The 144179-nt window shown below is 41.6% G+C and overlaps 2 protein-coding genes across 2 annotated transcripts in view; both read left to right on the top strand.

Moving 5' to 3' along the window:
• ROR1 (receptor tyrosine kinase like orphan receptor 1) overlaps positions 1–5981 on the top strand; it is a 142704-nt gene extending 136723 nt beyond the window's left edge. Inside the window, exon 9 of the mRNA XM_036754265.1 lies at positions 1546–5981. Coding sequence (XP_036610160.1) covers positions 1546–2970 — 1425 coding nt within the window. The 3' untranslated portion in view covers positions 2971–5981. The remainder of the gene's footprint in view (positions 1–1545) is intronic.
• A 26509-nt stretch (positions 5982–32490) lies between these two features.
• On the top strand, positions 32491–92664 carry UBE2U (ubiquitin conjugating enzyme E2 U). The gene is made up of 10 exons (XM_036753175.1): positions 32491–33421; positions 36984–37065; positions 39042–39134; positions 39882–39979; positions 43627–43753; positions 48319–48394; positions 55408–55496; positions 69268–69343; positions 83386–83489; positions 92262–92664. The coding sequence occupies exons 1-10, from the start codon at positions 33356–33358 to the stop codon at positions 92453–92455; spliced, it is 1005 nt and encodes a 334-aa protein (XP_036609070.1). The 5' UTR covers positions 32491–33355; the 3' UTR covers positions 92456–92664.
• The last annotated feature ends 51515 nt before the right edge of the window (positions 92665–144179 follow it).

Raw genomic sequence — 144179 nt, 5'->3', positions numbered from 1 at the left:
GAGATGGAATTTTGGGTGGCCTTGTAAAGAGCAGTTTCTGTCTGGCAGTGAGGACAAGAAGCCAGATTACAAAGGGTGGAGAAGTAAATGAGAAGTGAGAAAGGTGGCCACTAGTATTTATGGCTTTTTCTAGGAGATTGTGAAAAGGAAGAGAGATATAGGCGGGACAGCTTGGGGTGCTAAAGGCAAGCAAAGGTTGTCTTAAGAATGGAGAACTGGGTATGTTTTAAGACAGCAAAGTAAGTGTCATTAGATAGAGGGAATATTAGAAAGTGTGAGGAGATAATCAATGGGTTAGCCATTGGTTAGCCTCTGGGACAAACTCTCAGAGGTAAGGGAATAGGGATAAATATACAAATAGAGAGGTTAGCATCAGCAAAGAGAAAGGTCTCTAAGAGTGGAAAATGGTGCTGAGGGCATCTGGACTCTGTGATTGGGAAGAAGACCAACCTTGTGACAGAGAGCCTCAATTTTCTTGTGGAGGTAGCATGGTCTAGGAGCTAGAACTCTGGGCTTGCAGTCAAGAACTAGTATGTGTCAAAGGAGACGAACCCACGTCTGCCTGGCTCTGAATCTGGTGTATGCTTTCTCTCTCTAACTAGTTTTCTATAGTATTTCTTATATTATTCACAGCATTACACAACAAATATATCAATAAGTTATAAAACAAAGTGCTAAATGACCTAAGGATCATAGGTGTGTGGAATCCAACCCCTTTAACTTCTGCTCAAGAAACTGAGACTTAGTGAGATTAAGTGACATCTCCACAAGGGGACATTTCCAGCTATAGTGTCTGAGGTTAGATTCAAACTCGGTTCTACCTGATTCTCAAGTCATTAGAAAGTGTTTCCTGACATCAAGCCTAAAATTTCCTCTTTTAAACTTCCACTCATTGTTTCTAGTGCTACCTCCAGGCCCAAGCAGAACCATCCTGATCTCTTTTCTACCTGCCAGGTCGTCAAGTGTTATATTCCTCCCCCCAAATCTTCTCATAAGATCATGGATTTGGAATGAAAGGGGACCTTGGAGGTCATTGAGTACAGTTCCCTTACTTGAGTACAACTGCCTCATTTTACAGATGAGGAAACAGGGAAACAGAGAATCCCACAGTTAGTAAGTGTCTGAGGCTGGATTTTAACCCATATCCTTGTAATGTGTAAATCTAATGTTCTTTTCACTGAGCCATATTGCCTTTCTGGGCTAGTCTCGTTCCTCCCAGTTCTTCATCCTTGGTCCATAAGACATGCCGTCATTGTCATCATGCCCTGAAGTACTTTCTTCTCCCGGCTCAAAATCCCTGTTTCCTTTAAGTGATGTTACTATGGCTTAATTCTGGTGTCTTTCACGAACCTGGCCACTTCCCTAAGGATGCTCTCTAGATTATCAATGGTCCTCCTGAAGCATGGCTCCCAGAACTGAAGACAGAACTCCAGGTGTGGTCTGACTAGGATGAAGGACAGCAGGATGAGGACTTCAGAGTCCAGAGAAATTTGCATTAAGAATTTTTTTAAACCCACATTAACATACTTTTTTTTTTTCTCACAGAGCAAAGCCAAAGAGTTGCCTCTGTCGGCTGTCCGGTTCATGGAAGAATTGGGTGAATGTGCCTTTGGGAAAATATACAAAGGGCATCTCTATCTCCCAGGAATGGACCATGCTCAGCTGGTTGCAATCAAGACCCTGAAAGACTTTAACAATCCGCAGCAATGGGCAGAGTTTCAGCAGGAAGCCTCCCTCATGGCAGAGCTCCACCACCCCAATATCGTCTGCCTTCTCGGGGTGGTCACCCAGGAACAGCCGGTGTGCATGCTGTTTGAGTACATGAACCAGGGGGACCTGCACGAGTTCCTTATTATGAGGTCCCCGCATTCTGATGTGGGTTGCAGCAGCGACGAAGACGGAACCGTCAAATCAAGCCTGGATCACGGCGACTTCCTGCACATCGCGATTCAGATCGCTGCAGGGATGGAGTACCTATCCAGTCACTTCTTCGTACACAAGGACCTCGCTGCTCGAAACATCTTGATCGGTGAGCAGCTCCACGTGAAGATTTCCGACTTGGGGCTTTCCAGGGAGATCTACTCAGCCGACTACTACCGAGTGCAAAGCAAGTCTCTGCTGCCCATCCGCTGGATGCCCCCCGAAGCCATCATGTATGGCAAGTTCTCTTCGGATTCCGACATCTGGTCCTTTGGCGTCGTCTTGTGGGAGATTTTCAGCTTCGGACTCCAGCCCTATTATGGCTTCAGTAACCAGGAAGTGGTGGAGATGGTCAGGAAGCGGCAACTCTTGCCATGCTCGGAAGACTGCCCTCCCAGGATGTACAGCCTGATGACGGAATGCTGGAATGAGATTCCTTCGAGGAGACCGCGCTTCAAGGACATCCATGTCAGACTCCGTTCCTGGGAAGGGATTTCGAGCCATACCAGCTCCACATCTCCCTCCGGGGGCAATGCCACCACCCAGACCACCTCGCTCAGCGCGAGCCCCATCAGCAATCTCAGCAACCCAAGATATCCCAACTACATGTTTCCAGCCCAGGGTATACCTCAGGGGCAGATCGCTGGCTTCATTGGTCCCCCCATACCTCAAAACCAGCGATTCATCCCCATCAATGGGTACCCGATACCTCCTGGATATGCTGCTTTTCCAGCAACTCACTACCAGCCCCAGGGCCCACCCAGAGTCATTCAACACTGTCCGCCTCCTAAGAGCCGCTCACCCAGCAGCGCCAGTGGCTCCACCAGCACTGGTCATGTAACTAGCTTGCCCTCTTCGGGATCCAACCAGGAGGCGAACATCCCCTTGCTATCCCATGTGTCCCTTCCAAATCATCCAAGCGGAATTGGCATAACCGTTTTTGGAAACAAAACTCAGAAACCTTATAAAATAGACTCCAAACAACCATCTTTACTAGGGGACTCAAATATCCATGGACACACTGAATCAATGATTTCTGCAGAACTGTAAAACACAATTTTTTTATAAATATGATATACAGTACAAACTAGAAAGCCGTAGAAAAGATTTATATTCAAATATTTTATTAAAGTAAGATTTTTTTGATTGTTTAGCAGGCATTGCAACAAGTATCTTCTGTGAAGTGTAACTGTGTGCTTAGCAAGATGGGCCATAACAGACGGCCAAAAAAAATCTTTTATTTAGTCAACAAAAATTATTAAGTACCTATTATGTGCTAAATGCTGGGAATACAGAGACAAAAGTGACACAGTCCCTGCCCCAAGGAACTTATATTCTATTCCTATTGTGCCTTGAACATTGTGTCATGTTGGGTAACCTGACATCAGGATTGGTGCACATCACATCAGGTACTCAAAGCTATCATCCAAGGAAGAGTCATTTTCAAAGAAATGTGAGGATGGGATTTCCAACCAAGTCAAAGAGTGCATTGGATATCCAGTGGCTTTAGTACTCCCCAAAATCTATCCAGTAGCTTTTGTGTGACCACCATGTTTATTTTCATGTTTAGAAAGGGTAAGACTTTGGTTCAATTTGAGCATAGTGCATGTTGGCATGGAAGACTGATGTTTACTTTTTTTTTTCTTTTGGTCCAGACCTGTGATTTCATCATTTGGGGAACTCCCATTGTGGAAATTCCCTACACTCTTGCAGTTTGGGCCACTTGGCTGTTCCTCACAGTCTTAGAAAGTTGCCCAGGGAATTGGGAGGCTAAGTAATTCACCCAAGATCACCCAGCTAAAGGCAGGAAAGACTTGAACCCAAGTCTTCTTGACCCCAATACCAGACCACTAGCCACTCCATTCCTCGGCATTTCAAAAAAAGTAAGGGAATTTGAGACCAACAACATTAAAATATAGGATTCAATATGAGCCATGAGAGGTTTTCATTATTTCTCCATGGGTTTTCTCTGTGGTGAGGTGCCCATACTTTTTCTTGGATGTAAATTTCCTTTGCCCAAAGGGCAGGCCTTCTGATGGTTCTCATGACCCCTTATTCAGTCGTGCTGGAGCTAGACACTTTTCTCCATACCTATGCCACTGAAGCCCCTATAATAACTTGAGGCGCAGGTATGTCAGGCATGGGAGCAGAAATAAATGCTGACAGAGGCCTGGTTATTTCATAACACGTGTCCTAATCTAGTAGATGGTTTAAGCTGAAGGGATGATGAAAATGAAAATGACTTCAAGGCATGATCCAAAGGATAATCCCAAGGCTAGAGAGTCTCTAGAGATGCTCCTCTGGATCGACAAGGCCAATGAGTGTTGTATGGTGGCATGGTACCAGCTGAATGCTCCTTCCCCATTTTGTATTTATTACATTTCCAAGAGTTCAGAGAAGCATAACATCAGCAAGATGGTTTACCATCAATGAATCAAAATTCCCAGTTTTTTTGCCCCAGTCTGATCTTGATGATAATGAAATTTCCTGCTAAGTTAATTAAAGTGATGCCTTTTAAATGAGCCGGATATGTCCAATGGGCTTTCCTCAAATCCCAACATTTAAATGACCATGGTTGTTGGAAATTGATTGGAATCCAAAAAATATGATTCCCATATGATAGTTGCATTATCATAGTCTACTCTTCCACTTCCCATGGGCTTATATGGATAGCCAGGATTTTATAGATAACCAATAACTGGGGTATTTAATCTGTTAAATAGAAGCAACATATTATCTAGTATACGCAGATGGAGGTACAGGCTATGGAGTAAATGACCTTTACCAGCCAGACACATTATACTGAGTTTGGAATTTGCATAGGTTTCATGTTTCTATACAGAAGGGATTTTTATATTTGATTTTTGTTTCTCTTGGGAACAGTGCCTCATATTAAAAAAAACATTAAAGAGACTCATAGCATGTGAAGTAGATCTTGCAAACAATATTTAACATGAGAGAATTAGAAACATCTCGATGTTTCCATTTTAAAAATAGTGTTAGGAAGAAGAACAAAGCAAGTATGAATTCAGAAGAATGTCTTGGGGTTTTCCCAAATGCCATCTCTTGAAATGCCCAGAAAATAACGTATGTGAACTGATAAATGGAGTTTATTTGCATTTATTGTGAGGCTACAAGAATTAACATTTGTTGATTTCATGGCATAATTAAGCTCACTCAGAAGTTATGTGTCTTCATTTTTAGGTAGGTTAATTAGAGCAAGATATTTTCTTCCTTTTGTTGCTATGCAACTGTTTACTGATGATGCTTCAAACCACAATTTTATATATGTTCATATGACAATCATTTTTCCAAGAATATTTATTATTTTAGGTAAATACGGAATTTTAGTGAATCTGAGTTTTTCCGGCGATCCCTAAAAGGGAAATTAGCATTCCATGAGCCATTTAGCAATTCTTTGGGAAAACAAAAACATTTTTATAGCAACGAAGTAACGTAAGTTTGAGTTGACTTTTTATAACGAAGTATGGCATTATTTTTCAGCATTTGCATAATTTTTATGCTACATTCAGGTACGAGCCTTCTGGATTTTGAAACCACTTCTAAGAAGATCTAAAGTGCCATGATGGGACATCATGGTATCTCTGTTTTGTGTGAAAAGAGTTTTTTTTTCACAAATAGAAAAATATCATTTGCTCCCTTGACAATGCTTTTTGGTAAGATGCCTTTGTTTTCATATCTTTTTTGCACAAAACAATGTCCACGTTTTGTATTGAAGAAGTGACAATGCAGTTCTGCCTTTTCTATCTCATCTGTTTCTCTTATTTTTTAATGATGTAGATTTTCTTCTAATCTCTCATGGCAATATTTGGATCGATTGCCTTGATCGCGTTTTATTATTTTCACTGCATGCATTTTAATCACTGTATTCCTTGATGTTTGATTTATTAATTATGGGCATTTCAATTAGAAGAGCATGGAAATGTACTAAGAAAGGCTATTTTATATTGAGAATATATGCATTTTGTATTCCACACACCAGAGATGATATTACACACTGATTATTTTATGCTGCTGTTTATTAAAACATTTTTAATATGAAATCTCGGCATTTCCTGAATCTTGCTATAACAGATTTGGGGGGAAATTGAAATAATAAGAGTGACAGTAATTTCTTTGGTGGCTTTCCTTGATATCACCAAAACAATGCGTGCCTGATAAAGAAGAGGGGTTGGGGCAAGAAGTGGGGGTGGGGGACAGCTCATGGATGGCATACAATTTCCACGGGCTTCCTTGAGACAACCTGAGAAAGGTCCCCATACTCAACAGGTAACTAACCCTACCCCCAAATGGTGAACTTATGGGAGGAAGTGAATGAGAGTCACACAAGGTGCAAGCATGGGTGGGTGGAAATATTCCTCATTGGACAGAATGTCCACATTGGTGAGATCAGAGATCCACTGGAATGTAGGAACAGGGATTAGACCCTCCCAGGGGAGGAATCTCCCTATATTAATTCAGGCCAGCACCATCTCTGCCTTGGGGAGTTGTTTCAAGTACTGAAGCAAAGTCACTTGGCCGGGGTCATACAACCAATGTGTGTTTTAGTGATAGGCCTTGAGCCCGGGTCTTCCTGGTTTCGAGGATAGTTCCTAGCTATGGTGCCATGGTGGATTATGGCAACAACAACAAGACTTGCATCTGTCAATGCTAAGATTTTCAAAGCACTTTACAGATAGTATCCCATTTAAACACTATCCCTTGTCACATTTGCTGTTGGCTCATAAGGAAATAACAAAAACAAGTGGCCACTAGTCTATTTGAGAGAAATGATATGAGGATAATGGGCATTTAATGAAACCAACCTTACACAGGTTATGCCATCACATCCATCAGACTGACCTGTAAATCATCTTGCCCAGTGCTACGAGAAAACCCAGTGGTCATATGACAAATGTTTTAAGTTTTCTTATGTCGATGTCCGCTACTTTCTAGATCGCGGGTTTAAAGTTCATTGAAGAGAAATCTGGTGTGTCCTCATATGCATTTCAAGATTTCAGCTTTCCAAACCAAATTTAACATAAAAAATCATTGCTTTGATATGAAATGTAATCATCACAATTGCAGGCATCATCGACCTTGAGAGCTTCAAAGCAAAACATGATATACTCACACATGCACACATATATGTATACATACACATGCGTATGTGTTTATGTCTCTACATATACACACATATGTATCTGTATACACATATGTCTCTATGCATATACATGTATGTACATGTGTGTGTGTGGTTTGTTCTGTCCCAGAATTTGACAGCTATGTGATGCTGTGCAAGTTACACGTCCACCTCAGTTTCCTCATCTATAAAATTGGGTCATTATGTCACCTCCCTCTTAGGGTTTTGTTGTGAAGATCAAATAAGATTAATATATGTAAAGCCTTTACAGACAGTAAGGCTCAATATAAGAGGCATAAATTCAACAAGATACTCAAAAGAGTAATTAGTAATTTTGACACCAAGGACAAGTAGCATGAATGGAACCCTCCAATCAATTTTGTAATCCATGATGTGAACATAACACAAGAAACAATTAAGACAAATTCAGTTAAAGCAAAGGGGAGCAGATTGTTTTCCTTGCTAATTCTATGCTGCTAAATGAGTGCACATGCTGCTCAGTAGCATCCTTGCTGCTAACGGAATACATTTTTGTGAATTCTCTATTTCAATGCCCCGAGAAAACGTCACTCAGCTCATCCTGGTTAAAGCTCTATAGTTACTACTACATGTGAGGAAAGATGAATCTTGTTTCAGAAATCGGATCCTGCTATAGATCTTGAAAGAGGGAAAAAAACCCGCAAATATCATGTAGCCCCTAACCATATATGCTTGGTCCTTCCCTCAATATGTTGATACCCTGAAAGATGCATTACTGTCAAGTAATTGTCACAGTTCAAATGCATGTTCCCATTTTATCAAAAGAGAAATCTCCCAACTGGCGATCAATACAAACTGTCAAGGAAAATGCTCATCACAACAAGAGCTGAGAAATCTTGTCTGTTCCTGCCATTGCTTACAGGACAAGGAAACGCGATGAAGCCTTCAGGGAACGATCTGTCATTTTGAAGCAGGGATCTTGTCATCACCTCTGTTGACTATAGGCTCAGCATAGCCATCACTTCACAGGGCAATAAGAGCTGTGTCAACTTGAGTTTCTCCCTCCCACCTCAAGCCACCATCTCCTCCTCACTCTTGCTCCCAGGCACATAATTTCTACGAACCTAAGAACCATGCTCCGGGCACTGTAACTGACCATAGCAGCTTCCATTCCCTATCTCTCACACACTGCCAGCTTCCAATACACCCTTCCCATGGTGCCTGGAACAGTAGCATTCATAAATAAATCTAGATCTGGATCTAGAACTGGAAGAGATCAGAAGCTATCTCATCCAACCCTACCATTTAAAGGAAAAGGAAATAGTCCCGCAGAGATTAAGTGATTTACCCAAGGTCACCCAGGTAATAAGCATCAGAGGCAAGATTTGAATCCAGATCCTCTGAGTGTATTCTTTGTGCTCTACCAATACTGACTGATGAGAAGGAAAACTCAGTTCATTTCAGCAAAGACTTATTAAGTACCTACTATTCGCCAAGCACTATATTAGGGGATGAGAGTCAATATAGAACCTATTCAAGGTAAGCATAAAGGGAGGCTGTTAAGCATGGGCAGAGGGGAGTACCAGCTGGGAAAGCATCCAGAAAGACCTCTTGGAAGGGGTGGTGCTTGACTTGAGTCTTGGAGGCAGGTAGAGGTTGTAAGAGTCTGAGATGAGGAGGCCTGGGCAAAGTCATGGAGGTGGGACACCACAGAGGGGAACAACGTAATAGGAAACATGAGAAACTGTATAATGGGGAATAACAAGGAAGACAGGGAAGAGCCAGCCTGGGAGGAACTTTTATTTTTATATTTATATACATTTATATTTTTATATTTATATTTTAACATCAAATGGAGGAGTTTATCTTTTGGCCTTTGAGAATCCATATTCTCTATCAAGGCTCAGATCTAGGGCCACCCGAGGCTTTTCCTGACTGCCAGCTTTCTGGGTTCTTTCCCTCCCCCAAAGTTATTTTGCATAAATGTGTATGTCTTCATGTTGTCCCTTGTCCCACCCCCCCTCCATAGATTATAAGTTTCTTGAGGGCAGGGAGTAATTTTTATCTCTGTGCCTGATAGTTAATAAGCATTTAATAAATGTTGGTTGGTTGGTTAAACCCTAAGGTTCTTGAGCTGGGGAATGATATGGTCATACCTATATTTAGGGTTTGTTCAAATACAGAGTGGAAAGAGTTCTGGCTTTGGGGTCTGAGGGCTTGCATTCAAATCCCACCTCTGCCACTAGTGATGACCTTGGATGAGTCACCAAATGTCCCCAAGCCTCAGTTTCCTCATCCATAAAATGATGGAGTTGGAGTCAATGACCTCATAGAGTCCTATTAGCTCTATGATTCTATGACCTCTAAGATCTCTTTCTATGGCCCTATGGCCTCCAAGGTTGGTTTGCTATTCAATTACAGACACCGGGAGGAGGATCTCAGTAACTCATTCTTAAAATTGTCTGGAAGTCCTATGGCCTTCTCCATCACCTTCAAAGGAAAGAATTCTATTAAATGAAACTGTACACCAATATACCCTTTCCCTTGGCATCATTTGGCAATCTAATACATGTTTGTTGGTAGTTGTTTAAAAGGACAGGAGACTGGTGGCCAATAGCCTCCATGTTTGCCCAAGTTTCCTGGGGAGCCACCAAGAGTTTTCACATGGCCCACCTTAAACAAGGGGACTCCCAGGGAGCATTCTGGGCCCTTGATCCACTGATTAACCAAAGGAGGAAAACAATTCCTCACCTTCCATGGAGCAATGGAATATGGTGGGAAGGTCAAGGATGAGCTGGTTTTCACAGGAGAGCGGGGCCCAGCTCAGAGAAGGTTTCCAGGCAGGAAGCTCCTGCTCCTGCTCCCACTCCCACTCCTCCTCCCTTCCCTCTGTTTCCTGTTGAAGGAGGCTAACTCCCTGACCCAGTTGGCTGAATTGAGTCACCTGTGGTTTGTTTCCATGTTTCCTTCAGCAGCTGTAGTCCATTAGCCCTTGGCTGGCTGTGTTCTGCTGGGGGTGTGCTTCTTACTCCATACAGATGGCTAAGAGCTCCGGGGGGAAGAAAAGGGGGGCTGCCAGAGCCTTCTCAGCCCAGAGGAATCAGAGAGATGACTTGGAGGTGAAGCTTTGAATACTTTTCATTTATAGAAATTTTCCCTCCAACTAATAGCCTCACATGCTAGAGAGAAAACAGTACATCAAAGAAGCAGGCGGGGAAGGGCATGGGGGTGGGCAGCACAAGAGAATGGGAGAGGAAGGAGATTCTTCAGGGCCAAAATCTTCCAGCACCTGAAGGGTGTTACCATAAATACCAAGAGAATTAGGGCAGTGGGAACTCAGGGGGCCAGAAACCCTGCAGAGACATCAAAGCACAGAAGGTCAATCTAATCCTCCAGGAAAGAAAGCTGCACAAGACTAGCAATATGGAAGCTGAGGGTAGCATCTGGTGGTGCATTTGGGATCATTGGATCCCAAAGCTCCTGGTGTCAAAATCATTTAGATCAGAGACAGTCAGAGTTGGAATAAACTTTACAATGAGCAGCCTTAGAACAGAGGACCATCACAACTGGAAATGACCTTTGAATAGAGAATGTCAGAGCTAGGAGGGGCCTCAGAACAGGAACTGTGAGGGCTGGGAGGGATCTTAGACCAGGGGATGTCAGAGCTGGGAGAGGCCTTAGAACAGGGACTGTCAGAGCTGGGAGAGGCCTGAGAACAGAGAATGTCAGAACTGGGAGGGGTTTTAGAACAGAGGACCTCAGAGCTAGGAGAGGCCTTAGAAAAGGAAATGTCAGGGCTGGGAGGGAGCTTAGAACTGGGAATGTCAGAGCTGGGAGGGGCCCTAGGACAGAAAATGCAGAACAAGAATTTATCTTAAAACATAGAATGTCAGAGTGGAAAGGGCCTTAGAACAGAAGATATTCAAACCAGAAGGGATCTTTGAACATAGAATGTTAGAAGTAGGTGGAACAATGTTAGATCTGGAAGGAACTTTTGGACATACAATTTCAGTGTTGAAAGGGACCTTAGAACAGAATGTCAGGATGGGAAGGAACCTTAGAACAGAGAATATCAGGGACTGCAAACTTGGCCCTTTCAGTCTCCCTCATCATACCACTGACTTAATATAATAACTGCCTAAGGCTACGTACATGATACCTTATACATAATCCAGAGTGTTCCAAAAGATGCCTGAGTGTATCAATGCTCCCCGCAATGGACTCTGCACACATCATCTGAGGACCCGCCTAGGTAAGCTCAGACATGCTGCTCAGCAAATGTTTGGTCACCAGGTAAGGACTGAAATGGCTACACCAAGGAGAACTGGGGTAGAAGAAGCAGAAGACAAAACCACTCCTCCAGCTCCCATGAGTGCTGTGCCCTCGGTAGTCGCCTCCTTTACCTCCCCCTATTTCTTGCCCACGGACCTCACAATAATAGCTCAAATGTACATAGAACTTGAAGGCTGGCCAAACACTTCCCTTGTGACTGCTCTGGGAGGGGGTTGTGCGGGTTTAATGACTCCCATTTTACAGATGAGAAAACAGGCTGAGAGATGCCCAAGGTCACTGAGCTAGTAAGTACCCGAGGTACATTTCAGATTCAGGTCCCTGAAAGTGATCAGTGTTCTTGCTGCCTTGTGATCCTACCTTTGCTACGAGCCAGGACTCATGGTTAAGTGTGCCAAGAGCCAGAACACTGAGGGAACGGAAAAATTTATGGTTGGTTTTCTCTCTGAAGATAATGCTACTACCGCTATGCTTGCTCCTCCAGCCGAGGTGCTTAATAACTTCCACTCACCCCCATGAGGCAGGCTTTTCAAACTGTATTTGAGATCTGTGGTCAACGTGAAGATTTTGTAATTTCACACAAAGGAAGACCAAAGTCCAGCCCAGACCCGACCAGGAACCCCTCTATGACATGCTCCCAAATAGTCACCCAGCTTTGCTTGAAGAACAACAAGGATGGGGAACTTACTAGCTATCCGAGACAGCCCCTTCTACTTTGGGACACTTCTCCTTCCCAAGACGTCACTTCTTCCACTGAGCCCAAGAGTTCCTCCCTTTGACTAGAATCCATCCGTCGCTCCTCGTTCTGCTCTCCCAGCCAAGCAGAACAAAGCCAATCCCTCTGAGACAGCACAGCCTTCCACCGAAATTTCTTTTTGCTCCTTTTAACCAGTATTATTGAACACTGTGAGGGGTCCCAAAGAATTAGACACAGCCACTTCCTTGAGCTCCTCAAAATATCATGGAAAAGGCACAACATAAAGACACAAACAAGAAAGAAGCTAGGGAAGTGACACAGTACACAGAGCGCCAGGTCTGGAGTCGAGGAAACCTCAGTTCAAATACAGCCTCAGACACTTATTAGCTGTGTGACCCTGGGCAAGTCACTTAACCTCTGTCTGCCTCAGTTTCTTCCTCTGTGAAATGTGGGTAATAACAGCACGTCCCTCCCAGAGCTGTTGTGAGGATCAAATAAGGGCACAGTTGTAAAGCACTTAGCACAGAGAGAGGCACATTGTAAGTTCTATGGACATTTTAGCGATTACTATCGAACAAAGAGACATACTCAGAGCCTTCAGGACGTCTCAGATCCTCCTGTTCTCCATCACCCATTCCTTCATTTCCTCATTGACCAAGCATGAGTGGAAGTGTCAAGAGGAAACTCTAGTTTTGACCTAACAAAGTTTCTAACAAGCAGAGTGTGGAAAACGTCTCCTCCAGGGATTTCAGGGTCAGAGATTTGGAGCTGGAAGAGAACTCAGAGACTATCTGGGGAAGGGGAGAGGGCAGGGAATAAGCACCCACTGTGTGCCAGGCTCTGTGGTAAGCATGCTTACCAATATTATTGTAATCCTGCAAGGTAGGCGCTATTATCACCCTCGTTTCACAGTGGAGGAAACTGAGGCGAACAGAATAAGTGACTTGCCCAGAGTCACACGGCTTTCCCCTGTTCTCCCTAGTATCTGCTTATGGAAAATAGGGGTGCAGAGAAGGCTTCGGGGCTCTGCAGTGGCCACTTCTTGCGTGCATCGTCCGCTGTCACATAGCTCCTTGTTGCTTTTCATGGCACCGGGGGGTGTATTGTTGTAACTGGCACAAACATCGTCCACAGAAGCTTCATCACGTGGAAACTTCGTTATGTGGAGTCTGCCAAGATGAAGGGAAGAAGCCTGGACGCTGAGATGAATCCCAGTTTTGAAAGTGAATTACGTAGGCTTGGGACAGTCGCTTCATCTCTGGGTCTCAGTTTTCTCATCCGTAAAATGAAAGGATTGGACTTAGTGACCCTTAAAGACTGCTTCCAGACCTGATTTTATGATCCCTTAATGGTTGGGTTAATAGTACCTGCCTTGCAGGGCTATTGTAAGGATCCAATGATAGAAAACTTGTAAAAAGAACACTTAGCCCAGTGCCTTATACACATTAGGCACTTAATAAATGTTTATTCACTCCCTTTGTCCTCAAATGGCCCAATATGTCTGGGTAAGCTCCATCCTTGCTTTACTATATTGGACGGGGGGGGGGAGGAACCTGTGGCTTCAAGGGCACATGTGGCCTTCTAAGTCCTCAGGTGCAGCCTTTTGACTGAGTCCAAGTTTTACAGAACTAATCCTTTTATTAAGGATATTTGTTCTGTGAAGTTTGGATTCAGTCAAATGGCCGACCTTGAGGCCCTAGAGGGCCACATGTGGCCTCAAGGCCAAAGGGTCACCACCCCTGCTATCCTTTTGCCATCAGACCTGCCACTATACACACACACCTCTCTTTCCACTTCATCACTAAAGCTGAGGCTTGAAAGTGATAGAGTACTGGATCTGGGAGAAGGAAGATACGGGATCAAATCCTACCTCTATCATTCACTAGCTTTCCTATTTGCAGCGAGTCAATTAACCTCTGTGATTCAGTTTCCTCGTCTATAGAACAAGAGTTTGGGATTAGACCTCGAACACTAAGGCCATGGCCATGTGAGTCCTACTTTCCAGATCGTGATCCATCCATAACCTATTGTCCTATGTGATTCTTCTCTACCTCCTCCCATAGATCCTCCTACAAGGTCCCCCAGCACTGCGGAGGCCTTTCTTTGGTTTTTGGGGCATCTGTGGGTACCACTGTGGCCCTCCACCTGCACGTCATTATCTCTCCCTCTCACTTGCAAGATTATTCCAATCTCTCTTTTTCTGGGGCAGTTACAGGTAGACACATCCTGGATTTAGGGTCAGAGGCCCTGGGTTTGAATATTAGTACATGGTCCTGCAACCCATCCCCCATCTCTGTAGTGTTGCCCAGGCTGGACTCAAGGCTTACCATGCCTAACCTCCTCCTCTCTGCCTTGTGTAGATGTTCTGTGTTCATCCATTTGTGAACATGCTGCTTCTGCCCAGTGTCATGGTGACTCCTTGAAAGGCAGGAATTCTCCCGACTTTGTATTTTATCCCCAGCACCTCGTGTAGTGCCTGGCACAAAGTCGGTGCTTAAAAGTACCCGATTGATTTAAGTCCTGTTCCTTCAAGCCTCAGGTCAAGTACCACCGTCCATGAATGACCATTGCTAGTGGCCGAGTTGTTACTACCCCACTTTCCCTAAGTTACTTGGAATGGCTGTGTAGCAGAGTGGATAGAAAGCTTGGCCTCTTAGCCAGAAGGTCCTGGGTTCAAGTACTACCTTTGACACCTGTGTGACCCTGGGAGAATCTCTTCTCTAGACAGCTCTCTAAAGCTCTTTGAAGTGCCAACCTGCATAGGGAAGGGACGTTTGCTCATCCAAAATGTCCTACAGCAATGAAACCGTGGGTCCGGTCTCTACCCCTTACTTTGCCCATATCGTACGTTGCCTTGTCTGGGCTGCCTCTCTCCTCAGTAGAGTGTAAGCTTCTCGAGGGCAGGGGCTTCTTCATTTTTGCCTCTGCATCCTTAGTGCTTAGCGCAATGCCAGGCATGCAGTAGGTGCTTAATTTGCTTATTAAGTGAAAGAAAGAAGTCACTTCCCTTTCTAGTGTTTCCATTCTCTCTTCTGCCAGTGAATGGATTGTTTTAAATGTTCTCTAAGGGCCTGCCCAGTTCTAAAGGCTAAATTCTCTTCTCACCTGGGTAAGAATATTTGTGGATGATTCTCTGGGCTTGGGATTCAGATGCCTTGGGAAAAGCGGCATTAGCCAAGACCACGAATTAAAAGAATGTGATCTGAGGAGACCCATACAAAGAGAATGCTTTTTCTCCGAGCCTTTCCATTGTGATCCCAAAGTGCCGTGTGCCTGCAGAACATGGTCACCACTCAAGGCTCTCAGATGAGGAGCACAATGAAAAAGAGCTTGGTTCCCCTCCAACATTCCAGCTCCATATGTAAAGAAACCAGAGAAGCTGCTCAAAGGCTTTAAGCCCTCAACACACAGAACTTTGGTGATCACATCACCTCTCTGTGCCTCAGTTTCTTCATCTGTAAAATGGGTGGCCATAGGGTGTGGCTAGCTGATCTCTGAGGTCCCTTTGGTCTAACTCGCATGTCATAGAATCACATATCTGGAGTTAGGAGGGACTTCAGTGGCCATCTAGTCCTGCCTCTTCCTTTTACAGATGAAGAAACTGAGGCAAGGGAGTTCAGCGATTTGCCCAAAGACACATGAGTAGTGAAGTTGAGAGCAGGAATTTGAACCCAAGTCCTCGGACTCCAAGTCCGTTACTCCTTTCATCATCACCACTCTGTGATATTACTGATGACCATTTTTGCTGTGGCTGCTGCTGATAATAATAGTGGAAACTGAAAATCACACGGCAATTCAGGTTTGCAAAATGCTCCATGTAAACTGTCACTCGAAGTCTCACTCAAAGAGGCCGTCCTAACGTACAATAGGATCAACCAAGCCACAAGTATTTATTAAGCTCCTACTGTGTGCCATGCCCTGCCCTAAACATTGGAGATACGAAGACGGACCATGAAGCAATTCCTTCTCAGACACAGTTCGAATTCTTTCTGGGGAGCATGGACATCTATGCAGTGACACCTGCAGGTTACATACAGAATAAATAAAAGAGAATAAATACACACAAATACAAAGTAGTTAAATAGGAGGTTGTTGGGGAGGGAGGGTGAGAGCCGTGGGGAGGATCAGGAAAGGCTTCATCCTTGAACCCAAGGCTAATGGACTGAGGGTTCAGATGGGGACAGTTCTTGGACAAGGCCAATGGGGACACTTATTCTGCTTGACTATGCATGTGTTTTTGTTTTTACAAATGTTTTGTTTTTGTTTTCAACAGGAGCGGGATATGGGAAGAAAATTAGTGTTTTCTAATTACTAAACTAAATTAAACAGGAATAAAAATGGGTGATGTTTGAGACTTAGCTTGAGGGAAGAGGGGGATTCTCTGAATTTTCCATGTAAGAAATTTCAGGAATTCCCATCTCTAACTTCATACCCAAGGCTTCCTTCCCGTTTGATCTTTAAAGATTAACATTCAGTATTGCTCCTGACATTTATATTGAGGAGGGAATCGGCGATTATTAAAAACAGAGAAACTTAATATCGGGAGTGAACATCAAAAGGTCTTGCAGACAAAGAAGGGATCATATGATTTGAAGCCCAAGCGACTCAAAGCATGTGTGCTGGGCTTCGCTTGCTAGTTAACAGTGCAGCCTACATCAAAATATGATTTAAAACACTTCTCACAGCTGAGCTGACATTTGGCAAGAGGAGGCCTGCCTTTGCTCTGGAGGATGAGAGTTCAAATCCAAACGAGGTTAACACTTTGTACGGCTGCATATTTTCCTGGTGGATGAGGGGAATGCTCTTTTTTTCCCCTCCAATTCATATAAAATGAAAACATCTGTTTGAATCCCTAGGGATCACATTAGAAAAAAAGCTGGCTGTTAAAGCTGCCTATGGCCTAGGTAACATTTAAAGGGGCTGATAATTACGCTGTCTGTCACACATCTCCTAAGCTGATGAAAATTTTTATGCCAGCATTGGTTTGGTCTTCCATTTCGTGGAATGCTGGGGCCACACTCACCTCTGCCCCTGTGATTTCTGGAGCCATATGTTAGTAAAAGTTATTAACAGGATGCTAAATATTTCCCAATCTATCTTTTAAAAATTCATTGTGGGGGGTGTGGGGGTGTGGGTAAATACTTGTATGTGTATCTATTTTTTAAGTTAGCTAAAGAAGAAGGCAACCTGAGATGAGGGAAATGAAAGTGGCACCTGTCAGACAAGAGAAGCTATCCCCACTGCCTTGGCTATGTTTCCACTAAGACCTTGCTGGAGATAGCCCAGGAGCCTGAACCCAAGAGCCTTGGCAATAGAAATACTCTCCAGGCCATTGCTCTTTCTTCCAGCTCATGCCATAGTCATCTCAAAGTACAATGGTTTGCCTGTTCTCTCACTACCACTGATGAATAGGTAAGTCCAAGAACCTCATGAATGGCAACACCACCTAGACCATCAGTCCTGCTTCTAACCAGCCCCAAAGCCATCTTCCCAGGAAGTAACCCTGTGGAGCCACAGTTGAGCAACTGGTTGGTCAGGTGTGTCAGCCACAGCTACTAAAGACCCGGAAAGCTAGCACCATTCAGGAGCTGAGCTGATTTTATCAGTGGAAATGACATTAAAAAGACATCAGTGCCTGCTTTGCTGCTCCACACTAAGAACCGCATGATTGGTCCATCTGACGTGCAGCTGAAACCTTTTCAATGTGTTGTCCTACTCATTAGAATGGGAGCTCCTTGGACATAGGGAGTGTCTGATTTTTATTTGTAGTTCTAACATTTAGCACAGAGCTCTGCATGTATTAAATGCCTAATAAAACCTTTTTCATTCATTTGTTCATTTGACACCCCTTCATTATAACTCTCCTGCTACTCTACCCCCTTTTGGGGGGGCATCCCGTGGAACAAAGAATTTTAAAAAGACAAAGAAAAAATAGACTTCAGCAAAACCAACAGTGACAATTATGCACCCATCAAATATGATGGTATATATGATGCTCCATAGCCCCACACCTTGGTCACGAATCAGGGAAGGGCAGTATGTGCATGTTCTCTCTGCGGCTAAGCTTGGTTATGATGATTCTATGATGTTTAATTTGTTGTTGTTAGGATTCTTTCCATTCATATTCTCGTAGGCATCATGACTATTGTTTTCCTGGTCCTGCAAGCTTCTTCTTTCATCAGTTTATGTCCTCCCATGCATCTCTGGCATCTTCATATTTATCATTTCTTGCAGTTCAGTATTTTCCCATTGTGTTCCTGTACTCTTTCTTCTTCATCCACTGCCCAGTCAATAAGCAGTTCTTTCTACCAAAAAGTCTGCTCTGAATATTTTAGTGTAAATTGACTTTTTGTTCTCTTTTAGGATCTTTTAGACTGAGCAGTTTCAACTATGTTTTCAAGGAACACCAAAGGATCTGTAATTTGCTTTTAATGACATGATATTCATTCAATAAACATTTATCAAGCACCAAGTCTGTGCCAGGTACTAGGGATTTAGAGACGTGATTAATATCTACCTTTGCTTTCAAAGAGCTGACTACCTAATATAGGGAGAGATGGTAGAGAGGTCAGTGATCAGGACAAGAAACATGTTCTTCTCAATTCGCTAGAGCCACTCCAAAAACAATAATTTTCTTAATGATGATTCATATCTTATTGTTTATAAAGCACTTTCCTTAAGAGGCAAGATAGAAAATGCAGTATTGGTAGCATCCCAATCAACAGCCTGAATTCCTTACTGGTATCCTCTGAGGCCATATCAGGAGAAAGTGAGGAAGACCCCAGAATATAAGTTTGGAAACTTATGGGAAGATATGGACAAGAGTCACATAAGATGGACAGGCTGGGTTTCAGTCTTCGTTGTTGGATGGAATTCCTGAATCAATGAGATCAAAGACCAATTTGAGCATTAGAATGAACCCATTTTACAGATGGTCATAGGATTTGGAGGTGGAAGGGACCTTAGAGGTCCTCTGCTCCCATCCCCAATTATGCAGATGAGGAACTGAGGGATTTACCCAAAGTCACACAGATAGTCAGTTGCAGAGCCAGGATTTGAACCCAAGCTTTTGGAGCCTCCTATGTCCTTAAAGGAAAAGGATATGCCACCATTTTGTGCATTGAACTGGAGCAACAGAACGGTAAGATCTTTAATTGTGACAGATTCCTTTATCCCTTATTCCCACCCACCCTTATGTTACATCCCTATCCCCTAGTCCTAAGTAAAGAAGCTCTATCTATCCATTCATAAGGGGTCAATCAATGTAACTCTGGCTTTACCACTTCTTGCCAGTGTGACTTTGGTAAGTCATTTTTCTTCTCTGGGTCTCATTTTCTTCCACTGTGAAATCAGTGGGTTGGACAAGATGACCCCTGAGGTCCTTTCCACTCCTAAGTCTTCGATCCTATAAATTTTCAAAGAGGTGAGCTTTAGCTTGGGACTGAGATAGCATCTTCTTAAGGAGAGTATGGACATGCTATTGATAATCATCTTGAGAGGACTGGGAAACATCTCCTGGAACACATTCAGTAACACCTTATCAAGGATGAGGACATCTCCTTAAGTCTCACTCATTGGGAATGAACAAATACACTGGCTTGGACTGGTTTGGATTGATTGGGGATGAATTTATTGAGGAGGACATTTATGGATTGAAGCCATCCCTTTGGGTTGTGCCAGTAAAAAAGACAGTGATACCCAGTCCTTTTTATAAAGATTCTAGGAGTTCTGAGACAGAAAACAGTAGGGCTGAGAATGAATCAAGATCCTAGGATAGGGTGTGACTTGAGTGGGGACACAGTGGGGAAGGCTCTGCATGCATATTTCTTTATCTTTGATGACTATAATTTTTTTAAAGGATTTGATTTGGTAGAGGAAAAACTCCTCCTCAAAGGCACTCCTCCAAAAAGGTTCCTCCCAAGCATATGTCAAATCACATAAGATTCTTTGAAAGATGTAACAACAGGCATAACCGTGTTTGATGACTGATTATTAATAGCAGGCAACACATAAGACAGGCAGACATATGTTTGCCAAATGTGTTTGCCACTGTCATGGAAGAGATCCAGCACAGAGTACAAATTGAAGAGGGGTTCCCTATAGATTATTAGGTCCTCCAGATGCTCCTGTTTACAGATGACATTGTGGTGATCACACTAAGTCAAACCTCTTAATTGAGAGCCAAAATGACTCAAAAGGGAAAAAAGTTGGCCTGACTATTCACACAATAAAAACCAAGTGGATGAAGAACATCTATAATCTGAATTATTATATGTATTTGGATGGACAGCCTATAGAGTTAATTGTTTTGTACGTATATGCTGGGCAGATGCTGCAAATGGACAATGAATTGAAGTTAAAATCAAATAAAAGGAAAATAGGCTGCTTTGTTTTGAGAAACTGCAAGATTTTTAAAATAATTCTGTGTTTAATAACTCTGACACAAAAGTTCATAGTTTAACACCAATATTCTTCAAGAAATAGTGTATGATTGAGAGTCATAGGACGTGAGAATTTCCAAAGAACTGAAGTTCATTATGACCCAGAGGATGATGGAGGAAGAGGTGTACCTTTGGCAAAAGGCATCACCCAATTAGCTGTGGAAAGAGTGGCAGTGCTTAGCATAATAACTGGCACATAGTAGGTACTTAATAAATGTTATTGAGTGATAATGATGTTATTCCATTCCCTTGAATTTTATGCTACATCCCTATCCCCTTGTCCTAATTATTAGTAAATTGACTTCCTACATCAAACTCAAGGCTTTATCTTGGTAACTTCCATCCACTGCCCCTAGTTCTGCCCCATGAAACTGAGCAGAATGAATCAAACTCTTCTTTACACATATTCTTTTTTTAAGCAGTGTGGGAGGTGGATGGGCATGACCAATGATTTCATCAGTGTAGGGAACTTCTGGTATAGAAGTTCACTACGCCAGAGCTGATCAGCTTAGAGACTTGCTAGGTGACTTGGAAAAAAACTAAGTGACTTCTCCATAGTGACACAGCTAACCTGCCTCAAAGGTAGGAACTGGGCCCAGGTCTTCTTGTCTTTAAGTCCAGCTATCTCTTCCCTATGCCCAGGATGCCTCTCTTCACATCCTAGATCTTCAAATATTGAAGACAGCTGTTATGTCCCTTCCAATTCTTCTTTCCAAAGGAAATATACCTTCATCTGACCTTCATATGTCCCAGCGTTGAGGCACTTTCACCACCTAATCACCCTTCCCTGGCTTCTCTCCCATTTGGAAGGTGGGAGAACATTGGTCCTTCCAAAAATTTGGTATCCAGAGCTTAACCACAAACTCTATCCATGGTCCAATCATCAGGTCAGTGGGACATTTGCCTCCCATGATCAAATACTGTTTCTTTTAATAAGATGATATTTATGGTTACAGAAGCTTTCTTCATTGCTAGGATGCAATGATGACTTCTATGGAGCTTTTAAGCCATTAAAACCTCCAACTTTTTTGGTACATGAGCTGCTGTCTGGCCATACTTCCTCCATCTTGTGCTTATGAAGGTGAATGAATGTTTTTTATAGGTCAAGTATAGACTTTATGTTTTGTCTCTTTTGTATGTCACCTTATTAGACTTAGTCCATTATTCTAATGTGTCGGCTCTTTATGGATCCTGATACTTTCTTAACCTTTTCTGTGTGTTCTGGACCACTTTAATGAAGTCTACTGACCCATTCTTTGAATATTTTTTTTTCAAGAAAATACATAGGATTATAATGGAAACCAATTATATTGAAATACAATTATCAAAATATTTTAAAAGCCCATGGATCCAGGTTAAAAACTCATATTGATATTTTTCGTAACATTTTAAAGTGCAGACTTGATAATTCTATACTTCTACTTAAGTTATTGGCAAAAATGTTAAATTCACAGGGCCAAATACATGTCCCTGGGACATTTCGCTGGCAGCCTCCTTCCACACTGACACTTCTGGGTCCAGTTATTCAACCACTTTTGAATCCACCTAATTATATTAACATCTAGCCCACATCTCCCTGTCTTTTCCACACAGATAACATGAGTGACTATTGAAGGCAAGCAAATTATAAGTTTCATATATTAATCCTTAGTTATAATTCATTCGTTTAATAAATACAAAGCTATGTTCCAAATAGAAAATAATGAATCTTGTGAAATGGTCACATGTATTTGAATTCATACAACTGAAAGTTATAATTTTGTAAGAATACAGTCATTGGTTCCAGCCCAACAGAAATATGCAGTGCAAATTTGACTAATGTGGCTATTTCATGGATTTATTATTTGCACTGATGGGTACCTAGCCTTATTAAGTATCTCCTATAGGCCAGGTACCATGCTAAATTGTTGTTTGTCCTTGGGTCTCAAAGAGCACCATGATATCAGGAAGGTGATGTCATGATTTGCAAATGGATAGGATTTAAGTGTGTGTGTGTGTGTGTGTGTGTGTGTGTGTGTGTGTGTGTAGCAGGGGCGGGGGATGGGGTAGGAAACTGTGCAAAGTCACCAGCCTCACTTTCTCCTCTGCAGCCATTTGGGTCCAGTGGTAAGATATAGATCAGGATGACTGGAGATGGCCTTGAATTCAGTGGGAGACCTTGGGCTTTCTAAGCTAAGTTCTTTCCTAGGTCTCAGTTTGACTGAGGCAATGCCCATTCAGTGATTAAGGCTAGATAAGAAAGGAGGCAAAGAATGGCCTCTTTTACCTAGTGAAAAAAAATCAATCTGGGAGGCAAAGACCCTTAGGATGTCTAGCCAGAACAGAAACAACTGCTAAATACTCTGAACCATCAGAGCCCAAATAATGACCAAGTGAGGCTTGGGCTGGGATCTATTGTTGGCCAATCAAACAACTGGGTGGCACAGTAGACAAAGTACTGGTCCTGAAGTCAGGAAGACTCATCTTCCAGAGTTCAAATATGACCTCAGGTACTTCCTAGCTGTGTGACCCTGAGCAAGTCACTTAACCCCGTTTGCCTCAGTTTCCTCATCTATAAAATGAGCCAGAGAAGGAAATGGCCAACCACTCTGGTATCATGCTAAGCACTGTGGATATAAAAGACAAAAATGAAACAATCCCTGCCCTCAAAGAACTTACATTCAACTTGAAGGAAAACAACATGTCCACAGACAAGTAAATATAAATATCCTCAGATGTAGAAGCTGCCAGGTCTTGGGTTATTCTGATTGGGTTTCCACAATATTCAAATTGTTTCTTTCTGGCTGCTTGCAGTATTTTCTCCTTGATCTGGGAGCTCTGGAATTTGGCAACAATATTCCTAGGAGATTTCTTTTTGGGATCTATTTGCGGAGGCGATCGATGGATTCTTTCAATTTCTATTTTGCCCTGTGGTTCTAGAATATCAGGGCAGTTCTCCTTGATAATTTCCTGAAAGATGGTATCTAGGCTCTTTTTTTGATCATGGCTTTCAGGTAGTCCAATAATTTTTAAATTATCTCTCCTGGATCTATTTTCCAGGTCAGTGGTTGAAGGGAATATGCATATATATATATATGCATATATATATATATGTTTATGTATATATATAAGTGAATGTGTATGTATGCATGTATCTATGTGTATATGTATGTATGTGTATGTATGTGTATATATATATATGTAAAAGAAAGAGAGCAGACACAGGGTGAGTTGAGGATGAAGGGAAGATAGCTAAAAGAAATAAAATGAAATTAAGGGATGTGAGAGTAACTTACTGAGAGAGGGAGATAGGGAGAGATAGAATGGGGTGGATTATCTCCCATAAAGGTGGCAAGAGGAAGCAGTTCTAGGAGAGGAGGGGAGTGGGCAGGTGAGGGGGGAATGAGTGAACCTTGCTCTCATCAGATTTGGCCTGAGGGGGAATACCATACATACTCAGTTGGGTATCTTACCCCACAGGAAAGAAGAGGGAGGAAGATAAAAAAAATAAAAGGCAGGGGGGTGATGGAGTGGAGGGCAGATGGGGGTGGAGGTAATCAAAACAAACACTTTGGAAAGGGGACAGGGTCAAGGAAGAAAATTCAATAAAGCGGGATGGGTTGGGAAGGAGCAAAATGTAGTTAGCCTTTCACAACATGAATATTGTGGAAGGGTTATACATAATAATACATGTGTGGCCTAGGTTGAATTGCTCAACTTCTTAGGGAGGGTGGGTGGGAAGGGAAGAGGGAAGGGAATTTGGAACTCAAAGTTTTAAAATCAGATGTTCAAAAACAAAAAAACTTTTTGTATGCAACTAAAAAATAAGATACACAGGCAATGGGGCGTAGAAATTTATCTTGCCCTACAAGAAAGGAAGGGAAAAGGGGATGAGAGGGGAGGGGGGTGATAGAGGGGAGGGCTGACTGGGGAACAGGGCAACCAGAATATACGCCATCTTGGAGTGGGGGGGGAGGGCAGAAATGGGGAGAAAATTTGTAATTCAAACTGTTGTGAAAATCAATGCTGAAAACCAAATATGTTAAATAAATAAATTGCATTAAAAAAAAATAAATATCCTCAGATGGAACAGTGATTTACCTCATCAGCATGGATGTGCCCTCCTGTGATGCAGCTCCCAGCCTACCCCTGCCTCCCTCTCCTGTGCAGCTTCTGTCCGTGTCCTCTCTTAAGGTTGTCCTGGAGGGAGCACACAACACGCTGGGGGCCTTTCAAGCTTCCTCTTGTGATCTCAAGGTAATAGTGGAGCATATGGGTGATCCAGTGTTCATCCTACACTCTAGACATATGACCAACTTATTTTCCTTTTGAAAATAAGTTTCTTTGATGATATACTTTACTCTGATTTTTCTTTACTTGTCTATTGCAGCCTATATTATACCTCCCCATTGCCAGCCAAGTTGTTGAGTGGCGCCCCACTTTGGATTCTCATTAGACTCTTCTGTTCCATGACTTGTAGCCATGCCACAACACGAGTAGATATTAATATCACAAAGATGAACCTATGGTTCAGGGAGAAGTTAGAGGGCATTAAAATGGACCAAAGGGAATCAGCACATTTTCGTCTCCCTATTTACTTTCTTTTCCTATTCATTTTCCATTTGCAGTATCTGTCCAAGGTGTGTGTGTGTGTGTGGGTGTGTGTGTTTCTGTCTGTGTCTCTGTGTGTCTGTGTATATTCATATCTATACATAGATATACAGATACGTAGACAGGGAGACAGGACAGAAAGACACGCATACATTTATATATAATGTATACACACATATGAGAGAGAGATAGAGAGAGACAGAGACAGAGAGAGAGACACAGAGAGAGAGAGAGAGAGAGAGACAGAGAGACAGAGAAACACATACACACACACAAAACAGACACAGAGATTCGTTATATAGGCAGATTGTCCATCCATCTAAATGTAATTTTTTAAAGCAATTAGTATTCTTTATGCGCTTGATTTTTCCTCTGTGTGGGTGTGTAAGGCATGCTCTTTTGAATGGCCAGAGATCTCATCCACAAGGCTCTCTAGGGTTTAAGGAGTCCAGCCCAATGTCATCTACAAACAGGAACATTGGGAGGATTTCACCATCTCTTGGTGGTTCCCTCTTCAGTTTGACCTCTTCACTGGAACTCTCCATGAACATAGTGAGTACTGGCAGCAAGAAAATGTCTCCCTATTTTAAGCCTTACATGATATCAAAGATCAGAGGGTCATCAAACACAGACAGCTCAGTTATATCTTTCAAGGAATCTTGCATAATTTGGTTATGTGGGTAGGAGACACTTTGTTGGAAGAGAAAGTCTTGTAGTGATATTCTGTTTTACTAAATCAAACACTTCTTTTACATAGTAAAACAATAAACATTTTATGTTCTCTGCATCTTTCAGACCATGTGATACAGCAAGGACATGATCTAATGTGCAATATGGCTTGTAAATGGCTTTTAATATGACTTATATCCTTACTAATAGCTTCATCAAGGATGCCCTTCATGCCTGTGTGAATTTATTCCCATAATATCTTTTGTGTAGATGGGAAAGTAAGCATATAGGTCTGTAGTTGTGTTAAAATTCTCTTGGTTTCCACTTTTGGGGGGGTGTTAATAAGGTTTGAGATATTTTCCTGCACACTTTGAGTATGTTTTCTCCTTCAGATACCATGGAAATGGAACCCTCAGTGTCCTTACACCTGTGCTACCTCCACCACAGATGTGTCCACTGGGTCTAATCCAGCTGCTTTTCCATTTTTATTCTCCTTAGTGTTGTTTTTATTGCCCCAGTCAGGACATCCAGGATTGGGATTTTAGCTCCAGGTCTGGTTGTTCTGCTATTCTTGATGCTGAGAGGAATTTATAGTAAAAGTCTTGGCAGATCTTTTCTTTCTTATTCTTGTTGTCATCCCTCCAGTTCCACCCCTAAATGCCAACAGAATGACTTTGCTTAGTTATATCTCTCTCTCTAGGCTTTCTTTTATATGTCCTCCATGGGTTTTTTTCCTGTTTTATGAAGCCCTGGTTCTCATAATCTTCAACCACCAAAATATTCCATGTCTCTGTAAGATTTCACAAACAAGTTTATAGTCTAAACCTGTGTCTCTCTGCTTGTTGAGTGAATCAAAGTTTGAGGATGGAAACATTTGTTGAGCTTTCCCATCCTCTTTTTTTGTGAAAATTGATTACCACAATGGAACTGTATGAAATTTAGTAATAGATGTCTTTCCTGTCTTCTGCCCCTGTCCAGTTTTCATGACCAATAACTTACTTAAACAGATCAGGTTAGAATTGTTTTAATTAATACCATATCTTTTTAAAATTTGTATATTTTCTTCTAACTCTATACTTATTTCAATCTTGGCTCTAACTCGTTGATGGTTTGATTGTACACAGACAGTTGATTCAGGACGACTTACCTATATCAGTAAGGAGTCGTTTCCTGTGATAAAAGATGGTCAGTTTCATTTTGGGTGGTGCCATGTCCAGCACCTCCCAATTCTACATGAGGCTTCTGTGCATCCTCCATGTTTTTGACTGTTTCATATTCTTGATCCCCATTTTGTACCGTACATTTTCCATCCCTCCCCCTTGCTCTCACCCTTGCTGTGAAGTCAGTGAGTACCAAAGCTTATGATGAGGTCATGTAGAGGCTCTTATAGTGTTCTCTGTAGAATTTCTCCATTCTCCACCACGGCTGTTGTTGCATAGATGGCAATTATTTGCATGGTGGTCTTTGTGCAAAAGCTTACTGTAAGCTCTGTAACGAATTTCTTGAGGAATTAGATTCCTTGCAGTCTTCGTAAAGCTGATAAAACCAACACCTGCAACTCCTTTATCTGCCCTTCCAAGGAGGACCTGCCTTCCCAAACTGTGTTGCCAATGGCCTTGCAGCTTCCTTGCCTCTCTCTCCCTGAAGCAGCGTTTTCCCATCCAGACCTTCAAAAACCTTGCCCCAAGTGCCCGGGGCTGATAACCCATTCAGCTTTGGAGCTCATGCTCCAGTTTTAGCAGCCCCATTCACTCACCTAATCCACTTTATCTAATAAACCCCTAACCATATTATTCTTCTCATTGCATCTAGCATTACATCTGAGCCCTGGGCATTTTTTTTCTGACTGTCTCCCATGCCTGGAATGCTTTTCTTCCTCACCTCCACCTCCCAGCTTCCCTAGCTCCCTGTGAGTCTCTGTTAAATCCCATCTTCTGTAGGCAACCTCTCCCAACCCTCTTAATTTTGGTATTTTTCCTCAGTTAATTATTTCTTATTTATCTGGTGTACAGTTTGTTTCTATCTATTTGTTTGCTCCTTGTCTCCTCCATTAGAATGTGAGCTCTTTGAGGGCAGGGACTGTCTTTTGCCTTTCTCTGTATCCCCAGCACTTAGTGCCTGGCATATAGTAGGCACTTGATAAATGCTTAATGACTGCCTGACTCTCACCATCTGCCTTTATGCCTTGTACCCGCCCATCCCCTCATCCCTTTCCATTACTTGCTTTGGACATAATAAGAAAATCAATACTACCTTTGTGTCTGAGAAGGTTGTATTAGTTGGTTACTCTACAACTGATCAAACTCATCCTTCCTGTGACCACTCCCTTCCTCCCCTTCCCAGACACAAACTACCTTCTCCCTCCACCAATCTCCTTTATGTGTCCTCTCCTATTAGAATATAAATTCCTGCAGAAGAGGGACTAGCTGACTTTCGTATTTGTGCACCCAATGCTTAGCACAGGGCCTGGAATATAATAATTTCTCAATAAGTGTTTTTCATTCATTTGTTCACTCATTGATGCTTTCATTTTGCTTATGAGTTTGAACCTTAGTTATGTGAACTTTTCTTTTTAATATTGTAATAACTGTGTCACAAAATAATTTGTTTCCTTTGTAATCTTATGCATTATATTTTCTTAATTTCAAACATTGCTCCGAGAAGGGGTCCGCAACATAAAGAAGTTAAGAACCTCTGATTTAATGAAAAGACAACTCCCCTTGCCCAAATTCTCTTGCAGGGGTGGGGGTCCACAGGTATGGAACATTGTATATATTTTCAGACTTTTTTTAAATGCTGTCAACCACTTTTGCTGATTTTTCCCTTATATTTCTCATTTTCTTTTAAAAATGTATTTGTTGGGGACTGCTAGCTGGTGCAGTGAGTAGCACTGGCCCTGGAGTCAGGAGGACCTGAGTTCAAATTGGACCTCAGACACTTGACACGCTTACTAGCTGTGTGACCTTGGGCAGGTCATTTAACCCCAATTGCTCTGCCTTCCCCCCTCCAAAACAAACAAAAAAAGTATTTGTTATCTAGGATGACTCTCTGGGAGGGGTAGAGGAGGGCCATGGGAGAAATTTAGGCATTATAAAAATAATAGACATTAATAATATTTATTGTTAATGAAAGAACCACTGATTTAGCTGCATTTTCCTTCTGTCTTTTGGATCCACTTATAACTACAGTGTCAAAATCAACCCAATGCAGTTGCTCCAGTAGTATATTTGTCCTTTGCTGATCCGTAGAAGTAGAAATCCCATTTAGGGTACCACCAACTTAGTTCCAGTTTCTAGACTGTCTGAGATTTGTGAAAGATCATGAGACTGAATCAGGGAAGCTGTGGTATAAGTGGAGAGAGAGTGATGGGTGGAAGAGATATTGTAGAGATTAAGGGACAAGACCTGGCAACCCAGTGGATACAGGGAGTGAGTGAGGGTGAAGAGAAAAGGATTATGCCTAGGCTACAAATATGGGTGATAGTGGTGTCCTTAACAGAAATGGGATAGTTAAGAGGAGGAGCATTTGTCATGCAATAAGCACTTATCAAGGTCTTCCTCTGTGCCAGGCACTATGCTATTAAGGAGGTTACAAAGAAAGGGCAAGGACACAGCTCCTCTTTTCAAGGAGCTCACTCACATTCTAATGGGAGAGACAACATATAAATGACTAGTTATATACAAATTAAAAATCCCTAGAAGGAAATCTGAGAGGGAAGGCACTAGTAGCAGGAGGAATCGGGAGAGATCTCCTGAAGAAAGTGAAATTGGAGTAGAGTGTTGAAAAAGACCAGGAAATCCAGAAGGCTTAGAAGTGAGAAGGGGCAACATTCAAGGCCTATGGGATGGTGAATGCAAATGCATGGAGTTAAGAGATGGAGTGTCATATTGAAAAGAACAGCAAATAGCAACTCTTCTGTTTTCCAGGGCTTAAGACTTCATGATCAACTATCTTGTAGTGACAATGGCATAAAAGTTCAGAAAAGCAAAAGGAATGACACTTTTAAAAGGAACTCAAAAGGAATAAAAATACTGACAGTGCAACATATGTAGCCTGGCAACATAACTTCCTCTCTTTCCCCATACTGCTTTCTTGCTTACAGTGGCAACAGCCCTGAATTCAACTGTTGCCTTCAGATGATAAGTAAATAATTGCTGTCATTACATGACAGCAACCAATGAAAGTGATTTAGTTCCAGAATTATTCCCTGCAGAGAATTTTCTGTGATGCAACCAACAAAATATTGTTTCTATAGGCCTTTCTTTGGAGTACCAAACATGCTTTTGTCATACAACCCTCTTTTTTGTAATGTGACTTGTTGCATTCAAATTTTGGAAAAAAATATTCCATGTAGACATTTTAAAAAAATACTGTTTATTTTAAACATTCTTTCCATTTAAAATTGAATTCCAAATTCTCTCCCTTACACCTACCCCACTCCCACCCACTGAGAAGGCAAGAAAAATTATATAAATTACACATGTGAAATCATGAAAAACATATTTCCATATTAGGTATATTGCCAAAAAAAGAAATCCAGAAAATTGTACTTCAATTTTCAGTCAGAGTTCATCCATTCTCTCTCTGGAGGTAGATAGCATTTTTTCATCATGGCAATTTTCATCATTGGAATTGTCTTGGACCATTATATTGATCAAAATATCCAAGTCTTTTCTGGTTGATCATTATTACAACATTGCTGTTACTGTGCACAAGAATCTTTTTATTCTTCTCCTTCAATTTTCATCAGTTCATGTAGGTCTTGCCATGTTTTTTTCTCCCCTGAAACCACTCCCTTTGTCATGTCTCATAGCACAATAGTACTCTGTTACTTTCATATGCCACAACTTGTTCAGCCACTCCCCAACTGATGGACATCCTCTCAGTTTCCAATTCTTTGCCACCACGAAGAAAGCAGCTATAAATATTTTTGTACATATAGGTCCTTTTTTCCTGATCTCCTTGGGTTATAAACCTAGAAGTAATATTTCTGGGTCAAAGGATGTGCACAGTTTTATAGCCCTTTGGGCATAGCTCCAAATTTTTCTCCAGAATGGACAAACCAGCATTTATTGTGTACCTACTTTCCCTCATCCTCTCCAGCATTTGTCATTTCTGATAGGTGTTAGGTAGTGCCTCAGCATTGTATTACTGTAATCATTAGTATTTTAAAGCATTTTTTCATATGACTATAGATAGCTTTGAGTTCTTCTTTTGAAAACTGCCTCTTCATATCCTTTGACCATTTATCAACTGGGGAATGGCTCTGCACATACTCCAGGTGGGTCCCCACCCAGTGTCACAGACCTTTCATGAAGATCTCTAAATTGTCTTAGGATGCAAAGATGTCTCACTCTGACCTTTTGTTGGCTCTGCTGCTCAATAATTTGATTTTAAGAGTTATTTGAATGTTGTTTGGAGGACAATATTGGGAGAGTTCAGCTAGGCTACTGCCTGTACTCCACCATCTTCCATATAGTTTTTGCATGCATTATTTGCTTAATATATTATTACTAGATTGAATGGAGAGGGGCTTATATATGTATATATGTATATGTGTGCCTAGATACACATACTCATATGTACATATATGTATTGTGTGTACGTATGTATGTATGACAGTGAGGGAATAGTACCTATTAAAGAATATGAGTCAGGATTAGTTTGACTGCAGTGTCAATGGGGTGGGAAGCTGGGCTCATTTGAAGCAGTGATGTTGAACTACCTTTACTTTCAGAACCAACTTATTTATGGAGTGTCTCCATGTGAGTATTGAGTAAGAGAATCATTGTGGAATTTTGTAAAATCATAGGATGTTTCTAGAGTGGGAAGGGCCCTTGGAAATCAACTAATCTAGTCCCTTCATTTCACCATGAGGAAGAGAATTGATTGATACACAAAGAAGGAAAGGAATCGAGCTAGGGAAAGAGAAGTGGACTTGGAGGAGCTAAATCAGAAGATTCAGAACAGGAAGGAACTTGAGTGATCATCTAAATATGACTCCCTCATCTTAAACATAAGAATGAAGTCCAAAATGCTCTGTGGCTTGCCTCACAGTTCGTAAGTAGTGGGGGTGGGATTCAATCCTGGGTTCTTTGACTCCAAATACAGTCAGTCAATCAACAAGCATTTATTGAATGAAATACGGTGTACTTCCTCCTCTTCACCTCCATTACAGTGTCTCCCCTGCATTTGAATTCTGATACTGCTCCTTACTATCTAGGTGATTTGGGGCAACTACCCTTTCTAGACCTCATTTCTCTCTTCTATAAAATAGTGGGACTTGATAGTCTCTAAGTTCCTCTGTAGCTCTGATTTGCTCCCATGTCCTTGTACTACTGTGTTGTTGGGTCACTTCCCGCGCTTTTATTTCTTCCGTGTTAAAAAGCCATATGCAGCACTGAGCCCCGCCCTCAGCCACACACACAGTAGGTTATACCCTTGGTTTTGCCCTACCTACAAATGTGCCACCTACATGTTAGTACTCTGAAATCTAATGATATCTGGCAATGATTTCTATCCTCTTGTGACTTCCGATTCTTTGACCCCTCAATTCTCTCCCAGGTTATCAGCTCTATACAGTGGCTATTCTCCCTTCTTTTTCCTACCTTAGAATACTAAGACCCTCCCAGGGCGTGGGTTCTCTGTTTCTAAAGACTCTCTCCTCCCCCAGCTCGTACATTCAAGGGCTCTCAGGTGCCTTCCTGCTCCTGCGTTCTACGTTTTTAGTTCGGGTGTTTGGGTTTCTAAGGACGCTTCCCACTATTTTAACGTTCTGAGGCTTGGGATCGGTGGGTTTGAACTCCGAATCACTTAGCCCGACCGTTGGCGGGCTGGCTCTTATGTAAAAGGGGCGCTTTTGCTCCAGGACCATTAGGGTTGCACGGAGCCCCCCAGTTCTAAATCCGCGGTCCGAACGCTTTGACTCTGCAGTCCCTGAATCACCCTGACGGGACTCTCCCTAGCTGGGACTGCCCAGATAATGCTCGCGTCCACCAGTCGTCAGGACAACCGCCTCTGAGCTGGATCGTCCCCACCTTTCCAAAGTGGGACCGTTGGTCTATTGGCTTCGAGCTGGGGCTGCTCGCCTTTCCCCCTCGCCGATTGGAGAAGGCGGAGACTTCTCGTCCCGCCCCCTCGCGGTTGCTGGGGCAACCATTCCCCCCAGCAACGCCCACAGCACCAATTCATAGAGGTCCAACAAGCCCTCCATCTATCGCCACTATCCATCATCACCCTATGACCTGCGTTGCTGTCAGCAGTAGCACCCACACTTGAGGCTCCCTCCTCTCTGTCCTGTGAGCGGGCACACCCCCGGCCAGGTGCTGCAGTCCCTCGGATATCGTCCCCTGACCTGCATTGGGAGGTGATAAAGCCCAACCGCCAGGACAGCCCACAGCCACCAAAGTGTTTGCTATCCCAAGCATCCTTGGGATAACCATCTTGAGCCCAGGAGAAGCAGAGCTTTCGTGAGCCCCCGAACGACTGAGGCTTTCCTCCCCTTGGGAGCGTTGAGAAGGCCCTCGTAGGACAGCTAGGGGAAGCGCTTGGAAGGACACCTGCCCTTGCGTCAGTTTGGGAGCAAGCTTGGGTGGGGGCAGGTGCCCGCATCCCTGCAGCCCCGCAATGCATTGCAGGTCTTATTTGTTGCTGGAAAAAGAATTCATGGAGCTCCAAGAACAAAACCTATTTGTGAGTAGGAAGGATGGGAAAGGGAGGGGGAATGGAAGCCATGTTGCTGAGGGAGGGGCTCAGTGCTGCATATGGTGATGACTTTTTAAAAAATCTTGACGTCTTTCCTCTCGCCTTGATGGTACAAAGGAAGAACACGATCAGAAGTCAGAAAGTCAAACTTCAAACTGTGGCTCCAGGACTTGCTGCCTGTGTGACCTAAGACGAATCATTTAAACTTTCTGGGCTTCCCTTTCCTCCTCTTTAAAATGAGGAGGTTTAACTCCATGGCCTCCCAAGCTCTTTCAGCTCAAACTCTGTGATCCTGTGGATGGTTTTTCACAATCAGGGCCAGACCTGTGGGCAGAAAGACTCTTAAAGTCAAAATTACAAAGATAGGTTGGAACTGTTCAGCCATGGAATGGACTCCCACAAGAGGCAGTGAGTTTCCTGTCACCAGAGGGTAAAGAACCACTTCGCAGCATCTTAATTTTAGATTTTAAAGGAACCCTATAGCTTATCTAGATTGGATGAAAGCACATGAGAGAAGGCTCATAAATTAGAAATCACTATAGAGCATTAGCTATTATTAGTTTTATTATCTTGCAATCCATTTTTTTTGCAGGGGGGAAGGCAGGGCAATTGGGGTTAAGTGACTTGCCCAAGGTCACACAGCTAGTAAATGTGTCAAGTGTCTGAGGCCAGATTTGAACTCAGGTACTCCTGACTCCAGGGCCGGCGCTACTCACTGTGCGCAATCCAAATTTGACAAATGAGGGGACTTAGGTACAGAGGGTTGTTTAGAAGAGACAAATGATTCAGCCATGGACTGGATGACACGACCTCTAAGATCCTTTATAATGCTAATATTCTCATTATGCTATTCTAAAGACTTCTTAATTTGAGTATTTTTGACCAGATTTGTGATTTTTTTGGTGTTGGGAAGTGCCAGTGAACAAACTCTTGCTACTAAAGCAAATTAGCACATGCTTTATAACTTATGGTCTTAGAGAGAGTAGCTTAGGGAAGTGAGAGGTTAAGTGACTTACCCAAAGTCACACAGCTATTAATGTCAGAGGTGAGACTTGAACCCATCCATGTGTTCCTGACTCCAAGGCTGGCCTATCCACTGAATCTGCTGCCTCTCAAGTCAGGTGTGTGGTGTTTACGCCTTATCTGAATGCACTGAGCACTTGATCTCAAACATTTCATCTATTATATTGATCACCTAAATACTAGCATCTGTACCTAAATGCCACTCCATAGTTTTAAAGACTTTGACTCCGTTGGACCCAAAAGATGGTCACCGGCAGGACTTAGACAAGAACTGTGGAGGAAGAAGAGCGAGAGTGAGAGCGAGAGAGAGACAGAGAGAGACAGAGAGAGACAGAGAGAGAGAGAGACAGAGAGGAGAAAGAGAGAGAGAGAGAGAGAGAGAGAGAGAGAGAGAGAGAGAGAGAGAGAAAGAGACAGAGATACAGAGACACAGAGAGACACAGAGAGAGAGACAGAGACAGAGAGAAGTGAGAATGAAAAAAAGGGCCTTGGCAATCATAAACTAGAGCTGGAAAGACCTCCAGTACAACACTTCCTTTTACAAAGAAAGAAACTGAGGCCCAAAGAAATGAGCTCCCTCAGATAATGAATCAGTCATTTGGTATCTAGCATTTATTAAGAGCTTACTCTGTGCCAGACACTGAGCTGAAGTGGTGCCATCTAAGAGGTATTCTGATGTATGAAACCAGATTGCTCGATTCTAAACTCAGTACTTTGTCTAGTGCCATCTTTCCCTGCTCCAGAAACAGCTTCCTCCATTGTAATGGGACGACACCAGCAAGTACTGCCATCTTGTCCCTGGATGGGGCTGGTGTATGGTCTACTAACCTGATATTTAGAGCACTGCCTCCATTAAGGCTGAGGAATTCTGTTATTGTGACTGATCTCAGAATGGTGCTAGAAGAACCCAAAAAGTGGCAAAGTCTAATGTGCCAAGTGGGAGTTTGTTGGCCCTCTGATGAAAAAGAACAGGAAATGTTTTAAACTGTGTGAGAACACAAACATCACTGCACTTTGAATTTTCCAGAGGGCTTTCCCTGTCCCAGCTCTAGGAGGTAGGGAATAGAAGTGGCACCTTCATTTGAAAGATGAGAAAAGTGAGGGAAAGTGGTAAGTTACTCAAGTCGTATGGGTGGTATGTGTTGGAACTAGGATTTGAACTCCTGTCTCCTTGCTCCAGTTCAAGCGCTCAGCGCCTTTGTGAGCAATGATCTATCATGAAGGAATCTATGGGCCAGACAACCCAATATATGAAAAGTGCTCTGGAAGCCTTAAAGTACTCTCTAAGACTAGCTCTTATTAATAGTAAAACCTTGCCTTGTGTGAACTCCTCAATGACTTAAAACGCTTAGAGACAGCCTGGTGCTGCAGTGGATAGCGTGCTAGACCCGAGTCAGGAAGACTTGGGTTCAAATCCAGCTTCATATCCCTACTACCTGTATTGGTAAGCAAAATGGCCTTTGTTTTCTTTGAGTAAGCCTTACTAGGTGCTAAGCCCCAGGCTCAGACCCCTATTAGGTGTAAAACCTTAGTGGGTGTGGATTGGCAACTAAGGTGGGGCCCAAGGTGGGGCTGACTCCAGGGAGGGCCTAGTTTACAAGTCTGGGAGGAGAGCAGAGGCTTTTTGACCACGTGGGTTTAAGTCCACCTCTCTGTGAGGATCCGAGGGACTGATGCTGAAAAAGATATAAAAACAAAGGGTCGATGTCTGTGTTTTGGAGCTCCTCCTTACAGCAGTGGTGGCGTGTGACTCTGGGCCAGCCCTTGTTCTGAGCTCCCGGGCTGAACCTAGATGTTGGTAACTATGAATTGTATTGGGTCTGTCTGTTGATGTTTGTACTTTGTTTGTATTTGTTCTGAAGTTCAGGGTGCGGGCTTTTTCCCCTGAACTAAGTGAATGCTGTCTGTATGCTGGATTAAAGTAAGCTTGTCAACCCCTTCACCTTGCTCTCCTTATTAAGGCAGATCAGAAGAACCTGTGCTGTTGGCAGCTTTCCGGGTGCTGGCTGTGGGTGGATCTTACACCCCCACAGAAGCGGCTAGCCGGATTGTTGAAACCCTACCTAGGCAAGTCATGTCATCTCTGCCTCAGTTTGCTCATCTGTAAAATGGAGGTGAGAAGAGCACTGACCTCTAAAGGTTACCGTGAGGATCAGACGGGATAATCTTTGGAAAGTGCTTAGCGCAGCGCCTGGCCCGCATGTCAGCTCTGCTAGAGATGTTAGCTATCATCACTATGACAATTAATAATAATGACTAGCATTTACATAGTGCCTTAAGCTTTGCGAAGCTCTGAAGCTACGTCGTCTCATTCGGTCCTCTCAACAACCCTTTGGGGTAGATGTGATCGTTACCCCCATTCCACAGATGGGGAAACCACTGCTAAGAAATGCCCGAAAACTTGCCCAGGGTCACACCACTAGTGAGTCGATTTTACCAGGAACAGGAAATCTTGGGCCTAAACATTTATCAGATTTGAACACCTGCGGTTTTTTATTCTGATTGCGCTATTTTTTTCTTATCGAAGGGCATAACTGTGACTCCACTGAGTAACAATTTACTCAAATGGCTAGCTGAAATTGAAGGCCTGAAGGATACGATTTGGGAAGGTTTGTGATTTCCTATTAAGAAATAAGCACATATTTTAAAAATACATTTTATTGCTATCTTTTATTGCTTCTATATCATCATCATCTCAACTCCTCTCTACCCATAGGAAATCCAAGTAAGAACCTGGGCCATGGTGCCTCCCTCTGGTGCTGTACCCATCTTTCTGTCCTCTCTGGGGTGAGGAGCTGCGGGGGAGGGGCAGGGACATGTGCTTTGCTCTCTGTTTTCTGGAACGGCCAATGGCTTTGCAATTACTCAGAATTCAATTTCTTTTTAGTGATCTTTTCTGTTATCATTATTTGTATTGGTTCTGATTATGTAGCTCTGTATCAGTTCACAAAAATCTTTGAGTTTCTCAGAATTTCTCTTATCTGTCAGTTTTCTCTGCACAATAGCGTTCCATTTCATTCATATGCCATAGTTTTCCTTTTCAGTCATTGCTCGATTGACAGGCACCCATTCCCCCCACCCTTTCCTAACACAAAGAATTCTACTATGAATATTTGGGTATATGTTGGCTCTTTGTTTCTGTCCTTGATTTCTCATGCTGCAAGTCTGGTGGTAGCCTTTGCTAGGTCCACTGGTGTGGACAATTTAATCAATTATCTTACATAGTTCCAAATGGATAACCAGAAAAATTAGATCACCCCACAGTTCTGCCAATAGTATGTTAATGGGACACATTTTATTAAGCATCCATTGTGAGCAGCATGCCTCAGTGGGCACCCAAGGGAGCAACATCATCAAGGTAAGACCAAGTCCCTGCCCTCACGGAGCAGACCATGTAGCTACACTTCTGTGTATGCAGAGCAGCATATACCCAAGTCACCCCAAATCCCAAGAAAAGTGTAAATGAGGTTCAAGAGGCACCACTACATAATAAACAGTAGGATGCTGTAAAATTAGAAAATACTTATAATACTTCAAAACATCTATTATGTCATCACTGCAGATGTTTCCTCCAAGAATGAAAATCAAGTGGCATCTAGGTGGTGCAGTGAGTAGTGCACTGGCCCTGGAGTCAGGAAGACCTGAGTTCAAATCTGGCCTCAGACACATGACATACTCACTCATACTCAGCTGTGTGACCTTGGGCAAATCACTTAACCCCAATTGCCTTGCCTTCCCTGCCCCCTGCAAAAAAATAAAAAGAATGAAAATCAAAATGCAGCCATGCCTTACTATCTATCCTGTGTGATTGCTTCACTCATAGCTGTCTCCCCAACATGGCGGATGACTTTCATTCCATCTTTTGATGATGCATGAGCAATAATGGACCAGAAGTGCTGTTCAATGGCCATCTATTGCTCTTGCAATGATCGCAATGATTAACCTTCCCAATCCCCTACCCCCACCCCCTTTTCTTGTCATGTAGATCTCTGATTGCATTCATCAGAGATTGTTCACCGGAATTTTAAGATGCATGAGAAAATTCTAAAAGCTTTCTGATGAACACTCATGTCATTTGAACACAATTTAGAGGCTGGAGACATCTCGTCTTTACTCGTTATTTTTTCAAAAAAAATCTCAAAACTGTAAATCCCATCTAAGGCAGAGGACACTTTTTAGCCATCTTGGTGAGCAAAAGTCCCATGCAGTTGTTGATTCTTTTTCATAGTTTGAGCTATTTTCAAAAAATTGTCAATTTTTTCTTTTGAACTATGAATTTAATCATTAACAAACATGAACATTTCAATATACGGTGAAGAACAAAAAAAGGTCATATAAGAGTTTTGGTAATGTGCTATTCTTCTAAGTGTATATGAAGTTGAACCCAGTTGTAATAAAATTGCCCTGTTGATTTTCCCTCTTCTGGGCCTACTATGTTTCATTCTGTGTCTTTTGGGGACTATTTTTCATGAAAGGTCCACAAAGGGGGCAGTGGGAGGACAGAATCATTCCACTCTTTCATTGGAGAAACAACCTTTATAACTCAATTAAGCCCCATGGTGTAACTTTTATTTTTTTATCCCAGGATTTACATTCCCTCTGTTAATGAAGTTTTCGGTGAACTACAACACTGTCCCTCCAGTTGTGGCATTTAGTACTATTCCCTTTCACCCCAATGGTAAGATGCAGATGGGTGAGTATCAAGCAAGTCCTCTGCCCTTGGCATTGTTCCATTGGCACCATGTACTTCTTGTCTTTTCAAATCCTTCCCTTTTATACTAGACTAAGTCTAGTCCTTAGTACCTCTCATCTAAATTATTGTCACAGACTCCTAATTAGGCTCTTTACTGCAAAATTTCATTTACTTTCCATTTCAATTTTCATTTCAACCTACTTTCTACACAGGTGCAAAGTGATTGTCTTTAAGTGAAAATTCCGCCAGGTCACTCCCTTACTCCACCAACTAATTTAAGGGGCTCCTTCTTATCTCTGGGTACACACTCTGTTTGGCTTTTCCAGTCCTTCCCAACATGACCCCATCCTACCTTTCCAATCTCAGTATGCATTGCTCCCTTCCCTACATTCGATGGCTCAGCCAAAATGGCCTTTGTCCATCTCCCATCTCTTTGCTGTTGCACTAGCTCTCTCTTTATCTCAGCCTCACAGAATCCCTCTCTGCTTTCAGGATGGAGTCCAAGCTCCCCCTTGCACATGGAGCCTTCCCTGATCCCTGGGCAGTTTCCTAAACACCTTATATTCGACATGTGTGTGCTCCTAGATGTATGTTTCTCCCTGGGCAACCTGGCAGCTGCTTGAGAGGAGGAAGTGTTTGGGGTTTTTATTTGAACCTCTAGTATCTAGTAGCTGTTTAATAAATGCATTTGTATTGAATGTTGACACTTTCTTTTGTTTGTTTTTCAAACAGTTGACCCCCAGTCTGGCCGACCATGTATAGATTTTCTAGATGACCCTGATCTTTGGAATAGTAACTATACCCTAAGTAGCATCTTGCTTTCTATTCAGGTAAGAAAAAACTAAGATAATTTTTCCTGTAACTTTTGAAATTTTCATCTCACTAGTCACCTAAAGTATAAAAATAGGATAATTAAATCATTAAAAAATCTGTCATCAGACCACAGAGTTGGGCCTTGAGTCTACGTGGACAACATGGGAGGAGGAAGCCATTCATTGACCATTGGGGTATTGGTGGTAATGAGAATACTGGATCAGCATAGATAGCATCTTCCTATCACTACCTATGCTACGAGGGCCTCCAGAAAGACTCCAGATTGCTAGAACTAGAAGAAGTCCCTGCCCTAAAAAATCACTTGGTATTTATTTTGCGTGTATTATATATTGACTTACCTGTGAACATGCTATATCCAAAAGAAGGCAAGCTCCTTGAAGGCAGGGACCTTTTTTTATTTCTAGTGCCTAGCACACTTCCAGGAACCAACTAAGGCCTTAATATAAATGTTTATTGAATTGAATTATTAGGCCATCAATTAACTTGAAAACAACGATGAAAATATTTTAAGACTTTTTAGGAAAATGATGAATATGTTAATTTTTCCCAAAGGGGAATAAAAGCATGGATCATAGATATAAACTGAGGATTGCAAGGGAACTTGGACATAACGAAGTTGTGTGGCCTTGGGAAAATCACTCACTCTCTCTTATCCTTGGTTTCTACATCTACGAAAATGAGGGAGCTGGACTCGTTGGCCTCTGAGATCCCTTCCACCTCCATTAATCTGTGATCTTATGATCTAGTCTGACCCTCTTAGTTTAGAAGTGATGAACATGGGGCACAGAGTAAGTGACTGCTCCAAGGTCATTCAGATAGCCATTGTCAGAGGCACACTTTCAAACCAGGTGTTCCTGACACCAGGGTTGATGCTCTAGCAAACATGATTAAGGTATTATTAGTCCCTTTGTTTCCCTATTTGTAAAATGAGAGGGGTTCTACTAGATGTTTGCTAAGGCTTCTTTGAGCTGGGCGATCCTATGACCCCATTATCTAAACCTTAAAGGCCTCTCTAAATGCCAGGTACAATTATTGTCCACTGTTGGTCACTTCAGTTCTTGTTGTTTGGCCATTTCAGTTATGTCAGACTCTTTGTGACCCCATTTGGGCTTTTCCTGGCAGAGAGACTGGACTGAGGCCAACAGGGGAAAGTGACTTGCCCAGGGTCACACAGCTAGTACGTGTCTGAGGCTGGATTAGAGCTTGGGTCTTCCTGACTCCGGGCCTGGCACTCTATCCACTAAGCTGCTTTCCCCCTTGTAAGAGGATATATTTTTTTAAGTCATTGTTCCTCATCAGCGAAGTGAGGGATTTGGATTAGATCATAGGATCATTAACAAACTGAGATGAAGAAACTGAGTTTCCGGGCAGTTAAGTGATTTGCCCAAGGTCACATGACCTCTAAGAGCCCTTCCAGCTCTTGCTCTATGATCCATCATATTTTTTCTTTGGAAAAAAATAATTCGCACTCAGCATCTTCCTGACAAGTCTTTAACAGCATCTTCATTGTAATTTTCAAGTTTTTTTCAAGTATCACTAAACATATTTTTAAGCACTTTCAGCTAGTTGGCTGAGTTGACTCACCATTCCCCCTTACTCCCTTGCTGGCCCATTTTGCTGAACCAACTCCCCTTTGCTCATATGTAATGCCAGAGAAACAGCCTGCTTAAGCCACGTCCAGAGAACAGATTCCAAGTTCACATAAATTTATGACATTTAACTCTGTTAGAGCAAATCTTGTCTTGTTGATTTAATTATACCTCCATATATCAGATATATATCAGTACCTTCTGTACTCCTAGATATTCCCTCCCTCAAAATTCTGTCACTTTGTTTCTAGGTATCAATATAGAGTCAACTTATAGACGGAACTCCCTTCTTTTCAAGAAGCCGTAGGGAATTATAGCAGGACACATCTGTAACTGATACTTCTTCTAATATTGAATTTTGCTACCATTTTTTCATCATTAAGTATCATTACTTAATGGTTGATGTCTAGGTTATAACTGGGAGGGGGCAGTTAGGGGTCTTCGGAAAAGGGGATAGCTAGAAGAATGCCAAATAAACTTTACCAGATGTGTCTCTCCATGTCAGATGGCTGCTGCTCTCCCTCCCTCCCTCCCCTGCTTCTTTTGAAAAAGACAAATACCCCAAACCGATCTCTTGGAGACAAGGTTCATCTGTTTCCCACCCACTTTGAAAGATATGCTCCGGTCTACTCAAAACCTTTATTTAAGCAATGATGAGGTGCCCATTGGAACCCATCTGAATCCATTTTCCAGATAGGAACACACTAATGACAGCAGAAGAGCTCCTAGAAGATAATTTTTCCCTTGCTTTTGGAAAGCCAGATGCTGATTTTAATCAGAGAAATACTGTCATTATTTATACAGCTCCTGTCAGGGGTTAATGGAGCCCCTGTCTACACTATGCTTTTTCAATAGCTTCCACGATGACCACATTTTCTCTGTACACTTTTGCATGTTAAAATACATGCCATATACACTTCTGATTTTTAGAATAAATATTTGCCTTTGGGGCCCCCAAAGACCATTTTCTTTATGATGGAAAAAACAGCCCATGGCCTCATTGAACTGATGAGTTCTGTTAAGGCTGCCAGGCATTCATTTGATTTGCCCAAAAGCTCTGCAACAGAATCAGTCAAATAGGCTTTGGAAGGGGATTTAAGCCTTAAAAGGCCATAGAATATAAGCCCCTTGAGAGTCAGAACATTGTTTTGTCTTTGAACTCAACAGTCTATCACATTGTGTAGCTGGCACACAAAACATATTCCTTAAGTCTTGGTGAAATCCAATAGCAGGATGGAAGATGGAGCAAATAGAATAATTGTTCACAGGGTCACAGACTCTCAAATCTAGGATCAAAATGAACCTGAGATGTCATTAGGCCTAGCTCCCTCATTTTACAGATGTGAAAACTGAGGCTAAGTATGTTAAGATCCATAGAATCACACTGTGGTTAGAGTAAAGCTTCATCTTGTCAATTTAAAACTTTCATTTGAATAATAAAGTTTTATCAATTTTTTTAGCATGGTTGTATCCTCATATACAATGTAGACACATTAAATATAAAATCTGGCAGAAGAAGAGAATTAAGAAGAGGATTAACTTTTTCTGCTTGGCCTCAGAGCACAGAACCAGAAATAATGGGTGGAAGGTACAAAGAGGCCACTTTAAGCATGAGGTTCACTGATCTCAGAAAACAAAACCATTTCCTAATAATCAAAGCTGTCCCAAAGTAAAATGGGCTACCTTCAGAAAAAGTGGGTTCTCCTTACTGGAGAATGAATGGTCACTTGACAGGTAGGCTGTAGAAGGGATTCTCAGTCAAGTACGGGTTAGACTAGATGGCCACCAACTCCAAAATGATTCTGTGATTTCTGTGGCCCAGCCCAATTCAATCCATTTCCCAAGTAATCCACAGTAATTTTACAGAACATGGTAGGAGAGGAACTTGTTTTTCTTTTACTATTTGGTTCATGGATTTATCAGGATTAAATTAAGGCTGATCCATTCCCATTCCACTCCCTCCCCCGACCCTGGTAGATGATGTATTTATGCATTGAGGGAAAAAAAAGGCTTACTTATAAAATCTTCTACCTGCTCTGTATGTCTTCCTCCAGGCTATGCTTTCTAATCCAATACTAAACAATCCAGTTAATATTGAAGCAGCGGAAGTGATGCTAGAAGACATATCTTTGTTTAGACATCTAGTCGTGAAGTCTCTCTACTACCGTGACAGTTTAGATGGTAAAAAAAATACTATTTTTTTAATTCTTTGGACATATTGGCTATTATTATCACTGTAAGAAAACATTTTAGTAAACGTGTGTCAATAGGTAGGAAGCAATATGACTTTGTGAATTTAAGCCCAGAATTGGGAAGAGAATCTCCATCTACATGCATAGTGGCAACATACTTTTGAGCTCAGTCTTGCTGTCATTAAGTCAGTCAGTTGACAAGCATTTATTAAACACTTAGTTCTAGACACTGTGTTAAGTGCTGGGGATTCAAAGAAAAGCAAAAACATGGTTCTACTTACGTTTTCATTTGGAAGACAACATGCACACCTATCGTGTGCAGGCACTGTACCAGATATTGGGGATGTACACCTATCATGTGCAGTCACTGTACTAGATATTGGGGATGCACACCTATCATGTGCAGGCACTGTACTAGATATTGAGGATGCAAAGATAAACATTAAACAGTCCCTGCCCTCAAGGAACTTACATTCTGTTGGGATGGCATAAAGCTACAAGAAGAAGCGACTCTTCATAGAGAAGGCCTACTATACACTTGCTGTCCTGAAAAGAGTTTTAGATTTGGACTCTAAAGCACCTTGTTCAAGTTCTGGATTTCACTTGCTCTAAATAGGGCCAGATCACTTAAGCAATCTGGGTACCTCAGTTTCCTCAACTGTAAAAAGCCAAAGTTCAGTTGGATGATCTTGAAGAATCCCTCCATCTCTAAGTCCCTACTGGGACCAAAGCAGTTCCATTCATTTGGTAACTGATGGGACATGCCCTTGGCACCACCCCCACTAGTTTCTGTTTCATCTATCGTTAGCCTGGGAATGTCCTCATTTAAAAAAAGGTTCCATGACAACAAAATGTGGTGGGGGGATTTCAGTTAGGAAGAACCTATCTGCTGTTTTGGAGTCTTTGTGGGAAGATGTTAATGACTTTCCTATGTCACACAATTGTGCCAAGGCATGGCACTAGTCAGGAAGAGATGCAGAGAGAAGTCATGGTGTGAAGAACTGGTGACACCATTTTTCTCTCCATCTGTTATCTTCCAGGAATTTGGTGGACTTAAAGAAGCTCTTTAAAATAAGTTTCAAAGACTTGCCTGGACAGACTCTGATGGTAATTGCAGTGTTGACAGAGGTCTTCGTAATAAAAGAATGGAAAGGGTATTATGAACGGATTAGGGAGATTATAAAAATTAATAGCATTACATACTGTCGAAATCCTGATAGCAAGATGAACACAGGCCATTCTCTTTGTGGATAGGAAATGCTGGGATAGTGGGCCTGTTCTCCCAGCTCTTTGGTTTGGTTTAGCAAACCCCTGGAGCAATCAGACACCCAGAGGAGGAGGGCAGGAACGCCCGAGCTCACAGCTCCTGAGATCTCATAGATCCCAGATATTCTCTGGGATTTTTCTCTTTTTGGTCATATACCTTTGGTGAGAACAAAAATAAAAATATCCCCTTGTTGGCTCAGAAAGAGAATTTTAAAGTGGTCAAAGTTGATGTTTAAGCCCCAGTTCAGAAGTTTTCAGGCTAAGAGGGGTTTAAGTGATTCATTTTTCAGATGAGAAACCTGATGCCCAAAGAGGTCTGGTCGCGTGTCTAAGCAGCAGATTTGGGCTCAGATCTTCTGACCCACCTCTAGATCCTGTGCTTTTTCTGCCTCTTAGGCACCCTGGTTTCTTTCAAGGTCCAGTTACAGTACCACCTGCCGGAAAGCTTTCTTGGACCCTCACAACTGCTAGTGACTTACTTTTGCTCAGTCATTTCAATCGTGTCCGACTCTCTGTGACCCATTTGGGGTTTTCTTGGCAGAGATATTGGAGTAGTTTGTCATTTCCTTCTCTAGCTCATTTTACAGATGAGGAAACTGAGGCAAAGGGGGTTAAATGACTTGTCCAGGGACATACAGCTAGTAAGTGTCTGAGCCTGGATTTGAACTCAGGTTTTCCTGACTCCAGGCCTGGTGCTCTATCCCCTGTGGCACCCCTTTGTGGCTGGTAGTGACTTACTATGCCCCACCAAACCCATTGTATTTATTCTGCATTTAACATATGTGGAAACACATTTTGTGTAGCCTCGATAATCAGATCCTTGAAGGCCCGAGCTGCTTCACTTTCCTTTGTGCATCCCCCCTGCCCAGGCCCTTAGTAAATGCTAATGAGTTGATTGCTTAATCTACTCTGCCCCTGTTAATTATGTGTTGACTCTCCATGTTTAGAAAATAAGGGCCAGACACTTTCACCTAGCATCAAAGTTCTCCCTAGCACTGATTCTATTCACTCATTTAGCCTTAATTCAACCTCAGTTGAAAAGATGGAAATGTAGGTTGATGTAAAGAAAACTGTGAAATGGATTGCCTTGAGAGGCAGTGGTTTCCCCGTCCTCACTGGAGTTCTTGGAGCATTGGCTGGATCACCTTTTGTCTAATCGATTGTAGTGGGTATTAGGGGCTCTTTTGCAGGAATGTGTTAGGATCAGATAGATGGCCTCTGGGGTCCCTTCCAACTCTGAGACTCTAGGATACTGGGATTTCCTGTGACTCAAGCTTTCCTTACTCAGATTTCCATTCCTGCCCAACGGGCCCCTCTTCTTTTTTCAAACACACCATGTGCCTTTACCGACACTGTGCCATTTTCCAGATCTCTCTGCCTAGCTCCTCTCCTTATTTAAAACCTTCACAGTCTTCTGGGCTCAACTCCAGCCCCACCTCCAAGAAACCATCCCTCATTGCCTCCATCCATTGTCCTCTGTCCCTCCCCAGAAGTTCTGCAGCACCTAATAGCACAGGCAGGCATAAAAGTGTGTGACCCACATTTGACCTCCATTCCCACCAGCTTTCAAATTTATTTATTTATTTTGGGGCAGGGCAATTGGGGTTAAGTGACTTGCTCAAGGTCATACAGCTAGTAAATGTGTCTGAGGTTGGATTTAAACTCAGGTCCTCCTGACTCCAGGGCTGGTGCTCTACTCACTGCACCATCTAGCTGCACCTAGCTTTCAGATTAATTAAGGGCTTATTTTGTTTTGTTCTAATTGATTGGTGCATGAAATCAACAATGATTTGAGACAACAGCAGTCCACCAGACTTAAGTTTCACCCAATCTATATAATCACATTATCATCACTCGAATTTAATTCAATTAATTAATATATGCATTACCATGGTAATTAGTATGCATCCTATAGAATTAGAGAAAATTTAAATGGAAAAGGATGAGGCAAATATGAAATAATATCTGATCCTAGAATCACTAGGGAAATCACTGGCGTTTATTGAGTCAAGAAGTGACCTGGTTAGGCTGGCACCATCGAGAAACCATTTTGACGATTGTGTAGAGGTTGGAATGGATTGAGGGCCAGACTGAAGGGAGGGAGGCCAGTTAAGCGGATGGGAGAGAGGGGAAGAGCACTGTTCACAGGCATGAAGTGATATGGGACAATGGGTGCACATATTGGGAGGGGTGGGGCAGAGGCTTTCCCAGTGGTCCTTGCTCATATCCCATTGCAGGACCCTGGATAAAAGCCAGGTTATAACTGCCCTGAGGGACAATTGGTCTTCAGTGTAAGGAGATTGCAAACTTGCCCAACAGAAGGAATGGTCGAGGTGGAGGAGCATTCCAGGATGAGGGCTCTGTGATCATGTATGAGACTAGATATACACCTGAGTATTTCTGGGACAGTGGGATACGAATTAAATAAAGCACTTTGCCAACCTTAAAGTGCCATACAAATGTTAGTCACGATCACCATCACCATCTTCACCATCACCACCACCATCATCATCATCACTACCACCATCACCACTATCACCACCATCACCATTACCATCACCACCTTCATCACCATCACCATCTCCACCATCACCACCACCATCACCATCATCATAATTTTCCCACAATCCAAGTAGCATCATGAACTTCCTGGGGTCAGTCCCCAGACCTCACTTTGGAGACCACCGATATAGTGAACAGAGAGCTGGCCTGAACTCAAGAAGACTGGGGTTCAAATATCATATCATTTTTCTCCCCTGCTTCAGTCCTTCATTGAATCTGTGCTCTCACAAATATTTCTACACTGAAGCCCACCACAAACCTTCCAATACATTCTCATTATACTTGATTCTTGTTCCTTTTATTTGAGAGAGAGGTGAAGAACCTCTCCTTTAAAAAAGTCCCCCCACCAGTGCAGATCAGCAAATGTTCTGAAATTTAGAGGCTTAAGAGTTGGGGGTGACAGTGAGAGATAAAAGTACTTTCTCAGGGTCACAAGTCAATATGTATCAGAGGCTCTTTAGGTACAAATTTAATGTACGAACCCAGCTGTCCTTCATTCTTGTCCCTAACCTCCCATTAATCCTCCACAGAAGGTTTATCCAAGATGCCAAAGGCCTTCATTTAGCTTTTTTTTTTTCCCAAAGATGTTGGGAATTCACTAATATGTAGATTACATTAAGATATTCTTCCCTCATTCATAGCCTTGTAATCCATTCAGCAGCCTGAAGGTATCTTCCCCACCTCATTAATTGTTGAACCAAAATGTCTATTTTTTTTTCCTTTCAGAGGAGACTGTTCCTAAAGAGAATGCTGTGGTCAGCTTCAAGTCAGTAGAAGAAGAAATGCTGGGCCAGCCTGAAAAGTAACCATTTCCGTTGTTGTTAATATAATGAAATTTATAAAGAAAGTGTGGTGTAGTAGCTAGAGACCCATCCTCAAAGGCAGGAAGAGCCGGGTTCAAGTCCTGTCCCTGACTCACACTGGCTGTATGACCCTGGGTAGGACAGTTCATTTCTCATTGCCCTGGCCTGTGCTCTCAGAATTCAGCTATAGATGAGATGCCCTCTATTGATGTCCATTGGCAGGGAAATTCCTGGCTAAGTGTTCTTGACACTGATGAAATCTCAAGCCCCACCAAAAAGCAATAGCAGTCTTTATAGTTATTTTCTAAAAGAACTCATGGATTTCTATTTTCCATTAGTCTTTGGTAATTAATGTGGGACTTTTTTACTGTTTTAGAATGCTAAACTATTTAAGTGTCTTTGATTGAGTCTTACTAGGTGCAAAGCCCCAGGCTGGTTAGCAAACTAGTTAGCTAGTTTGAGAGAGGCAGGGAGCCCGCAGGACCCTAAGGGGAGTTGCTAAGACCAGAGTCAATAGCATGCATCAAAGTTCTGGTCACTCAGATGTTGTTGATGTCTAAAGAATGTATAAAAAGAGAGAACAGAACTTTTTGCTTGGGACTTTGAGTCACTGGAGGAGTGGCACATGACTCTGGGCCAGCCGTTGTTAAGATCTCCCCAACTTGTGAACTGACATGTTGATGGTTTTTTAATAACTATGAATTGCGATCTGGTCTGTTTATATTGTGTATGCTTGTAATTTGTTTGTACTTGCTCTGAAGTTTAGGTTGCTGGCTTTTCCTCCTGAACTAAGTGAGTTTATATGTATATGTTGGATTAAAGTAAGATTGTTAACCCCTTAATGCTACTTTCCTTAGTAAAGCAGATCAAAAGAACCTGTGATGGTGGCGTTCTTGTTGTTGGGTTTGTGTTAGTGTTTCACCCTCACAATAACTGCTAGCCCAATTGTTGCAACAATTAGGGACAAATTAAATTATTCAATTTGTTAAGAATGACTTCTGTTCTCCTGTCATACAATGAATGGTGATTCTCTACTCTCAAGACTAGAAAAGGGGACCCCAAACCTTTTAAATTATCTAATGTCTGTCCATCAGTCAACAACTATTTTTAAACATCAGCTATGTGCCAGGCACTTGTGCTCAGTTCTGGGGATACAAAGAGAGGCAAAAGATAATCATCTCTGCTCTCAAGGAACTTCCAGTCTAATGGAGAAATAGCATACAAACAATTACATACAAACTATAGAAGTGACAAATCAGGTAATCAATAGAGGGAAGGCCATAGCTGGAAGGGAGATTAGGAAAGGCTTGTTGGAGAAGGTGGGGTCTAAGCTGAGATCTGAAGGAAGCCAGGAGGTGAAAGCAAGGAGGGAGAGGCTTGTACGCATGGGAGACTTGCCCAAAGCGACACATGTAACAAACAACAGATCTTTCAACTCCAGACCCAGAGATCTTGCTACTATATTCATCTGAGTGTTCTCAGAAGTGTTATTAGCTCTACTCACCCTAAAATGTCTAATTTCCTCTGTCTGCTCTCTTCCTATACCACCCCTACTCCACAGATTACTTTCTATTTATCTGTAAACATTCTGTGTCCTCTAAAGGGAATGTAAGCTCCTTGAGGGCTGAACCCATATTTTTCATTTTTTTTTGGTCTTTGTATCCCTCAGGCCAAGCACAATTGCTGGGATGCATTAGACACTTTAAACCCTTGTCTAAAACATTTGAAGAGTAGACATGATCCTTCCTGCAGTACCTACCCCACAGGGTCATGAGGGCCAAAGGAAATAAACTATGTAATGAGCTTTGGGAACCTCATAGTATTGTTAAAGTGCCCATCATTAGCATGGTTAATTGAATCACAATTCTGCTGTTCCACTCATTGGGCCCAAACATTCCTACAGAGTGACCCCACTTTGTGCTGAATCTTGTTTAAGACAACTTCTGTCAGCCCTCTTCTCCTAAGATCCAATTCAGTCAAAAGTCTAGTTGAGGTGAGTACGGCTTTGATGCTTGACCACCGGCTGTATTCCTCGACCGCATTATTGATGACCCTCTAGCTCTCTGTCTCTGTCTTCCTGCTGTCTCTTTCCCTGTCTCCTAGAAGACCTCGGTTCAAGCTCAGCCTCTAACAACTAACTAGCTGTGTAACCCAGGACAAGTCACTTTATTTTTCAGGGCTTTGGGAAACCCTCTAAAACTCCTTAACTGCAGATTTGGTGCAATCTACATTGGCCAGAAAGGTTTTTTTACTTAGAAATTCCCTGGACAAATGAAACCCCAAGTACATCCTATGGGATACCCAGGTAGAGATGGCCAGCAGGCAGTTGAAGAAGTTGGACTGAAGCTCAGGAGAGAGATGAGGTCTGGCTATGTAGATTTGGAAGTCATTTCTACAGAGAAACTAGCTGAATCCAGGATGATTGATGAAATAATCAAAAGAAAGAAAGAGCATAGAGAATGAAGAGGCCCAAGACAGAGCCCCAGCTCACACCCAATGCTCTCTTCTTTGCCCACCATGATAACATGTTGACTTCCTAAATGGCCTTGCCAAAATCTCAGTATGCTATTTATTTACCATTTCCCTGATCTAGCAGACTAGCACCATTGTTCAAGGGGTCTATGTGATTATTTGGGTGGGACTTGCTCCTAATACACCTATGCTGACTCCCAGTGGTCATTCCCTTTCCATATAAGCACTCACAACTCATCACCTTAATAGTGTGTTTTGGAATTATTCCAAGAATTAAAGTCAAAATTATCAATCTATAGCTGGAAGAATCCATCTCTTTCATCTTGTGAAAACCAGAGTGACCTTTGAGCATCTCCAGGCTTTTGAAAAATATTTTTGCATGGTTTTTTCAAAGATCACCAACAGAGGATGGATAATCAAAGCTGACACTTCTTTCACAACCCTAGGATGGCTGTCTGTGTCTGATGCCTTGACACTGGAGGAAACACAAAGCACAGTCCCTGAAGACCACTTACACATTCCTCTGGTCTTTCCTGTTGGCTGAAACCAAAATCTTCAGGTCTATGAAGCTCTTGCTATTAATTGCTACAACAAACTGCCCATTTGCCATATCTTTCCCCATTGCCCATAGCTTTGTTTCCAGGGTGGTGGTTTTACTTTTTAGTGTAATGGGTTTTCCCACCTTTTCTCTGTTTTTTTTTCACCTTTTTTCACTTGCTAGTCTATTTGCTTAGGTGTATTTAATCTGAATTGAACGATTTTCCATCTATGCCAAGCATGCCAGTTCTTGTCCTGAGCTGTAATCTGAAAGGACTCCTGATGACATCTGACTCTCTGCCATTTCTTGACTTTCCATTTTTGGTGCTGATTAGATACAAGATATCTTTTACTTTTTCTTCATGCCTTATGGTCTAAAAGGTTGAGTTGGGGGATTTTGTGGGACTGAAGAAGAGGTGTCCTGGGTGCAGTTGGAAGTGTTTGTCTGGAGCTCAGGAAAGAGATATGGATTTAGGATTCATCTCCATTGATCATCATTGAAACCATGAGGGAGAGTGAGATTGCCAACACAGGGAATAGCGGCGCAAAAGAAAGAAACAAAGGATGTGTAACCTTGATGAACATTGACTTCTGGCAAGAGGATGGGGAGGCAGCAAAGAAAACAAGAGAAAGAGTAGTCAAAGAAGTAGAAGAGAACCAGGAGACTCTGGTGTCTCAGAAGCTGAGGAAGAAGAAGGGAACAAGAAAGAAGGGGTGCTCAACAGTATCAGATGCTTTGGAGAAGTCAGGAATCACAAATACTGAAATGTTGCTTATGCAGTATCTTCAAAGCAATCTGGTCCCACTCTGCCTATGTGCCTTGATTTCCTGTAACTCCTTGCCAGAAAGCCATCACTCCAGTATGGTCGTCTCTAGATTGGCTTGATTCTGACCACCCCCTTCCACCACATGCAAGATCCAATCCCATGTAATAATAATAATGAAAATGAAGGTGGTGGTGATGATGATGATGATGGAAATGTTACTTCAGTGCATTGATGTAGACATTCCCCAGGTTACAGTTCATCCACACCTCCTCATCTTGTTCATCAAAGACTAGCTCATGCTTGCTCCTTTTCCACACCATAGTGCAGAGAGGTGTCATAGCGGACAAAGGGCCGGACAGGAAGCCCTCAGCTCAAACCCTGCCTCAGCCACCAACTCCCAGTGTGACCCTGGATAAGTCATTTACCCTCTTTCAGCCTCAGCTTCTTCACTGGCAAAGTGGAGGTAATGATAGCACCTGCCTGCCATGGTTGTTTCGAGGCTCAAATGAGATAACATGTTAAGCACTTTGCAAGTCTGAAAATGCCCTATAAATGCTAATTATCAAAACTCTTAGAGTACGTAGAACTGTGATATGAATATCATAAGCTCTGAATAGAAACCCAATGATTGGTTGACATAACAAATCAACTTGTATTTCTTTATATTCAGTATTTACATAGGATGTGTACACAGTCCATTTAGAGAAAAAGAATTAGGCTTAATAGCTTTCATTATTTTCATGGATCACTTTCAGAAGTAGCTTTATGAGTGTCTTTTTAAAGAAAAATGCTCTTTAAAAATCCTTGCTTTGTGCATTCTTTAAGTTCTACCTTTCAAGGGGAAACTTTTAATAGTTCAGAAAAAAGAAAGAAACTCTGAAGCCAGATAGTTTGAAATTGAACAGGACAGACCCCAGGGGATGCAGAAGGTCATGGGCTGCTTTTAAACAGACAAAAGACAATGGAGCTCATTGTACTTGAAGATGGCACGCACACACACACACACACACACACACACACACACACACATGTGCGCATGCACACACATCTCATTCTCTCTCTCTGTCTCTCTCTCTCCTCCTCCTCCTCCTTCTTTCCCCCTCTCTTTCTCTCTTTGTCTCTCTCTGTCTTTGTCTCTCTGTGTCTCTGTCTTTCTGTCTCTATCGCTCTTTCTGTCTCTGTCTCTTTGCCTCTGCATCTCTGCCTGTCTCTCCTTGTATCTTTTTCTCTGTGTCTGTCTGTGTGTCTGTCTCTATGTCTGTCTGTCTTTCTATGTCTCTGTCTGTCTCCCCCTCTGTCTCTGCCTCTCTGTCTGTCTCTGTCTCCCTGACTGTTTCTCTTTGTATCTGTCTCTCTGAATCTCTCTGTGTGTCTGTCTCTACGTCTGTCTGTCTGTCGTTCTCTGTCTCTGTCTGTCTCTGTCTCCCTCTCTGTCATTCTCTGTCTTTGTCTCTCTGTCTGTCTCTGTCTCCCTGTCCCTGTCTCTCTTTTTCTATTTTTCTCTGTGTCTCTCTGTATGTCTGTTTTTATGTCTGTCTGTCTCTGTCTCCCTCTCTGTCTTTCTCTGTCTCTGTCTGTCTCTTACTCTCTTTCTGTCTCTCTGTCTCTCCACATAGTAGTTATTTCATGAGATGGTGTGTTGACAATTTCTTTCCTCTCCAGGTCATTGCTGGCAGCCACATGATCTGTGATAGCAAATCTCCAACTTTTTCATGTAGGAGACAGAATACTGCTTCCATTTTGGTGCCGCCATCGCCAATCGTGGAGATGCTTTGTTGGCCAATTCCCATGAGCTACCTGCACAATGGGGTCATGTGAAGCTCCTTCTACATTACAGCCACTCAAACAATCAGGATAAATCTAGTTTGGCCAGTTTTCAGCCCCCACTTAAGTGTGATCATAGGAGTAAAGATGCATTTGTAGAATCCTATTTTTGAAAAAATTCCTTTATACTTTTAGGAAGTATTAGAGACATTTCACATTTGGTGCTAACAAAAATTCCTTCTGATCTTTCAATACAAATGAGAAAAATCACAGAATTTGATGGTCAGAAGGTGCTTAAGCAACCACTGAATCCAGCCCGGAGGAGCCGTCATTAGAATGTACCTGAAAATGGCTGCTCAGTCCTTGATAGAAAGAAGACTTGAGCTAATTTCCATCCAGTTTGTCCTGATTTGCCACTCAAGAGATTCTAGTGACTCCCTATTACGTTCAGTATAAAGTACAACCTCCCCAGCTAGACACTGAAGGTCTTTCACAATATTTCTTCAACCTCTTTTCAGCCTTATTTCATATTACTCATGGTACGTGGGAAAGGGTCCTACCTCTCAAATCAGAAGACCTGGGTTTAAATCCTACCTCTCATGCTTGGGCAAGTCACACCTCTCTGGGCCTCAGTTTCCTCATCTGTAAATTGAGGGAGTTAGAGTAGATAGCCTTAGAGACCCCTCCATCTCAGGAGCTATGGTCCTTCATAAGCACTATGTGCTACGCTAACTGGACAATGTCTTAGCTGTTCCCTGAGCTCAAAAAGGTAGTTCCTGCCTTCACACTACCTATGTCCCATGGCCACCAGCTCATCCCCAGCTTATCCCCAACCTTCAGAATCCTCCTCTTTGGCCAAGGCTCAGTTCAGCTGCTGTTGCTTCCATACTGTTTTCTCTGGTGCCCCCAGAAAGGGCTAGGTCCATCGTTCTCTTGCCTCATACCTCTCTGGAGCTAAATCTGATCCCTATTGTCCTAGCATCTCAGTGCTTTTCCACAAGCCTTTTCTTCGTGTTGGAATATGTTCCCTTCTCATCTACAGCTCGTATCCTTCAAGGCTCAGCACAAAGGCTCCCATTAACCCCTGGACTATCCCAATCTCCCCTCTCCCCACCTTCCCAATCTGGGTGCTGGTGCCTTCCCTTCCTTCTGTGATTACTTTCTCTTTACTTAGCACCCCCAATAGACTTCTTGTCTCCCCCAATGGAATATTAGCTCCCTGGGGGAACAGACTGTTTCATTTTTTACTGATCCTGGTCTTCCTGAGTCAAAGTTCACTGCATATTCACTGAGTTGCGCTGCCTTGGTCAGTTATTATAATGATGTGAGTGTCCCACTTCGGACATTTCCACAATCCCTTGGAAGGTTTTCTGTTGAGTTCTGGTTCTGGGTCCTCTGTGTGCCAAACAAGTATGAAATTTCACATTCACAAGTTGATTGTTATCTGATTTAACTTCTATTTTTCTTTTCAGAAACATTAAAGGAATTTCCTTTGATGAATACTATAAGACGTGGTCTGGAATCGCGACATCACAAACAGCCAACTGTTTCAAAATTCCAGGTCAGTGGTCTCGCCTTATCCTACATCCTCTTTGGGGTGGAGAGGGTGGACTAAAATTTCCAATTTTCCCCCTTTCCTTTGGCTTTTCCAGTAATCAGGGGCATAATTAAGGTCCATGCTTGAACCCATTAACTCACTATAACTCCATGAGTGTTTGCTGAATGCTTCTTATGGGAAGATAGGAGGGGATGGTAGAGGGGGATCTGTAAGAGAGAAGACATAGTCCATCACTTTGGGAAACTTACATTCTGACATTTGGAATTCCCCAACAATTCCCCTACCCAATGAGGAACAAAAGTCATTAAGATATATATGTGTGTGTGTGTGTGTGTGTGTGTGTGTGTGTGTATTTAATTACTACTCCCATTGGAGAGAAAGGATAAACAGGAAAGATAAAAATACAGAAAAAGGCAAAAGAATATAGTCAGTTTAATTTGTGAAACATTGAAAAAGCTCTTGCTACTGTGACTTGGTGCTGGGGATATGAAGACATAATGATACAGTCCCTACCTGCATAGAGCTTCCAATCTATTGGTGTTATTGAGGAAGAATAAACTGTGCATAGATGAATACGATAAGGTAGAATGTACTAGAGTATGAAATAATCACTCAATAAGTGCTGATTTGCCCATCACCTTCTGCATGCCAGGGACTGTCTTAGGTGCTGAGGATTGAAAGGCAGAAATGAAAAAGTCCTTGCCCTCAGGAAGCCTTGAAGGAAGCCATGAATGGCAATAAGCAGAGATGAAGACTGGTCAGACTCCAGCTAAGAGATAAATGGATCCTGGGAGGCAGTGCCACTTTCAGGAGTCCCGGCCTCTCTCTTCCATGCAGATTAGGAAGCAAGAGCAGGTGAACAAACATTTGTTGAGCACCCACTCTCAGGGAGCCAGGGAGCCAGGAGGCACCACACCTGGGAAAACTGGGCAGCTTTCCAGCCTTTCTTCTTCATTTTTAACCCACAAGGTGAAAAAAATGTTCATTCAAAAAAAACCCAGTTCATTTTTCTACTTAGAAGCTCTCTAATGATCCAAGACAGCCAACACACCTACATTCGAATGTTCCCTCCAAGCTGCATTCCAAAGTCAAGCATGAATCTATTTTTTTCCAACTATCCATCATCCTGTGTTATCACAATATAGTTCCCCTCTAAGGTTTCCATCTTGGAGGAGACCACTCCCTCCAAAGGACAGGTATTTGATTAATTTGTCAGTGAAGATCATGGATTCACATTGCTCACCTTGTAGGATTTTCATATATGAAGCTTGCAGAGTGGGTCAAATTTCTGTTTCTCCCAGGAATGTGGGGCATCTTATTTAGAAACAAAAATCCTTCTCTCCTTCTATACACAGTACTCTTGCACAAATCAGTCCATCCTCACAATTCCCCAAATCCTACCTCAATGTTATTCTACACAGAAAGACCTGAAGGTGGGACCTGATCCGCCAGAGGGTGATGACCCACACCTCTAATTCCACCCTATCCCCGAATCTGAGGCATGATGGGGGCCCATTGATGATACTTCACTCCTACTGGAGATGCCCGTGTCACTTTTCAGTTATTTCTCCTGGTTGATAACCTGAATGCCACTTCTTGTGTTATCATCACTAATATGTGGTAGCCTGCTCATACTTGTCATGTAACTCTGTCCTTTGGGGTCACCTGCAATCTTCTAGGAGAAGCCTTTCCTGACCTCCCTTCTTTCTAGCGCCTTTCCTCTATTAATCATCTCCAATTTGTCCCCCTGGGCCATCGTGTCATCTCGCCTTATTTCTTGCCACTGGACTCTGATGACTCTAGAAGACAGAGTGAGGCTGACGAGGCTGTGCAGCTCCACCTCATCACCCTTGTGATGTCACTGATCCTCTCTGAGAATGAAGGATGAACAGCAACAACAATTTGTCCCATATTTAGCTTGATTGGACACAGTTATTTGTATGTTGTTTCCTCCATTAGATTAGGGCTGTCTTTTACCTTTCTTTGTATCACTAGTACTTACCATAGTGCCTGGCACATAGTAGGTGCTTAAAAAAAGACTTAACGACCGACTGACTGATTCTCCAAATATTGTGATATTTTGTGATTCAGAGACATGTGCACATAGCATCACTGGAAGAAGACTGACATTAAAAGGTTAGGTTTTTGTTTCAGGGATAAGCTTGGGATCCTTGACAATGTAGTGTAATTTCCTAAATGCAAGCCAGCCTATTGTTACCCTCATAATTTCTAGGCCTAGTTCACTCTTGATTGGCAGTGTCTTCCCAAGCTGTATGTATTGATGGAGTCACTCAGTAGGCTGTTGATTGAACCACATATTACACTCTGGGAAACTGGCATTTTTATCCCTTTGGTTTTCCCCATATATGTGGGAAACACTCCAGAATAGTTATACAAACTTGTCCAAATAGTTACAGATCTCGTTTAGTATTCTGGGCTTCAGTGCTATTAGGGTAATTTCCCCTGCATCCCAGAGCTTCTGGAGGACTTTGTCTTCTATAGGAAATATGCTTTCCATTTGGACTCTGCATTGAACGTTCTACAGGACAGTTGCAAATCCTTTGAGGAGTACACATTTCCCTAAATATTGATAAGCACGTGATCATCAAACAAAGTTAGCCGCATTTTTGCCTTGATTGAAGAAATTTCATATGATGGAAACATGCATGGGAAAGAGCTTGTTGGAGAAGGGTCTTTAAGGCTTTACTTAAAAAAAATCAGAGATAGTAAATACAGTGGAATCTCTTCTTTTCTGCCCCTTTTGTGTGATTGTGAAAAATGTAGTCCGTTTTAGAAAACTTGCTTTGTTTTAATAATAAAAGCTATTATCTATATAGCAATTTAAAATCTGAAAAGTCCTTTGCAATATCTCAGTTTATCCTCATATAACAACCCTTAGAGATAGGTGCTATTATTAGCCCCATTTCTTAGATAAGGAAAGTGAAGCAGATGGAGATTAAATGACTTGCCCACTGTGTGAAGTCACAGTTGAACTCATGTCTTCCTGACTCCCAAGTCCAATGCTCTAACCACTGGACCACCCAGTAGCATTCTCATATTTTCATCAAGAATCATTAGTCTAGAGCTAGCAGGGGCCTCAGAGGGCAGCTAGTTCAATCTCTTCATTTTACAGATGAGGAAACCGAGGCACAGAGGAGTAGAGAGATTTGCCTAAGGTCATGCATGAAGGAAGTAATTGGTGGCCCAAACCAAGGTCCACAGACTTAAAATGCAGCATTCTTTCCATTGCACCACACAGTCTCCCTTCAAAACCTTTAGTTTGTAGGTCATTCTCATAAAGAATTTATAGTGATGAGAAAATAAGCATATGGACCAGTAGTTGATCGCCAAAATTCTCTCTGATGTCTCCTTATTTACCTTTTTCCGGTAGCTCTCTTCATGACTTTTTGAATTATTCAGTTTCCTCTCCTCTTTTTGGTACTTTAAGAATTATTCTGTCAAAGTCCTCAAAATTTTGTCAGGGCCAGCACAGATTTCCTCTTTGTATCCTTGGCCTGGTCTAGTTTCTCCCCTCACTTTGGCTTCTTTTCTCTCCTTTCCACTAATATATTAGCACATGGGGCCCAAGATGTTAGATCCAAATGTAGCAGTCCATTTCATTGATAAATATGTCTTTTTTTAACAGGATGTTGCTAGAACAATTCCATTTCTTCTGTATTTTTTTGCTTTCCTTGCAATTTGATCTTTAAATATTCTTATTTTGATCTGCCTTAGATGGGATTCATATTGAGATTTCTACAGACTAATCCCCCAGCCACATTTTGCCATTTTATAAAGCAACATTTCTCATCATTTCCCAATATCATCCTTCATAAGATTTTTGCAAGTTAAGCTCATGCCCTAAACCATTGTTACTCTTGGCTTAGCCGCTGTGCGTCTCTTCTTGGCAAGGAGATGAAGTGTTTGGTTGGTGAGAGAGCTTTTAACACATTTGGAGAACTGGGTCTGGATTTCAGAAGAGAAGGCAAAAGAGGACATTTATATTTGGGATACGTCAACCAGTCATTAAGCTTTTGCTTACTATTGAGCACTGAGAATACAAATAAAGACAAAAGCCCCCAAGGAGCTTACATTCTAATGGAGGAAACAACTTTATTATGAGAAAAGATCAATATTTTATTTCCCTCCTTAATTTTTAATTCATTTCCTCACTTAATAATATTTTATTTTTTTCCTATTACATGCAAAAATAGTTTTCAACATTCACTTTTATAAGATTTTGAGTTCCAAATTTTTTCCCTACCTCCTCCCCTACCACCCTCCTCAAGGTGGCAAATAATCTCATATAGGTTATACATGTACAATCATATCGAGCACATTTCCACATCAGTCATGTTGTGAAAGAAGAATGAGAACAAAGGGGAAAACCACGAGAAAGAAAAAACCGAAAAGTGAAACTAGTTTGCTTCTATCTGTATTCAGACTCCATTGCCCGTTCTCTGGATGTGGACGACATTTTCCGTCATGAGCCTTTTGGAATTGTCTTAGATCCCTGCATTGCTGAGAAGAACCAAGGCTATCAAAGTTGGTCATGGTACATTGTTGTTGTTATTCTGTACAATGCTCTCCTGGTTCTGCTCACTTCACTCAGCATCAGTTCATATAAGTCTTTCCAAGTTTTTCTGAAGTCCATCTGCTCATCATTTCTTATAGCGCAGTAACTTTCCACTACATTCATATACCACAACTTGTTCAGCTATTCCCCAGTCGATGGGCGTCCCCTCAATTTCCAATTCTTTGCTGCCACAAAAAGAGCTGCCATAAATATTTTTGTACATGTGGCTCCTTTTCCATTTTTTATGATCTCTTTGGATACAGACCTAGAAGTGGTATTGCTGGATCAAAGGGTGTGCACAATTTTACAGCCCTTTGGGCATAGTTCCAAATTGCTCTCCAGAATGGTTGGGTCAGTTCACAATTCCGCCAACAATGTATTAGTGTAATAAGGGGAATTTCAACAGGGATTTATTCCTATACACCCTTTTGTCATAAATTAGGACATCTGCCTTTCTCCAGTCTGATAGCAGTATCTTTCCCATTTTTTGTGATATTTCAAAGATAAATGACAAATGGCTCAGCAATCACACCTTTCTCTTCTTCTAGAAATGTGCAGGAAGACCTTTTTGGTTTTGTTACACATTATCCCCCACCCCCACACTCTATGATCTAGCCATGCTGGCTTATTTGCTGTCTTTCAAAGAAAATGCTCATTTCCCTCCTGGAATTTTGTGCTGGCCATTTCCCATACCTGAAGTCTACTCCCTCTTCACCTCCACCTTTGGAATCCCTGGTTTCCTTCAAGACTTAGTTTAAACACTACCTTCTGCAGGAGGAGTAGAGGTTGACACTTGCAGCTTGAGTGTCTGGGAGGATGGCAATACCCTTGACAGTAAGGAGCAAGAGGATTTGATGAAAAGATAATGAATTCAGTTTGGGACCTGTTGAGTTAAGATGTCTATGGGACATACAGTTGGAGATGACTAATAGGCAATTGGAGGGATGAGACTGGAGATCAAGAGGGAGGATAGGGCTGGACAAGCAGAGTTGAGAATCATCAGCATAGAGATTTGCCCTGACAAGGAGAAGGGCCACTTCCTTCATGTAAGACAGGGTGAATGAAGTGTAAGCTGGGGAAAGCATCAGAGTGATGCTGGGAGAATTTTTTTCAACATCAAGCCTCATTTGGCCCTTTGGCAGCTAGCACCCACTGTTTCTGGCTCTGCTCCCTAGATCCAAGAACAAAGCTAGTCTCTCCTCCACAAAACAACTCTTCAAATACTAAAAGACAGTTAGCATCATCTCACAGGAAGGCCTGGCAGTAAGCACTTGATACTGCAGCCGCTGACACCAGGGCCATTGACCGACTCTAGGGAATAGCTCAAATCAAAACATCAGCAACATTAACAAATAAACACACTGACACAGTATGGGGACTTCTGCTTGAGAGAAGCAAAGAAAATATTCAGGACTCCTTGGAGTATCCAAGCCTCTAGAGGGAAAATGTGAGCAATGAACATACCAAAGTCTTGGGAACTGGGGAGGGAGGGAAGAAAAGAAGCATTTATTAAGTGTCTACTATGTGGTAGGCACTGCACTAAGCACTTTACAAATATCATCTCATTTGATCCCCATAATAACCCTAGGAGGAAGGTGCTATTATTATCCTGATTTTACAGTTTAGGAAACTGAGGCAGACAGAGGTTGGGTGAGATGAATTGCCCAGGGTGACTTGGGAATTGAAACGTTTGCAGTAAAGAATGTTTCAAAAATGGTAGGGACCACTGGAGCACCCTTGAGCACCCCTAGCCCTCCCAAGGAGGCTGACCCAACTTGCTCCCTTACTCTATTCCTGTCACTAAACTAGGATCATTAGTTATTCCTACTGTTGCCTGCCAATACCAAAGAAGAGTTTCTGAACTCCTGACTTCTTTCCCTTGGGCCCAACTTAATCCAGCAATTGCTTGAATAATAACGTAATAATAAAATAAGAACTTACTTTAGAAAGGGGGGATAAAACTAAAATGTAAACCTCACATGTGGGCTTCTGCCCATCCTGCTTTCCAAGGGCAAAGTGAAACATTGGTCCAGCTCTCTCTCTCTCTCTCTCTCTCTCTCTCTCTCTCTCTCTCTCTCTCTCTCTCTCTCTCCTCTTCTCTCTCTCTTTCTTTCTTCTCTCTTTCTTCTCTCCTCTCTTTCTTTCTTCTCTCTCTCTTTCTCCTCTCTCTCTCTCTCTCTCTCTCTCTCTTTCTTTCTTCTCTCTCTTCTCTCTTTCTCTTCTAATTTGCTCAGTTTCCTAGAAATAATCAAGTTGGATATTATGGATATTTAGATTAGAGAGAATTTCTTGAGTTACTCTGAAATGAAAAGAAAATTTTAAAATAAGCTATGTTCTACCGTTATCATCTTATCTGAAAGATGATTGAAGGTGAGAGAGTGTTTTTGTAAGATCATGATCTTAGGCAAATAGTAAAGTGCAGTTGGTCGCATCCAGGTTGTTGGTACCAACCCTCATCACCAGTGCCCCCTGTGCCCTTTTCTAAGCTTATAAATCTGGACTTGGTTACTGACTCGAAGCAGATTTTTGTTGTATTCACAGTTTTACCTGGGATTTTACCCGGCAGTGTCAAATTTGAAACGGGTTGCTTTTGAAATCATTTGGCCATATGAATTGTATACGTATGTGTATCTGATGCATATGTGTGTATTTATGTATATAAACCTACTGTCTGGCACATGGTAAATGCTTGTTCAATGCTGTATGTATTGATTAATCCACTGGTTTCAAATCGTGCCTCTGACACTGCCTAGTTACATGGCCGTGTGTGAATTGCTTCACCCTGAATCTCCATTTTCTCATCTGTAAAATGGGGATAGTAATGAATGAATAGATAGCACATATGTGTGTATATATGTATATATAATGTATATGTGTGTGTGTATATATATATATGTATATACACATATATATATAGCCCTCTTGAGGTCTGCAGAACACGTTACCAATATTGTCCCACTTGGTCCTCGCAAAGACCCTGGGGAGGTGGGCACTATTGCTATTAGCCCCATTTTACTGATAAGGAAACTGAGGCAGATAAAGGTGAAATGAATTGCCCATGGTCACACAGCTAGTAAGTGTCTGAGGCTGAATTTGAACTCGGGTCTCCCTGATGCCAGGCCAGTGCTCTATGCACCGCACCACCTGGAAGAAAATGAAATTGATATGGAAAACACTTCCCAAACCATAGAGCATCCTAGAAAAGGCAGCTATTATCACTCTTACTTCCAATGATTTAAGTGTCGGTAAATATGGGATATCTCCAACCATGGCGCAGCTCTCACTGTAGAACAGCAAACGAGAAGCTTGGCGAGGACTCTGGTCACGCATGTGGTTGTGAGCAGCAGAGTGCTGACGACGGAGGACTTGGAATCCCATAAGGAAATGTTTAGAGGAAGGGATTCTTTGAGAGAAGTGGGTTCTGTCACATGGAGGGGAGGCTTCCTGCTGCTCCTTTGCTGTCATCAAGACAGACAAAACAGCCCGCAGGCATCCTGGGGATGCTTGCTCTCACCCTAGGGGTCCTGGCTTTCCCAGCCTACTACCAAGATTGGGGGCCATGGGTCATCAAAATGGCAGCAGACATGCAAGGCAGTGGGAAGGAGTTGGTGAAGGTGGGTCACAAGTGTGAAGGACTAAAGCCTGCTTCTAATTCAGTCCCCTACAACTGACTGAACGGGGATAAATTAGCTAAGGTTCAGGGTCTTGATCTTTCCATCTTTTCGTTGGGGAGGATAATATGGACCTTACATTCCATACAAGGCTGTCAGAAGCTGTTGTTTCTTTTTGTTGAGGCAGAGTACAGTGGAAAGGCAGCTGGATTTGGAGCAAGGATGTGACTATCTATGCTGCCTGCCTACCTGTGTGACCTTGGCAAGTTCTGAAATCCCTCTGGGCCTCAGCTTCCCATCTCTAAAGAGAGGTGGTTGGACTCAATGGCAGCTTGAAATCTGTCATCCTTTGGGCTAAAGCATCAGTGGAACTTCTGATATGGAACCTCCTGGTATCATTCCATTTCCAAGTCACACCAGATCATCTTGATGACTTCTCTGTAATTTAAAAATCTTAGTGGGTTGTCGAGGCCGCTGAGAGGTTAAGTAGCCTGTCCACTGTCACACAGCTAGTAGGTGTCTGAGGCTGACCCCGAAGCCAGGCCTTCCTGACTCCAGAGTTGGCTTGTGTTCACGATGCTACCTGGACTCTTGTAGGTTAAAAGGTAATAACCCCAGCCGGAAAGTGTTCTAGATGGGCAAATGCACTAAGGAGAGAATGAGAGAATTTTTGTATTGCTTGCTCTGAGGCATTCTTAGAGGATCCCAGGGATATCAGAGAACATTGCAATGCTCTTTGTTCCCAGATGTTTCCCCTTCCATTTTAGGATAAACAAGAGAAATCTCTGGCTGCTGGAGGGGCAGGAGAGAGGGAGAGGATGCCTTTGGGACTGGGATAAAATATGCAGTTGAAACAATGCTTATTATGTTTACATAGCTTCTACCCCCTGATGCTGGTTAACGCGTTGGTCTGCATCTCTAAAAGTCCCTTTTAAAATACTCCAATGTCCATGGATAGTACAACCAAAGGCAATCGAATAAAAAAATTACTATGACTATTTCACTTCAACCCATGAAATAATGTTAATGTAGATAATGATATGATAACTAGCATTTACGTAGTGCCTTAAGATTCGCAAAGTGCTTTAGAAACATGGTCCAGAGGCAAGTAGGTGGCATGGTGGATAGAGAGATGGGCCTAAAGTTTCAATCCAGCTTCAAACACTAAAGCTTTGTCTGCCTCAGTTTCCTCAATTGTAAAATGGGGATAATAATAGCACTTACCTCCCTGGATTGTTGTGAGAAACAAATGAGGTGATATTTGTGAAGCATTTGGCACAGTTCCTGGCACAGAGTACATGTCATATAAACGTTAGCTGATATCGTTACTGATGTTATCACCACTGCTGCCATCCAGAGGTTTTACTAGGGAAATTAGGAAAACATTTCTGATTAGTCTCACTAGATATGTCTAATTGACATTTGATACTTTTTTCTTCTTTTACTCATATTCATTTCTAAATATACTCCTCTACTCACTGAGCCTTCCCTCAGAATAAACATTTTAAAAAGAGAAGGAAAAAAGTTCAGCAAAACCCATCTAGGAATCAACAGCAACTGTCATTGTATGCAATATTCCAAGCCCACCATCCCCCTCAAAGCCTGAACAACAAAAGTCCATTCTTTTCAACTCTTCTCCAGGGCCAAGCTTGGTGACTTTCAGAGTTTTTTGTTTCTTACCATTATGGTAGTCTATGTAGATAATTTTCTTTGGTGTCCTGAATTCATACCAGTACATCCACATTTTGGGTTTCTTGGTATTTTTTACATTTATTGTTTCTTACAGTGCAGTAATAACATCTAGGTGTTTTCAACATTGAATGCAGAAGCTTTGAATACAAACATGCTTTTGTTGCGAAAAATAGGTTACATGCGGCATCAGAGATTGAGAACTGCAAGGGATTGCAGAGATTATCTAATTCAACTTCTCATTTTGTCAATTAGAAAACTGAAATTCAGAGGGGTTTACTAATTTGGTTCCTGGTAAGAGAGCTCTCATATTTACAAAACCCCAAATCAGAGGTGGGAGGGACCTGAATGGCCATGTAATCCAACCGATACTTCAGCTCCAATCCACACTTCCACACTCCACTGGTTCTCTTCCAGCCTTTGTCTGAAGACCTCCAGTGGGGAGAAGACTCACTTCCTCCCAAGGAAATCCCTTCCATTTTGGGATAGCTATGCTTGTTAGGTGAAGTTTCCCTTACATCAAACCTAAATCTCCCTGTTTATAACACCCACTCACTGTTCTTAGTTTTGCCCCCGGGGACCAAAAAGAACAAGTATAATCTCTCATTCACATGACAGCCCTTCATATATTTGAAAGATAGCTATCATTCCCTGGTGCAGCCTTCTCTTCTCTAGGTTAAGTACCCCCATTTCATATAATCTCAGAATCATAGTTTTGGAGTGGACCTCAGAGTCCATCGAGTAGAGACCATACCTGAACAAGAATGCCCTTTACGACATATTGAACAAACTATTCATCAACCCTTTGCTTGAAGACCTTCAAGGAAGGGAAAAACCACTAGTTCCCAAGATAGACCATTCTGATGTTGAGTTGCTATAATTATCAAAAATTCCCCCCTCAAATCAAGCCTCGGTATCTCTTTCTAATTTCTGTGCTAGACCCAGCACTCTTTCCAGTGTATGTTACCTCTTATCATTTGCCTTCATTCCCTACCTTAGATATTTCACTGACCAGTGACTTATAAGATCACAAAATTAGAGCTGGAAGGGAATTTAAAGATCCTCTAGACCATCTTCATCAATGTATAGGTAAGGAAACTGAGTCCCAGAGAGGGGGACTGACTTACCCAAGGTCATACCAATAGTCAGGGGAAGGACAGGGATTTGGATCCAGATTCTTTGGCTCTAAATCCAGGCCTTTCTTCACTCTACCACTCTCCTCCCCCATTGATTTTGGGTGTCATGAGTGGATCAATACTGATCTCACTTGAGACACAGCAGGTCCATTGGAGAAGTCAATCAAATGAGTCTCAGCTTCTAATTTACTTCTTTATTTTCCATGAAAGAGAAAGGGCTGCAACCTGGAAAAGGTAGAACCACCATCTTTAAGAGAGACTCAAAGTGGAAGATGAGGGAAAGATAGTAATTAGACAGATTGTTCTTTTAAATGGGTTTGAGTCCAAAGGCCTGGAGGATTGTATTATGGGCTTTGAAAGGGACTTGCAGATGTGATCATGAAACTCTCATGAGTAATATTTGAGAAGACAAGAAAAGCAAGAGAAGTCACTGAAAGAGAGAGGTGGACAAATATCATCTCCATTTTCAAAAGGAAGAAAACATGTACAAACATGTAAACTTGATGGTATTCCTGATAAATTTGCAAAACATCATGAAATGGGGAGGACTGGTCAATGAGGAGTCAGTCTTCAGAGCATGTTCAGACCTTCCCTTACTGGTGGGTTAGACAGAGCATGTGATTGGCTGGCTCACTTTCATGGAGGTCTTGATCACTTATCAGAGATAAGAAGAGGAGATCCTTGTTCAGATGTGTGGTCCAGGAAAAAGAGGGTTCCCAGTTCTGGTGCTGACTATCTGTGTGACTTTGGGTAAGTCACTTAACTAAGCTCTAATTCCTCCTCTTTAAAACAAGAGGGCAGGAGTAGGTGGCTCCCAAGATTTCTTCCAGTTCTACACCTCTGACTGTGACTAGGTACAGGTTGAACTAGATGTCCTCTCAGGTCCCTTCCAATGCTGGGATTCTGAAGAGTTTCATCATGCTCACAACTTGCCAGATGCCATCAGAACAGGTCTGTGCACCATATTTCAAGGGAAGATATTGACAAAGTAGAGATAGTCCAGACTGGGGCAACCAGGAAGATAAGTGGTCTGGAAACCATATGAGCATCCTTGTGCTTATGGAGAAGAAAAAACCTAATGGGTCTTATCTGCCTTTAATACCTGGAAGATTGCCAGGTGAGGGAGAAGAGAATGTTGCTACAGAGGTTAGAACAAAGACCAGCAGGTAAGCATTTAGGGAGGCAGACTGAGGTTTACTAGAAGGAATGATCTTATGTGCAGAGCGGTCCAACAGCAGCGATTGCCTCCTGAGGTAGTGAGCTTTCCATTCTGCCAAGTGTTTAAACAATGAGTAAATGGCTGCCTGTGAGGGATTCCTCTTTTAGGAGGGAGACTGAGCTAATCTATCCCTGAGGTTACTCTTATCTCTGAGAAGTGAGGTCCCTTTTCGAAGCACAGTCATTTCAAAAGTTGGGAAATGGTTTATCGATGTTGTTCTGTGAGTAATTTCAGATTTGCTCTCCATGTGACCTTATTCAAACTGATCAGAAGCCAAATTCCATTTCAACAAATCCCATGCTAATGAAAAGAGTACCAGGTGGCAATGTAGCAAAGCAGAAAGAACATGGGCTTTGAAGTCATGGTTTCACATCCTGCCTCCCATACTTACTCCCTGTGTGACTTTGGGCATGGTATTGGTCATGGTATTCAACCTCTTTGGGCCTCAGATTTCTCAACCCTAAAAATGAAGGGGTTGGATTAAATGGTTTATGAGGGTTTCTTTTATCCCTAGCTCTGCAGTTCTATAAATAAGCTACGTTATAAATTCCAGGATCGGGAAAGTCTTAGGATCCTCAGAATTTCAGAGTTGGAAGGAACCTCAGAGATCATGTAGTCCAACCCAGACCCAGTGAAGAATCTCTCTTATGACACATTGATTGAATGGTCATCCAATAGTTGCTTTAAGACCCCAAACCCCCTCTCCAGGAAGCTCCTTACACTTTTGGGTAACTCTAATCATTGGGAAGCTTTGGCAAGCCTCAATTTGCCTTTTTCAATCCTCCTGATTCTGCCCTGTGGGGCTGAGTAAAACAAGCCTAATCCCCCTCTCACATGACAACCTTTCAATACTTAGAGACAGCTATGGTATAATCCATGAGCCTCCTTTTTTCTAGGCTAAACATCCTCAGTGCCTTCCACTGAGATTCTTGAAGGCTGGATTCGGGGCCCTTCCCCATTCTGGCCACCCTTTTCTGGATGCTGTCCAGTTTATCAATGCCCTTCCTAAAATGTGGTTCCTGGAACTGAACACTCTCCTCCTCTCTTGACAATTTAAAGGAATTTGACATAGACATCTATCAGCAAACACTTATTAAATGCCTATTATGTGCTGGGCACTGGGCTGTGTGTTCACAGATCCTTATTGCCAAGTAAGCGGCTTAATGAAAGATATTAAATGACATTTAGTGAAAGGCATTAAATGCTACTTAATGAAGTCATTAAATCAAGCTGAGATATGAACACTTAGCAATTCTGAACCCATTAATGTAGCTAAAAATTTAGTTTCAAGTTAAGTAAAGATTTCTACAAGTCATGATGTAAGAGCACTGGACCTGATCTCAACACTAGGAGATTCTGTTTCTGACACTGACTAGCTCTCTGACCCTGGGTGAATCACTTACCACAGCAGAGCCTCATTTTTCCCATCTGTAAAACAGGGATAATGATACCGTATTACCTGGCTCAAAGGTGTCTTGGAAGAAGATGCTCAGCAAAAACTTCAATGTACGTGAGAGTTACTGTTTTTCTGTTTTTTCTTCAGTGTCTCATGATCTCATGGAAAACTACAAAAGATGGAAGGGAAAGAACATAAAGTCAGGTCGAGACTGGGATGCAAAGTAAGTAGCATGAGTTTTGACCGTAAATACAACACAGAATGGAAGCTCCCTGAGGGCAGGGGCTGTTTCCCAAGAGCCCAGGCTGGGCACACCAGGGGTTGAATGGATAGAGTATTGATTACTCATCTTTAAAGGTTTGTCCTGTGTCATCTTCAACTCCACTTTGACAAACATTTATTATGTTTCTACTGTATGCAGAGCACTGAACTAGCTCCTAGGGAGGGATAAAATGATGAAAGAAGACAGAATTCTGACCCTAACTGAGTTCACTATCAAATAAGAGATAAAATACATACATGGATATGATAGACATTTAATGCGATGAGGATAGCACAAAATGATACATGATCAGTAAATAGACAAACTTTTATTAAGCAATTGCTGTGTACCTGGCACCATACTAGGTGCTGGGGATTCAAGGACAGAAATAAAGCATTTCTCACTCTCAAGGATGATAGGTTGAGATGGGCAAAGCAAATGCTGTGTGAGATCTGAGGATATAAGAGTCCTTACCAACTGAGTGAAATCAGGGAAGATTTTCTGCGTTCTTCTTCCGGCTCTTCAGAGGCCTTGGGCTTAGGGTCCCCCACATTGCTGGCTGTGGCTGGATGTCCTGGGTGACCTGGAAAGATCCCGCTGAGAGATCCCCACTGAGGGAGGGGCCAGGGTAGGTGGGTTGGTCCTGCCTGACAGGTCGTTGGTCACTGGGGAGCTTCAAGGATTCTTACCTAAGACATTTGAGTCAAGAGCCAGAGCTCAGATCCAGAACATGAACCTGAGGTGACCACTGTGAGAGCTGGAAGAGGTGAGGAAGAGGTGTGGTTTGAAGGTCAGTTAGAAGGGACCTGGACTGCAGGCTTAGCTTTCTTAAGGCTCATCTATGTCCAAATGTTGGATTTCTGGCTGCCCTTGCATGAGCTTCAATAGGACAGCTCCTTATGGTCACCTACAGTTCATAGGATAATAGATTTAGAGTTGCAGGGACCTTAGAGGTTACTAAGTCCAGCTCCTTTATGCTACAAATGAGGAAACTGAGGTACAGAGAGGTTAAGTTATTTGTCCAAGATTATATAGCATAAACAAAGGCATGGGAATAGGAGAGCATGGGATGTGTACAAGGAGTCGTGAGTGAGTAGCCTCATTTTACTGAATTGTTATATGTGTGAAAGAAACTAGTCAGATCAAAGGTAAAAAGAGAAGATGGGGCATAATATGGAGGACTTTGAAGGTCAGCCTGTGAAAGTTAGACACTAGGGAGCCATTGAACAGTTTTAAGCTGAGGAATGACACCTTCAGCTGAGCTCTCAAACAGTTTCTAATCAATAATATTTAAGGGGCTTCAATAAAACATTTAAAAACATACAGAACAGAAAAGAAGGGTACACAGAGGGGGACACAAGCAAGCAGGGCAGGCAGCAGCTACTGTTGAGCTACTGTGCTAAATTGAACATATACTTTAAAAATCAAACCATCCATGATTGAGATCCCAAGTCTCACATATAATCCTCTTTTTCTGTTCTTTGTTTATGGAAATGTTTGTATTTGCTTATGCTTGTCAAGTTCATAATTAAAAAAAGAAAAGAAGAAAGTTTCTGAAATGAAATCACTGAAACTGAAAATGTATCAGCATTGCTAAGAGCCAGGATGGACAACAGGTCTTAGCTTTAGCCCCTGGATCTTGCCCTCGTGGCTGCAGCCAACTATTCCAGGGTCTTATTTGCCTGTTTATTGTTTTTACAGAATTCTCTGCAGCAGCTGCCTCAGAGCTAAGGTCCCCAGATGGCATTTTTCCTCCATTTTCACTTTCTAACACTTCAATGTGATCTTCTAAAATACCTCCTAGATGGGCACCATGCGTTCTTTTTTCCTGTCTTGTAATTGTGGACTAGAGAGACAACATGGCAGAGTGGGCATAGGATTGGTAGAGTCAGGAAGAACTAGGTTCCAGCCCCACTTTTAATACATACTGACTGGGTGACCCTGGACTGTCACTAAAGGTCTCAGTGTCTCAGGAAGCATTCTAATAAAACTATAAGTTACAGATGAGTGGCTGACCTGCACAGGTAGATGGGAGTTCCTACACTGGGGATAACCTATATCAACGAAAGCACAAGTCTGAATAACCAGGCATGTACTTCAATAGGCTCCTTGTTGTTCAGTTGTGTCTGACTCTTTCTGATCTTATTTGGGGTTTTCTTGGTAAAGATGCTGGAGTGGTTTGCCATTTCCTTCTCCAGCTCATTTGACAGATGAGGAAACTGAGCCAAAAAGCCTCGACTAGGGTCACACAGGTAGTAAGTGTCTGAGGCTGGATTTGAACTCAAGTCTTCTTTGCTCCTGTGCTCTTATTTACTGCACCATCTCCAGTATTATAGATTTAGAACCAGAGGCAATTCCTTGCCAAATAAAGAGTACTGAATTTGTCATTAGAGGGCCTGAGTTCAAATCCCAGCTTTGCTACTATCAACCTGTAGAACACTGAACAAGTCACTTAGCCTGCTTCAGCCTCAGTTTCCTCATCCGTAAAATGAGATTAGATTCAGGGGCTTCTAAAGCCCCTTTCAGCTCCATCAACTGTGATTCTGTGGCCCTGAGGCCAGCTAGTCAATGGGCCCTGGCTCTAGAGCTTAAAGGGACCTCAAAGCCTACCTTGTCCCACCTCCTCATTCCATAGTTGAGGCAACCAGAGCCCAGAGAAGCCAAATTGCCCAAGGCCACAGGGTAGTAAATGGTAGTAAAGAAGACCCCGAATACCGTGATCTAGAGGAGGCAAATCTGGACTCCTTAACAACAACATAATTCAGTACTTTGAATTTCTATGGGACTCAAATCCTCCTGAAAGCCTCCCTCTTTCACCTTTAACAGTATAATTCAAACTACATTTTCCATCTGATTTTCTTTTCTTGGTTGACTTCAGCAATAACTTTTCTTGAAGCCCAAATTGAAGGAATGCTTTTTTTCCCTCTTCTTTGATTTTTTTTCTGCTTTCAAAATGAATTAGGAGGAAGAGAGCAGCTTCTATTCGGTAGAACTGGAAGGTGGTACAAGCCTGCTCTTTCCTGACGGCCAGTGTGGGGCTTCTTTTAGAGTGGAAGAAGCCTTCTAGACGAGGAGGTTAATTCTACTCCGACCCGACTTCCTTTCTGATTTCCTGTAACAGAATGGCTTTGTTTTATTTCTTGGCTAATCGATTCATTATGCAATTCCCCAGAATCCCCCGTGCCCCCCAACCCAGGAAAAGTCAGATCTTGTCACTTTCAACTTCTCCGTCCACTTGGCCATGTGGCAGAGGCAATGGTGAGCTCCTGGAGCCCTTGCCGGCTTCCCCCTTGGTTATTGTGAAGGCTTAGAACAAATTACTGTATGCCTGATGACCCTGTCAGGGGAAAACCTTCACACTCAATGCCATCTGGTGGTTGATGAGAACCTCTTTGGAGCATTGTATTTTCTGCATTTCAACTGTGGATTTCATTAGTTAAAAACAGACTCGAACTTTAGGCTGCCCAGTTCCTCAGTACTTTTCATTGGCTGACAGGAATATTTTCTTGTGGTTAGATTTTGAAACACAAAGGTCTGATTATATAGGAAAGGTCAGAAGAATGGTGATATTCAAGACTGATCGCTAAGTAAGAATAATTCATAGAATCACGGACTTAGAGCTAGAAGGAAGGCTTGCAGTCAACTAGTCCAAACCTCTCACTTTCATTTTTACAATGGAGGAAACTGATGCCTAGAGAAGTAAATGATTGCCTAGATCTCCCACGTTTTGAGTTCAGGTCCTCTGCTTCCCAATTGGCAAGAACTAATATCCTAAAACATTAAGTATCTACTATGTGCCTGGCATTATGCTAAGGGCTGGGACCCAAAGAACCGTCATCTTTTTGATAATAATCATTATTTTATTTTGTTTTAGTCAGGAAATCTTGAGATGTTCCTAGATAGAGTATGGCCTTAATCATGCCACTGTGTTAGAATAGTTGAAACAGAGACATGACAATAAATGCTTCTGATGACTGTGTAAATGATTATTCAGTCTGTCTGTGGCTTGAATTACGTGTATTTTATGTAACATAATTGGAAGACCCAGGCATATGTAGTATGGGAAAAGTAGGGAGACTTAGAGTCAATAAAGAGCCAGATTCGGATCCTGTCTCTAACAACAAATAGCAGTATGACCATGGGCAAAGTTACTCACCTTTCTGAGATTCAGTTTCCCCCAACTCCAAAATGTGATGAATAATAATACTCATGATACTTAACTTCGCAGGGTAGTTGAGTCAGCTGAGGACAAGACTCATACCTATTTTTGTCCCTCTCTTTGGCCTTCTCTTCCCCATACCACTTGCCATGGTCTCAATCTCCTTCCCTCCTGATCATTCCATTGGAACTTTGAAGTCCTTCCCTGGATGCCCCAGGTCTCATGGGTGAGCTTTTGCCTTGTCTTGCACAAATCCAGGTGCTCTTGCCACTTTGAGGCCTCCTCTGCAGCATATCTTCTCTTCCTCCACCCACATATGCATTGTCTTCTTCTATTGGGAAGTAGTGTAGCAATTGTTTGTATTTGTGTTCACAGTTCTTAGCACAGTGCCTAAAACATAGTAAGAATTCAATAAAGATTTGGTCTGTTGACCCCTCCCCCCTTCTCTCTCTCTTTCTCTCTGTGTCTCTGTGTCTGTCTCTGTCTCTCTTTCTTTTTCTCCCTCTATCTCTTTCTGTCTCTCCCTTCCTCCCTCTCCCCCATGAGATAATCAATATAACACCATTTTATTAAAGTTTAAAGCACCATACAAATACAGCTATTGTTATTAAAGGTCCCCTCAAAATATGTACAAAAATATGATGTTTATTTGTTATAGAATCCTAGAATCCAAGTTGTGTGGCACCTGAGAGTTCATCCAGTCCAATCTGTTTCTCTCATCCTGAGTTCTTTACTAGCCTTGACTTGGAGAGTACTGTGTCCATTCTTGACCACCTCTGGCCATCCATTCCACTTAGGGCAAGCTCGAATTGGGAGGAGGCTTTTACCCCCAACCTAGATCTTCCTGTCTTCAGCTCTTTCCACTTCTCTTCATTCCTTCTTTTAGAGATAAAGGAAACAAGTCCAGTCCCTGTTGCTCATGGCAGTCCTTCCAACTCTCTCAGATGGCTGGCGTGTCCTTCCCAGATTTTCTCTTCTTCGTTTCTCCCCCTTGATCTTCCCATGATCTAGTGTCTAGTCCCTTCAACATCTCACTTTCCTATTTCTATGGTCAGGCTGTCAGACAACTTCAAAAATGCGCCACCCCAAACTCAGCATAACCCTCATGATACTGTTTGACCGGGGTAGAGATAACAAGGCTAGCTTCTTCTCCATTATGGCCCACAAAGCTTCTATGTAAACACACACAAAATACACATATATACACATACATATATATATGTACGTCTATACATACATGGTGGATTTAATCATCAGAATCTATGTCAAGAAGAATGAGAAAGACCACTGTGATACTTACGGATTTCTGTCTGTATAGTTTGCTTCTTAAGAAGTATCTGTATCCCTAGAGAGTCATTATGATGAAGTACATAGAGAGCCAGCCTTGAAGCCAAGAGGATCAGGGTTCAAGTCCTGCCTCTGGCACATGCTGACCATGTGATCCGAGATGAGTCATCGACCTCTTGGTGCTCTAGGCCAATTGGGTCAAACTCAGATAGGAAGGAACAAGGGTCACTAATCTGTACAGAAGGATCCCTGTGGGCTCTAGATTCACTTAGTTGTAAAATGTGAAAAAATCTGTTTTTATTTTGTTAAATATTTCCTAATTACCTTGTAATCTGGTTCTGGCAGCACCAAGAAGTGTGGCAGGTGGCAGGTGGCCTGTGTCTGATGCCTCTGCTCCAGGCAAAGATCTAAAACTGGAAGTTGCAAAAGAGTTTCTGGTCTGTATTAGTAGTGGGAATTTCTGATGTTGATGCAAGCACAGGTCATAGATAGACAGATAGATAGTTCCTATCCATATATCTCTATTTCTAAGTCTATCTGTCTATCAATATATGGATATATCCATGGATATATACATACAAATATATATTTATACAGTATAATATATATATTATCTGTAGCATATCATTATTTATTATTCCTCACTATTGATTCATCTTGAGCTTGTGGTCAACTAAGGTCTCAAGATCTTTTTTCTCCTAAACTATTATTGTCTAGCCACATCTCCTCCATCCTGTATTTATGCAATTAATTTTTAAAAATTAATTTGTCAATTAGGATGAATTTTCACATAGTCCCATTTACATGAGGTACCTGGTAACCCCCTCTTGGGGCTAGACACTGCTAAGTACAGTGTGGCTTGTTGCTGTTGAGTCATTTCAGTCATGTTGTGACCCCATTTGGGACTTTGTTGGCCATTGCCTTCTCCAGCTCATTTTTACAGATGAGGAAACTGAGGCAAATGGAGTTAAGTGACTTGCCCAGGGTCACATAGCTAGTAAGTGTCTGAGTCCAGATTTGAACTCAGGAAGATGAGTCTGTCTGACTCTAGGTCCGGCTCTCTATGCATTATGGCACCTCTTAGCTTCCCCTCCAGTGTGGCAGATATCCTTAAAGATACAAGAAAGTCATTTTCCAAGGACACAGAGTGGATTGGTGCTTTTGAAGATAGGAGGTCGTGTGTTTTATTTACTCACATACTTTTACATATTTTCTCCACTTATATCCCACTGCAAGGTTTCATCATGGTATGGAAGTGACCGTGGCCACTCTGGACAGTGGTAGCTCTTGCTAGTCTGCAACAGCTTGAAGCTTTGGCTCAGGGATGGTTGTCAGCTGTCTGCAGACTGGGCTGGGCTTAGAGGGTCAGCCACTTGACAAGGACATCTCTCAGCTACTTCAGCTCATGGAGACCACCGACTGGTCAGTATTAGTGGAGGGAGCTCCCCCAGTGATGGAACGCTGGATCTTTTATTTATTGAAGCTTCTGCTTCAATGTAACATCGGAGGACTGATGGACTTACAGGGGGGATAAGTCTGGGTTCAATTCCTGTCTCTGACACTTAACATGATTTTGGGCAAGTCACTTGAGCTTTCTAAGACTGGGTTCTACCATCAGCAAGATGAGGATATAATACCCATAACACTTTCCTCCCAGGGTTATTTGGAAAGATCAAATGAAATAATGAATGTAAAGTACTGTGAAACCTTTAAGTGCTTCTAGACAGACACCAATGACTGTCATCGTGATTCTGCTAAAATCCTCTTCTGATGCTGTCTCCAGGCAAGAAGGCATCTTTGGGTTCCCAAGGGCATGGCAGGATCAAGATCAGTCTCGAAGTTTTGAAATAAACAGTGTCATTCATGAAAAAAGCCTTGAGGAAATGTGGTGGTATACTCAGATAATCAAGAAGCATTTTCTAAGCCCTTAATATGTACTGGGCATCATGTGAGTCACAAGGATTCAAAATGAAAGCACAAACAGCCCCTGGCCTCGAGGAGCTCACACACTCTAACGGAGGAGAGAATATGCAAATAACTCTGTACATTCAATATACATACAGGAGAAATGCAAGATTCGCTCAGACAGAAAGCACTGGCTAGCACTTGGTCTGGGAAAGGTTTCATGAAGAAGGTGGTGCTTGAGTGGAGTCTTGAAGGAAGAAAAAGATTCTAAGAGTGGAGAGGAGGAAGGTTTCACCCCAAGAATGGAGGGCTGTTGACCCAGAGGTGTGGAGGCTGGAGCTGGAGTTTCTCATGCGAAGAACGGCAGACCAGAAAATTTGACTGGACCATAGGAGGACTAGAGAGATAGGGAGGTGCCAGGTGGTAAAGAGTTTTAAATGCCCATGGACTTTATACTTGATCCTCAGGGTAATAGGGAGTCCCTAGAGTTTATCAAGTAGTGGAGAAGATGCTTAGATCTGCTGAGTGGAGGATAGATTGGGAGAGACAAAGGAGGGAGGCTGCACAAGAAGATGTTGTGATTGTCCTGGCAAGAGGTGATGAGGGATGGCCACTAGAGGAGGGATGACCGTGTGAGTGGACAGAGGGCAGGTATCTGAGAGGTGTCGTGTAAAGGTCTGGCTGCTATGTGGAAATGATTGAGCGTGATGCTCAGACTGGGAACCTGGGAGACATGAAGGACAGGGGTCTCCTGACAGTAATAAGGAAGGCTGCAAGAGAAGAAGATTTGGGCAAAAAATGAGCCCTGTCCAAGTTTGGGTGGGACTGATTTGTTCTTAGAGGCTTCTGCCTGATTTTAGGGGGAAAGTCTATACCATTGAATTATAGAACTTGATAGCTCAGAGGAAGCTTATCAATCATCTTTTCCAATCCAACAATTTTCAAATGAGGCAGTTCAGGGAAGCTACCATTATAATAACAATGATAGCTAACATTTAAGGTTTGCAAAACACTTTACAAACATTATCTCATTGTATCTTCACCACAACTGTGGAAAACAGGAGCTTTTATTTATGCCCATTTTGCGAATGTGGAAACTGAAAGGGACAGAGGTTAAATGACTCACCCAAGGTCACATGGCTAGAAACTGAGTCAGGCACAGGTAGGGATACACAGCTGGTAAGTGTCTCAGGGCAGATTTGAACTTAGGTTCTCAGCTCAGTCTATTGTGCTATGAGTGGAAAGAGCAACAGTGACAGCCAGAGGACATGGCGCTTTCACTTACTACTTGTATGACTTTAGGCAAGCCGCACAACCCTCTGGGCTTCAGTACTGTCATCTGTGAAATGGGGAGATTGGACAAGATAAGAGCCCTTAGGTCCCTTCTAGCCCTCAATTTATGATCCAAGGAACCAAGTAATTTTCAATTCCTTTCTTTTCTATCCCATAAGAATGATTCAAGTTTAACAAAAGTTGAGAGTTGATATATTCTAACCTACTTTGCTCTTAGGTGACAGGTGCGCGAGAGTGACACCAAAGTATTGCCCCATATAATTTGCACAACTATTAGTTTCCTCAAGTATGGAGTAAGGGGATTGGACTAGATGACCCCTGACAACATCGAAATGGATGTGGATCAGGAGACAGAGTTCCTTGGTTCTTATCTTAGCTCTGATACTTCCTGCCTGTGTGACCTTAGGCTAGTAATTTAACTTCCTGGGGCCTCAATTTTCGCATCCGTAAAGTTGAGTAGGAAAGACATGGGACTAGATGACCTTCAAGGTGCCTTCTGTCCTATATCTATGATCCTATGAGACTATGCATATGATCAGGTCTTCTTATGGCATGGTTTCTCGCCCCCAAAGTCAAGCCTTGGGTGCCATCTTGTGGCAAGAAAGAATATAGACTTATACGTAGACTAAAAGTGTTACAAGGGACCTTAGAGGTCATTGGATCATAGATTTGGGTCCTAGGAGTCATCTAGGGAATGTAAAGATGAGGGAATGTAAGCCCAAAGGAGTTAAATGACTAGCTCATGACCACCCACGGTGTAAGCCAGATAAGCTGGGCCTTCAAATGCCCTTTCCAGCAGGGCAGTACTCCACACTCAAGAATCACATTGGGGCAGCTAGGTGGCACAGTGAGCAGAGCACTAGCCCTGGAGTCAGGAGGGCCTGAGTTTGAATCCGACCTCAGACACTTGACACACTTACTAGCTGTTTGACCTTGGGCAAGTCAACCCTAATTGCCCTGCCTTTCCCCCTGAAAAAGAAAGAAAGAATGAAAGAAAGAAAGAAAGAAAGAAAGAAAGAAAGAAAGAAAGAAAGAAAGAAAGAAAGAAAGAAAAAGCATCACATCTATGACATCCCGACACCCAGCTATTTAATATCTGCTTGGACATTTCCATTGACAGGAAGCTCAGTACCTTGGGAAGTGGGCCATCGCCTTGTTGGACATCTTGAATTGTTAGAAAGTACAACTCTGGGATGAGCCGAAACACGCCTTCCTGTAACTTCTACTGATTAGTCCTTCCTCTGCTCTCTGGAATCACGCCTTCCACCCTACCACCCCCCCAAAAAATCCCTACTCTTTCTGGATAATACATTGTGGTTGTAAGGATCAAATGGGATAACATATGTGCAATGCTTCAATGCCAGATAACCTCAGCTTATTATCCCCTCCCTTACAGCTACCTTGGATTTACCCTCTTTGTGTGGGTATTATTTGTTCTTTTCCTATTTATTCTGCATTTATACGTGTACATATACGGGAAGACAAGTGTATATACACATATATGTAAATATGTAAATGTGCGAGTGTGTGCGTGTGTACTTGTCTTCTCCCATTATAACATAAGTTCTTCGTGAGCAGGAATTATTTCATTCTTAGTGTTTATATTCCCAGGCTTAGCACAGTGCCTGGAACATATAAGGTGCTTAGTAAATATTTGTTGATTGATTAAGTGCCCTGCCTAGGGTCACATAGCTCTTAAGTGACGGAGAAGGAGTAGGAAGGTGAGCCCAGTACTGTATCCACATCCCACTTCAGGCCCTGGATTTCCTGTACCATGGTCTTAGCACCTCAGTTGACAGTTCTCTATTGACTGTGAGGCCTGTTTGCCTGAGGAACTCACTCTTCTGTTTACCTGGGTTTGCTCACTAATCCCCTTAGCAAGTGAAAGCCCCCACTTGGCAGGCTTCTAGCTACTCAGCTAATTCCCTGCTTCCCTGTACCTACTGACTTGACTTGTACTTGGCCAGTAGTTTTTGTAAAAACCTATAAAAAGAAACCTTTCCATCTTCCTTCTGATGTCACACAGAAGAGGTCAGTGGGGAATGGCTGAATAACTTAGAGTATATGAATGGGGTGGTAAAAATGAAAGTGATAGTTTCAGAGAAATCCAGGAAGACTTAGAAGAACGTTGAAAGACCTAGAAACTGATTGCTGCAGTGACCAACCACAGTTCCAGAGGAGTCATAACGAAACATCTGACCCACTTCCTGACAGAGAGGGTGACTCGTGCAGACTGAAGAATATTTTTGGACAAATCCAAGGCAGGAATTTGTTTTGCTTGACTATGCATGTTTGTAATGGATTTGGTTTTTCTTTTCTCAATTGGAGTGGCGGGGTGGAGTTAGGAGGGAAATAAGGTAGATTTTAGACTTTCTTTGATTGAAAAAAAATAAAATGCTCTACTTAGGGGGAAAAAACCCTATAGCCCTTGGTACCGCCTGCCTCCTTTCCTGACACTGCCACCATCACTGCAGAATCAGAAAGGAGCTGCAGAGTACTAAAGGCCATTTGTTGCATCACTTGTCATGGCCCAAGAATTCATAGCCTACTGACTAACCTCTTGATGAATCTTTCCATACCTACCTAGGCTTGTCCTTGGATAGCCAGTGAAGTGTATTATGGACCACAGGAAATCATAGGGGACAAAATAGATGGTGTCAATTATATACAAATAAAGATTCTTCGCACAACACAAAACAAAGCATAAAGAAATAAAAGAAAGGAAAAGATTGGAAAGTATTGGAATAAAATTTCTAGTAAAAGATGGATGTAAAAATTCTATGGAATTGTCAAAAGAGACAGAATGGTATAATTGATGGAAAGTCGACCTCAGAGTCAGGACCATCTGACATTATTAGTAAAGCTGAAAATCTCTGCAATTTTTAAAAAATAATATGGCATTATAGGAATATATTAGAGCAGCTAGGTGGTGCAATGGATAGAGCACCATGCCTGGAGTCAGAAAGACCTGTGGTCAAATCTGGCCTTGGACACTTATTAGCTGTGTGACCTTGGGCAAGTCACTTAACCTTATTTGCCTCAGTTTCCCCATAAATAAAATGAGCCAGAGTAGAAAATGGAAAACCACTCCATTATCTCTGCCACGGAAACTGCAGAATGGGGTCATGGAGAGTTGGGGACAACTGAAAAATTATTGAACTGAACATAGTGTGATACAATAAGAGCTATGAAAATGGTTTTCTATATCACCTGGTTATCTAACCACAAGGACTATAGACTCAGGATGTTATTGGCATTGGGAACATCTTTTTAAAAAATAATTCACAATAGTAAAAAAGTGGAAACTCACAAATGAAATGTGGCAGAGTAACATAATAAACCATTGTTTCAACATAAGAACTAAGACACAAAAATACACAGGAAGTATGGAAGGATCATATGAGATTTAAATGATGTGACTATGACAGCAACTCATCCTAGGAAATATACAGAAGAAAAACATCAGAAGGGGACATGGAGACACATGAGACTTTTCATTACTTGTTTATCAAAATGAATATGTACTTAACACAAACAAAAACAGAATAACTGTTTCAAAGGATTTTTTAATTTTTTGCATGGGCAAATGTTTGTTGATGAGCCCATGTTAACTGTTATTAATTGTAGATGTAGTTATAAGCTTGTAGAAGTGAGGACTCAGGGGAGGAAGATATGAAAACTGTGGTCCAGTATGAAAGAGGATTTGGAGAAAAGTGATTTAGATTTGTTCTGCTGAGCCCTGGGACACAGGACCAGGAGCAAATGGTAGACATTGCTGAGGGAGCTATAGGCTTAATTTAAGGATAGATTTCCTAACAGTAAGAGAATCCCTGAAGTGAGATGTGCTACCTTGGAAAAGAGGGGTAGAATTGGGCTCCCATTCATTGGAGGTCTTCATACTAAAATTGAAAGACTAGTTTTCAGTGATGACACAAAATTGGGCAAGGAAGGAGATATGTTCAGGTATTAGCTGAATCGAGAGGCAGTGTGGTGTAGTGTGTGGAAAACTAGCCTGGGAGCTAAGAAGGTGTTAGTTCAAGTTATGCTCCGACATATACTGTGACTCTGGTACTCTAGGCAACTCTTTGGGCTATAAGTTGCAGAAAAGGTGCCAGCCTCTACTGGTGGAAGGAAAATAACATTGAACTTACAAGTCTGGCCCCTATGCTCATTGTTTGGACTAGCTGACCTCTAAGATTCTGTAATTCTAGAATGACCTTATATTTCTTACTCTTCAAATCCTAATTCTCTGAATAATTCCCTTCTTTTGGTTCCTAATGATTATGTCCTTTGAAACCACATGGAAGGGAGCAAGGGAAATAACTGGACTTCACACTTGGATTAATTCAATCATAGTAGTGATGCAACCTTCAAAACTTCACATTCCAGGTCATTTCTATATTTTAAAAATACTGTACATTTTCAAAAAGATATATTGGCTAGGTGGTCAAAGAATATGAACCAGCAGTTTTCAAAGGAAGAAATCCAAAGTATCGATAACCATATGAAAATATGTCCCACATCATTAATAATTAGAGAAATACAAATTAAAGCAATTCTTTTCTCCCTCATATCCACCATATTGATAATGTCCATTAAAAATGAAGGAAAATTACGTGATGGAAGGGCTGCAGGAAAAAGGGCACATGTACACTAGTGATAGAACTGAAGATTAGTTATTCTGGAAAATAGTTTGGAACTATAGCACCAAGGTTATTAAGCGATTCAACTGCATATTCTCTTGGCCCAATATGCTACTATTATGCCTATGATGCAAGAGGTCAACAAAAGAGGAAAAGAACTTAAATGTACAAAATATTTACAGCAGATCCTTTTATAGTAACAAAGTACTGGAAAGTTAGGGAGTTCACATCAATAGGTAGATAGCCTAATAAGTTAATATTATTGTGTCACAAGAAATGATGAAAGAGGTGGTACCAGAGAAACCTGGAAAGATTTTTATGAGGAAAGCAAGCAGAACCAGGAAAATAATCTGTTTAATAATGACATTGTAAAACTAAAACTTTGAGAGGCTTGAGAACACTGACAAATGCAATGACCACCATGATGCCAAAGGACCAATAGTGAAACATGCCCCACTGCCTATCTTTTGAGTGAGAGGTGATGGACTTAGGGTAATGAATGACACTTTTATTTTGACATGACCAATGCAGGAATTTGTTTCACTTGACTATATATATTTGTTATAAGAATTTTGTTTTTCTTTTTCAATTAGGGGGACAGGCAGAAGGAAAAAAAAAGAGGTAGATTTTGGTTAATTTAAAAAAATTAATTCAAAATCAAGTCAGACAGAACTTGATTTGGTTTAAAAGTTGGATGATATTTTTTCTCTTTCTAGATTTCATTCTGTCATGGCTAGAATTGCTCGGGAAAATAGGTTACCTACAAAATTAGATCGAAGCTTAATGCAATCCATCAAGAATGCACAGATCTGCACACCAGGTAAATTGAATACAATCTAACTTTTTGAATGTAGAACTTGTCCAAATATACCCAAAGAGAAATTGAAAGCTGGTCACTCACAATCCTGTTTATTCTCTTCTGGATCTGGACCAGTTTGTCAATGTTATTCCCAAAATGCTACCCCAAGAAGTGTTCTAAGAACACAATATTATAGGTGTTGTTTGACCATGATAGAGTAAAAGGCAGTATGATCTCAAATAATCTGTCTACTGTGCCTCTCTTAACAAAGCTTAAATGGCATTGATTTTTTGGCTTCTGGGTCATACCTGTGTGCTTATATTGAACCTGCTAAAACCCCTAGGTCTTTCTTTTCAGTGTTGTCACACCTTTCCTATCTTATACTCAGGAAATTGATTTTTTTTAAAAACCCCTCAAATGTAAGGCTTTAAAATTACCTCTAAAATCACATCTTGTTAAATTCAGCATATCTTTAAAGTAACTCTTGGGATAAGATTGTTTTATTTCAATATGATAGTGATCTTTCCCAGTTTTTTGTCATCTGCAAATTTGATCTTCATTAAAAATATTTATGAGATGTAAAACAGTCTAGGGCCAAGGACAAATCCTTGAACCATTCCAGCAGAGATGTCTTACAAGTTAGCATTGACCTATTAATGATAGCTTTTTGGGTTTAATCAGTCACACAGTTGTGAATTCACATACCATAATACTGTAACAGCCATAAAAATACCACCTGTGATTTCACTGTCCTTAGCAATTCTGTACCTTTCTTCTACCAGTATCCTTAGTGCCTTTGCGAATCACCCTAAGTAGGTCATAGTCATTTGATTTAACAAGTCTTGGGAGGTGCTTTGTTGCATTCAGGATCCATGCTGTAAAAAGACAGAAGACTTTTCTATTACCATAGAATATCAGCAAACAACTGCCTCATCCCTCTTCCGTGGGGAGGCACCAATCACCACAACTCTTATCTTTTTCCTACGGTTCTTAGGTGAGCCAAGGGTGACCTCTAGATCACTGGACCACAGAACATCCAAGTTAGAAGGGACTTCAAAGTTCATCTAGTGTAGTCCATACCTTACCTAGAATTGTCTTATAAACATACTTGGCAAATAATCATCTAACATTTGCTTGAAGACCTTCACTAGCCTTGAGGCATTCCATTCTATTTTTTGACTCCAAATCCAATGTCCTTTCCCCTGTACTGTGTTAGGAAGTGTTTCTCATAAGCAAACCTTAATTTGCCTTTTTACAAATCCATGGATCTAACAGGAAGTAAACTCAAATTCTATCTAGTCTAACCTTCCCCAGAAACTGAGGCCCGGAGTGGTTAAGTCTAACCCCTTAAGCCTATCTGAAGGCTCTCGTACCTTCTCCAACATTGAGCACAGGAGGCACTAGGGAGCAAGAAAAGAAAGGTCCCTGTACTACCAGGTCTAAGGCGAGCTTGCTGCCTGTGACACTCTGAAATGTCTCACAAGGGCTACCACGTTATGGTCCAAATAGCAGAAAGATACTGCCCTTGCTCCATTTCCTAAGGCCATTGCTGCCATCTGCTGGCATCTTCAAAACACGACATTTCTAATCATCACAGTAAGGAATACAAAGGATCAATTGGAGATGGAAGCTTCCTCTCTACTTCTTGCATCCTCTAGTTCGTGGGTCAAGCCCCTAGCCACACAATCCCCATTTCCCAGAGGCAATGTTGAAGCACATGAGGAATTTATGCACACATCATTTCTCACCTCAGTGTAAGTTATTATTTTTTTCACCAGAGAGATACTCTTGAAAAGTTGCATAACGATTCATTTTTTAGAAATCCAAGTGATACTCTAATTCTCTAGAACAGCCCTCTTTAAGGAAATCCTGTGCTGAATAATTTTGGAAATCAAATAACTGAAGATGTAGCTATGGAACATTTGTAGAGATGCTTGGGGTTGGATGTGGATATAATAATGGCTGTGATAGAATGCTATGGATATTATTCCCTGGATTTCAGCATTTGACAAGGTCTTTCATGTTTTCCTTGTGTAGTAAATGTTAAGTGTATTGTAAATGCAGAATTTACCTACACGGAGTCCTAAACTGCTTGTTGCTTGATTAAGATGGTTCAGACCCAAAAGGTAGATATTAAAGAGTTGGTGTTGATGTGAACTTTAGTGGAATACATTATAGATCTATGCTAGGCCCTGTGCTCTTCAGCTTTTTTATCAATGAGTTGGATTAAGGCCTAGGTCAATCAGTCAATAAGCATTTATTAAGCACCTACTATATCAGTGTGCTAAGCTCTGGGATACAAAGAAAGGCAAAAGGCAGTCCCTGCCCTCATGGAGCTCACAATCTAATTGTCATAGTTAACATTCTTATCTAATTTTAAAATGTTGCAGAAGAGATAGCTAAGATGTCACATGACACTGTCAGAACCCAAAAAGGCCCTGCCTGGTTACAACATTGATCCAATTTAACAGGTTGAAATTAGAGATAAATGCATTTTGAACAGCTGTCATATATAAAAGGTTTAGGCTCTATCTATTTGGCTCCAGAAGACAAAACTAGGGGTGGCAGGTAGAAATTGAAGAGAGTAAGATTTCTTCTTTATATACTGAAAAGTATACTGGAAAGAGAGAACAATAGTTTGGTAATGCAAATACACAAAAGTAAAAGACAACTTTGAAGAAGAGAAACAAAAAAACAAAATGAAAATTAAAACAAAATGTGCTCATTATGCAAGCAAAACATACTGAACTCACAAAAGGATGTGTAAAGACAACTTAAGGATCATAGGTCTCCCATAAAAATATGACAGGACAAAAAACTACAACACCATAATGAATGAAAGAAGAGATGAGGATAACTTCTAAACATAGAAAATAAAATTCTAATTTAAGAACTTCACAGATCTCTAGAAAATCCCAAGGATGCAAATTCCAAAACACATAGTAATTCAAAAGTTCTATTTAGAAACAAACTCTGCAAGCCATTAGAAAGAATTTCAAATACAAAGGAAAGGAATCCAAGACTATTCTGCATTCCCTGGAAAAAGGAAGAGATAATGGAAAAATGTGTTGTGAAGAGTAATGGAACTTAGGATGCATATAGCCCAAGATGACCTAGCCTACAAATCTGAGCTTAATGTTGAGGACAAAAGATGGACACTCGATAACAAAGAAAAGTTTGAATAATTTTAAGAAAGAAAACCAGAACTGGAGAGATTACTTCTTTCTCAAACACTCTAAACAATAGAAATGCAGGAGGATTGGATAAATGTGATGAACAAGAAGAGCAAAGCAACAGAGTGACAACAGAAAGACCAGTAATTCTTTCTAAATGTACACAAGGAGATGGAGTGAAGGCAGAACTCCAGTAGAGGTAACATTGAAGAGGCAGACTGGGGCATTATGGACAAAACCTGGTGACACCCTGTTTACAAGTGAGTCAAGATTATAGAATAGACTAGATGATATATGACATCCCTTCCATCCAGGATATTTTGTTTTCTCTGTGGAGACTGAAGCTGTCAGATGGGCTCCCTTGATCTAAGGCTGGAAGGGACTCCAGACACCATCCCATCCAACATATTTCAGATGAGGACACTGAGTAACAGAGAAGTGCAGTCATACAAAGTTGGTATTCCAACTCAGGTCCTGAGCCTCTAGCGAAATTGGCTCCTTTTCCTGCTGAAAGATAAAATAGGAATAGATAAAAAGACTTGAACATCTCTGGCCTCAGTCATTTACTAGCTGTGTGACCCTGGGTAAGTCACTTAACCCTGACTGCTCCAAACACCAAAAAAGACATGAACATCTATTTCATTAATTCCATAGAGGAGTTGAATTGATAAAAATAGCATAACAGGAGACCAAAGCAACCTAAAAATGCCTTAATCAGCAAATGCTTGCTTACTTGCCAAGTGAAGAGAAACGGAAGGAAAAGGCAATGATGGTTTAGGAGATAAACTCATTTGTAAAATCTAAGAGAGAAATATGAGAGAAGATTACAAGAAATGTCTCATAAAACAAAGAAAAGCAGTGGAGGGGAAAACCAGCTGATAGAGAGCTTGATAAGAGACCCAACAATACATTTATATATTAAATTGGAGAGAAGGCAACAGACAAAAGGGAGAAGGATATGCAGAGATTTTTTTCTTTTGATGAATTCATGTTCATTAAAGGAACTCATGTCCCCAATGAGGATGTGGAGAATTTCCAACTGGACTCCAGTGTCACAGTCATGGATATGTTTCTACTGGAGATGTGCCTATAGGGGAGGCAGACATAGCACTGTGGAGGACCAAGATGGTAAAAGCAGATGACTAGATCAAGTATACATTAGGGAAGTATATGCTGGGGAAACACAATTGTGAGGACACCAAGGAATCGATTTTCAAATTCTTTGAAGTAGGAGAAGATACCAAAGTGATGGGGGGTGGGGAGTTAGGGGAAATCTCTGATGTTATAACTATCAAAACTGGTGACCAAGAGATTTTCACCAAACTTAATTTGATTAAGCTTCTCAAGTTTGTGTAAAAGTTTGAAAATGCATCGGGAAGCAAGGATATGCTATTGTGAACTCCACAGCCACAAAGCTTGAGTCAAAGCCAATCTCCACTTATTATTCTTGTTATTTTGTCCCCACATGGCACCACATCCTTTAGAAGATCCCTGACATTCCTCTTCAGGGAAGACAAGGTCTTACCTCAAGCCAAAGCAACGAACTTCCAATTCAGATGAAGATGATGTTCATTCATGAGCTTCATGAGCTATCATGATTCATAACTATTGTTCTCCATTGCCCTCCACTGGACACTCACCTTCACCTTCTCTTTCTCTGTACTCCTACCACCTCCACACTCACATGCTTTCTTTGCTCCTTTTGGCAAGTACTATTAACTTTTTCAAAAGTTTGCATTTTAAAATGTTGTGTATTTGGATGGAAAATTAAATAAGTGTTTCTTTTTACTGATGGATATTTACATTGGCATTCATTCACTGTCCAAAAATGTTTTATGTACAACTAAGTAAAAGAGCGAAATTAGTCAAGTTAGTGATCTATACAGTACAAAAGTCTCTGGTTTTGTCATTATGTAGAACTCTCTCTAATAGACTAGTCCTAGGGAGTGGCATGAGATCCACAGAGCTAGTGTCAGAGGTGAGAAATGAATCCAGTTCTTTTTTTTATTTTAAACCCAACACTCATTCCACTCCAGCAGAATGCAGCCCTATAGGGCAGTCATTAAATCTGTTCCCCACTTCAAAGAGGCACACTTCTTGAGGAAAGGGACAATTTTACTTTGCTTTGAATTCCAAGTGCCAAGAAAGCTTAGTGAGAGATCCGACTGGGCAAACACATTACAAGGGTATCTGAGGATGAAACTAGGAGGACAAAAACCCTAAGAAAAGGTGGAACAGATCTGCACATATTTTTTTTTAATAAAAAAGAATCATTTTTACCATCAAGGACAGTGGAACCACTATCCTTGGACTCTAACACTGTGATCCTAGATGTGCTCATAGAGATGGTGGAAATAACACTAAAGAAACCAGAGATGAGCGAACAACTGGATTAGACCAGGAATACATGGGAAAAGGTGTGGGACATTCTGGTGCAATGCAATTGTGAGGAAACCAAAGGAGATATTCTTCAGGTATCCAAAATAGAGGGAAATACTACAGTCATGAAAAATATTTTCGAAACTATTAATGCCAAAAATGGTGGTTGAAAGACCATCAACTAGTAACCAAAATATATACATACAAGATCCTAGCACACGTCTGTTCCAGATTCTCTCCCAGGGCCTTCTGCAGTGCTGAGCCTAGAACAAATAGAACTTCTGCAGCCTCTCAGGATTTCTCCATTCCCCCTTTCTCATTCTTTGAAATTATGTTGGTGTATAATCTGCAGTTGCACCCGTTGTGGTCTCTTCATTGATTGTCATTATAATCACTTCAAATCAAAATGACCACATTTCTTGTGAAATCAAATTTATTGTTGAGAGTGAGAGAGAGAGAGAGAGAGAGAGAGAGAGAGAGAGAGAGAGAGAGAAAGTTTCACTACAGTAAAGACAGCTAGGTGGTTCAGTAGCTAAAGTCCCAGACCTGGAGTCAGGAAGACCTGAGTTCAAATCCACATTCAGATACTCATCAGCTTTGCGACCCTGGACAAGTCACCTAACCTCTGTCTGCATCAGATTCCTCAACTGTAACATAGGGATCATAATAACACTTACTTTCCAAAGTTGTTGTGAGGATACACTGAGCTAATTGTAAAGTACTTTGGGAACCTTCCAGGGCTTTATAATGAGATTGTGTGTTGTTGTGTTGAGCACTCAGTAGAATAGTTGCTAACCTTTATAACACATACGCGCAGTCAAGTACAACTAATCCCTGCATTGGCTATGCCTCAGTCTGCACCATGATTCTCCTTACCTCTGTGTCAGGAGATGGGCAGTTCATTTCATCATGCATTCTCTGCAATTGTCTTTGGTCATTATGTTAATCGGGGTTTAAGTCCTCAGACTTGATTGACTTTACAATGTTGTTACGGTAGAAATTTTTCTGCTGGTTTTGCTCATTTCACTCTTTATCAGTTCATACAAATTTTCCCAGGTTCTCCTGAAACTGCTTTATCATGGTTTTTTTACAGCACAATACTATTCCATTACATACCATTATCTGTTCATCCCTTCTTCAATTAATGTGCACCCCTTGAATTGCCAGTTCTTTGCTGCCACAAAAGGGGCTGCTATAAATATATTGTTGAAATGAGTCCTTGCTTGCCAGTTTGAATAATATATCCTGCAATCCTGAGCTTAATCACCAATAAAAAAGAGGAACCATCAACAAAACTAGTTATTTGAGGCATTCCTTCCTTCCAAAAGGAAGAGAGGTGGATAAATTATTCAGTTAAGGAACACCCCAAACAACATAAACGTTAGAAAAATAAACAAATATAATCATAAAAATGAAAATAATGAAGACAATCATGTTTCTAGATTATTGTTTTTTCAATTTGGTTTTGGTTTTTTGAGGGGGGAAGGCAGGGCAATTAGGATTAAGTGACTTGCCCAAGGTCACACAGCTAGTAAGTGTGTCAAGAGTCTGAGGTCGAATTTGAACTCAGGTCCTCCTGACTCCAGGGCCAGTGCTCTACTCACTGAGCCACCTAGCTGCCCCTAGATAATTGTTTTTTGAAGAGTTGATGTGTAAAATAATGTAAAATAGTGTAAAAAAAACTGTAATGCTAATCACCACATGTTATATCTACTTTGTTTTTATTACCATACTATCGTTGAGCACCACATTGGATTGGGAGGTCAGATGCATTGGCGTGAATCCTGTATTAAGGGTCAGAGGACCAAGTTGTGGCTTTACCACTTATTATTTACATGGGCAGGTCACTTCACATCTCTGAATCTGTCTTCTCATTCCTAAATTAGGTTTTCCTCTTCCAGTTCTTGATTCAAAACTATGATCTTGTGAAGTACTCTCAATATATCCATATAGGGAGCAGGGGGCAAACCTATGATTTCACCAATGTAGGGAACTCCTAGTGGGGAAACTTCCTCCATCAACACAGATCTGCTGTAAGTACTGGGGATCTGGGGACTGAATCACCTAGAGACTTGTCCATGGTCATACAACTGGCATGTGTCAGAGGTTCAAACTTAAGCATTCTTAACTCCAAGGCCATTCTTCTATGCAACACTGCTACTTAATTATTAAGCTTATTCATTATTCATCAAATATTTCCTGGTGATTCATTTCAGAGGTTTAATTCATATGACTACAGAATGCCAGCATCTTGAAGAGCCCATAATTAAAATTCTTTTCAAGCTCCTGTAATTTAGTTGTATAGAGTAAATATTAGTAATTATGTCAGGAGGAAATCCGAGAATTATTGCAACTCCAATCAGATTACACCTGCTATTGTGAGATTATATGATAAAATATAACAGGTAGCTGTATGAAAAAGGAAAACAATAGTGAAAGACGTCACAAGCCGTCAATGCATTGAGTGATCTTGACTTCAGAGGACTCATGGTGAAACATGCATCTCACTTCTTTTTCGCAGAGAGGTGATGGATGCTGGGAGTTGAATGAGATATACAGATATGGACAATGTGTTGGGTTTGTTGGTTTGTTTTGCTTAAATATGCTTTTCTGTTACTAGAGAGGGCTCTGTTGGGGTCCCTTCCCTAATGAAATCATTGGGCAATGACCAGGATATATAAGAAATTAATAACATTTACTCATTTTTGGAAATTTTTTTCCAATTACATGCAAAATCTTTTAACATTCATTTTTTAAAAAATCTCAAGTTCCAAATTCTCTTCCCCTACATTGAGAAGGCAAGCAATAAGAAATCAATAAAATATTTATTAAAAACTGAAAGGTACAGAAAATATAAAGCTTAAAAATATGAAATTCTGTTTCCAAAACATTGCTAGAGTTTGCTCAGATTATCAAGAGATGTTCTTATGAAGTCCTCAGAAACAGCAGAGTGTGATCAGTGGAGTACCAAATTTGAACCCAGGGGATCTGTGTTCAAATATTTACTCTGGTACTTAGCTTTATGACTGTGTGTATATGCCTTAACCTCTCTGAATCTCAGTTTTGTCATCTTCAAGATGGTGATAACTACACATATAGTGGCCACCTCGCAAAGTTCTCTTGTGAAGCCTCCATTGGGCAAACTTTGGGGCACGCTGGAAATGGGCATTATTACCATACCAAAACCCCAAAGTGGTTCTTGCTTTGACATCTTTTCCATTTGAATTTGTCTTATTTCTAGAAACAGATACAAATGTTTTGAGTTCAGAGGGTAAAGAAGAAGTTGTCACAAAAAAGCAGAAAGGTAAAGAGAAGAAGAAAAAGAGAAAGAAAAGTCCCAGAGAAAGTGATGATATGGATGAGTCCTGGGAAAAAGAAGTGGAGAACCTGGTAGCCTGGACCAACAAACTCAACACAACTATATTAGAAGACTGAGCTTCACGCTGGAGGTGAAGAAAGAACTCTTGCACCTTCGCCAGGGGCAGGGCACTTTGTGGAGCTGGTCCTACTGGCTCTGGTCCTTCTGAAATCCCCTTCTCATTCTGCTGAACAGCAGAGTTAAAATATAGATCAGACTCATTGGAGACACAGAATCGAATAGTGATTTGCTTCAGTGTATTGTACTAAGAAATGTTGAGAAGTAGAATTGTCACTGGTACTGTTTATGTCCAGGGTAAATGGTTCAAAATGCAGGCTCGTTTAACTGGAGGGATGAAGAGAGCCAGGGATACCACCCCAATAGAGGGTGATGGAGAGCCCTTTGGATACCCTGGAGAAAAGGGACCTGTGGCAAGGTGGGCAATGGGAAGAACAAATTAACGGATAAGTCCTGCTAAATAGATTCTAAGATCTTTTATTTCTTTGCTAAATGTATTGCAGTTTAGGAGAGGACTGGGGAAAACCTGGTAGGAATGTTTCAGTTTGTGACTATGGGCCAACATGAGAACATGAGATATCGGAGAAGAGAAATGGTAGCAGGTAGAAGAGGGGTATAGAGAAGGAAATGGGAAGGGGCTCAAAAACCGATTTTATTTTGTTAAAATTTGACCTGAAGTCTATCCTCATGGAAAAGAGGTGAAATATTATTCTTCCTCCTTTCTGTACAACATGCTCCAAGCTCCTCCTCCTGGGGATCAGAGAAAAGGTAAATATATGAAAACTATAACTGTAGTTCTGCTACTAGGAACTTAGCCCATTTAAAAAATATCATTTCTATGGGAAAATGTTTTTTGAGTTCCAAATAACTAAGTTTCAGCCTATTTTGGCTAGCATAGCTCTATAGAATGGGAGACCATTTGTTCTCAATTCATTTCAATTTCAAATCAAATGAGATAATATAAATAGATTCCTATAAGTCATAGGCTGAGAAAAGCAAAGTAGCCTTAACACATACCAATTAGCACAATTTCCTCTATTCCACATTTCCAAATATGATTCTATGATCCAGTATTTAAACTTATGCCAATTATTTCCAGAGCAAACAATACAAATAGTTTTATGTCAAGAAGGACCGATGACATCATTTGTCATTGCATCAACTGTGTGGTCTAATTACAGAAATCAATGGATTTAGTACAGGCAAGGGAAGAAGGCATTTTATTTCTCTCTGATGGTATCTCATAGTCCTCTTTGTACACTTATGGTCCCTCACCTCTTTGCTGAGAGAAGGAATATGTTTCATCATTTGTCTATTGGAGCTTTCAATAGTGGAGGTTGTCTCTAATCTGATTTCAGCTCCCTTTTATTTATATTCTTGGGGTCATTATGTATATTGGCTCCTGGTTCTGCTCTATCCCCATATCACTTTATATTATCCCTATGTTTCTCTCTCTCCCTTCCTTCCTCTGCCCCTCCTCCTTTCCTTCCTCCTTCTCTCCTTCCTTCTTTCCTGTTGCTTCAGTATAGTGAATTCCTAGGGCAGAAACTACACTTTTCTGCAGACCCACTTTTCTGCAATCGATACTTTTGAGAGAGTTGCATAAGGATACTGAGAGGTCAAAATACTTGCCTCGGGTCACACAGGAGGTGTCCAAGTTCAGACTTGAATCCATATCTCCCTGACCCCAAGACCACCATGCTACCAGACCACCTCACTTTGTGCATCACTCATAAGAGGTACATTCTGTAATACACAGACAATGATTTGTTCAGCCCCTTCCCTAACTGAACAACATCTACTTTGTTTCTAATTTTTTGCTATCACAAAATTGATGGGAAAATGTTGGTAGATATGGAACCTTCTGTCCTTAAAACCCTTGGGGGCACATGGCAAGCGGGAGGGTCTCTGGGTCTAAGGGTATGTATGAAGAGTTTAGTAAAGAAGAAAGTGTTTGCAATTTGTTTCCTTCACTAATATCAAGGCTAGCACAGGAAAGTGAAGGGGAGAATTGAACCAGTTTCCAAGTAGTTGGCTAATGGAATGGTAGAGCCAGGTTTGAGGGAAAGCCCAGGAGCAACGAAAGCTACCACCAGAACTTGCCTTTCATTTCATTTCTTCTTGGGCCAGCTGATTCCTCCGCTCTTGGGGAGGGAAATAGAGATGAGTCAAGTCTACACCTGTAACCTCCAACACTAGGCCAGAGCAGCCAACATCAAACATGATGGTGTTCAAGATCTAAAGCAGGAAGGGACCTCAGAGGCCACCAATTCCAACCCTCTCCTTCTATAGGTGAAGAAACTGAGGCCCAGGTTAAATGACATTCCCAAGGTCATGTGGCTTCAGCCATGGGATTTAGACTGAGGTTCTTGATTGCAGTCATGATCCTTACCTATGTGCCACACTGCCTCCCACTAATCCCATCCCATCCAATAAACATTAAGCACCTATGGATGTGGCCAGGCATTGTCATAAGCACTGGGAATATAATTAATAAAAAAAGAGAAAAATAATCCCTGCCCTCAAGGAGCTTATAATCTAAAGGGCAAGGGGATAACACACAAAAGAATGCGTGAAAGCAGGGTAGGGAAGCCCTTATGGGCATTTTGTTCTGTGGAGTAGAAACAGGCAAAGCAGATCTATAAAGGAAGGCATTAGGTGGAGTTTGATACTCTACCCTTCAGCTCTCCAATCAGAAGAGGGAGGAGGCTGCAGCTTGAGTTGCAGCCTGGTGGAGTTTGGAAGTGATGAGCACATCCTGGGAGGATGTGCCCAGCACAGCTGAGCTGAATATAAATACAGACACGCTTGATTCCTAGTCTCCATTCTCAAAGTAGGGAGAGGGGAGCAAAGAAGGTCAAGTGGGGCAAAAGCCAGGCAACCGAACAGACATGGTCCAGCAAGGTAATGTTGAATTTTGCTAACATTTTCTACATCTGTGATTTAGACAACCAGGCTATCTGGTTGGGTTTTTTTTTTGGGGGGGGGGTGGAACTCCCACAGACCAGTTATGTTCTCGGAACAAAATTAACCCTCAGAGTGGATGTAGATGAGCCAGGGAATCCCAGATTTAGAGCCAGGAGGAGTCTTAAAGTTAATTTAGCTGAATCTCCTCATTTTACACAGAAGAAAATGGAAAAGTGGCTTTCACGCAGGAACTAAATAGAACCCCCATGTTCTCAGCCCCTAGATGCTCTGCTCAGCTTCTGAGAAGTGCTATGCCTCACTGGGCCTGGAGTCTGAAGGCCTGCATTCTAATTTCAGCTCTGCCACTGGCTGGCTGTGTCTTCCTCAGCAAACCATCCTACTCTTAGGGCCTCAGGTTCTGAGTAAGACATGGAGGGGCTGAACTCCATGGCTTTGAAGATGCTTCTAGCTCCCAATCTATGAGGCAAGTAATACTCTTTCTCATTGACAAACAACAACATTGAAATAAAAATAGTAGTTTGATGATTACACAACTATATGTGTATCTGAGCTCATAGGGTCCAAAGCAATCCTGGTGTTATGGCTCCGGGATGGAACTCAAGCACTCTGTTCTCCCAGACTCCTCTCCTAGTTCACCCTTGTCTGACCATTCTTTCTCACTTTCCTTCACGGCATCATCATCCCACTCTCTTTTCATGAGCTCTTTCCCGGTCCTTTCCCCTCCCCTCTGTTCCCTTCCCCTTTCTTTCCTGTCCTTTCTCTTTCCTCCCCATTCTTTCTCCCCTCTCCTCCTCTCCTCTCCTCTCTTTCTCTCTCCTAATGATCTCATTAACTCCATTATCATTTCCGTCTGAGCTACATATCTTACCTACACTTCCATCTTGACCTTCAGTTCTGCGTCACCAGGGTACCCTCTGTTCATTTCTTACCTGAGTGTCTCATGAGAATCAAGAACTCACTGTGCCCAAAACTTTTATGCCCAAGACATCATCCTATGCGCCCCTCCCCTGGTGCCCCAGGACCTAGCCCAAGCCAATCTCTCCTCCTCACTTCTCCATTTTTGTGAAAGGCACTACCATCCCACCACTCCCTCAGGTTCACAGACTTGGACTCATCCTAGACTCTTCCCTCACCCATGTCTAATCAGTTCAACATTTTTTGTTGGGTCTCCACAACATTTCTTGTATCTGTCCCCCTTTTCTTTACTCACAGCCACCCCTGCTAGTTCAGGACTTTGTTGTCTCTATCCTATTATTCCTAATTTCTCCCTGTTCCCCCTCCCTTCTCTTCTCCTTCCTCTGACCCATTGATATTCACAACTGACAGATTCATAGTCCTGAAACACACGGCACTCCCCTGCTCAGGAAGGTCCAGTGGCACCCTATGACCTCTCTACCTTCTCTGCCTGGCTTTTAAAGCCTTTCCTAGTCAGGCTTTGGTCTATCTTTTCTGAGTGATCACACACCACAGCCCCTCATGTACTCTAAGTTCCAGCCAAACCTGCTCCTTGTTGCTCTCACTGCCCACCTCCCTCTGTTCTTCCAGCCTCCCATCTTCCTCTCACTTCAACCTCACAGAATCCCGTGCTCCTTTCATCTGTCAAACTGAGATATGAACATTTGTCTCATCATCAGGCTCAAATGACATAATGAACATAATTCAAAATCAATCAAATACTTAATAAGTGCTTGCTATGTGTCAGGCATAATGCTAAATGCTGGACATTCAAAGAAAAAGCAAAAACAATTCTTGGACTCAAAGAGCAAACATTTTGATGACATATTTACCTGGCAGCTATTTAAAAAAAAACTATTCTAGAACTTGCACAGCTCACTTTTCTTTGGGCTTTAAGTATATTCTATTTCTTTCATTCTTTGTTGGACTCTGCTCCTGTCTCACTAGGCTTCTTTCTCTGCCATGATCCAGCAGCCTTCTCACCCTGGAGGATCACTCTGTCCCTGGGGCCACCTCCTCTGACTGGTCAGTTCCATTGTGAGTCAAGGAGCCTTGCCATGGAGATCGGTGACTCCTCAGCAAGTTACATCATCTCTCGGTGCCTTCTGAAATTCTTTAAGGCAGGAGTTCTCAACCTGGGCTCTGTGAATTTATTTTCAGTAGATTTCAATTAGTTGGGTTTCAATGTAACTGGTTCCTTTTTTCTCTCCTTTTTTCCTTCCCCTTTCTCAGTCTGCTCTCAGTACACTCTTGCAATAACATGTATTTTATTTTACACATTTAAAAACATTCTGGGAAGGGGTCCCATTGGCTTTACCAGACTGCCAAAGTGTCTAGGACACAAAAGGGATTAAGCAGTCTTTCCTGGAGACCATAAGGTAGGCAGGTGTGGATCTGATTTGGTGGAGGGAATTTCCTCACCAAACGTTTCCCACACCCATGAAATCACAAATCTAGTAATAACCGAAAACAGATAAAATGAAATAAAATTAAAATTAAAATCTCTTTAGAAACCAGTGTCCTCTAGATGGCGCTCTGTTGTTACGTAAAAAGCACCAACACCTTTCACCATGTAGCGGTATTTTTCTTAAAGGTTGGCTGGGCAAGCCATGCTCCTCTTTTTATTGGCCCACAATGGCTCTGTAACTTTTTATATGAGCCCGGGTACTTTTCCTCCTCCAGAAAGATGTTTATTCAGCACTAGTGAAGGTTTACTCCCAAGGATAGGGCCAATAGTTTACCAATTATGCCTGTTGATAAAAATCAAAGGCTCGGGAAAAGCTGGAGGGGTCAACTAGTCCACACCACTGCCTCCAGGCAGGACCACACAGGCACCAGCTAAGGAGACAGGAGATTCTAGCCTCTTTTTTTTAAGACTTCCAGACATCAGGGTAAATACCTTAATTTACACTAGAGATTGCTTTACTCATCTTAGGAGCTGAGTTCACCTCCCTTTCTTCCCCTGGGGGTGTAGTAGGAGAGCGGTTTCCCAGGCTTGTCTCCCCTGTAAACAGCCTCTTATTCCCCAATTCTGGGCTGGTATTCAAAGAGAGTAGGGCCTAGAGACACAAAAGGGATCAGGCACAGACCCTCCCTTGCTATTACAGATCAGTTTATTACAAATTTATAAAAGGGAGAAGGCTTCAGCATACCCCTCCCCCAGCTGTCTAGTGTCCCTTAATGGGTTGCCTTCTCTCATTAAAATATAAGCTCCCAGCTCCCCTTAAAGTGTTATCTTCCTGCCCCTCCCCTCATTAGAATGCGCGATCTTTAAAGGTATGGATTGTCCTGCTTACAAGTGTACCCCCAGTGCTCAGCATAGCGCGTGGTGCACAAAAAACCCTCAATAAATTGTGTCCCTGTCTCTCTCCAATGCCAATGGACTAATAGCTGTATTTTCTGCCAGCTGATAAAGACCACCACCCATCTGTTTGTCCACCCCATGTGACTCTTGTCCATGGCTTTTCATAATTTTTTTTTGAGTCATGGGATTATAAATTTATAACTACACGGGACCTTGGAGGCCATTGACTCTAACCTGTTCATTTTACAGATGAAGGGACTGAGGCCCACTGGGTTTGTGAGTTGGCCCAAGTCCCACATCAAATTAAACACTGGAGACAGAGTTCAAACCCTGCCCTTTCTGACTCCAGCTCACTCTATTCACTACAGCATGACGCTTCTCACAGCTTTAGGAGTCCCCACACTCACATGTGCATCTGGAGGGGGTTGAGGAGTCCATGATGACAGACATGTTACAGCCAAATGTCCATTCTCCAAACCTTCTATGGGCTCCACATGGAAAAAGAGAACACCTGGGAGTGTTGGACAGGCTGCCATTGAAGAGCGGAATCTGGAGGTCACGGATCTTAGAGGTCATGCATTTGTGTGCTCTATCTAGTAACTCTAGAGGGAGGCCTTTGGGGCTGTGCTGAAGGATGCCGAGCTGGAGGGACCCTGGAGCTTGAGGAACTGAGTGTTCAGAATTTTAGAGGCGGCACTTTCTCATCTCTGTGGTCCCTTAGTAGCTCTATGCTGAAGAAAGATGTTTGACTTTCCACTCTGCTGTTTACTTACAGGGCAACTAGGTGGTGCTGTGAAGATAGCCCTGGACCTGGTGTCAGGATGAGTCATCTTCCTGAGTTCAAGTCTGACTTCAGATACTTACTAGCTTCATGACCTTGGGCAAGTCACTTAACCCTGTTTACTTCAGTTTCTTCATCTGTAAAATGAACTGGAGAAGGAAATGGCAAACTACTCAGGTATCTTTGCCAAGAAAACCCCAAATGGGTCATGAACAATTGGTCATGATCGAAAGGACCAAACACGTCAACTGTTTACCACCAATGTAACCCTATAGGCAAGTAATTTCTCTTCTCACTTTGCTTGTCTGTGAAAAACAAAAGCTGACATGTAAGCAGAGCTCTGAGGTTTACAAAGCACTTACTTTCTCTCATTTGGTCCTCACAAAAACAGTTTATGGGAATCAATACAATTAAAATCACTTCCACTTTGCAGTTACAGAGACGGGCTCAGGGAGGGTTAATGAGCCTGGTTCTCCCAACTATTAAGTGTCTGAGGTGATGTTTGAACCTAGATCTTCTCGACTCCAAGCTCCGGGTTCTATTTATTGTGTAACACCACCATCACTGACTAGATGACCTCTAGGGACACAGGATGCCAGGACTTCTCCTTGTTGTACATTTAGGGTCCCTCCTTGCCAAGACCTCTGAGCAGGTCCCTGAAGATGCTGATGTGGCAGCTGCCCACATGCTGTTTCTCTGACTTGTGTACTCAGAAAGCTATTTGAGATGGGAATGTTTTTATGGGGATCCAGCAGGAAAGGATTCAAACCAGAGAATTACTGGAAATGTGCAAATGCTGGCTGGCTGACCAGTAAGTCTGGGGAAGAACCTGGATCTAGCCCCTGTTGGAATGTCGAGGGCTGGGCTCTTCCTTTGCAATTGCTCAAAGAGTGACTTAACTACCCAATAACTCTTCCCAATCCTTCTAGCTCTGAATCTTAGGATTTGATAATAGTAGATGTAAGGAAAAAGAAAATGTGCATGTCTATGGGACACTGCCTAGTTAGCCCTGAATCAGTTTAGCAGAAATACTGTCCTTCTGGTGAAATATATTTATGCTATTTGGATAGTGCCACCCACTTTTGACATTTACTGTGTTTTAGAAGGCATGTTGACATCCTATGCGATGCAGGCAATAGACTACTGGACTTGGAGTCAGGAAGAGCTGAATTAGAATCCTACATCAAGTATTTGACAGTCACATGACCCAGAGTGAGTCATTTAATAGCTTCTCTATGCCTCAGTTTCCTCATCTGTAAAATGAAGGAATAAAACTCAATGGCCTCTGAAGTCCCCTCTAAACCTATGATCAGAAGAACCTGTGGCCTATATTGACTTATTTTAGACAAAAAAAAGATTTCTTAGGTAATGAGGCCATACTACCACCAAATAAGCAAACAAACAAAGGAAGCAGATTATTTTACAAGAAAAGGGAGCAGGAATCTAAAGCATTTCCATCTGGACAAGGCTTAGAGATCTGATCTGACCAGCAAAGTTCATTTTTGGCCATCTCTTCTAAGCAGATTCTAGGGAGTGCCAACCCAATGGTTGGAGCCCTTGACAAGGAGAAGTCCTGGAATCCACCTTCATTTGGTTGTTGCTGTAAATTAGATTGACAACACAAGGATTGGAGGTCAAAGACGTAACTACCAATTTGGAGGCCTGGGACAAGCACTAGAAAATATTCTCAAAGCAAGAAGGATGGGAAGTGACCTCAAACTGAATTTTAAAGAAAAATCTACTTTTCAGTCAAGTAAATTCAAAATGGGAGGCTGATGGGGAACAGGGTGGCAGTAGCTAGACAGACCTTGGGGAGAGACCTCAGACCTTGGGGCACAAGACCCTCAAGGGGAAAATCTTCCTGGGACCCAATTCAGCATGATAACCCCCAGGAGCTGAGACCTAGCACACTAGGAGGACCCTGTTTGGAAGGCTTCCCCCAAGGGAGGGAGCATGGAAGCCTGGGAATGGGAGGTGCTGCTGCTGGGGCAGTGGATTAAAGGGTGGAAGCTGGGCCTCTGATTAATCAATTAACACCTATTTCTTTGGCATCAACCATCTTCCAGACACTATGCTAAAAACAGATGCTGGGTTGACAGAAAAGTTAAATGAACTCCACTTTCTAGGAATTTCCAATCTCTAAAAGGAGATAGCCTCCATCTTAACTATTCTTGCTATTTGCAAAGCTCTAGTGTCTCTACAGCCTGAAGGAGTATGAGTATTCTGGGTGCCCCCAAACGTGGCCAAGCCCCAGCAACTCGGCCTTAGTTATACTTTGTTGGAAGATGCCTTTTGACAAGTCATCTCATTGTTTCAGGGACTGGCTCCTGGGTTTACAGCATAGACAAACTTAAGAGAGTCCATGTGATCCCACTGATTCTAGAGTCAGAGACTTGGGCTTGAACAACTATGTTGACACCGGTGACTTGTGTGACCTAGAACATCACCTTACTTCAGCTGGGGCCTCAGTTTCCTCATCTGTAAAGTGAGGAAGTTGGATTGGATCATTTCTGAGGTCTCTTCTAGCTCTCAAGTGATGACTGAATTCCAGTCCATGAGGGAAAAGCATACAAGTGGTGGCCATGTGATGGAGAACCAGGGTACAGGAAGTCAAAACAGAGGTCAGTGATTTACCAAGGCTTTGGGAACCACTCCTAAGCTGTTAGTGGTGAAAATCCGGAGCAAATCCCCGAATGCAAAGTCTCCAGCCTCCTATTTTCTCAGTGGTGAAGAGATTAAGCAATTATATAGATAAAAGTCTGCCTTTACAGACATTTCTGTTCAACCCAGAATTATAAGGTAACCAACAAATTGTCTCTTCTGGTGACCAAAGCTATGGGAAAAGTTCCCATTGTTTTCATATTCTGGCCCTGTGGATTCTCAGAGCAGGAAGAAGCCTTGAAGGCCAGCTAGTCCAAACCAGAAGGGAAGTAGGCAGGCCTGCTTGAACACCTTCAGTTGACCTAGAACTCATTTTAGTTTTAAATAAGATTTTAATCCCTTTCTATTTGCAGTCATGACTGACATTCATGATAGCGACAATAATGTATGATAGCTCAACTTAGCATAGGCAGGTAGTTCAAAGTTGTAAGGATTTAATAAACAACCCAAAACAAGGGTGTGGCATATTTTGTATTTACTTCTATGTAGACATGTTTCATATGTATGTTTTAACATGTGTATACACCATATGTATATGTGTGAATATATTGAAACCATCTAACATCTAGTAGGCATCATAGATATTTGTTGAAAGGAATGGATGAATGAAATTAAATTAAATTGGAAATACAAACAATCAACATTTATTAAATGACTAGTCTGAGCCAGAGACTGGGATAATCACTGAAGATACAAGGACAAGAATGAAACAGAATCTCCTCTCAGTGAGCTTGCATTCTATAAGGAGAGAATGCATGTACGCATAAAAGCACATGCAACATATATGACTAGGGTGATGCCTTAGGTCACAGAAAAGTACATGCAACATATACATGCAACTTACAGGTATATGCATATATGTATGTGTGTATACATATAACACAAATTAATTGGGGGTACACTAGTAGCTGAGGGCATCAGTAGAGGCTTCTTGTAGCTGAACTTTGAAGGAAGCTAGGAATTTGAAAAGATGGAGGTAAGGACATTCTAGGCATGGGGAACAGCTTATGTAAGGAATTGAGACTGAATTCAGGAAAGCATTTGTGAGGAGTAGTAAGAAGTCAATTTTTCCACGAAGGAACGGAATATGGAAAATGCTTGGGAAGGTGGATGGTGAGATTTTGAAGAGCTTCAAATACCTCACAGAAGCTTGCATTTACTCCTAGAGGCAAGAGAGAGTCACTGGAGGTTACTGAGAAGGGGAGGGACATAGTCAGACATGTGCTTTGGGCAAATCTCTTTGGTACCTACAAAGAGGAAGAATTGGAGAAGGGTTGGACGGGAGCCAGGGAGACCAACAAAGAAGTGACCTCCCAGTGCAGGTGAGAGGCGGGCACCAGGAGCCTTAGCCAGGCTGATGGTGTGGAAGTGGAAAAAGGGGGGACAGGATTCTTAGCATCTCTCATTCCCTTCAGGACTTATCCCAAGCATTGCCTTGGACAGGAATCCTTCCAAAATCCTCTCCCACTCCAGCTTCTAGTGCCCTCCTTCCTCAGCTACCCCGTCTCCATTCCATATATGCTTATTTATATGCACAAGTCTCGCCTGAGAGAATGCAAGATCCTCAGGAACTGAGACTATTTCTTGCTTGTCCTTGTATCCCTGGGACAGTGTCTGGGACACTATGTATACAATAAGCACTTAATAAATGCTTTTTGTTTGGTTGATTGACATGAGGGATTGAGAAGACTTAGAAACTGATTATATATGAACATATATATGTACACATATGTGCACATATCTATATGTGTATATGCACATGTGCATGTATCTATATACAAGTACATATACACATGTGTGTACATACATATGTATACATTTATTTATTTATAATATTTTATCATACGGACAGCTAAATGGTTCAGAAAAAGTCCTAGGCCTGGAATCAGGAAGACTCATCTTTCTGAGTTCAAATCTTGCCTCCATAGCTGTGTGACCCTAGGCAAGTCACTTAACTCTGTTTGCCTTAGTTTCCTCATCTGTAAAATGAGCTGGAGAAGGAAAAGGCAAACCACTCCAATATCTTAGCCAAGAAAACCCCAAATGGGGTTGACGTCACAAAGAGTTGGACACAACTGAAAGTGACTAAACAACAATTTTATTACATATTATTTATTATACTTGTTAATTTATATATAATCATACAGACCATAATATAATATATTTATTATATATTATGTATTATACATACACCCGTATATATGTATGCATGTGTTTGTATGTATAGGCATGTGTGTGTGTGTGTGTGTGTGTGTGTGTGTGTGTGAGAGAGAGAGAGAGAGAGAGAGAGAGAGAGAGAGAGAGAGAGAGAGAGAGAGACGATTTAGTGGTGATTCCAGATGGAGAATCTAAGTGTCTAAAAGGATAGCAGGATGGCAGTATGCTTGACAAAAACAGGAAAATTCAGAAGAGGGCTTGTTTTTCTTTTTCTTTTCATCAAGTCAAGATCTGCATCTTTTAAATTTGGATCAACAATTTCTAGTATTTAATTCAATTCAAATATTCATTAAGCACCTACTGTGGGCAATTTGCTGATGGAGGTGCTGAAGCCAAGAAGGATGACTCTGATGGCTTTTCCAAAGGACAACTCTTCCCATAAGTTGACATAATAATTATGCTCCCCTGACTGCTTCCCTGCCCCTGTCACCCATGAATCTTCTGTTTTCCAGTAAAATTCCCCTGTTTTGAATTCAACATTTCCTCATTGGATATGCTTTCAGTGTCCATTCATTACCCCAGTCTTGGGTATGCACCAACTCATCTATTTCTTCTAAAACTGGGCGCACAGAACTGGGTGCAACCTTCTAAATGGCATCTAAGAAGTTCCAAAGACAAAGGATTTATTCTACTCCTCTCACCTCCCCTATTTTGGACATTATAGGAATAGGGATGGGATTTGTGATTTCACTGGGAACTTCCAGGTGAGGAAATTCTATCTATCAATGCACAGTGTTGCCTCCTCTACAACTTTGTCTAGAAAGTTGCCTAGAGCACTGAGAACTTATGTGGCTTGTCCAATGTCAATATGTGACCTAAGTGAAACTATAACCCAGGTCATCCTGGCTATTTTTCTCACCACCGCACATGTTGCCTCACACACTTACTTCTATTTATTCACTAAGCATCATAAACATTTATTAATGCAGCCTGACACCGCAGTCTTTTCAGTGACCACATCTCCCTCCTGACTCCTATTGATTTTGCAGCCTGCTAAAACCCTCAAGTCTTTTTTCACATGAGAAGCTGTCTAGATGTGTCTCCCTCATCCTGAAATTATGCAATTGATTTTTTGAACCGAAATGCATCAGCTCCCATTTGATCCTTGAGGATATCCATGCTCTGTAGGATCAGCTCACATTTCAGCCTGTCCAGATCTGCTGGGATTCCAGTTCTGTCAATCGGCACATCAGCTACTCTTTCCAGCTTTGTAGCATGAGCCAATTTGATGTCCATTTGTCTTAGGGTTTCATCCAAGCTATTGATAAAAATGTTGAAAAGAACCAAGGATGGAGCCCTACAGCACTTGAGAAATGGATGATGCCGGAGCACAAATTTTCCACCATGTGCTGTCAATGAACATGCTTTGTTGCTGGTCATTCCAGTGCTCCTAAATTTATCAGCTGTGGCTGACAGTACTACATGGTTCTCTTTTTTCCCTAAAAAGATATCATGAGAGAGCTTGTAAAAAGGCTTCAGATATACGGTATTGTGCTGGTCTATCCCTCTATTGAACCTGCCCTAAAAAAAACAAGTTTAGTTTGGCACAATTTGTGGAATCAGAGAATATCCAAACTGTGAAGAACCTCAGAGGCTGTCTACACCAACCCAGCCCTGCAGACGAATCCTGCCACAGCCTATCTGGCAGCCTTTGCATAAAGGCCTCTGATGAAGGGACATGACTTCCTAAGACAGCCCATTCAACTTTGGAGTAGCACTGATTGTTGCTAAGTTTGTCCTTACCACCAGGCTAGATATGTCTCCTTGATACTTCTACCCATCATTCCAAGTTCTCTGGGGTCCTCTGGGGCCAAGTGGAGCAAATCTATTGCCCCTACCAAGGGAAAGTCCTGGAAATACCTGCAGGCAGGAGCTATGATTAGCTATGCTGTTTGATTTTTTCTTCCCAAGGCTCAACATCTTCAATTCCTTCAAGTCATCCTTGTTTGGCATGATCTCAAGCCTTCCCCCATTCTGGTTGCATTTCTCTTAATATTCTCTAGCCTATTAATTGTTTAGTCTGGATCTATGCCCTCCTTGGTATAGGGACCTCCAGGTCAGGAAATCCCCTCTAAAAATCTGTTCAGTCTTTTGATTCACGTCTGACTCTCCGTGATCCCATTTCGGGTTTTCTCAGTAGAAATATTGGAGTCATTTGCTATTTCCTTTGAGTTCATTTTACAGATGAGGAAACTGAGGCAAACAGGGTTAAGTGACTTGCACAGAGTCACACAGTGTCTGAGGCTGTTTTTGAGCTCAGGTCTTCCTGACTCCAGGCCAAGTACTCTATCCCGTGTGCCACATACCTGCCCCCTCTACTAATGCAGATTAGTAACTTGTGTGCAAATTATAGTCTTAAAGAGTTGCTTGGTGGCATTGAGAGGTAAAGTCACTTAGCTAAGTTCACAGCATATTTCAGAAGTCTGACTCGAATCTAGCTCTTCTTGACTCAGAGGTCGTCTCTCTAGCTGTGCTATCTCTTAACTTAGAAAAGTCTTTCCCAAAGGTGATGCCTCTAAGTGAATGCATGTTGAATTTTAGTGATCATTGCTTTCTTGTAGAATGCTCACAAGTGTCAAATTAATAATCAGTTTATAATTTTACCTATGCTCACACCCAGATCACTGATCTGTGATTTGGGAATTTGGGAACTGGATTCAAATTCTACCTTGGAAAAACTGTGTGAACTATGTGCCAAGTTATTCCGTTGTCCTGGGCCTCAGTTTCCTTGTCTATAAAATTAGAAAGTTTGCACTAAAGACCTCTGAAGTCCTTTCCAGCCTGAGATCTATGATCTTTGGTTCTCCTTGCCCCTGGAGGGCATAAGTAAAATCTCAGAATCACAAAATCTGACAGTCAGAAGGGCCCTCATCAAACCTATCCATGAAAAGTATCATGTTTACAACACACCTAACAAGGAATCATCCAGATTCTGCTTGAAGAACTCCAGCGACAGGAAATCGATGTAGAGAAATTACAGGGAGGCAGCTAGTGGGTTAATGTAAGCAAAAACTCCCTAACAAGTTGCTGTCCAAAAAGTAGAATGAGGTGCCTTGGCAGGTAGTAAGTCTCTCCTCTTCTCTCTGTCCCTCTTCAGGTCTTCAAGAACGGGGTTGTCAGACATGTTGTAGTCAGGATTCATGCTTTCAGTAGGATTTGTGCTAGATGGCCTTTAGGATCTGTTCAAACTCTGCTGTTCTATGATTCTCTGAATATTTTGACATTTGATTATGATTCTTTGAATGCTTGGCTAGCCTGCCACCCCACCTATCAGATCTCTCTCTTATGACAAATGGATATTCTATTCTTATATTCCTGTTGTAAGATTCATTGCATTAGCTCTTGGTCATTTGTCTGGTTTCTTATTCACCTACTCATGTAAAAATCCCCACGACATTTTACTAATGACCTATACTAAAAACATTGGCATATTGGGATCTGACTATAGATTGTGCCTCTTACTGTCCTGTCAGTTGATTCTTCCTGTGAATTAAGGGAAATTCTATTCTTGATCTTCTTCTATGTCATATCTAATGGACTTCAACTTACATGTGGACATTTGCCTATTTGCCCCCTCTTTGGGACTTCACCTAACCCAAACTGATGATTTTGTTTCTTACTGGCAAAATCTACAAATGCTTTATATTTCAAAGAGTACTGAGGCTTCCTCTCTTCTTGAATTGAAGGCCTTAGTGGGTTTCTTAAGCAATCAGATTAACTCAGAGCTAAGACTGAGTGTAAAGGTTTTGTGTAAGAGCAGTTGCAAACTAGCTGAAGGAACCAATTTATCTTAAAGTGTTTGCTTGAGTGTGCTCATTTTGTCAAGTATAAACACTTGGACAGAATCCTGAAGAATGGATCTAGTCTTTCCCCATGGCTAAATTGAATTGAACAGCTTGGAATGAATGGAGATGATGTATTCTCGTTTGGATCAAACTTTGGCCTTTTGTCTCAATTTGTTGAAGGAAAAAAATCCTATTAACATCAAACGTTGGAGACTCAGAAAACCCCATTCAGTTTTTATTTTAAAAAACTACTTTCTAAAACTTCTTTCCTTAGAAAAAGAGTTTCTTTTTTTATTTTTCTTTCAAAATCTTGGAGTTACCAGGGAGCCAGAGGTTAATGTCAGTTTCAGACTTCAAAATCTCCATTAACACCCTTGTCTCTTTTCCAGACAAACTGTTCTCTAACCATTGTTCTTCCATTTTATATTTATTGATGAAGGTGATTTTTTTAACCTAAGTGTTAGACTTTATTTTTATCCCTATTAAATCTCACCTTATTCGATTACGCCCAATTTCTAGCCCTTTGCAAGTTAGAATCTTCCACCTGTTATGTTACTTACCCATGCCAGGTTTGTATCATCTGCAGATTTGATAAATATGCTGTCTAAATCTATCTGAACCACCCCTTTCATCATTGCTTTGGGCAGGTACTGGCCATGGTAGCCACCCTTCTCTGTGTGGACTCCAGGCACTTGGTCATACCCATCTTTCCTCTCTCTGATAAGTTCCAATGGCAAGGACAGAGAAAGGATGAAAGAAACAAGAAGAGGGTTCACCTGTACATATAGATACCATTCCTTTACCCTATCATAGGACCTCTGATATTTCAGCTGAGGCAGCTATCGGGTACCACAGAGCACTGGATGTGGATTCTGGACCATCTGCATTCAAACCCTGCTTCAAACACTTGTTAGCTAACTGAGTGATCCTAGACAAGTCACTCTCACCTCTGTTTGCTTTTGTCACCTTATCTGTAAAATGAAGGGTTGGACTCAATGACCTTCCAGGGTCTCTTCTAGCTTTGAATCTATACTCTCTCTCAATGCAAGGATTAGCAGAAACTGTTTTCTCTCCTCCCCCCTCTCATTTTTTAGGGTCCACAGCAAGATATCAGATATTTCAGTGAGTGAGATGACCACACAAGCAAACACTAATCTCTAAAGGACATAGTATAGCCACTGGTAGAATCAGGAAAGCCTTCCGGTCCTTTTAAATTACTCTAACCCTGGGCGTCATTTCATCAAATTGCAGTTAATACTCTGAAGTCTAATTTGCCTCCTAGCACTAGGACTTCTGATTTCTCGCACTTGTCACCTAACCTTGTGCATTTATAGACCTTTGAAATCATGGGTTCACCCACTGGCTCCTCTCATGGATTTTGTTTCAAATTAACTGCTCTAGGCATTTCAATTGCTATTCTTTTTCTCTATGCCGCTTATGATGGCTCTACATAGGCAGTGTCTCCTTTCTCCTTCCTTTTCAGTTTAAAGTCCTTTTGATTAGAGTTGCAAGGCATGAGGCAAGTGCATCCTTACTGGTTCTTGTTAGGTGCACTGCTTCCTTGGCCAAGAGTCTGTCATTCCTACATTTTCATCCATATTTCAGAAATCTAAATCTCTTTCTCAGACTCCATCTTCTTAACCAGCTATTCACTTCCCAAATGTGTTTGTCTTTTGTTCATTGCTTGCATTCAATGAACTGCAGTGATGAAAACACTACCTGTGCCCTCCCAAATGTGTTTGTCTTTTGTTCATTGCTTGCATTCAATGAACTGCAGTGATGAAAACACTACCTGTGCCCTTAAGGTCTGTGGTGTCTTACCCAAGACTTCTTAATCTTTGGCAGGATTTTCTAGACTCTTTCTGGACTAACATTTGTGCTCGTGATAGTCACTACAAGTGCAATTACCACATGTAATCATGCTTTTTTGCCAAGTGTTGGAAATCAGCAGCAATCAAAGAACAACATATGGGTTGACTCCAATGATGTCAATGAAATGATCACCAAAAGGAAGTCAAAATGTGAATAAGCAATAAATGGTTCTGGAGAACAGATCATGAAACATACCTCCCTCCTCTCAATATTCAGGTGGGTGGCTAGTGGGGCAAAATGCTCTATACATGGTCATATGTGGTCACTTCCTTAGTATTTGTATCAGTAAGGCAATAATAACAATGTAGATGATCATTGTCAAAATGCCTATGTGCTTCTGTATCACAGAGTATACAAGACTCTCCACGTAGAAGGTAAAAGAAGTAAACCATTTATTCAGACACCAGGGAACCATATCCCACAAGCCACTTACCCAATCTATCGGAGCAGTAAAACATTCCATACACAATATCACAACGTGGAGCCTCACCATCCCAAAACATCCCTGGCCTGCTGCTTGGGTCTTCCCCAAAACAAACTCACAGTACAGCTAAGTGAGTCTGTTCAGCTCTAACTATCATGACGGCCATTAGCATCCATAACTGTGCGCTCTCTTTCTCTCTCTCTCTCTGCATTTCCTGTAACATAACTTCCTTTTCCTGTCAGGAAGTTCCTCCCACTTAGGCTTCCTGTGATGCAAGCAGGTCACATGACCTATTAATGGGTGGAAAAGATCTTCAAATCTAAATTCTTACTACAGTATTTTTCTTAACTGTTTTTCTTTGTTACTAAAAGGCCTTCAATTTGGAGGAGGAAAGGGCTCATGCCTACAGAAATTAGAATGATGCAAAATTATTTTCAAAACCCAACTTAAAAAAAAAAAAAGATTAGTGTTGGAAAGGTTCTCCACCACATCTTTGAGGAATTCCCTGGGATGAAACAGAGACTTCATTATTCATCCTCAGTGAATTGTGAGTGATTCTCGAAGTACCCAGCTTTAGGAAGTACTATCTGTGCTCTCAGAGAGGTGCCGATCTTCAATAGGAACATATTATCAAAGTCTCATGAAAGACTTAACTCCTTAAAGTCATCATTCGCTTGATGTAGAATTTGTCTCCATGCGGCTTCTGTCCATTGGTTCTGGCTTTCTCTTTTGGAGTCTCATTGGAGTCTCAAATAGAGATCTCAATAGAGAGGGAACAAATAGCCCTCTATACACATAAAGTCATCTATTGTATCCACTCCAATCTCTCTCTTCTCTATGACAAATTTGTCTGTACTGTGAACTATGGAGCAAAGTCACTTAGCCCCTTAGGGCTTTCATTTCCCCACCTGTAAAGTAGGAGAGTGCAATCTGCAAATCACTGGAGGCCCTTCCAGCTCTAATGCATCAATCCAGTCTTTATCTGGAATTTTCTTGGTTGCACTGGATCTGCTTGTCCTTCCTAAGATGCAACATTCTGAGCTGAACATAGAGGTACAGACGTGGTCTGTCCAGAGAAGTGGACAGAAACACTTTCTCTCCCTCACCCAGGGTGTTATCCTCCTATTGATACAGCCAAAGATCAACTTAGCCCTACCACATTAACACTGTGGGTGTTCAAAGTTCAAAGCTCAGATTATACCCATTTCTGCAAATTTTGTGAGAGAAGAGTCATCAAACTATCATGTATTTAGGGCTGGAGAAGACCTTAGACACCATTGAGTCTGACCCCACACATAACTGAGTGCCAGAGGTGTGAAGTAACAGGGCCACATAGATTGTAAATGGCAAAGCCAGGGATTGAACCTCCAAACTCTGTTTCTAAAGCCACCACCTCTTTCCACTGAGTTTGACTGCCAACAGAGTTAAAGAAAGATTAAAAAAAAAGACTAAGCAAAGCTGGAACTATTTTCTTTTACCTCTAAGATTAAAAGCTATGGGATTTATATATGGCATGGGCTGGCTTGGGAGGGGGTGACTTCTTTCTTTTTGGAGGTCTTTAAGCAGATCCTGGGCATCTAATTCTGATGTTTGTTATAGAAGAGAAACTCATTCAGGTACAGGCTTGTCTAGATGCCCACTGAGGTCCCCTCCAATGAACTCTGAGATTCTAGGATATTGTTCTTTTTGGGTAATATCGTTCAGTGGAAAGAAGACTGGATTTGTATTCAGAGGTCCTGCAGTTGAATCCTGGTTCTGTCTCTTTATATTTATATGACTTAGTACAAATCACTTCTCTCAAGGCCTCAGTTTACCCATATGTAAAATTTGAGCCTACTGCTAGATAGCCTGTAAGCCTTCTTTAACCTCTAAATCTATGATCTGATGAAATTATGCAGACCTAGACATCATGGTTGAATCTTTACCTAGTACTTTATACCTTCTGAACCCTGCGGTCACTTTCCTTTACCTCGATGCTTCAAGGTTACATTGCTGTGAATCCAAAAAGGCAGAATTAGGATTCCCCAGGGCCATGAGTGCCGGAAAGCTTTTAGCCTCCCAGATAATGACTGATTACCAGCCAGGTAAAAGCATTGATCTGGAAGAACTAGATGCACTAAAGAAAGAACTGCAATTTATAGAGGGTCCAGTCTACATCCTGGGTAAGAATCAGAATAGGCTTGATGGATGCTATTAATGTCAGTGTCCTGCCAAGCTGGCCTCTCCATTATCTAGAAAATGAGGGAGCCAGTCTTTGATGCTCTCTGAGCCCTAAGGTCCTTTCTGGCACTCTCCCATCTCCCAAGGTCCCTTCCAGATCTGAAATTTAAATTTGCTGTACAGAAAAAAAAACACTTCCTAATAATTGGAACTAGTCCCAAATAGAATGGGTTGAGTTGCCTCGCAAGGTAGTAGACTCTAGACTCATTGAGTCTTCAAGGAGAAGCTGGATGTCGACTTGTTGGACATATTGTAGAAGGAATTCTGTTTGTTACGAGCTGGACAAATTGGCTTCCAAGATCCCTTCTAGTTAAAATGATGTTATTCTGTCTTTCACATCATTCTCTAAATTTGCCTCATCCTTTCCTCCCTCCTTGGCTTTGCTCACATGGTACCCTGGCCCTTCCTTTGACACTTCTCACCTAAATTGAGTTTAATTCAATTCACATGGCATTTATTAACTTCATGTTAAGGGCCAAGGACTATGGGAGGAGGCAAGGATTCAAAACCAAAAAGGAGAATCAATCCCTGCCCTCAAGGAACCTACATTCTGCCTTGGGAAAGCCAATATCACCTGGCCATCATTGATGATTAACCTCTTGTCTCCTCCCTTCTACTCTTATCTATTCTCAACTAAAGGTGAATTCTTCATTTACTCTGCCGCAGAGAAGTCTGTGAATCTAGTCTCTTCCCAGACCACCTCTTTCCTGGTGACTCCACTAACAGAGTCCTCTCCCACCCTGTAACAACAATTTGGCTAGCAGCTGCTGTGGGGGTATAAGACCCAACAAGACTGGCAACAAGGGCTTCCAGGACAGGTTCTTTTGATCTGCTTTACTAAGAAAAGCAACATTAAGGGGTTAACAATCTTATTTCAATCCAACATGCAAGTATCATTCACTTAGTTCAGGAGAAAAAGCCAGTACCCTGAACTTCCAAGAAAATACAAACAAATTACAAACATACATTATAAACAGACCAAATACAACTCATAGTTACCAAGACAGCATCAACATCTGGGTTGACAAGCTGGGAGGCTGTTAGAGTGGCTGCCCAGAGTCTCCACATCAACACTCCTCCAGGAGTGAGAGCCCCAAACAAACAATTCAGTTCTCTCTTTTTGTACAATATTTAGACATCATCAAATGTCATCTGATTTACCAAAACTTAGGTACATACCATTGACTCTGGTCTTAGCAACTCCACTTAGGGCCCTGGGGGCTTCCTGCCTCTCTCAAACTAGGGAACTAGTTTGCTAACCATCCTGGGGCTTTGCACCTAGTAGTAAAAGGGCATGGGCCTAGGGTTTTGCACCTAGTAAGGCTCAATCAAAGGCATTTGATTGCTTTAGCATTCTAAAAGGGAAAACAGTGAAATAGTCCCACCTTAATTAATATTTCCCATCCCCAGGGCCACCCACTCCTGTTAGTATACTGAGAACATGATGGTCACAAAATAGGGCCTGAACCTTTTGAGGAATCCAGATAACAAAATAAATCTGACCTGAGTCAGGAGCTGATATATCTGACCCTTGAAAGGCCCCATCACAATCATAGCTTATTATAGAGCACCTTACACTTTTACAAAGCACTTTTTTAAATCACAATAACCCTGAGAAATAGGAAGAAGTGTTATCTCCTATTTATAGATGAGAAAAACTCATCCAAATGACTTGCACATGGTCTCAAAGCTTCCTCACAGCTTTAGATCTACGATTCCCATGATCTCCAAGAGAGGACTTACTCAGTAGCATCACTGGGAGCAGTGACATTGAAACAGGGCTGATACCACCCTGTCCTAGCCTTCTGGGCCCCCTACAAAGACAGAAGGGAAGGAACATGAAAACTTTAACACAGGTGCTCCTCCAGTGGCATAGAAGTCACTATAGCACCCAATTCTCCTTCCTACTCAGTTTAATTTTACTTCATTTCTTTCATTCTTTTCACAACTCTAATTGCTCAATTGATTTGAAGGTAATTGCAGCTGCTTGTTTCAGGCACTAAAATGTCCAGTTATAGCTATGTTATTTATTGATTCTCCAGGATCATCCAGAAGAGGTGGTGTGTTTATTCACAGAAGCACATTTCTAACTGGTTGTTGTCTCACCTTCCACCTTTTGCTGAGATGCACATGCTAGGGTGGCAAACTGCTATCTTATTCCTCCTTCCATTTTGAGACATTTCTCACCCTGTTTGTTGTTCTTTTGAGTTGCAGATGCTTAAGTGGTACTTCCTTGGTTATTTCCTTGGTTATTTCCTTGGACAGCTGTTTTAGCAGAGAGAGATAGCTGAAGGCAACTGACTTTTCTTTGCTCATTTAAATTCTCTCCTTTGTGAATAATATATTTTTCCTGTTCAAATACCCATCTGCATAGGCTTAGTCTAACATGCTCCATCACATATTAATAAATTGTACCAAGTGTTTGTGAATGCTGAGCTTCTATCAACCTTTGTTTTCAGAGAGGAAGTGGGATGTAGCAGCAAGCGCATCAGACTTGAAAGTCGGGAGAGATCTGAATTTGAAAAAAAAAAAAAGGAAAAGCTGTCTAAACTCCTTTCCTCCCTTTTCTCACTTCCTCTTTTATCCCTCATTTCTCATTTTTTGACATCTGCCTTCACACCTCCTCACATAAATGAAATTGCTCTCTCCAAAGTTAACAAGTCTTTTTTTTAAAAAAAATCATTGATACTTTTTGTTTACACATTACTTGCATTTCCCAATTTCATTCTTTCCTCTCAGTGAGTGATCCCTTATAACAAAGCATAAAACAGAAAAAAAAAAACAATTCAGCCAAATGGAAATGTCTGATGTTACGTATAGGACTCCACACCATAGTTCCCCACCTCTTCAAAAGAAGTGTGTGTATGCCTTGTGTTAGGAAAAGCTGGGGGAAGGTCCCTGATGAATAGATTTAGAGTTGGAAAAGACCTTGGAAACCATCTAGTACACCCTTCCCTTAATTTAGAGATGACTATCTGAGTTACAAAGAGGTTAAATTCACGGGGATAGTAAAGAGCAGAGATGGGATCAAGATCTAGCTCCTCAGACTCCAAATGTAGCAAGTTTTCAATTGTCTTGTACCTTGGTGAAGTGGAGAGAGCTGAAGATCTGAATTCAATTCTTGGATCTTCTGCCTACTACACCTGTGACCATGGGCATTTAATCTCTCTGGGCTTCAATTTCCTCAATAGTAAATGTCCTAGAAGACCTCAAGGATCCCTTCCAGCTCTAAATCTATGAACCTATAATTCCCTGGGGCCAAAGTTGGTCATGAGAATGTCAGTTTCATTAGAACTTGTGTCATTTGTTTTGCTACAATTCTCTTCATTTTCATCGCTGGAGTCATTGTGGATACTGTGGCTCTGCTTAATTCACGTTACATCAATTCATATAAATCTTCACATGCTTCTCTGAATTCATCGTTTCTTATGGCACATAAATACTCCATGCCATTCATGTACCAAAACTTGTTTAGGCATTTCCCAAGTGATAGGCACCTCCAATCTACCATTCCAGCCTTATTACCTATTATTTCCCATAATGTACTCTGACCTTTCTGTTTCTTGCAGTCTGTGTCCCATTTCCACACTTGTACATCTGCTATTATGTGCAAATACGGTTACACATTGAGAACAAATCCCAAAAGAAACAGTTCTTCCCTTCAAGGAATTCATGTTCTTTTGGTAGGATATATGTGTGCATGTGTGTATACATACATATGCATATATAGACATATATACACATATATTAGATACAAATAATTCAAAGTAATTTTGGCATGACAGCCAGTCAATTGGCATTTATTAAGCAGCTACTATATGTGGGGCACTGTACTAAGCACTGGGGACACAAAGAATGGCAAGAGATGGTCCCTGCCCTCAGGAAGCTCAGAGTCTAATAGGGAGACACCATGCAAATAACTATGTTAAAAAAAGATCTATACAGGTTAGATTGGGAGTGATCTTAGGGGGAAGGCACTAAGATTCAGAAGAAGCAGGAAAGGCTGCTTGCAGAAGTTTCAGCTTTAGCTGAAACTTGAAGGAAACCAGGGAACCTAGAAGACAGAGATGAGGAGGGAGGGCATTCCAGAAATTGGATGTAGGGAGATAAAGAATGGCTTTGTGTCAACCACAGTGATCATTCCACAACTCTCTGATCACTAAAATGAGGTATGCAAGCATTAACTACCTACTTGGTGCCAGGTACTGTGATGGGTACTGGGGACACAAAGGCAAAAATAAAATTTCCCCTACCCAAAAGGAGCTTATATTCTAGTAGAAGTTAATTGGAAGATATTACAGATTTCATGAGGGGCAGGTACGTGGCATAGTGGATAGAGTACTGGGCCTAAAGTCAGAAAGACTCATCTCCCTGAGTTCAAATCTGGTCTCAGACATATATGAGCTGTGTGACCCTGGGCAAGTCACTTAGCCTTGTTTGCCTCAGTTTCCTCATCTGTAAAATGAGCTGGAGAAGGAAATGACAAACCACTCCAGTATCTCTGCCAAGAAAACTCTAAATGGAGTCACAAAGAATCAGACATACCTGAAAAATGACTGAAAAACAAAAACAACAAATGGTCCATGAAGGATGTATTGTGTAAAGTCCAAATGGAAGATGGTACTCCATAAATGCTGAGCTTATCTATATGCTTGACTTTGTGAAAGATCGATTTCATTCCTTCACTACCATGGGAATTCTGAAGAGGCAAAGATCCTTTATGACAAAGGCCAAGGTTCTTAATCAAGGATCCCCAGATAGCTTTCAGGGAGTTCATAAACTTGGATGGGAGGAATACATCTTTATTTTCATTAACCTTTGGTTTACTTTGTAATCATATGTATTTCATGAATGAAAAAACTTTATCCTGAGAAAAGATCCATAGCCTTCTTCAGGCTTCCAAAGAAGTTCATGACCCCGAAAAGATGATGAATCTCTGCACTTCAGAACTGAAAAGGTGTGAGAGAGGAGGAGAGGGTGGCATTCCAGATGGGAAAGTTGCTCAGTATCCAAAGAGGCAACTTCTATATTACCGAGTTTGGCTTCCTTCTTCAGCTGTAGAATTTCCAAAGAAATACTTGTCAAAGCCTCATTAATGCATTGGTTTATTGTGACTATCATTTCTTGCAAGAGGGAATGAATTATTAAACAAAGGCTTATCACCATAAAAGACATCTGTCAAACTCAATTACCTTTGGGGGTTCAGACACCAATTCCTGCCTTCTGAGTTAGAGAGCATCCCCGAATAACCCAGAATCTCAATGTCCCTTTTCTAGGAGAGGCCATGAGGTTCATCCTGATGGTCTCCCTGGACCATGACCCCATTCAGCCATACAAGTTCAATGCCAGAGAGTTACTGATATCACTAAAGGTGTCAGGGTTAACCCTTGCCTGTTCCCTTTGTCAGAGTGGGCTCCTTCATGATCTGGCTCTCCTATGATTTTGAGGAAGGCTGTCGATGCCTTAGCAGGGATCCTAACTGGACCCTGAGGGTGATTGTGGATGTGTAGAATGTAAGCTCCTTGAGGAGAGGGACTGTTTCATCTCTGTCAATGTATCCTCCTGCCTCCAGGATAGTGTCTGGTACAAGTGTTGAATAAATCGTTGTCAAATTCAAGTAAATTGTGAGAAAAGAATCACAACACCTAGAGTTAAGAGAGGCCTCATCTAACCCACATCTGGACAAAGATTCCCTACACAGCAGAGGCCCAGTGACCACCCAGCCTTTCCTCAAAGACCTTCAGTGAGGAGGAGCCCCTACCTGCCAGAACAGCCTTCATGGCTAGGAAACTCCAAATCACAGGATCATAGATTTTGAACTGGAAAGAGCTTCAGAGATCGAGCTCAACATCCTCATTTTACAAATGAGGAAATTGAGGACCCCACGGACACACAGATTATAGAAGTACAGTTTTAGAGCTGGAAGGAAGGACCCTTAAAGGTCATTTAGTCTGGCAACCTCACTCTACAATGTAGGAGGGGTTTGTTAAAAGCTTAGGCCACTTAAAATGGTTGGAGATGCCTGGAGACCTGATTCTGGGAAACAGGAGAACTGACTTATGTGTGGACATTCTGCTTTGGCCTACCATGTGTCTGGGAGTGGCCTTTTTCCATTAACTGCATAACCAAAACTGTCTGAATCTTTAAAACTACCCAGGCTTTTCCTGCACTTGTATCTAAGGGCGAAGGACTCCACTGACAGAAGGTGACACCATGTGGCATGGAGGAGGGCAAAAGGTCATTTCCCCTTTTAGGCTATGTGGTCCTAAAATGTTTCTCTTTTTTCTTCCAGCTCTGAAATTATATGAACTCCTTCTTAATTCTGGGGTGTTATGATTCTTTCCCCACAATTTATTCCAATTTGACAATCATTTTTTAAACACTTGTACCAGACACTACTATGGCCCTTGAAATTTTTCCCTTCCTCAAGGGCCTCATCTGCATCTGCTGCTCTGTCTGGTTTCAACTCCAAGGAACAAGGTGCCTCTTCCTGGTTAAGTTTCAACTGACATTTCAGATCCTGAAAGGCTTTATTCCAAAGGGAAGAAGACACAGGTGGGAAGTATGCCCATCGAAAGCAGAAATTAGCCTAGGAGGTCATAAGTTCATGACTTGAAGCCAGGTGGGAGGAAGCTCAGAAGGTCATCCTTGCAGTTTGAGGCTAAGAAAAATCCTGGGGGATGGAGATCACATTTTTAATATGACCTTTGAGTTCCATGGCTCAGAAGACAAACAAAAGACTTTTTGGTCACTATACAGCACAATCCCTTGTGTCATCATGAAAGACAAGCAAGCAACCATACATTTATTCTGGAGTGGTTGGTAAAGGTCTTTCCATTATACAAGCCCAGAAGCAGTCTCATAACAAGCTCACCTTTGTTTTGTTGGAATGCAAATTATGAATGCTCCAGGGGAAAGGAAAGAATACACATGTAATTTACAAAGCCTAGTTCAATGTCAGTGTCAATACCAACAAGATGGACAACTAGACATTTTCTCTGATTTTCTTGACCTTTCAAACCTTTCTAAAATAAAACTTACATACAAGAGATAAAGCAATGTCTCCATAGTCTAGGACACCAAGGACTTAAAAGGAGTAGCAATTCAATAAAATAACTGCAGAGACCTAGCCCCTAACATACTTGCTCAACATTTCCTCCTACTGAATCCAGAGACAGCTAGGTGGCACAGTGGATAGAGCACTAGGCTGGATTCAGAAAGAAGGATTTGAACTCAGGTCTTCCTGACTCCGAGACCAGCATTTTAACCACTATGCCATCTAGCTTCCCTAATATGTTATGAAAAGTCATTTTATGAAAGCCAAGGATATGCAAAAGAATTCAACTCTACACCATTACTCCTTCCCAGTGTTGATGGATCAGGCAGAAGTTTGCTTAGGCAATAAGAGCACAGTAGGGCAACACTTTATGCAACAAAAGAGATCAGTCAGAGAACTGAGAACCAGAGGGAACTGGAGCAACTTGTATGTGTGTAGGTGCTACCACCATAAAAGAGGAGAGGGTCAGAAAGTGAGCAATAGGGGAAAATAAAGAAAAAATGCAGAAATTACTAAAGATCTCAGGAGGAAGAAAACACCAAGTCTGTAAACATACACAGATAAGAGTACAGGGAAGATATTAACAGAAAGGTCATATATCTCCTGGATCAGGGAAAAGAACCCCCCAAATCTGTCAATAAATATTGCAAGACGAAAGAAAATCAATCAACATCTCATGAGGTAGAAGACCCTTTGGGTTCCTACAAGAATATCAAACTGTATCAGGATACTCCTGAATGGTTTAAAAGTCAAAATAAGGATTGTGAAAGCAAAATTTATGGCCTACCACATTACGCAGAGTATAAAAACATGAATCCATGGCAGAAAAACTCACCAAACAAAGAAAAGATAAAATGATTGTTTTGAAATACAAATACATAGGGAAAAGAGATGCAAAAAGCAAAAATATTAAAAGAAAACATAATCTCCATAGCAGCAAAACATATTGTTCTTGAAAACAGAATGTATAGAGTCAATTTAAGGATCATAAGTCTCCTAGAAGAATATGATAAGTTCAAAAATCTGAAAAATGCAAGAAATATACAAGAAAACTTCCCAGAATATCTGAATAAAGACATAAATGTGCCAGTCAAAAGAATCCACAGATCACCTCCAGGAAACTTGCAAACTCCAAGATGCATTATTATTAAAATGAATAATTCCACTGATGAACCACAAATCCTACAAGCAACCAAGAAAAAATGCTTTCAAATATAAAGGAAAAGAAATTAAAAGAATGCAAGACTATTCTGCCCCTACCAGAAACTTCAGGAAATTGCTCCAAAAAGCAAAAAAAATCAAGATACAATTCAAGGTGGCCTACCCTGCAAATTTAAGCCTAACTATTAATACAAAAAGGTGGGGTTTAATAAAAAGTGGTGTTCCTAAAAAGAAAACCAGACTTGAAGAAATTATTTTCTTCTCAAACATCCCATCCAACAGAAATTCATGAAGCAATGGTGGAGAAACAGGCCTGAAATATCATGAACTAAACCTCATAACACCCTGTCTTACAGGTGAATCAGTTTTTATAGGATAAATTGCAGAATGGGAGAGTGCATAAATGAGGGAAGGGGAAGAAGAAGATAGAGGAGAATATGTAATATACCCTAATTAGTGAAGAGAATATATCTTCTGTAGTCACTCAGGACTAAGAGAACCTACAAGAGAATGGACAAGAAAGCAAAGAAATGGATTGAAAAAGGGTTAGGGTTGGGGATGTTTTAAGAACAGGAGAGGATATCACTAATGAATGTTCCCATTGCCAGAAGAGAGATGTTTTATAATGGGAAATTGAGTCCATATAATGGATATAATTGGCAGGGATTTGGTGCTTAGAGAGACTGCTCATGGTGCATCAGGAGAAAGAGAATCAAAATTCCTTAAGACAACTGACATGCAGAAGAGTGGAAGGGACTGGACCTAGGGAAGAGATTTCAAGGCAAATGGGTGGTGTGGGGGTGGTGTGAGGATGTCAAAGAAGAAGGAAAGAGCAATAATAAACTTCACTATCAGGGACTTAGGAAAGTTTCCAGAGAGCAATATCCTCTTTATCATCTAAGGAAATAGATATTTCTAAAAGTGAGACACAACTGCAAAAAAAAAAGTCTGGGGTAGGGGAGAGCAAGATTTATAAGGCAACAATAATGAAGCTGTTTAGAAGGAACCTAAAAATGCTACTTTAGAAACTTTGATTTCATGAGAACACAGAGACTAAAGAAGGAATAAATATAAAGGCCATGAATAAAAGAATAAAGGTCTAGAACAGACAGAAAGGGAAAATAAACAGTGAAAAGAATTAGAGAAATAAATCTTTTTAGAAAAGAAAGCACAGAAAATGAAGTTTTAAACAACTAAGAGATAAAACAAGTTTAAAGGAAAGAGATTTTGCTTTATTACTAAACAGAGGGAAAAAGAGGGGGAGAATTAAATAACTAGATTATTTAAAAAAAGAAAAATAAACTAAAAAGTTAATCAAATCTCCAAAACTAAGGAAGAGAGTGACAAACAGGGGTGGGGAGTGAGAATAAAGGGATGAGGGCTACTGGGAATAAGGTCACCTTAAAATAACTTAAGCTGAAAAAACCAATGAGAGTTAGTACTGTTTTACAGAGGAAGAGGAGGAAAAATCATCAATTTGGAAAAAAACAGAGAAACAAAAGCTAATTTCATAGCATTAAATGTGACTAGATTAAACAATACAATAAAATAAAAAAGTAAGAAAATGGATTTTTTTAAACCACAATTTGTTCCTTATAAGAAACACATTGCAAAAATAGACACACGTAGAATCAAAATGAGGGGTGGGAAATAAATATACTATGCATCAAGGGAATCCAAACAAAGGAGTTGCAACCAAGCTATCAAAGCAAAAACTAACATTTTAAAATAAAATCCTATTAAGCAGACTGCAGAGATTTGTCCAAGAAATTTTTTCCTTGTGACCAAGTTATATTTATGCCATGAATAGAAGCATGGTTCAATATTAGGAAAATATTCAATAGAGATAAGTAATCATGAAAAACAAAAACATCCAAAACCACATGATTATCTCAATAGATGAAGAAATAGCTTTTGGAAAAATATAATACTCCTTTATGATAAAAAATAAAGTGTAGGCAAAAGGGCCTTTTCCCATCATAAAAATTATCTATCTAAAATTAAAAACATTATTACATGTGATAGGGACACAATAGAACCTTTCCCAATAAACATGGGAGTAAAATAAAGATGTCTGCTCTCCTTATTAATATTTTATATAGTTATGGAAATTCTAGCAATAACATTAAGACAAGAACCAGAAATTAGAATCATACAGATTGGAAAAGAGGAGATAATTCTCTATCCCTATTTGCTGATGATAAGATGGTTTGCTTAAAAAAATCCTAGAGAATCAGGAGAGATATTGAGAAAATAACTTCAGCAAAGTGGCAGGCTACAAAGTAGATCCTCAAAAAGCAATAGCATTTCTCTATAATAACAACAAAATCCAAGAGGAAATAATAGAAAAAGAAATACTATTCCTAGCAACAGCAAAATGCATAAAACATCTGGGGATCAACCTACCAAAGCTCACAAAATACGCAGATTCAATTACAAAGTACTCCTTAAATAACAATTTAAATAGCTGGAGAAATATTCAGTGCTCATGGCTGGGCCAAGCCAATTTAATAAAAATGGCAATACTGCAAAGTTGATTTATACTTTTAATGCTAAAGCAATTTATCAAAGAGATACTTTGTAGAAGTCAATGAAAAAAAGACAACATTCATTTGGAAAAAGAAAAGCTCTAGAGCCAGGGGTGGGAAACGTACAACCTTGAGGCCACATGTGGCCTTCTACGTCCTCAGATGTGGCCTTTTGACTGAGTCCAAGTTTTACAGAACACATCCTTTTATTAAGGGGATTTGTTCTGTGAAGTTTAGGTTCGGTCAAAGGCTGCACTTGAGGACCTACAGGGCTACATGTGGCTTCAAGACTTCAGATTCCCCACCCCTGAAAGCAGCAGTTGTCAAAATCATTTGGTATTGATTTAAAAATAGCAAAGTAGATCAATAGAATACACATAAAGGAGAATCATAAACAATGGAATCAAGAACCCAAACTTCAATAAAGTAGAAAATATAAATTACTTTGGAATGAATTTTCTGTGCGATAAAACTGCTGAGAAAAGTGGAAAACTGTCTGGCAGAAATTAGGCTTATAATAACACTTAAAACCATATTCCCAAACACATTGTAAGTGGATTATGACCCTAATGTAAAAAACATCATACCATAAGAAAAATGGAAGCGGATCATAGACCTCTCCCAACTACGGGTAGATATTCTGAGCCAAACGAAGGATAGAGATGGTGGGCTAGTCAATGTTTTACAAGCAGTTCTTCAAATAAAAAAAATGTATACATGGCACACTTTTAAGTCTAATCTCTATCATTCACATTTTCTGCATCACTTTCTTAAGTCTAGACAGTCAACAAAACGAGTCAAGTTCTGACTCATAACATTTGCTAATTTCCCAGGTATAAATGCTCACACTAAAAACTGAACAATCAACTCTCACAAGCTGATTTTAGCTGGATCCACCACACCCCTGGATAGACATAATAATAAAAGCTTAAAATAGGTAAATTTGATTACATGCAACTGAAAAGCTTCTGTACAAACAAAATTAATGTACCTAAGAAAAGAAAGGAAGTGGTTGAATTGAGGTGGGGGAGGGAAGCTTTGTAACAAATTTCTCTTAAAGAGGTTTGGTATATAAGATACCTAAACAATTTACAGATCTGTAACTATAATTACACTTATGCTTATGTCTATATAACCAAAAGTCATTCTCTAATAGCTGTCATCAAAACATGTGACGAAACAGCTCTCCAAAGAAGAATTGCAAAGTATTAACAACCACATGAAGTGATGCTCCAAATAATGACTAATAAGAAAAATACAAATGAAACAAATCCTTAGGTTAAACCACACACCTTGCAAATTAACAAAGATGACAAAAAATGGGAATAGTGAATGCTGAAGGGAACATAGGCACACAGGTACTTTGGTGGTGGAGCTGTGAATCAGCACAACCATTTTGGAAAGCAATTTGGTATGCAAATAAAGTAAATAAATGTCCTTTTGAGATAACAATTTCATGATTAGGCTTATACTCCAAGGAGACCATTGATGAGAAGAAAGTCCCTATGTGTGCCAAAATATGTATAATAGCACTTTTTTGTGTTAGCAAGGAATTGGAAACAAATAATTGCCCAGTGCTTGGAGAATGACTAAACAAATTGTGATAGACGAACATAATGGAATATGACTGTGCTATAAGAAATGATGAATGTGATGAACACAGAGAAGCACCAAAGATTGACGTGAACTGATACAGAATAAGGTCAATAGGCAAGGAAAACAATATGCACAATGACTATAACAACCACAGAAAAATCTAAAGTGAATATTGCAGAATTATAAAGAACAAGCATGGCTTGAAAGACGAGATAGAAGATACTCCTACCCCATCACTTCACCAAGGTGGGAGGTCTACAAATGTCATACAATGTAAGTATTGTCAGGCTTCTTTGATGTATTAATCAGTTATGCTGATTTTTTCCACTAGAAAATGTATTTTCCTTGAGGGTAGGGATTGTTCATTCTTTGCATTTGTATTACCAGTGCTTAGCATATAGTTTTGTTGATGCTCAGTTGTTGAATCTTGTCTGACTCTGTGATCCCATGGTATAACACTCCAGGCCCTTGTATCCTCCACCCTCTCTCAAAGTTTGTCCAAGCTGTTTGTTGCTTCCATGACACTATCTATCCACCTCATCTCTGCTGTCCCCTTCTCCTTTTACCTTCAATCTTTCCCAACATCAGGGTCTTTTCCAATGAGTCTTGTCTTCTCATTATGTGGCCAAAGTATTTGAGCTTCAGGTTCAGTATTTGACCTTACAATGAATAGTCTGAATTAATTTAAGTATTGACTGATTTGATCTTCTCACTGTCCAAGAGATTCTCAAAAGTCTTCTCCAGCACCACAATTTGAAAGCTTCGGTTCTGCAGTGCTCAGCTTTCATTATAGGCCAACTCTCATAGCCATACACTGCTACTGGAAGAAACACAGCTTTGACTACTAGTACCTTTGTCAGTAAGGGAATGTCTCTGCACTTTGGTATGCTGTCCAGACTTGCCATAGCTCTCCTTCCAAGGAGCAAGTGTCTTTTAATTTCTTGGCTGTAATCACTCTCTGCTGTGATCTTTGAGCCCAAGAATATAAAATCTGACGTTGCTTCCATTTCTTCTCCCTCTATTTGCCAGGAAGTGATGGGAACAGTTGCCAAGGTCTTCATTTTTTATGTTAAGCTTCAAGCCAGCTTTTGCACTCTCCTCTTTCATCCTCATCAAGAGGCTTCTTAATTCTTCTTCACTTTGTGCCCTCAGAGAGGTATCATTGGCATATCTGAGATTTTTTATATTTCTCTCAGCAGCCTTAATTCCAGGTCTTGATTTATTTAACCTGGTATTCTGCATGATGTACTCTGCATATAAGTTAAATAAATAAGGAACAACAGGGAACAATGCGTATAGGTGTGGGCACAGTAGGGGGTCTACAACAAGAAGTATATATTTTCAGATAATTTTTAATGATTTAATGATTTTGTAAATCATTTTCAGGCTTCTGCAGCAGCAGCCTCTCACTGGGAACCCCTTACTTGCTGGTGCATAAGTGTATTTGCAATACCAAATATGTAGGTTTACTACTTTTGCCAGTCAGTGGTTGTTTCCCATATAGATCGTTTTGGCTGAGATGTCAAACGTTGGAAGAGTACTGTGGATGTGAATGTGGGAAGTAATTTTAATCATGCGTAATTGCTTACAGGGCCCAAGTTGCAGTAACTAATTTTTGCTGATTTATTTGACAATGCTTTGTTGCTTTGTATGCATTTAACATTTGGCTATAAATATTGCGTATATATCCAGCAGGGAGCCACAGTATTTAAACTGACCAATTTAATGTTATGACTACTTTGAGGTGGTATGTAAGCTAAAATGTTAAGTAAAAGCCTTAATTAAAGTGATGCAATTTTGTATAACTTAGCAGCAGTAGTTCAGTAAATTTGAATCTCCATACAAGGGCTTATATTAGAATTATTTGCCACTTGAATGTTTTGTGTAATGTTTTAATAGTGCTGGTAAATAAATATGGGTTTAATTTTACACACACACACACACACACACACACACACACACACACATACACACACACAGACACACACACATCTAGAGCCTTGTCATACTCCTTTTTCAATATTAAACCAATCAGCTGTTCCACGTTCAGTTCTAACTGTTGCTTCTTGGCCTGCATGCAGGTTCCTCACTAGACAAGGAAGATGATCTGATATTCCCATCTCTTTGAGGACCTGCCACGTTTTGTTGTGTCAAAGGCTTTAGAGTAGTCAATGAAGCAGAAGAAGATGTTTTTCCCAAACTCCCTTGCTTTTTCCATTGTCCAGCAAATGTTGGAAATTTGGTCTCTAGTTCCTCTGCCTCTTTGAAAACCAGTCTGTTCTTTTGGTAATTCTTGGTTCACATATTGCTAAAGCCTAGCTCACAGAATCTTAGGCAGAACTTTGCCAGTGTGTGAGATGAGCATACTTATTCATTAATCTGAACATTCTTTGGTATTGCCCTTCTTTAGAATTGGGATATAAATTGATCTTTTTCAATGCTGTGGCCACTGCTGAGTTTTTCAAATTTGCTGACATATTGAGGGAAGCACTTTAAAAGCATCATCTTTTAGGATTTTAACTAGCTCAGCTGGAATTCCATCACCTCCTCGAGTCTTATTATTAGTAATGCTTCCCAAGGCTCCATTCTCCAGGATGTCTGGCTCTAAATCAGTAACCATACTATCCTAGTTATTGCTGATGTTAAGATCTTTCTTGTATAGTTCTTCTGTGTATTCTTGTCAACTCTTCCTAATCTCTTCTGCTTCTATTAAGTCCCTACCATTTTTATCTTTTTGTCTTTGCCCATTTTTGCATGAAACATTCCCTGTTATCTCTAATTTTCTTCAAGAGATCTTTTGTCTTTCCTATTCTATTGTTTTCTTCTATTTCTTTGCATGGCTCATTTTAGAAAAAAACCTTATCTCTCCTTGCTATTCTCTGGCATTCTGCATTTAGTTGGGTATATCTTTCTCTTTCTCTTTTACTTTTTACTTTCCTTCTTTCTCCACTATTTGTAAAGCCTCATCAGACAGCTGTTTTGCTTTCTGGCTCTTTTTCTTTAAAATGTTTTTTGTTGCTGCTTCCTGTACAATATTGCAAACCTCTGTCCATAGTTCTTCAGGCACTCTACCAGACCTAATCCCTTAAATCTATTCATCATCTCCTCTTTATGTTCATAAGGCATGTTACTTAGGTCAGACCTATATGTATGGTTTGATGGCTTTCCCTACTTCCTTCAATTTCAGTCTGAATTTTGCAATAAGAAGCTTATGATCTCAGCCACAGTCAGCTCCAGTTCTTGTTCTGACTGTCTAGGGCTTCTCCACCATTGACTGAAAAGTACATAATCAATCTGACTTCGAAATTGACCATCTGGTGATGTATTTGCTACAACTAGTGAGTTACCTTGACAAAACTCTATCAGTTAGTCTCTGCCCTGCTTCATTTTGTACTCCAAGGCCAAACTTGACTGCTATTCCAACAATCTTTGATTTCCTACTGTAGCATTTTAATTCCAATCCCCTGGGATAAATGTGACATCTTTGGGGGGGTATAATTTCTAGAAGATATTGGAGATCTTCACAGAACTGACTGACTTTGTCTTCTTCAGTTTCATGTGTTGGAGCATAGGCTTATATACTGTAAGTTGAATGATTTACCTCAGTCTTGAACAGGTATCATTCTGTGATTTTTAAGATTATACCCCGGCACTGCTTTTCGTGTCCTTTTATTGACTGTGAAGGCTACTTCATTTCTTTTAAGGATTCTTGCTGACAGTTGCATATGTAATGATCGCCTGAATTAAATTCACCAATTCCCATCCATTTAAGTGCACTGACATCCAAGATATTGATGTTTAATTTGCCCATCTTCTGTTTGGCCACATCCAGCTTGGTTCATAGATCTTACATTCCAGGTTCCTATGCCATATTGATCTTTATAGCATCAGCCTTTCCTTTCATCACCAGACACATCTGCAGCTGAGCTTCCTTTCAGCTTTGGCCCAGTCACTTCATTCTCTCTGGAGCTTCTTTTAATTGTACTCTGATCTTCCCCAGTAGCATATTGGACACCTTCTGACTTAAGGGGCTCATCTTCCAATGTCATCTCTTGTATCATTTCAGTACTGCCCATGGGTTTTTTGGGTTCTTGTTTCATTTTGTTTTTGTTTTATTGCAAAGATACTATAGTGGTTTGCCATTTCTTTGTCAAGTGGATCACCTTTTGTCAGAACTCTCCACTGTGACCCATATGTTTTGGGTAACCTTACATGGAATAGTTCATAGTTTCATTAACTATGCAAACCCCTCTGCCATGACAAGGCAATGATCTGAAACTGAGGTAGACAAGGGATGAGTAATTTGCCCAAGGTCAGCTACTAGTCTCTGAGGTAGGAGTTCAATCTAGCTCCTTTCCCTCCAGATCAAATGTCTTTTATACTGTGTCATTTTGCATTGAGCTAGAATTTGAAAGATTATAGCATTGTAAATTTCAATTTGCAAGGGACCTTAAAGGTCATCTACTTCAATTCTCTCATTTTACAGATGAGAAAACTGAGGCTCATGGAAATGACAGGATTCACCTAAGGTCAGATAGCCACTAAGTGTCATAGGTGGGACTTGAACCTTGCTCTTCCTGACTTCAAACTCAATGGATGCCTTTCCTATGCCATTAGTTTGGGACCAGTGACTCTGCTTCCTTGCCTCGATCTTTCTGAGGAAGGGAACAGGGAGGGAATTCTATGAGAGTGGAATAGACAGCTACTCTAAGGAGACCACAAACAGCAGGCCCTCTCAGAGAGCTCTCACTATGCTTAGAAAGTCACAGCCTCTCATTTGGCAAGAACTGATCACCCCAAAGCCACATTCAATATGTTTTTCTAAAGCCTTCTTTAAGCCAATAACCTTAAGCACCCTTGACAAATTATGTGAAGAATGATGGCTGTGGCTTCTCCTGCTGCAGCCTGGATATGGTCTAATTAGAGAGAAAGGAAGGATCCTCCAAGCATGGAGAAGACTAGACAGCAAAAGAGCCAAAAGGAAATGTTTGTGTCTCCTTTCTTTTCAGCGAGCTTTTTCATCTGCTGTGCTTTCCTTAATCCCTAAACAACCAGATCTTCTGCCGAAAAGGCAAGCCTCTCTGGCCAGCAGGGCACCATCTTGGTACTTTATCTTGAAATCTACAAAGATTCATCTAAAATCATTACCTTCATCAAAAATTTAGCCCAGTAACAGAGTCATCTCCATGATGGTTCATTGCATCATTTCCAACTTCAAAAGTACAATCACTCTGTCAATCAGCCAGCATTCATTAAGTGCCTACTGTGTGCCAGGCATTGTACTATGACTATAAAGACAAAGAACAAAACCCTAAAATATAGGGATATGTTGGAGCCAGCTCAATCCAGCTCTTGAGAGCTGATTATAAATAAATACAAAAAATTCAAATGCAATGCAGTTAAGGAGGGAGGTAGTGGTGTGCTGGTAAACAGTCAACCAGATCTCCAACACATTTCATTTCAACCTGAATTATTAATATTTTTCCCATGACTGTCTTAAATCTAGACAATTAACAGACTAAACCAAACCCTGGTTTGCAGCATTTGCCAATTTCTGAGATAGAAATGCTCCCACTGAAACCTTCCCAATCAATTCTCACAAGCTAGTTTGAGTCGGCTCTAGCACACCCCTGGAAAGAGGGCATTGGAAGTTATAGGGACCAGAAAAAACTTTGTACCAAGGGTGATGCTTGAGCTGTGTCTTTTTTTCCTTTTTCTAAAAAATTTATTTAATATACTTAGTTTTCAGCACTGATTTTCACAAGAGTTTGAATTACAAATTTTCTCCCCATTTCTACCCCCCCCCACTCCAAGATGATGTATATTCTGGTTGCCCTGTTCCCCAGTCAGCCCTCCCTTCTGTGACCCCACTCCCCTCCCATCCCCTTTTCCCTTTCTTTCTTGTAGGGCAAGATAAATTTCTATGCCCCATTGCCTGTGTATCTTATTTTCTGGTTGCATGCAAAAACATTTTTTTGTGGTTTTTGAACATCTGTTTTTAAAATTTTGAGTTCCAAATTTTCTCCCCTCTTCCCTTCCCACCCACCCTCCTTAAGAAGTCAAGCAATTCAACATAGGCCACATGTGTATCATTATGTAAAACCCTTCCATAATACTCATGTTGTGAAAGATTAACTATATTTGCTCCCTCCTAACCTATCCCCATTTATCCAATTTTCTCCCATGACCCTGTCCCTTTTCAAAAGTGTTTGCTTTTGATTACCTCCTCCCCCATCTGCCCTCCCTTCTATCATCCCCCCCTTTTTTATCTTCTTCCTCCTTCTTTCCTGTGGGGTAAGATACCCAATTGATTGTGTATGGTATTCCCTCCTCAGGTCAAATCTGATGAGAGCAAGATTCACTCACTCCCCCTCACATGCCTTCTCTTCTCTTCCTATAGAACTGCTTTTTCTTGCCACTTTTATGTGAGATAATTTACCCCATTCTATCTCTCCCTTTCTCCCTCTTTTAATATATTCCTCTCTCATCCCTTAATTTGATTTTATTTCTTTTAGATATCATCCTTTCATCTTCAACTCACCCTGTGCCCCCCCCTCTCTCGATATATATATATATATATATATATATATATATATATGTACACACACACACACACACATACATATATACATACATACACATACACACACACACACACACACACACACACACACACACATATATATATATATATAAATATATATATATATATATACATGCATATTCCCTTCAGCTACCCTAATACTGAGGTCTCATGAATCATACACATCATCTTTCCATTCAGGAATATAAACAAAACAGTTCAACTTCAGTAAGTCCCTTGCAATTTCTTTTTCTTGTTCTTTTTCTTGATTACCTTTTCATGCTTTTCTTGATTCTTGTGATTGAAAGTCAAATTTTCTATTCAGCTCTGATCTTTTCACTGAGAAAGCTTGAAAGTCCTCTATTTTATTGAAAATCCATATTTTGCCTTGGAGCATGATACTCAGTTTTGCTGGGTAGGTGATTCTTGGTTGTATTCCTAGCTCCACTGACATCCGGAATATCATATTCCAAGCCCTTCAGTCCCTTAATGTAGAAGCTGCTAGATCTTGTATTATCCTGATAGTGTTTCCACAATACTCAAATTGTTTCTTTCTGGCTGTTTGCAGTATTTTCTCCTTGATCTGGGAGTTCTGGAATTTGGCAACAATATTCCTAGGAGATTTCTTTTTGGAATCTATTTGAGGAGGCGATCTGTGGATTCTTTCAAGTTCTATTTTGCCCTGTGGCTCTAGAATATCAGGGCAGTTCTCCTTGATAATTTCTTGAAAGATGATATCTAGGCTCCTTTTTTGATCATGGCTTTCAGGTAGTCCAACAATTTTTAAATTATCTCTCCTGGATCCATTTTCCAGGTCAGTGGTTTTTCTAATGAGATATTTGACATTGTCTTCCACTTTTTCATTCCTTTGATTCTGTTTTATAATATCTTGATTTCTCATAAAGTCACTAGCTTCCACTTGCTCCAATCTAATTTTTAAGGTAGTATTTTCTTCAGTGGTCTTTTGGACCTCCTTTTCCATTTGGCTAATTCTGCCTTTCAAGGCATTCTTCTCATTCGGTTTTTGGAGCTCTTTTGCCATTTGAGTTAGTCTATTTTTTAAGGTGTTGTGTTCTTCAGTATATTTTTCAGTATTTTTGGGGTCTCCCTTAGCAAGTCATTGACTTGTTTTTCATGGTTTTCTCACATCCTTCTCATTTCTCTTCCCAATTTTTCCTCTACTTCTCTACCCAATTTTTCCTATACTTCTCTAACTTTCTTTTCCAAATCCTTTTTGAGCTCTTCCATGGCCTGAGACCAGTTCATGTTTTTCTTGGAGGCTTTTGTTGTAGGCTCTTTAATTTTGTTGACTTCTTCTGGCTGTGTGTTTTGGTCTTCTTTGTCACCAAAGAAAGAATCCAAAGTCTGAGACTGAATCTGGGTGCGTTTTCGCTGCCTAGCCATATTCCCAGTCAACTTACTTGACCCTTGAGTTTTTCAGTGGGGTATGACTGCTCGTAGAGTTAAGAGTACTTTGTTCCAAGTTTTAGGGGATGTGCTGTTGTTTTCAGAGCTTTTACAGCCAGCTCTGCCACCCCAGCACTCCTCCTTCTCCAAGAACCCCCAACCGGACTCGACTCAGATCTTCAGCAGGCTCTGCACTCCTGCTCTGATCAGCCACTTAATTCCTCCCACCAGGTGGTCCTGGGGCCAGAAGCAACTGCAGCTTTAGTTCTGTAGCTGCCCCACCTCTGCTGCCCCAGGGCAGTGGCTGAACTGCAAATTCTATCACCCTGTCCCCAGCAGCTTTTCTTACTAACCTTCTCTGTTGTCTTTGGTGTTTGTGGGTTGAGAAATCTGGTAACTGCTGCAGCTCAATGATTCAGGGCACTAGGGCCCGCTCCGCCTGGCTCCTGGACTGATTGGTCCGCGCCTGCGCAGCCCATGCTGGGGTCTGCTCCACTCCCAACTCCATGTGTGATAGACCTTACCCAGAGACCATCCAGGCTGTCCTGGGCTAGAGCCCTACTTCCCTCTGCTATTTTGTGGGTTCTGCAGTTCTTCTTTGTTGTCTTTGGTGTTTGTGGGTTGAGAAGTCTGGCAAGTGCCACAGCTCACTGATTCAGGGCGCTAGGGCCTGCTCCGCCCAGCTCCTGGTCTGGTTGGTCCATGTGGCCCATGCTGGGCTCTGCTCCACTCCACTCCGCTCTGCTCCCAGCTCCATGCCCAATAGACCTCACCCAGCAATCATCCAGGCTGTCCTGGGCTGGATCCCTGCTTCCCTCTGCTATTTTGTGGGTTCTGCAGTTCTAGAATTGGTTCAGAGCCATTTTTTATAAGTTTTTGGAGGGACTTGGTGGGGAGCCTACCTTGAGCTGTGTCTTGAAGGAAGAGAGAGAGTATGTGACAGAGGTGAGGAAAAAATGTGTTCTAGACATGGGAAGGCTAAACAAAAAGTAAGTCCTGGAAAGTTCTCTTGAGTTCTAGGTATTGGCCCAACGATAGAATGTATCCGACAATACAGCACTAGTCTGGTTATGTTCAGTGACATTAATTATCAGGAAGGTAGACAAAAGGTGAGGAATTTGGGGGCCACAGTGGCTTTGGCTTGTCAGCCATTACTCCCCTTCATGCCACTCCATATCCCAGCCAGCTTGGCTCACTGCGTATTCTCTATAAACAGGATATAAAGCCTAAATTTAGAGCTGGAAGTTACCTTAGAAGACATGTAGTCCAGCCTTCTCTTTTTACAACTGAGGAAGCTGAGACCTACAAGCATTCACAGGATAGTGGATTTAGACCTGGAGGGAACCTTAGAGGTCACTTAATCCAATCCCCTCATTTTACAGATGAGGAAACTGTGACCAAGAGTGGAAGTGAGTGTCCTGCCCAATATCATAGAGCTAGTAAGCCATGATTTGAACCCAAATTCTTTTTTTTACATCCCCCATATAGACAGGTAGATTTCAATCTATTAATCAGCTGGCATTTATGAAGGTCTTACTAGGTTCGAGGCACTATGCTATGGCATTAATTCCTTTTTTTTATTATATGTGTATACTAGGATTGAGGCTTGAACTTACATCCTTGTCCCCAGATCGAGTGTTCTTTCCAATGCTTTGTTATACTTGCCAGTGTATCTCCCACATCCATGACTTTGTCCAGGCTGTCCACCATACCTGGAATGCTCTTTTTCTTCCTGTCTGCCTCTCAGGATTCCTAAGCCCCTTTAAGTTTTGAGTCAAGTGCTCCATCTTCTAGGGGGCCCATCCTGCTACCCTCAGTTGTTAGCGTCCAACTTTAAGGACACTAGCTTTCATGCCAGAATGGACATGGAGCCCAAAGCCCAAAGAAAGACGAGGTCCCTAATTTGTGTGTCTGAAATACCTTCATTTGGAAAACATATATCACTAAAAGAACAGGAATGGCAAGAAATCTCAGACGGCGATAACTTTAGTAAGAAATGGTAGCCTAGGACTCAGTGAGATACTTGTAAAAGTCTCAATGGAAATGTTAGTCATTGGTATCATTGTTCATATCATCGTTTTGGTCGTTCTTCTTACATAGTGACAGCTAATGTTTATAAGGTGCTTTACAATTAGTCTCTCATTTTTTAGGGTTTTTGAGGGGTAGGGCAATTGGGGTTAAGTGACTTGCCCAAGGTCACACAGCTAGTAAATGTGTTGTGTCTGAGGTTGGATTTGAACTCAGGTTCCCCTGACTCCAGGGCCAGTGCTCCACTCCCTGCACCACCTAGCTGCCCTACAATTATTCTCTCATTTTGAGCCTCATAACAACCCTGGGAGGTAGGTGCTATTATTGTCTCTGTTTTACAGATGAGGAAACTGAGGCAAACAGATGGGAATAACTTTTGCCCACCATCACACAACTAGTAAGTACTTAAGGCTGGACTTGAACTCAGGTCTTCCTGAATCTGGGCCCAATGCTCTATGCACTGCGGTGTCCCCTAGCTGCTCATAAAGCTCTCTGCCTCTCTGTAACCATTGGTCTTTCTGCTCTCTGTGGGTGAAAGAAGAACAAACCTAACCCTCCTCTTCTACCTGGGCCCCAAGAAAGCTTCCCCAGATTGGAGGCATTTAGTAGGTCAGTATGCAATCAAGACCACAATTCTTGAGCCCCAGAAATGTGTCATTATGATGTAGTAATGTTGAACTTTAAGTAAAAAAAGGCATTTCATTGAATGTCATAGCAAATAAATGACAAAAAAGAAAAGAAATCTCCCATTCGTATAAATGTACCTTCTCATGTTACTATGCCATCTTTGGGGAATGGGAAATATGCAGAGAACATACATGACCAAGTAACATGCATGGATGAATACATGCATAAGGAACATGTATATGTGTGCAGGGGAAATTCACCCTCCAACCCTGCAGAGTGGAGCATGTCCTCTGGTGATGTCATTGTTCAACCTGCTTTCTCTGTCCTGCTGACACCCACATCTGCTCTGTTCCCTCCCTGACAATCCTCTTAATGAACATCTTCCCTGGTGTTCTGCATTGCGCCATTTTCCAACATACCTCTATGGTCTTTAGAGGCCATATCCTTTCTTCTCCCCAAAGGAGCTTGCCAGCTCATTCTAATCTACTCTAGGGGCTGCCTTTAACTCCTTAATGAGCTAGATCCAACCAACAGCTCCCAGACTCCTAGCCGAATGCCTTTCTTTTTCCTTTCTTGAGATTCGGTACTCCTGTCTCACTCAGACTGGAACTGCATCCATCACTTGTGGGTCTGACTCTACCTACTGCTGATCAGCAAGGAAACTTTGACCTATTCCATTTCTGCCCAACCTAGTTTATCCCTCCTTAGCCAGAATGGTATCCAAACACTTCCCACCTTGGCTCCCAATCAACTTTAGTCCAAGTCCTGAGCTCAAGTGATCCACCAGCCGCAGCCTCCCCAGTGACAACAGGGAGCATAGCACATCCGACATGCCCACTCACTTGGACATCTTAAAGTCTGACTTCATAGATACTTCATCCCCTGTGCTTCCATTAAAGTGCATTCATCTAAATCTTAACTGAGCTCCTACCATCCCTGGGTCCTAGCAAGTCATTCCCAGGGGCTCTGCCTTAGGAAAACTGCAAAAGAGTGGGGTGGGGCCATGGTGAGAAGACCTCTCTCAATCCTGCTTTGTGATGCTCACATTCAGTATAAAGCAGAAGGGTTGGGTGGAAAAGAAGAAACTTGTGCCTCATTTCCCATTAGCAAGAACATTGCTGCCTCTCAACAACCCTCCCACTGTCAATCTGTAGTTTGGGTGAATTACATCAGTGCACAGATAGAATTCATACCTATTAATTGGCACATAATTCAGACACAGGTGATCATACAGAATATCCTGTACATACAATGATGCTATATCACCCACATGGGAATTAAATATAACAGCATGAACATAGGCAGAAAGTGGTTACATAGCAAAGGAAATCATGTTAAGTCAATCAGCAAGCACGAATTAAATGCTTTCTATGTGCCAGGTACTACGGATACAAAGAAACCCCAAAATCTGGTCTTTCACCTCAAGGAGATCATGTTCTGATGGAGAGGGAAGACAACAATCAATCAATCTACGAGCATTTATTAAGCACCTACTCTGTGCCAGATGCTATGCTAAGCACTGGGGACACAAAAAGAGGCACAAAGTCCCTGCCCTCAAAGAGCCTACAATCTAATGCTGTGAATAATTAGAAAACAACACGTAATCCACACAAGATAGAGACAGAGTAGGTGGGAGGTAACCATAAAGGGAAGGAATTGGAAGTAGTGAGGAACAAGGAAAGGCCTCTTGTAGCAGGTGGGATTTGAGCAGAAGCTCAAAGAAGAAAGCCAGGGAATCTAAGAGACTGAGTTGAGGAGGCAGAGAATTCTAGGTAGTGGGCCCAGCCTGTGCAAAGATCCAGAGAGACGTCTGAAGAACTACAAGTAAGCCGCTGTCATCATGCAATAGAGTCGCGGAGGAGAGTGAGGTGTAGGAAGACTGGGAAGGTAGGAGGGGATTGGCTAGAAAGAGCCTGGAAGATTGAACAGAGAGGTAATAGGGAGTCATGACATGATCACACCTGAGCTTTAGGAAAGTCATTTTGACAATTTAGCAATGGAAGCTGCGCCGTCTCACTTGAATAACGCTGGAGCCCTGGGTAAACTTTAAAGCGCCTCGATAAATGTGAGTTGTTACCATTGTTTCCTCATAAGAATTGGGAGGGGGGAGGCTGGATCGGTGATTTCCTTTATATAGGGATCTCCCTACTTGGAGGCATGTGACAACAACAGTAACAACACCACCTCCACCAACAGGAGTAACAGTAAGAAGGCCATTGGCTAGCATCCAGACAAAACCTATTCTGTGCCAGGCACTGTGCTAAATTCTTGGACCTCCTAACAATCCTGGGAAGCAGGTGCTTTATTATCCTCTTAAGGCACACAGGTGAAATGACTTGTCCAGGGTCACACAGCTAGTAAGTGTCTGAAACTGGATTTGAATTCAGGTCTTCCTGATTCAAGACTCATTGTTCACTATCCACTCACTGTGTCACTTACCTGCTTCTGATAGATCATTAGGATATCCAGATATAAATTCCTGGCTCACTTCCTGCAGTGCCCTAACATTACTCTGAATGTGTTGTGGTTGGCCCCAATCAATGCTGACACTCTTGAATGGCTCACCAAGCCCAGACATACAGGGACCACCATGTGGGACCTTCTCACTGATCCCCACATCTTCCCTAGGGAACACCAAGCTCATGATAATGGAATCTAGGGGTACTCCTCCTCCCTCAGGCCACAAAGCCCTCTCTCCTTCGTAGGCTACCAGGGGATATATCATGAGAAGCTTTCATAAAATTATTTTTCATACTATTTTAGAGCAGCTAGGTGGCACAGTAAATAGACCTGAGTTCCAGTTCGACCTCAGACACTCATTAGCTGTGTGATTCTGGGAGAGTCACTTAATCTTTGCTTGACTTAGCTTCTCACTCTATAAAATGGAAACAGTAGTACCTACTTTGTAGGGCTGGTGTAAGCATCAAAGGAGACGATGTTGCTGCTGTCCATGGTCCTAGGACGTTCAGGTGGAAAGGATCCAGGAGCTGGTGGTGGCAGGACCCAAGGACACCCTCAGCCTAGTCCCTAACCCTGTCTCCATTATCTCGGGCCCATCCAGATTTTCTTATGTTGCCATCTAGTCCACATTTCCAGCGGCCAGCCAGCTGCTCAGATGGCTCTTAAGGTCCATTGCAGCTCTGGACATAGGATCCTACAAAGGCTCCTGAGCCTGGCACCTACCTAGCTATGATGCTGCCTGGCTTCCTGAACATGAGTTGTTGAGACTGACTGCACAACTAGAACAGGATCTGAATCAGAGTTGGAGTCAAGAAGGGACCTCTAAAATCTTCCTGTCTAATGGACTCATTGTACAGATGAGAAAACTGAGACCCCCAGAGGCAAGTGTATTGGTCAAGATCACTTAGCCAAGTCAAGTCAAACAAATACACATTTATTGAGTACATTCTATGTGCCTGGCACTGTGCTGAGTCCTGGGGATACAAGAAGGAGCAAAAGACAGTTCCTGCCCTCATGGAGCTTATAATTCAATGGAGGAGACACGCAAACAGCTATATGCAAACAAGATTGCTCTATTTCCATGTGATAAATTGGAGATGATCTCAGAGGGAAGGCATTAGTATTAAGCCACAGAGCTAGGCCTTCTGACTCCAAATACTCTTCCCTCTACTGCATACAACCTCCAGAGATAGCTTCTGAAGTCTTAGTAGTCACATATAGCAATCACCCTTCCTTCTACCAGATAGCACTATAAAGTTTATCCAAACATTTCCTTGCACCCCTATTGAGGAATCTACCACACATGGCTTTCATAAAGCAATGGGCAAACAACTGTCGTGAGGGCAATAGACTTCCCATTTCATGGGTGAGAAAGCTGAGGCTTGGAGGTGGTGACTGATCTGTGGCCACACACATCAGAACTGGATTTTCAACCCTGGTCTCTACCTCAAAGCCAGCAAACTTTTCACTCCAGCACCTGGAAGCTAGTTATGTTTCTGTGAGATCTGAAAGCTTTTCATTTGATTTTTGTCATGTGCTTTGCCAATGTGCAATCACGAATTGGCTTGACTGTGGGCAGGCAAATTGCAAATGTTTCATTTTCTTCCACTTTGTTCCATTTACACAACTGTTTATTACATTCTTCCAAATATTAGCAGATGTATCAGAGCTCCATAATATTAGTGGTTTGGAAATCTTGCCCAAATTTGCCTTAAACATGAGCAGGGCCAAGGAGAGAGGCCAATATGAAATTGAAACATTGGCAGAATTGCCTCCCCTAACAGCATTGTTCTTGTACTTGTGACTGATTGGGGTCCCACGTCTGACCCCTCAAGTCCCTGGACCCTGACAGGAGTTTCCAGGCAAGATGAGCCACCAAGATAGTAGAATGTAATCTCTTCCAAGAATAACAGTGTCATAAAAAAATAAAACATTTTGCCTGGAACAGCTTCAGCCACACAACATCTCAAGTGCAGAGCCACAGTCTTAGAATATCAGAGTGTGCAAGGACCTCAGAGGGATACTGAAACCCCCGCCACAATGTACCTGGCCAGTAACCATCCAGCCATTGGTTGAAGACCTCCAGTAAAGGAGAGGCTGCTATCTCCCGAGGAGGCGCTTTCCACTTGAGGACAGCTGTCATGGCTAAGATGATTTCCCTGACAAGAAATCCACATTGACCCCTTTACAGCCTCCCCTAAACTCTTAATTCTGCTCTTAGAGACCAAACAATATGCATCTAATGCCTCTTCCAAGTAACTGCCCTTTGTATGGCTGAAGACAGCTCCAATGGCCCCTTGCTCCACTCCCAGATCTTCTAGTTTTCCAACTAAACATTCCCAGGTCCTTCATCTGGCTTCTCCTCCTGCTTGGAAGTGCCCCTTCCCCAACACATTTCTTTCTTCAAGGCTCAGCTCAGATACCCCTTCCTCTGTGGAGCCATCCCTGCTCTTCACCCTCCCCTCAACCACTAAGATGGAGTGATCTCTCCCTCCACAAAGACTTTGTGCCACTTGGCCGGACCTTTCCTTCACTCCAGCACAGCTTATCTTGTGCCATTGGCTTATTTAGAGATATTTGCCATGTAATTACTTACCTATGTGGTCATAGATTTAAAGCAGGAGGAGACTTTAGAGATCATCTAGTCCAGGCTCCTCTTTTACAGAGGAGGAAACTGAGGCCCAGAGAGGTTAAGTCTCTTGTCCAAGTTGAAATGAGTAAGAACGTCAGTCCAAACTCCATTGTGTGTGTTGCTTGTCAAGCATGCCCCAAATCCTACTCATATGGGCACGCTGTGCTGAGAATTCAGTTGTTGTTCAGTCATGTCTGACTCTCTATGACCCCATTTGGGGTTTTCTTGGCAAAGATACTGGGGTGGTTTTGCCATTTCCTTCTCCAGCTTGTTTTATAGGTGAGGAAACTGAGGCAAACAGCGTTCAGTGACTTGCCCAGGATCACACAGCTAGTAAGTGTCTGATGCTGGATTTGAACTCAGCAAGATGAATCTTCCTGACTCCAGGGCCCGTACTTTATCCACTGTCCCACCTAGTTGTCCTGTGACTATCTCCTAAATTATTATAGGTTCATGATTAGGTCAAACTGATGATACAGGGTGAAAAGAAAAGAACCTGGATTTGAACCGATATCTTCTGACTTCTTGGCCTTGTGCCAGCTTCTTCTGTGTCTTAGGGTAGAGACTGTATTTTTACCTCTGTTATCCAGAAAGTCTTTCATAGTAGGTGTTTTATAAAGGCTTGCTAAATTAGCTTGAATGTAGGGGAAAGGTAGCATTTAAACCTCATTGTTTGGACATAGGAGAGAAACTGGGACACAGTTTGTTTCTTTCACATGGTAGGCACTTAATGAAGGTTTGTTGGACTAAATTGAGTCAAATGAAGTTTATAGGATAAAGCAGATGGTCACCCTCAGTCAACAAGCATGTATTAAGAAGAGAAGCTCACATTGTAGCACTTTAAGGTTTGGAAAGTCTTTCCTTCAGTCTTCACAACCCTCTGAAAGGCAGGTGTTATTCTCACCCTGCTATCTTATAAATGAGGAAACTGAGGCTGAAAGACATTTTGACTTATCCAGGGTCACCCAATGAGCAAGGGACTAAGGCAGAATTTGAACTCAAGTCTTCGAGACTCCAAGACCAGTACTCTATCCACTACGCCGCCTATGTGCTTAAGCACCTATTATTATTATGCTAAATCCTGATGATACAAAGACAAAAAGCAAAACAGTCTGTCCTTAAAAGCCTTATCTTCTAATAGCATGTGTGTGTGTATAAATGTGTGGATACACACGTGTACATATTGTTGTCAGCATACATATGTGTGTATATATGTTCATAAACACACACACAGATGTGAAACAGACTTATTTCTAGTACATAGTAGGCACTTTAACAAAGTTTTACTGCAGGGAATTGAATTAGATACATATAATATTGGACCAGGAGCCAAGGACAAGTGGTATTTCTCAGCCAGCTGAGAAGTTTTTTGGAGTCCTCCACAAAGCTGGGCTCTGGTACCATTGACCCAGGAGAAATAGGCAGTAAAGAAGAGTAACCCGGTCAGAATCCCAGGCCGTGATGAATCAGTCATGGGAGAATTTCCCGAAAACTGAAATGTTTCATCTGCAATTAATCTTAGAGAAAAGAACAAATTCCCCAAATAATTAGACCAAGTTAAGGGGACTCAGAAAGCCAGAAATCCTTCTGCTCATCTGGCAGTCATAAACCAAGCCCTGGAGCCTCTGAAGCCAGAGCTGGAGCCCAATTCAGTCACAATGTTTACATTTTCTTTTTAATATCTGGCCAAAAAAGCATTTTAATCAATGCTCATCATTCAGATGTTAGGACTGCGAGTCTTTATAGACTCTTAACACTTGTTTGTATTTCCTTCCCTCCACTGGAAACAGAGCCTTCCAAAGGCCTAGCCCAGCCTCCACTTGAGCTTGAGGCCAGGAGTACTCAACTTCTCCCTTCTGCCCTCCGCCCTTGCCTCAAACCCTGTCCCAGCCTCTGCCTCGGCAACATGGGAAACAGAGCCTTAAGTTGGTGCTGATGAAACAAGCATCCCCTGGAGGTGGTCTTTGGTTCTCTGTTATCATTACTTTCTGGGCTTATGGGCCTCTATCTAACATATATCCTCTGCCCTCTCCTCCCACATCTTGTGTCTCTGTCCCACAGGACTCCCAAATGCAGCAGTTAGGAAGGTGAGGAGCAGAAGAAAAAGTTCCTGAGGTCAGAGAGTCTGTTTGGAGCCTTATCTATATGTATATATATATACAAAAATATATCCATGTATACATACATTTATAGGTGATGCATATGCTGAGTAAATGTTGGTTGAATTGAACTATTCTCATACTAAAAAGTTACATTTTAGTTATAATATGTTATATTGGTATATTAGGAAGGCAGAATTTATGATTTCAAAGAGAATCTCATATGTGCCTAAAAGGTCTGGAACCGCAGGATATAAGGAATTCTCTAGGCAGAAGGCAGGAGAACTAAAGCATGTATTTACACTCCACAATAACAGGCCCACAAACCAGCGTCCCCATTTTGATATTTTCATCAAAAGCTTCCAGGCCCAATAAGTCCCCCTTATAAGGGTAACCAGAAGGCCACAGAGAAGCGAGATGGGATAAGGCAAAATCGTATACATGCTTCCCCGCTACGGTAAGAAGATTACCCACTAGCCTCTAGTCAGCTCTGCTACCAGCAGCTCAGCTTCGGCTGTAGGTGTCTCTGGCTCCAACTGGAAAAGGAAAGGAGGATCTTCAAGCTGTCCTCTCCCCTCTTATAGAGTTTTTGACATCATCAGGCACCGCCTGAACGACCAGGGCCGATTGGTTCTTGACTTGGCCCCTCCCCCAGCGTAGACCACGTTAACACACCTCCCCTCAGCCAGCAACATGACTCATCACACAGGAAGCTCTGGTCCTGCCCCAGAAGAGCAAGCCCCAGTGTCCAGGGAAGCTCAACGAGGCAAGCTGAGTCATTCAAAGAAAACAAAGTCCATTCTGGCTACAATTGGTTACTAAGCATATAATACATTAAAATTATATAGAAGCTATCTCTGATAAAATAACTTAATTCACCAAGTCACTTTAAAATATTTAATATATTTGAAGCAATATGCTTCAGAGGAAGGATCCTAATGGATCCCCAGTGGAATGGAGACCACAAAAGATTAGTTTAAGATCAGGCATGTTTGACTTGGAGAATAAAAAGACTTTGGGTAACTTTTCCCCCCCAATTATTTGAAACTCTACCATGTGGAATCAGGGTTTAATGAGTTCTACTTGGCACCAGAGGGCTGAAGTTAGACCAGTGAGTAAGACTTGCAAACAGGGACAAATTTTAGTTAGATATAAGGGGGAAATTATTTACAATTGGAAGCATCCAGTATTGGGATGGTCTACTTCAAGAGGCTGTCCTACAGACTACCTGGACAGAAAGAAGAAATGCTTAAGGAGTTTGGAAAACAGATTACAAACTCAGAAACACAGGATGGTATCATCATGATGGAGATCTTCAATTATCCAGACAGAGCAGGTAAGCAGTTCTCAACTTCCCTTAACGATAATTTTATCCTTACAAAAAACAGAGTGACAAATTAATAAATCAATCAACAAACATTTATCAAGTGCCTACTATGTGTTAAACCTGGAGTATAC

The sequence above is a fragment of the Trichosurus vulpecula genome, chromosome 4, assembly GCF_011100635.1.
Source record: "Trichosurus vulpecula isolate mTriVul1 chromosome 4, mTriVul1.pri, whole genome shotgun sequence".
Lineage (NCBI taxonomy): Eukaryota > Metazoa > Chordata > Mammalia > Diprotodontia > Phalangeridae > Trichosurus > Trichosurus vulpecula.
Note: the sequence above shows the minus strand (reverse complement) of the source record. Positions and strands in the feature narration are given on the sequence as shown.

Bases quoted from the DNA above. Each gene is read 5' to 3' on its own strand.
- UBE2U (XM_036753175.1), top strand. From the start codon at position 33,356: ATGCATTGCAGGTCTTATTTGTTGCTGGAAAAAGAATTCATGGAGCTC. The intron at 33,422-36,983 runs GTGAGTAGGAAG...TTCTTATCGAAG, and splicing joins TCCAAGAACAAAACCTATTT to GGCATAACTGTGACTCCACT. The intron at 39,135-39,881 runs GTAAGATGCAGA...TTTTTCAAACAG, and splicing joins TATTCCCTTTCACCCCAATG to TTGACCCCCAGTCTGGCCGA.